Raw genomic sequence first — 123928 nt, 5'->3', positions numbered from 1 at the left:
AATCGTTTGAACTTTTTACTAGACAATTTCAAACCGTTCAGAAAAAACCGTCTGGACTTTTTTCCAGATGGTTTTTTGCAATTTCTGGACAGTTTGAATTCCAAATTTTTCTGTAGTCACTACAAAAAATGGGACATTTAATGGCGTGTCTGCAGTAAATTATTTTTTGACACCTCACTAATTAGTGGCGTGTTGAATTAAAACACCTCACTAAAATTATTAGTGGCGTGTTTGATTTAGCACGCCAGTAAAATTGTGGCGTGTCTGTGAGACACGCCACACCATTTCCTAGAACCGCGCGGCACTGCGCGGTTCTTCCCCCTCTCCTTTTGTTTCTTCCCTCTCTCACTGTACTCTCTCTCTCCTGTGTCCCTCTCTCACTCTACTCTCTCTCTCTCTCTGTGTCTCCGTCTCTCTATCGCCGGACGCCGGCCACTTCAGCTCCGACCGGTATGTATCTCCTTCTCTCTCTCTATAGCTCTCTCTTTTGCTCTCTCTCTCTTTAGCTCTCTCTCTCTCTAGCTCTCTCTCAAGCTCTCTCTCTCATCTGTAGCTCTCCGGCCACCAGCAGTCCCTGCCGCCCCCGACCTCCGACGCCGGCCACCAGCAACGACCCAGCCGCCCCCGACCTCCGAAGCCGTGTAAGGTAAATATGATTTTCCTTTTTTTTTTTTTTTTTTTTTTTTTTTTTTTTTTATTTTTATTTTTCTTTTTGTCAAAATTTGTTATAGACCCTAGGATTAGATACGTAACAAACTGAATTAGATATTTTGTTTGGACTGTAGTTGTATAATTTCAGTGATATATAGGTATATATATGTGTGTGTTTATGTTATTTTTTCTTATGCAGCTTGTTTATGGGTTTAAACAAATTTTGTTGTGGTTGATGCTATGCTTGTTCTTAGTTGTTGGGTAACTGGGTTTTGCTATTTGTTTGGTTGCCGGGAAAATGAGAAAAGAGAACGAAAGAAATTTTGTTGAATTTTTGTGGTGTGTTAGTTTTTTGTTTTTTTTAAAAAAAGAAAAGTTTAGTGTTGAAAGAAATTAACACTAGCTTTCTATGAAAGTATTGAAGTAAATACCAAATTATTACACAACACTGATCTTTGTGAATTTGAAAGAAATTGAACATGTGGAGGAAATAGTTATTTTATCAGGTTTTATGGATGATTTTTTAAATACACTTATGCTTATCTATTAGAAAATAAAAATAAAAAAGTGGTGCTTTTGAAATTTTTTTGAAATAGAATAATTAAAAGAATTAGAAGTGATAAAGATCAAGAATATATAAACATATTGGATGTAAACTAATATTTAGGAATAGTTAGGACCGTTAATTTTTTATACGATCTGTGAATTCAACACTAAATTAGAAAGCTAGTGTTAATTTTTTATACGATCTGTGAATTTTTGTGGTGTGTTAGTTTATGATCTAAGATTGTAAAGCCGCATGCATATGCCTATTGCCTACCAACTCAATAAAGAATCAAACCTTTAGAATAACACCCATGCGCATGGTGTCCATACAACTTATTTTTATTTTATTAAATATTTTAATAACTTCTATAAATATTTTAAAATATTAAATAGCTTTTTTGTTGAAATTTTTATTTTTATCAAAATTTATATGTAAAATTTTAGAAAAGTTAATTATAATCTTCAAAATTACCATTTGAAAATTTATATGTTGTTTACTTTATTTTGTTACTATTTTGTATTGTACGTAGAGAAGAAGATGGACAAGACTTGGATGACAAAGTATAGGGGTACGAGGGAATATAGAGATGGGTGTAGATTGTTTGTTAACTTCGCAGTTAGTAACTGTAGAATCCCCAGTGGAAATATACACTGCCCTTGTAAGTCGTGTCGAAATAACCAGTGTCACCAGCCCGATGTCGTACTTGCCCACTTGACAGGGGGTAAGGGAATAATGACTACATACACTACATGGTTTTGGCACGGTGAGAAGCATGTTCGGGGTCCTGTTGCAGGTTCTTACTTGAATCGCCCAGTCGCAGATGTGGCTAGTGGAAGCACAGAACAAGGTGGCGACATGCACTCAATGTTGCGTGATGCATTCGGCATGCACGAAGTTAGAGAAGAAAATTGTGAGCCTGAGGTCGTGGCTCAGGGAGGTGAAGAAATTAGGTGGAATGGAGAATCAGCTGAAGGAAACGCTCAGAAGTACTACGACATGCTCAAAAAGTCAGAGAAACCACTTCATGGGGGTACTAAACATAGCAAGCTGAGTGCTACTGTACATTTGTACAACTTGAAATGCGTTGGTGGACTTAGCAACAAGATTTTCTCAGATTTCCTTGAGTTCATCATCCAGTTGCTGTCTGCATGTGATGACACTTTGCCAGCTAATACATATGAGGCGAAAAAATTTCTTAGTGACATAGGGCTTGGTTATGAGAAGATTCCTGCATGTCGTAATGATTGTATGTTATTCTGGAAGAACAATCAAGAATTAGAATCATGCATCGTTTGTGGAGAATCTAAGTGGAAGGATGAAATTCATTTGGACGAGGATGGTCAACCCATATCGTCGAGAAAGAAACGTTCGGTGAAAGTATTGCGGTGGTTTCCACTCATCCCCCGGCTACAACGGCTTTTTATGTCGGAACATACAGCGCCCCACATGAGATGGCATGTAGAAGGCCGCACTAAAGATGGCGTGCTGAGGCATCCGGCTGACGGTGAAGCATGGAAATCATTCGATCTCTTACATCCAGAATTTTCGGCCGATAGCAGGAACATCAGACTTGGTCTAACCTCAGATGGATTTAATCCATTTGGGAACATGAGCACTTCCCATAGCACTTGGCCAGTACTGCTTGTTCCATACAACTTGCCTCCTTGGATGTGCATGAAACAAACATCATTCATATTATCTCTGATTATCCCGGGCCCAAGTTCACCTGGAATGGATATAGATGTTTACCTTCAGCCATTGATTGAGGAGTTACAAGAACTCTGGAATGTAGGGGTACGCACATTTGATGTCTCGAAGAAAAATAATTTTGTGATGCGAGCGCAGTTGATGTGGACAATAAATGACTTCCCGGCGTACGCAGATTTGTCCGGATGGCCTAACAAGGGTGAGTTTGCATGTCCTTGCTGTATGCATTCAATACGGTCTAAACGGTTAAAACACGGTAAAAAACATTGTTATTTGGGACATAGACGATACTTGCCCATGGATCATCCGTGGAGGCGAAACAAAAAAACATTTGATGGAACCCAAGAATTAGAATGTGCCCCCCATGTGCAAAGTGGAGAAGAAATTCTGGGACAATTAGAGGGTATGGTATTTGGGGATGAGAGCGCGGGCATGGCAAACAAGGATAAAAAGAAAAAAAGGAATAAGCGGAAGAAGGGAGAAACATCGACTGAAAATGTAATTTGGAAGAAGAAAAGTTTTTTTTTTAGGTTGCCGTACTGGAAAGATAATTTATTGCGGCACAACCTTGATGTTATGCACATAGAGAAAAATGTGATGGACAATATACTTGGCACAATTCTTGACATCCCAGGTAAGACAAAGGATGACCTCGCAGCCCGCACAGACTTGATGGAAATGGGTTTGAGACATAAACTTCATCCGTTCACGGCCGATAATGGTAGAACCTATATGCCCGCAGCATGCCACACGATGTCCAGAGATGATAAAACTCATTTTTTGAAAGTGATTCGAAATGTGAGGGTGCCCGACGGATATGCTTCTAACGTTTCTCGTTGTGTAAAACTTAAAGAATGTACAATATCGGGCTTAAAGAGTCATGACAGCCATATATTGATGCAACAACTTCTCCCTATTGCATTACGCGGATCACTGCCAAATAACGTAGTTAGACCTCTTGTTGAGATGTCTGCATTCTTCAGGGGGATATGCTCTACAAACTTAACACAAGAGGATATGGACCGACTAAAGGGTGACGTCTGTGTCACTTTGTGCAAGCTGGAACAGATATTCCCCCCCGGTTTTTTTACTAGCATGGTTCATGTGGTCGTGCATCTTGTCCGTGAATGTCGACTTGGGGGGCCTGTACAGTATAGGTGGATGTATCCAGCAGAGAGGTAATATTTGTGCATGCTTAATAATTATTTTAATTTTTACGATATTAGAATACAATTGCTAACTAGCACTACTTGAATGGTGTTCCTATGTAGGAGCCTTGGGGGGTTTAAATCTAGTGTACGCAATAAAGCAGCTCCTGAGGGCTGCATTGCGGAAGGCTATATAGCGACCGAGTTGATGACGTTTTGCTCGAGGTATCTAGATAACGTACCAACATTTCACAACAAAATCCAAAGAAATCCTGATGGTTCAAAGGGGGCGGGAACACGAGTCATACTCGACCGTATCACATTGACACAGATTCATCGATATATTACGAAGAACTCTGACGAGTTCCTTCAGCTTCGAGCGTAAGTTGTGTTACATCAATATGTATGTTTAATCATGTTATAGCCTTGGGATGAATAATAATGCGACTAATTTCCAATTGTAGGATGCACATGGATACGCTTAGGCGATTACATAATAGGGGGCGAACTACGGATGATCAATTAGAAGCTCAACATCATGAACAGTTCTGCGATTGGTACCGTGAATATGTACGAATTATCATCATGTTTAATTATTAAATGTTGAACTTATACATCATATAAACTAACCAAACTAACTTTGTGCGTCTTACATTGTACGTAATATACTCGTAGGTCGATCGATTGGACGATCGAGGTAGGAAGGAAATAGGTGACAAATTGGTGATGCATTGTAGAGGGCCGAAAGAGACAGCTATAAGATATAATAGATATGTTGTAAATGGCAAACTGTTTCGCACTCGAGCACATGATGCGGGAAAGAGGACTCAGAATAGCGGTGTGTGTGTGTGCCGACCGTTGATGGCGAAATGTACTACGGGAAGTTAACAGAAATAATTGAGGTCGAGTACTACGATAGGACCAAGTACGTTTTGTTCAAATGTGATTGGGCGGACACCATGAGGGACATAGGGTACAAGGTGAATGAGTATGGGCTAGTGCTTGTCAATTTCAAAAAACTTGTACACACGGGAAAGTTGATCACCGATGAGCCGTACGTGCTAACCACACAAGTTGACCAAGTTTTTTACGTTGAAGATGAACGGGACCCAGGTTGGGCTTGCGCTGTAAGAACTAAACCTAGGAACGTATACGATGTTGGTGATGAAGGGCATGATGATGCATGTGCTAACTACCACGAGTGCGAGCCGCTCCTATTGACCAGTAATAATGATCATGATCTACGAGATGACTTCGATCACATCCGACCTGACTTAGATCCGGTCCTAGTGTATGTGTAAAAAAAAAAAAATCTATTTGATATTTTAAAATATTTATTTCTACATTGATTGATTGTTAAATATGTGACTCATTTAAATACTGTGGTGCATATAGTTGATATATATTTGTATAAATACGTGATTTATTTTGCAGAGTACAATGAGTTATAGAATCCCAAATGTTATGAAGCGGAATAAGGGCCAAGGATCGAGATCTAGCGAGCCTACGCACACAGAGAGCGACCCTACGCATACAGAGGCAGGGTATAGACCAGTATTCGCAGATGATCACTCAGGATACCAATACAACATCGAAGATAATACATTTGGTCATCTACCTCAAATGCAGCAGACAGTGAGCCAATTAGAGGCGTGTTCCCCTGGTCACGTGGCGCGGCTGTTCGACTACAGCATGTCGGGTTCTCATGATACTGAGACACATCTTTCAGACTATAATGAGACACAAGCTCCGGAGGGCCTACATGATGCACAGTCCGCGGAGGGCCTACATGATGCACAGCCTGAGGATGAGCTTGCTACACAAGTGCTGAACGTGAATCAGGTCCGGACGATAAGTAAGTACATATTTTTATAAATTTAAAGGATATATACGTATTTATTGTTTTGCATTTTATATTCGTTTCGAAATAATTAACATCAATATCTATTAATGTTATAGGTACTAATCCGGATGGCAGCACTTGTTTTGAAGTTATGACCATTATGGACCCGCACAAGGCATGGGAGATCCCCGCGGGAAAGAGGGTCGTGATGGATTATAATCCAGGCTGGCAACCCGTAGGATTTAGCGCCAATAAATTTAGACGGCAAACCGGGAAGCTAATAAGGAGCGGAAACTATGTACATTTATCTGACGATTGGGCGCATGTACCGGCTCGTACAAAGGAGGATATATGGGAAGCCCTGATGGTAAGTAGACTTTTACGTACCGTCAAACTTTTTTTTAAAAATTTTTTTATTTAACATCTTCCAACTTGTGTAGGTGGACTTTTACATCCCACCAAATTATGATTTACAAAAAGTAAAACGAGATGCGTTTCGGGATATGGGTGTAAAGCTCAAGAATTGGAGACACAGCACAAAAGTTAATTTAGGCATTCAACGGGGAGATACTCCTGAGACGGTACGAGCAAGAGTAGGGGCAAGAAGACTCTCCAACTACCGCCCTGAGGACGTGGATGCGTTGTTGAATAAATGGTGTGACGAAGAGTATCAGGTTAGTCATGAATTATATTACTATTTGGTGTAGTTTCATTAATTTCATTTAGTTGTGTTAGTGTTTACATAATAAGAATGTTAATTGTGTAGGAGTATGCTGACCATATAAAGCAATTACGAGCATTGCAAAATACTCCTCATTGCACGGGGACCAAAAGCTATGCGAGGTTGTCACACGAAGAAGTATGTGCACCAATTTATTCCATACATATAAATGTAAACATTTTATATATGTAAACATGTGTTATAATGATTTATTCTTTTGGCAGACTGTCAAGGATGGCACTCCTCCTACGCGAGCACAAGCGTACATAAAAACTCACAAGAAGAAGGATGGAAGCTATCCAAATGATATAGTAAAAGAGAGATGTGTATGTTATTCATCTTTCATATATTGTTTTACTTATATGTGTAATTATTTATTTACGATGCACATTAGTTTGACGAACCAACATTTAATACTACATGCAGGAAAGGATGGCGATGCTAATGCCAACCGACTCTGCCGCATCGTCAAGCGTAACACAAGGAACGGTACGTTGGAGACATGACGATGCGTATGCCCAGACGCTTGGCAACAAGCCGGAGTACGCCGGCAGAGTTAGGCAGGTTGGACCAAATATTTGGCCTATGCGAGGGTCCATACGCTCTTACCATACACCATCACAGCCGCATTCTCAAAATCAAGGGCACGCCGTCTTTTCGCAAGAAATGTTTGTTTCTGAGATGGAGAGAGCACTCGAGGTTGAGAGGGCACGACACAGTTCTGAGATGGAGAGAGCACTCGAGGCTGAGCGGGCAAGACAAGCTTCTGAGATCGAGAGAGTACTTGAGGGTGAGCGGGCACGACACAAGTTACAAATGGATGAGGTGTTGACAGCACAATCTCAGATTATGTCCCGTTTTAGCCAAATGGAGTCATTGTGGCGCCAATCAGTATCCGTGCCTGGAGTCTCTCATGATAATATAGTGCCAGACAAGAATTCTGCACATCATATGAATGTGTCATCAGTTGATAGCAGATCAGGTAATAATTAATGAGTTTTTTTTTCCTTGGTATGATTACTTCTGTTTAAATTCACACTTTGTTAACTGCTTAGGACTTTATATAATTTGATCATATTGTTTGCTAACATACTATATTTGTTTTATCATTCACAGATCCTACGGAAAATGCTATGCAGTTACCCGATCATGAAAATCTTACTGACGATTGATATTGGGTAACATTTAGGTTTATTTTGGTTGGCAAATATGTACTTGCCTTTTTTTGCTCCAGTTTTGTTATCAATCTATGACAAAGATTGATTATATATTTTGTTTATTGAAACCTTTGGAATGACTCTTTGGGATTAATTTAGGACAAAGATTGATAATATTGTATATTTTGTTTGTTGTAAGTTTTAGTTTGAGTATTATGAATCTATGTTATGTATATATGTTTAGTGAAATTTTTGGAATAATTTTTTTTTTAGTTGTGATTGTTGATATGAGTTCAAATTGTTGCAATTGTGTTGATTATGGATTGATGGAATTGTTGTAAGCCAATACCAAATTTCGGATTACAGGATTACAGGATTTTTTTTTTTATATAGGTGGGATTGCAGGATTTTAGGTTTTTTTTTAAAAAAAATACCACAATTAGTGGCGTGTCAGGTGGACACGCCACTAATTTGTGGCGTGTCAGGTGGACACGCCACTAATTTGTGGCGTGTCATTGGCTAACACGCCACAAAGTCAAAAATACTGACTGACTCATTTGTGGCCTTCTAAAAACGCCACTAACCCTATGTCACTAATGTTTAGTGGCCTTTCAGGGTGCCTGAAAGGCCACTAAACATTAGTCACTATTCACTTAAATTTTTGTAGTGAGTGATCAACTTAGTAAAATGAGAGTCGAATACATAATGTTACAACTAATGAATTAGTCCATATATCTCCCTTATACATCTCCCTTTATTGGATTCCGGTCTAAAAGAGAGCAAGTAAAGATAGAGACAGTAAAAAATAAAAAATAAAAAATAAATACATTTGTGACATTCTTGCTATATGAAGCCACTCCACTAGTAAGTCCATTGTAATTAAGTTGATTTAGTTACCCTTATAATCCGTTTATTTCGACGTAAAATGATTTTTGTAGTAAAATATTTTCAAGGAAATCATTTTTTCAGGAAAAATGATTTTCTTGAAAATATTTTTCTGCGTTTGACGCGAACGGAAAAATCCCAACGGCGAAAAAAGAATTCAACGACAGTAGCCGGAATCCGGCAACGTCCGGTCGCCGTCATCAGATTTCGGCAAGCCATATTCCAACTGTACTAGCCGAACTTGGGCTTTAATGTAGGAATCCGAGCCAGTTTGGCTACATTCCGGCCAGATCCAAACGGAATCCAATTTGTTTGGCCAGATCCGGCTGCAATCCGATTAGATTCGGCCGGAATGTAGCCAGAGCCCACCGGACATCGGCCAGTTTGGCCAGATTTTGGCCTGCCGGAATTCGATGACGACCTCCGGACGTTGCCGAATTCTGATGGCCGACCATTGCCAGAATCCGGTGAGTACTGTCGGATCCAGCTATCAAATACCAAAATTCGGGACCTTCGGCTGTAGATATGAGCTACCAACAAATTCGAATGCTCGACGGCGGCAGATTCCCACAAACGTGTGTGCAATAATGAAGATTTTAAATCCGGAAAACGATTTAAGGTTTTCAAAATTGTAAATCGTTTTCCAAAAATTAAAGAAGCTTTTATGGTTAAATTGAAAATGATTTCCGTTGACTATTATTTTTGCCCCCACCAAACATTAGAAAATGTCAAAATCATTTTCTAGAAAATATTTTACATCAAAACAAACGGAGCATTAAAAACAGAAAGAGAGAGACTTGAGGCCTTGTGAGCACACGATCCAAAAACTTCCCCTTTATTAGTGGCCAAGTCAATGATTAAGTGAAGATAAATAAGGTTGCTTAAACTACTGCTCAGTTTGTTTTCTTGTTAAACTAATACTTCGTTTGTTTCAGTGTTAAATTTCTTTTGAAAAATATTTTTTAGTGTTTAGTTCGACCAAAATCATTTTTCGAGTTTAAGTTTCTCATTTTCAAACCGTTGGATAATCATTAGATGACCACCAAGCCAGAACAAGGCCAACGCCGAGTCACCACCAAACCACCCTGGTCCATCACTGAGCTACCCCCAAACACCACCAAGCCACCCTGAACCGCCCTTGGACTTCCACCAAGCCACCCCAAACCACCAAAAAAAAAATCTTTTGTTTCGAAAAATGATTTACATTTTTAAATTCCGTAAATTATCTTTTGAGTTTAAGTTTCTAATTTTCAAATTGCTGAACCATCGTTGGACCACCACCAAGCCAAAATAGGGCCACCGCCAGGTCACCACCAAACCACCCTAGACCATTACTAAGCCACCCCCGAACACCATTGAGCCACCCTGAACCACCACCGAGCCACCCCCGAGTATCCTCCGAGCCACCCTAGACCATCACCGAGCCACCTCCGAACCACCATCGAGCCACCCTCGGAGCACCTCGAGCCACCCTTGGACCACCACCGAGTAACCTTGGCCCATCACCGAGCCACCCCTAGACCACCACTGAGTCACTTTAAACCATCATCGAGCTACCCCCGTACCACTACTGAGCCACCCCTAAACCACCATTGAGCCCCCCAAACTACTACCGGACCTCCACTGAGCTACCCCGAACCACCACCTCACTATCGGACCACTCCGAACCACCACTGAGACACCTTTGGACTATCCTAGGGCCACCACAAGCAATTATTTTATATTAATATTTTATGTTTTGAAAAAAAATTGATTTTTATAGGTTAAAATTATTGAATGAAAATATAAAAAATATTTTGTGATTTTCTGTATGTGCCAAACGTCAGAAAATGTTTTCTGCAGAAAATATTTTATGCTTAACCAATTGGAGAGAGAGAGAGAGAGAGACCTAAGCCCTAATTAAACTTGGGTTGCTTTCATAATTATCTTTATTTTCGTATGCTATTGGCTATAAGTGCATGCATTTCTTTGAACAACACATACAAGTAAGTTTACCTATGTCTATCCATAAGTAGTGAGAGCGAGCTTGGCTCTCCGGCGCCTGGCTATTTCCCCCTTCCAGTCCCCCCGGTTGGGCCAAGCTAATGAGATCCGGGCTCAGCCCATTTGTAGTAAACGCAGCTTAAACACTATCACTATTCCAAAACATTTATTTTTCAATGAAAGAAAATCCATACTACTTATTCCCACCATCCCAAGGAGGGGCACTTGATTGATTAGAAGAAACGTCATTGGAGTGCTTCATCTAACTAACTGACCAACAACAATTGAAATACTATTACTACTCTGCATGCAATGCCCTTCCAAGTGATCTTATAACATCCCACCCCTCTTGGATTGGCCTTGTCTTCAAGGGCAAATAAGGAAAGCTGAACTTCATATCATTCGCACCTTCCCACGTGCTCATTTGGATCGGAGTCTCTTAGTGGAGAAGAGACAGTTTTCAAACATTAGAAAATTACAAGAACATCGTCACTTGGGTCATCTTCCTTCGGATAGATCCCTTCAAGAAGGAATAGCTTCTTGCAATGGTGTCCAAGCATGAAACATTCATCGCAATAAAACATAGGCCGCAGTCATATCTTGCTTGCAACTCCGTAGGACTGAGGCACTTCACCACTGGTTCTTGTGCACGGGTCAGTGAAGAATACGATAGAGGTGGTGGTTCAGGTTCTTTGGTATTCATGCCAAAAATATTTTGAGTCCCTTGATGGCAAGCTTCATACAACCGTGCTAGCCCAATTACTTCCATTGCAGGTCTCGCCTCTTGTACCTCATTTCTCAGGTTCACCTTTAGCCCACTCATAAAACACCACAGTTGATGTGGGACTAATAACTTCCCAACGTAATTGAGAAGTTGCTCAAATTGGAGTTGGTACTCCTTAACTAATTTGGTTTGTTGCAGCTTCGTAAGAACTCCGAAATGATCTTCAAACATTGTTGGACAATAACAGATGTGGAAGACGGTTTTCAAGGAGTCCCAAGTTAGGAATTTCTCACTTTCTTTAAATAATTGATACCATATTTCTGTCTCTCCTTCGAGGTGATAGGCAGCAATGAGTTATTTTTCCTCTTCCTCCGTTTGTTGAAATTCAAAGAATTATTCCACCCTGCAAATCTAGCTTGTGGGATAGTCTACTCCGTTGTACATTCGAAAATCCAGTTTGGCTAATTTTGGAATTGCCAAGTTGAAGGACCCGTGAGACTGCTTTTTGTGAGTTTTGGATGTCGAGTTTTCCTCTCAAATTCTTTGCACCTTTGGATAATTCGGCCAAGGCTTTGCTATTTTCTGCCATTTGTTTTATCAGCCCTTCAAACATTGTTTTGATGCTTGCAATTTCTTGTTCTAGTAGATCCACACGTGGATCAGGCATGGATCAAGAACTTGGCTCTGTTACCAAATTGTTATGTGAATACGTAACAGATCTTATAACGCGCCTTTCAACCAAAAAAGAAGCTGGATCGAAATTCTCCTTTCTACCTATTTTAATAGATAGTTATTTTCTTAGAGAATCTAGACATTAGATTCTAAGGAAACTTAGACCTTCTAGATTCTGAGGGAACCTAAACCTTTTTAAACACAAGGTTTGGAGATTAAATTAATTTGCATGCCTTTTGTTATCACATTGAACTCTTTACATAAAGAGTACTACATGACTTGGAGAAGATAACTAACAGATTCGATGATAACCTCTCCTACAAGAACTACAAAACTTTGGAGATAAGTCCTATACATACTTGGCTAGATATTGATCCATGAAACCCTTCTCCTACTCAATTATTTAAATGACACCATCAACTGAATGAGTACCACTATGCACATTTATCCTTAATCAAATGAAATGACAAACATTAAATGAAATACTGCAACTAATCATCGTAGTGCTTCATCTAACTAATTAACCAACAACAATTGAAATACTATTACTACTTTACATGTAATGCCCTTCCACATGATGTCATAACAGCATTCCACTCATTTCATTTTAGGTGCATTAATCATTCCATATTTTTGCATTTTTGCATTTTGCATCTTGCACTTTGGCATCATGTTTCTTGTGTCTTGAGTCATTGATCCCTTTGTCCCTTGTGACAAAGAGAGGGAGAAATTTTATGCAATTGATTTCACTTTGAGTTGGGTTCAATGTTGTTTTAATATTTCCAAAATCACAATGCGCATAGTCAGCTTCAATGTGGTCTCAAAAGATAGGCACAAGAAAAAATTCAATTTAATCCAATTTTAGTCTTCTTAGTGGTTTGATAGGCTTAGGTAGGGTTTGTAAAAAATTCATTACTTGTAATTTTTGTTGTTGGTTTATGGTTTTTGTTACTGAAGGGCAAAAGGAGAAGTTTGTTAGGTTTTTAGTATTGTCTTATTTCAGTGATCAAAACATGGAACACTTAGTTGTTTTGGTGCTTGAGTTTCAAAGTTAAAATTGTAAAATTAACACCACATCAACAACAACATCAACAAGCCATCTTGACGTGGTTGATCTCTAGCGAAGCCATTGAGAGCCTCGTCAACTAGGGCGTCAGCAAGGCATCATGACACAATGCATTCCATAAACCTACTTGAGAGCCTCGTCAGTTAGGTTGTCAGCTAAGTGTCCCAACACCTTTATATTTTGGTTGAAGATACTGATAGGGATTAGGAAGAGAGATATGTTTCTCAGAGTATAGAACGAAAGAGAGAGGAGATGAGAATAGGAAAGAGATAATGCAATAAAAAATTAAGAGAGAGAATTGATAGAATAAACAAATTAATGAGTTGTTCAGCATTGTTGAGTACTACAGTGGTCAACAACTTGGGGGGTGATTCTTGCACTCCCTATTCACAACATGGACACTCTCACAAGATACATTGAGGTGGAGTCCACACACTAGGTCCCACCCCAATATGTTTTGTGAGAGTGCACATGTTGTGCACTGAGAGTGTTTTTTTTTTTTTTTTTTAATCATTTCCCTAACAAATTTATTGAGCACAATGACAATTAGCCCATTTTGTTGTTGTTATTGTTGCTGTTACTGCTGCTAAAATGGCTATAGCCGGATGCAAGTGATTTTTTACCAAATTTTGCCCATTTGCCACTTTTTTGTATTAATTAATTAATTTTTAATATTAATACTCTGTGGGTCGAAACCTGAAGGACTATTTCTCTTTTTTCAACCTATACTGGCGGGAGAGATGAGTGGGGTTAAGGATTTTTCTGTCACTTAGCAAAAAAAAAAAAAAAAAAAAAAAAAAATACATACCTTTAAATGACATTTGAAAAAAAAAAAAAATTGTACTTTTGGACAATTGTGCTTGTATTTCTTATCATTTTAGTGCAATGCAAGTGGAGTTTAAGAGTTTCTATTACTCTTTTTCCTTGGAAAAAATTGACTGCTCTATATATGGTTAAGACTTTGGTATTGGGTATGGCTTTGTTAATTATCAATGAACCTTTGTTAATTATGAATGTTAACATATGTGATGTAGCTGAAGCTAAACAACATTCATCTATGTTTTTTAGCTTCAGCTACATCACATATGTTAACAGAAAAGAATTGAAGGATGATGCATGGTGGAAAGTAACCATGATGGAGAGAAATGAGGGCCAGGGGGTGATGTTGATCATGGCAATAATGAGTATGTTGATGTGTGTTATTGTATGTCCTAAGATGAAGGTGATGTTGATCAGTATGATATTGCCGAGGTGAATGGGAATGGAGGAGATGAAGTTGGCTATAATGATGATGGTGATGCGTGCATGGGAATAGATAGATAGATGAGGAGGAAAAAGATCATGGCGGTGGTGATAAGGATGAGGACGAGCTTCATGGCCGGCTTTTCTATTAGGTCGCATAAGGCCCTAGTGGGAGAAGGCCTCCAAACAATAGCTTTACAATTAAAACTTGTTTCAAAAAGAAGAAGAAAAAAAAAAAAAGAAAAAAAAAAAGAAGAAGCCAATATTCTCTAATTAAGGTCTCAATTATGATAAAAAAAAAAAAAAATTAGGTAAAAATATAAAAAAGCCTCCTGAACTAACGGTTGATTTTAAAATAGCTCCATAAATTTTCAAGTGTACTAAAGTGATCTATCAAATTGCCTGTAAATAATGGCCACTTTTTTAGTATATTCCTATAATATCATTGCTACGTGTCAAATATTTCATTAAAAAAATAATAAAAATAAAAAATTTAAAAATCAAAGAAAAAAAAAATCTGAAGAGGTGACTCCAACAACCTTTTTGGGCTAATGGGGGTGGCCGAACCACCCCTAAGGGCCTTGGGGGTGGTTCGGCCACCCCGATCGGTTCTAGAGTGGTTTAGCCGCTCCCATTGACCAAAATAGGGGTGGTTGGCCACCCGCATTGGCCAAAATTGGGGTGGCCAGCCACCCATTCAAATTTTGTATTTTGTATTTTTTTAGTATCTTTTCCTTGATATATATATATATATTTCCAAAAAATTGCTAATTGAAATATAGAAAGAATTTAATGTGCAAAATATTGAGAGTTTAGAGGGAGGAAGAGAGAAAGATCGAAAGTCACATAGAGAAAAAGCCCTTACTTATGCTGAAAATGTTAGTCAACGATTTCTAATTAAGGCCCTAATTATGATAAAAAAAGAAGAAGTAATGGTTATAATTTCAAATGACAGAAAAAATATAATGCACAATATATTAAAACTTTAAAGACAGAAAGATAGAGAAAAATGAAATATCACAAAAAAAGAGTAGGGCGCAAACTATAGAAAGTTTTTGGGTTAATTCTAAAAAACCTTCCCAAAATACTAACCATTTTTAAAGTAGCACCATAAACTATCAAGTGTACTAATATGACTTCCAAACTACCAATGAGTGCCAAAAAGGCAAATTTTGTCAAAAAATTAATATAATACCATTTGCATCCCTATTTTGCCATTTGAGGGTGGCCGACAACCCTTATTAGCAAAAATGGGGGTGGCTGGCCACTCCCATTAGCCAAATTTTGGTCCAAAGGGATGGCTCGAGCAATCCCTCCATTTGTTTTTTTATTATCTATTTTTAATTTTTCTTTGACTTTTAAATTTAATTTTTAAATTGTTTTTTTTTTTTAGTTGAATATATGATACGTAACAAGAGTATTATATGCATATTTCGATAAAACGGGTCTTTTTTTGGCACTTTTTATAGTTTGGGGATATTAGTATCATTGATAGTTCATGGAGCTACTTTAAAAACGGCTAGTATTTTCAAAGAATTTTTTATAATTAACCCAAAATTTTTTGTCATTGATATCTAATTAAGGACCCAATTATGCTAAAATTATTTAATTTCAAGAATTAAAATCATTAGATGATGATAGCTTGAAAAAAAAAATTCATAATCTTGAAAGTTTTCTCAAATATGATATCTATTTGATTGTTTGGATTTATTTTAAGAAACAAATATTTAAAAGAAGTTTTATAAATAGAAGAATAGAAGAAAGTACTTTAATTGACATACTAGATTATATAAATAACTCTAAATTCTTTTTCAAATGCATGTATCATTTACAAAATTTTATTAACAATATTTGTTACAATTGTTTCTGCATAAAGAAGTTTTTCAAATTTAAAATTGATAAAATTCTACTTAAAATTGACAATGTCACAGCAAAAAAAAAGAATAAAGTTAACTAGCTGTATTACCGATTAAAAATAATATATTAGAAAAAGTTGAACATATAAGTGAAGCTAAAATAAAAATTATTAAATAAATATCTAAATATAATAAAAATGTCTCACTTTTATATTTACATTGGTTGAGAGACGGATGGCCTTTTGAGTACGACATTCAAAAGCCAAGTCAAGGCGACCAAGTCTCGTCTTTATTTACATTTTAATTATTTTAAACATATTTCCATTTCTACAAAAGGCAATATAATAATATCAAAAGAAAAGAAAAGTACCAATTGCTCCTTCCGCAGGGCAGTCTCCCCCCCCCCCCCCCAACGCTTTTTCGTTTCCTACACGGCAAAACGAGTTTCGAACCTTCCATTTCCGTATTCAAACCTGACCCGGCCGGCCCAGACCCTTTCCCTCCCTCCCTCTCTTTCTCTGATGTTTCCTCTTCTCCAAGAAGAAACTGAAACATTCAAAAAACCCTATTTCTCTCTCTCTCTCTCTCTCCCTCTCAAAACTCCTTCAAGGCTTCTAGCAGAGTAGTCGTAGTTGACCCAGACTCCCTCCACTCCCCACCTCTTAAATATATACTCTCTTTTTCTCTAATTTCGCTTATATTCCCAGTCTTATTTTCTGTGTGTATGTACCAGCGAAGAAGAAGAAGCAATTAAGATGAACGACCTCTTCTCTTCCGGCTCCTTCTCTGGGTTCCGAGGCCAGCAGGTCTCCTCCGACCATCACGTCATCGAGATGTCCTCCACGGTCGTCCACCTCGACAAGTTCTTCGAGGACGCCGATTCCGTGAAGGACGAGCTCAAGGAGCTGGACCGCCTCAACCACGCTCTCCGTAGCGCGCACGAGCAGAGCCAGACCCTCCACAACGCCAGGGCCGTCAAGGACCTCCGCTCCCGCATGGACGCCGACGTGGCGCTCGCTCTCTTGAAGGCGAAGCTCGTCAAGGCCAAGCTCGAGGCCCTTGACCGCTCCAACGCCGACCACTGCAGCCTCCCTGGCTGCGGACCGGGTTCTTCGTCGGACCGGACCCGGACCTCCGTCGTGAACGGGCTCCGGAAGAAGCTCAAGGACTCCATGGACAGCTTCAATGGCCTGAGGCAGCAGATTTCCTCAGAGTACCGGGAGACTGTACAACGGAGGTACTTCACAGTCACCGGTGAAAATCCTGATGACAAGACCGTTGACCTTCTCATCTCCACAGGTGAGAGATTGAGCTTAATTCATTTTTTATCATGATCGAGCTTCAGCTTAATGATCGATCTTTTCGATTTCTCGCTTCTATTTTTATTTTTATACATGAAAAATGTGACAAATTAATTAATATATATATATACATATACAGGTGAGAGTGAGACATTCTTGCAAAGAGCGATTCAAGAGCAAGGCAGGGGCAGAGTTTTGGACACCATACAAGAGATTCAAGAGAGGCACGATGCGGTGAAGGAGATGGAGAAGAATCTGAAAGAGCTACACCAGGTGTTCCTTGACATGGCCGTCCTGGTCCAGGCCCAAGGCGAGCAATTAGACGACATCGCCCTCCACGTGGAGAGGGCTCATTCGTACGTTAAAGATGCGGCCCGTGAGTTGCAGGGTGCCAGGGCGTACCAGAAAAACACCCGGAAATGGAGCTGTTGTGGCATTTTACTTTTGTTGGTCATCATCGTGTTTCTGTTGGTGCTCCTTAAGATCTTTAATGTCATATAATAGAGCCATTGATATTCAGCTACCTACGAGAGTATTGTACTTAAATTATCGTGTTTTTTTTTTTTTTATGAAAAAAAAAAAAAAAATAGTTTATTTCATTCATTCCAGCAGATGAAAGTAGTACAACGTACCGAACTCAAATGAGCTCAATGCTTTCCTTTCCCTGTTCTTCTTTGCTTTATGTTTTCTTGTGGCCCGATCTAATTGTGGGAGAAGTTGCATTCTATAATAGATTGAGGTAGTCTATCAACACGTACGTACTTTCTAGTAACAAATCACTCGGAAATGAACAAAACAATTTGACAAAGCTTTTTTTTTTTTCATTCCAATATATTAAACTAACTTGTATTTAGAGTATGTGAGCTCGGCTCATTTAACTCTTCGCCCACACTAGCCACATGCCCTTTCTCCATCATCTCTGACTACCTCACCTTCCACCGATGTTCTTTTTTTACAACGCGTGTATGCCACGCGCCACCACCCTCCTTTTGTTTCTCCGAGTACGTCTCGCAAAGCAAAAAGCCGCCGAAATCGGAGGTAGAAAGGCAAAAAGCCAAGGGAAAACAACTAAGGGCAGGAGCTGTCCAAGGATAGGCCAACCCCGAGCCTAATTGAAATATAGCATATACATGCAGTCCTGCATTTAAGCCTTCAACGAACTGCATGTTGAGCTTTCGACCCATAAATTCTGGTTAAGAAAAGGCTAAACTACATTTTTATTCTCAAACTATCATCCTATATATTCTTAGATCCTGTTTGAATTATGGTAGGAAATAAAGCCTTTAAAATAAAATAAAAAATTTTGGAAAAAGCTTAATTTTTAAGTTTTTTCAAAAGTGTGTATTGGCCATATTTAGAGTAAAAAAAAAAAACTTTTACAATTTTTTACCAAACATACCAACTTTTTAGGTACTAAACATACATTTTAAGTTTGCTAACACAAGCTCAATCGTGATCTAAAATTGATCACGACACTTTAATGTTGCAAATCATTCCTTAATTCAAAGTTTTGGCTTCTGTTTATCTCTTTTTAGGAAATTTATTGTTGAGTTGAATGAAAGAGTTGGGAAAATAAATTATCTCTCATGTTAAGTAAGTGTATCTATAACCCTGTTAGGACATGGGCCTGGCAGACCGATCCATATCCTGAAGCCCATCACTAGATAAGTGGGCCCCCACATACTAGCAGGTGGTGGACTAATTTCGGGCCAGATCCAGGGATCGCTGACTCTACGAGGAAGACGATTGCCGGACACCTTGGACAAAGCTAACCAACCATTACTCCTCTGTCCCTCTCTCACGTACGTTGCGAGCTCACAATGGCGACAGTGCGCATGATAGGCAAGCAACTCTTCAACAACAATCCCCCACAACCCTTTTGTTTTTGTTTGTAGTACGATAAATCATTATATGATTTAGCCCCAACTAACCATTACTCTTTTTATCTCTGATTGTGCTTTTATTTTCCGTCTCGCTCCTCTCAAAAACAGATATAGCCGTCAACTTCACAGGTCAGTCAAGCATTTCATCAAACATATCTCGTCCACATTTTTCAAACTTCCTCTTTCTTTAGCACTCAAATTTTGAATGCCACATTTCGCAAAACAGATGGCATGTTCAAAGGGATCTACAATGGCAAGCAATGCCACGTTTCGGATATAGCCGCGGTTTTGAGTAGGGCTTGGACTGCCGGCGTGGACCGAATCATTGTAAGTCTTATGCGACACGGTTTCAGATTGTTTAACGTATGGTTTTGCTTCAATTTTGTCAATAATTTGGTTCCTAAGAATCAAAAAGATTGAATTTTGACTTGTTAGATTACTCTAGTACTATTCATGGGCTTAGTGAAGTTGAGGAAACCATTGGAACATAGACACGGAGTTATAATTTTTTTTTTTTTTCTCGTTCAAGATTTTTTTTTTCCTCAGTTAGTGAACGAGGAAAATTATACAGAGAAGTAGCAAATTCAGAAAGATTAGTTGAGTTTCAGTAGATTATAGAACCATTACATTCATTATAGTGTTCAATTTGGTTGTGCTGTAGCTCCGTGGTTCTTCTCATTTGGTTTGTGGTGCAGGTGACTGGTGGGTCACTTGAAGAGTCAAAAGATGCTCTTGCAATTGCAGAAACGGATGGTTTGTTAACCAATACATGCCTCACATTCTCGTGTTCTTCGTCATGAACATTCTGTATATGTTTCTACATAAGGGTTTTCACCAATTTGATGATTCATCGTTTGTTACAGGAAGGCTTTTCTGTACAGTTGGTGTGCACCCAACACGATGCAAGGTTGCTTATTGTTCCTTAGATTTATGCTTCATTATTTTTTCGTATACATGTTATTTGTGAGTTTAATGGTGTAATTTTGTTGTAAATGTTTGTGATTGTGGGATCTTGTGTTTTGTTTAGGAGTTTGAAGAGAGTGGGGATCCAGAAAATCATTTTCAGGCTCTTTTGTCGTTGGCCAGAGAGGGAATTGAGAAGGGAAAGGTATGTCGTATTGTCTGGATCAGGCATTTCAAGTATAGACCATCTGCAAAAGATGTTTGTTTAAATGGGTCTTATTTACTGGTTGTATCTTCTTTATGAAGCACTTCGATGAACATGTTTTAATGAGAGATGGATATAATAGTGCAAATTGTACTTTAGTTGCAGCTAATGTAGATGCAAACAGTTGCAAATCGGATATGCAGAGGAGTTCAAAGTTTAGGTGTTAGTTGTACAGGGGGCATGGCTCTTTGGGCAGCTAATGGAATCTTAAAAAAATGACCTTTTTCTGTCTTACATTGGATTGGTATTTGCATGCAGCTTATATAGATGCAGAATTTTGCAATATGAAGTGTGGAGAATATTGATGATAGTTGTTTGAGAAATGCTAAATACTACACCCTCATCTCACTCTCATCCCACTAGGCTGATGTGGTAGTGCCCATCAGCTAACAATGGCTGATGGGCACTATCATATTAACCCAGTGGGATATAGGCGTACGTAGCATATAGCATTACTCTAGTTGTTATGTTGTTTTTGTAATTTATATATTTTTCTTAACAATGCCAACATGCTATAGCAAAATTCTTCTTATCCTGATACTGTTAGGTAGATGAACAATCTGGTCACATCTCTTAGTTTCAAAAAATTATTCTTTATATGGTACTCTAATGTTTTACATCAGGTAGTCGCAATTGGTGAATGTGGTTTGGACTATGACAGGCTTCACTTTTGCCCGGCAGAGATTCAAAAGAAGTAAGTGGTTTCTCAGTAAAATAGTTTTTTGCTGCACATCCATTGTATTCTGTGCTTATTTTTTTACCGCTCCTCTCTTTATTTCAATCGAATGTTTTTGTATGTTATGTCATTTGTCTGCGTTATGAAAGCTAGGTATTTTGAGAAGCAGTTCGAGTTGGCATATGCAACAAAGCTGCCCATGTTTCTTCATATGCGTGCAGCTACTGAAGATTTCTGTGAAATTGTAGAGAGAAATAAGGACAGGTACAATTTCTGAACCCCATAATTTGCAGAATCAAAATGTACTGGTTTAAGGTTGTTACTAGTTTAAGCTTGTTATACAATCCGTTTTTCACATTATAAGTACATAAACGTTCAAGTTTTTTAGTTGCATTTTTCTGACGTCATTTTGCCATGCCGGTGTGCATAGCTTTGATTGCATTCTTTTTTTTCTGCTTGTTTCACAGGTTCAGTGCTGGAGTCGCCCATTCATTTACTGGTTGTGCAGAAGATTGTGATAAGCTTCTTTCATTCAGTAATATGTATATAGGTGAAAGTTTATCTGTTTGCTGGCTTTATGATATCTGTTTCCTTTTTATGCTGTTTATTGAACACAATTACATGATACATAATATAATAATTTGAGGTTAAATATGGTACTGGATAGATCTCATCTAAAGGCTTTGTCTTCTCTGAAAACCACGGTAAGGGCACGTTTCATAAGCGTTTGGGGAAGGGGTTGGCATCTGAATTTCTGGGCAGGCCTGACCCATCAAAATCCATCTACTCGATATGATAACTTGAGATGTCTTGAAGGGGTGACAATAATTGCAAAATTTAGAAGTTGTTTGGTAACCAAGCCTAAAATTTTCAATTCCCATTTCACTTCTCCCAAAAAAATCAAATAAAAAACATTCTAACTTTTTTACACTTTTTACATCACATAAATAATACTATTCAAATAAAAAAACCCACTACAAAACAAAACTTTTTCACTTTTCTATAGAACATTCTCAAATTTTATATCACATCAATCATTCCTTACTACTATTCAAATAAATATACCAATTCACAATTACTTACCAAACAGCTTTTTAGTCTAACCAAAGTGCATCATGCTATTATCAAGGAATCTACTTGTGACAATAATGACTTTTAAGACCAAAAATTGATAATGTTTAGGGGATTTTGATTTTGAATCAACTTTAGTGTTTTGCTGATTTAGAGAGGGGTTATCAGTTTTCTAACACTTACACAATAGTCGATGGAGCTAAAATCTGCTTGTTGTGCCTTATGTCTGAAAACCAACCTCTAAACCTCAAATTTATTCTCATGCTTTCGGAAACTTTTGAATATTTTTCCCCTCTAGTTTCACATCCTGGATTTGGTTTTGAAGATATCACTAGTTACATATCCTGGTCAATTTCATGACTATTACACACTTTTTGGTACTAAACAGGAGTAAATGGATGCTCTCTGAAGACAACTGATAATCTTGATGTCGTGAGGGCCATTCCTGTGGAGAGAATGATGATCGAGACAGATTCTCCATATTGTGAAATAAAGAACACTCATGCTGGGATTAATTTTGTGAAATCCGTCTGGCCCTCTAAGAAAAAAGAGAAGTACGATCAGGACTGCATTGTTAAAGGCCGCAATGAACCATGTTTAGTTCGGTCAGTATTTTTTTTGTTGAAGTACTGTGTTTCTAATCTTTTTAATGTCATTCCTTTTTAGATGAAATTTTATATTAGTGGTTGAAAATTTTTAATGGATAGATGTCATATAGTGTTACTAAATGACATTTGTTTGAAGAAAAAATAATAATAAATGACCATTAATGCTTTGTTCCTATAGAGAAAGAGAAGTGATGATAGTAACTTCAACTAATGCAAACTCGTCCAAGTGTTTCTGAGGGTAGTCACCTCAGTAACTGCAATAAGTGACTACCCTCTACAAGGGAGAATGGAACAAGGTTAGGTATGCATGCCATGCATTTTGTTTTAGGGGAAATAAAAAACTAGTCCTTGGGTTTTAATGCATTTAAAATTACTTAAAAAAATCATTACGTAGGTTTTAATTACTTTAAAAATCATTCCTTTTGTCAGTTTTTCCATCCAAACTGTTGAAAGAATTTTTGCCACATCAGCCAATCACCCATAACTATGTATTTGGAAGGACACGTTATACCCACAACCTGTGTTAAATTTCAATTGTATCAAGCAAAAAACCAAAAAAGAAGAAGAAGAAAGGTAGAGGGGTTTGACCGCCTCCACCCACCTCCTTTGTGGGGGGCGTGCAGGTTGCTCTTTTTTGTTTTGTTTTGTTTCATTGTTTTTTGCTGGATACAATTGGAATTTCACACAGCTTGTGTGTATAACATGTTCTTTTAAATAAGATGTTCTTGGCGACTAGTTGACGTGGCAGAAATTCTGTCAGTAATTTGAACAAAAAGCTGGTGGAGGGAGTGATTTTTAAAGTGATTAAAACCTAGGTAGTAATTTTTTAGCATTAAAAGTCAGGGATAAATTTTTTATTTTTCCTTAGTTTTAATAAAGACAATTATATATGTGGGAGAGCGTTTTCAGGATGGAATGTTTGTTTGGGATTTAGTATTGGAAGCTACTAACGATGTCAAATGAATTACATCTGGGTATACATCTCCTTTTATTGCAATATAAAGATTGTCATTCAGAGATGACCATCCTTGAGATAAAACATGATGAGTATGTTGTTCTATGGTGCATATGTGAATGTCCTCGTTGAGACAACCTTCTTCTTGGCACTTGGGAAACTCTCGTGATCCTCTACTGTTTTACTTGTTTAATCTGCTAAAACTTGAAACTTAGACAAGTGGTTTCAATTTGTCGACCATTAATTATGACAATTTTTAAACTGTCAATAAGTGCACATTTTTACATCTCCAACTGGTTTCAAATCAGCTCTTAACTTTTTACTTTTTTCTTGTGACAATATGGTCATGTTTTGTAGGCAAGTTCTGGAGGTGGTGGCTGGTTGTAAATGCATTAATGATCTAGATCAGCTGAGCAGGACCTTGTACCACAACACATGCAGGTAATTTTGTCGATATAGATCTACTCTTATAGAGTGATGGACTGCTTACTGCTTACAAGTGAATGTTCTGCCAATTTTAGTGTTATAGCCGATTTATGATTCCCTTTTCTAGGAATATCAGATTGTAACGTTGATCATTAATTCTCTGTACTCAAATTTTTTTTTCATCCCAATTGTAGAGCAACTCATGTCAGAGTAACCTGAGCATGATATTTTCTGTTTGCCACCAGAATTGCTTTATCAGTATGGTGGTTTATTTCATTCACCATCACAGACGTGCATTGTTTTGCTCTATAAGACTATCTTGTTGTGCAGGGTTTTCTTTCCTCATGACTTGGATTCTGCGGCAGATGCTCTCCTTGCTGATGGTCACGACTCTTAAGCGAGCCAACTAAAATCATATTCGTTCATTACAAAGACTTTTCAGGTCCTCTATTCCTCCACTCTATTGAGAAAGCGACGAGTCTCGGTTACTCTTCTGTGAGTGACATTCGGCATAAAAAAGGAATTTATTGGACTGGGAGCCCTCTACATTTGTATTTTATTTGCCAGGTACATCCAGTTTTGGAAATGGAAATTGCAAAGCTTTCAATCTATTATATATATATAGTCACATCACGAAACCGTATTCCAGATTCCAGAATCACGAGAGATTAGTTGTTTTACAAGCTTTTTCACAATCATATTCATCAATGGATTATTCGACAATTTCCCTTTTAACATAAGGTGCAGTTAAGGCAATTCCGCTATAAGTACATTGTGTATAACTCAGCGACAGGAACAATATGGAGCCTGTACACGGTTGTAGACTAGGAGAAAAATAAAAGGACTACAAGGAGTAAACAGAAACATATTTCCATCAGATGCTGATGCTAGAAAGTAATTCACTGCTGTCAAGGATGTTATCTGCATTTATTTTCTCTGCTGGAGGAGAAGTGGAAGAAGCCCTTTCAGCGGCCAAATTTAGTCGTAAAGGCCGCCCTTCAACCTCCTAATAGCATATTAACACAAAGAAAGGTTATTATGTATCAGGATATCATATGAAAGATTCATGTTGGTGTAAAAATTCAATCACCAAGTAGTTATTACCACTCCATTCATGGCACTCAAAGCAGATTCTGCATACTCGGCGGTCTCAAAAGAGACGAATCCAAAACCACGAGATCTCCCTGAGTCTCTCTCATAGATGACTTTGGCACTCAATAGCCCTTGCTGATCTGCAAAGGCATCTCTAAGGCCCTCGGAAGTGAGGCCCCAACCAAGGTTTCCAGCATAGAGCTTGTGAGGGCTGTCTATATAGCCCCTGTTGCTGCTCCTTACCTTTGGGCCCATAACTTCCCTTTCACCTCCTCTTGGCACTTCTGGGAAGTTCACCTTAACAGTTCGGCCTCCTACTTGCTGTAAAAGCATCGTAACCATTTTTTTAGTGCCAGTAAAACCCAAAAGTTAACCACATAAAGAACTTAAAGCTACAGTTTACATCAAATCTCTGTTTATGTAATATGGTTGCAATCTTAAGATAAGACTTCCATAAAGTACTTTGAAGTAAAGAAAGTTGTTTTTTCAAACAGAACCATCCAATTCGGGTTTCTTTAAGTGATAACTTATTCTAAGCTGTAGTCCATCACAAGCATGGTTGTAATAAGGTTGCCATCTTAAGATAAGACTTCCATAAAGTACTTTGAAGTAAAGAAAATTGTTTTTTCAAACAGAACCATCCAATTCGGGTTTCATTAAGTGATAACTGTCAGAACTAATAATAATTTAAAGGGAGATAAAGGAAATAGAGAAAACACAGATTTTAGGTGGTTCGGCCTATAGCCTACATCCACACGACAAAGCCTTTTGTTGGCTACATCTTTCCTTTATTTATTTGATTGTAGACAAGACTCTCTTTATAGATAAATAGTTTAAACATTACAAGTCTTTTCTAATTTTAAATTAACAACAATAAATCTAATTTATCAATTTGTAACTCTTGTCTCTTGAATACTTGTAACTTGTCTCTTGTAACTCTTGTAACCTTGTTTCTTGAGTTATTGTAACTCTTGTCTCAAAACGCCCCCACAAACCTAACGGTAGATCACAGACGTTGAGGTTTGATCTTGAACATTAAAAGGTTAGAAAAAAAAAAAAGAAAAAAAAAGGCTACTATTGCCTGAATTGGAACATTAGTTTCTATAACCGAAACTTGGACTTGGCGACTCTGGCCAATATCAGCGACTATGGCCAGGACTTGGACATCTGTGACTTTGGCCGGCATCGGTTACTATAGCCGGAATTTGGACATGCATCGGCAACTTTGGTCGGAAGCGCCTATACTATGGCCAAAATTGGGTCACCTATAAGCACAAAACCTCTTTAGGCTTTTTTTTTTTTTTTTTTTTTTCAACAATAGAGAATTGGGTGGGTGGTATTTGCTGGTAGAGGAAACCATGGTAGTGTGGCATGTCATCTTGACGAAGAGAGAGACTCGCGTGGGTGTGGGAAGAGAAATAACTCGAACACAATATGAGAAAATGTGGAAGGATGAGAAAACCCAAGAAAAAAAAAATGCACACGATGAATATTTGTGGGCTTTTGATTTTGGTTATGATTGAAGATGCAAGAGTGAACAAAAAAAAAATTGGCACAGGATCATATATTGGCGTTAGCCTATAACTCTGATACCATGATAGAACTAATAATAATTTAAAGAGAGATAAAGGAAATAGAGGAAACACAAATTTTAGGTGGTTCGGCCTATAGCCTACATCCAGACGTCAAAGCCTTTTGTTGGCTACATCTTTCCTTTATTCATTTGATTATAGAAAAAACTCACTTTATAGAGAACTAGTCTAAACGTTACAAGTCTTTTCTAGTTCTATTAACAACAATAAATTTAATTTATTAATTTGTAACTCTTGTCTCTTGAGTGTTTGTAACTCATGTCTCTTGAGTTTTTGTAAGTCTTGTGACATTGTTTCTTGAGTTCTTGTAACTCTTGTCTCAATACGCCCCCATAAACCCAACGGTAGATCACAGACGTTGATGTTTGATCTTGAACATCAAAGGGTTAGAAAAAAAAAATGGCTACTAAGGCCTGAATTGGAACATTGGTTTCTATAACCGAAACTTGGACTTGGCGACTTTGGCCGGTATCAGCGACTATGACCAGGACTTGGACATCGGTGGCTTTGGCCGTCATCGGTTACTATAGTCGGAATTTGGACATACATTGGCAACTTTGGTTGGAAGCGCCTACTATGGCCGAAATTGGGTCACCTATAAGCACAAAACCTCTTTGGGCTTTTTTTTTTTTCAACAATAGAGAATTGGGTGGGTGGTATTTGGTGGTAGAGGAAACCATGGTAGTGTGGCATGTCATCTTGACAAAGAGAGAGACTCACGTGGGTATTTCTCGAACACAATATAAGAAAATGTGGAAGGATGAGAAAAACCAAGAAAAAAAATGCACACGATGAAAATTCGTGGGCTTTTGATTTTGGTTATGATTGAAGATGCAAGAGTGAACAAATTTTTTTTTGGCACATGATCATATATTGGCATTAGCCTATAACTCTGATACCATGTCAGAACTAATAATAATTTAAAGAGAGATAAAGGAAATAAAAGAAACACAGTTTTTAGGTAGTTCGGCCTATAGCCTACATCTACACGTCAAAGTCTTTTGTTGGCTACATCTTTCCTTTATTCATTTGATTGTAGACAAGACTCTCTTTATAGAGAAATAGTCTAAACGTTACAAGTCTTTTCTAGTTCTACATTAACAACAATAAATCTAATTTATCAATTTGTAACTCATGTCTCTTGAGTGCTTGTAATTCATGTCTCTTGAGTGTTTGTAACTCTTGTGACCTTATCTCTTGAGTTCTTATAACTCTTATCTCAATAATAACTTATTCTAAGCTGTAATCCATCACAAGCATGGTTGGATTTTTATTTTTTTTGGATGAATGAGAAATTTTTACTAAAGAGAAAACACAGTACAAACACTCCAGCTTATCCGCTGGTACACATGCTACTCAACATCATCTTACAGAACACACCACACCTACCTATACATTAGACAAAACACAATTCCAGCAAACAAACCAACTCTAATTCTCCTATTTTGAGAGTATTTTATCTGGTAATCCCCAGCTGCAGCACATCTCTAAGTTCTCACTTGTCTTTTTGAAGTTGGATTGGGAAATTTTTTGAGAAAAAGCACCAAATCCTATCTTGAACCAATAATTTTACGACTAAGGTAGAACTCTATCCAACCCTGCATGCCTCTATGAGCAATGCAGAGGAATGAGCATGTAGTAGCTAATTTTCCATAACTTCAATAAAACAGCTAATGGAAACACATAAAACCCCTATAACGGAACATAATTATAACCCAACTTCATGGGAAAATCATATTACATTCAGAAACTTAACAGCATGACTATAAAGCAAGCAATTAACAAGAATCGAGCATTCAAGGCTTCAACATAAAGCCATCAATTTGATAGTTAAATTGCAAACAACCGCACAAAAAAAAATGCAATATTAACTTAGCAACTTTATGAATGGTGTCAAAGAAATTTTACTTACAGAGCCATTAAACATCCGAATTGCTTCTTTAGCTTCCTCAACACTCCCCATGGAAACAAACGCAAACCCTCTGCTCCTATCCGTAAGTCTATCATAAACAACCTAAAGGAAACCCAACAGAGCCACCAAACATTAGACAATCACACGGAAGAGAACAACAGTAATACCCGAATATATACTCAAAAGTGGAACAAGAATTAAGGAAAGCCACAGATGACAGACCTCCACAGAAAGCACACGGCCAGCCTCCTCAAACACTTCAACCAACTGGGCAGAAGTCATGGAATATGGCAAATTACCAATATAGAGCCTCCCTTCTTGACTAGGCCTCAATGCCTTTGGCTCATCCTCTTCCTCTTCCTCTTCCTCTTCTTCTGCTTGATTTTCACTCGATTCTGTTTCTGGGTCTTCTTGTTCTGTGCTTTGGCTATCTTTCTCGGTCTCCAAGCCGTCGAATGCGGCCGAAGCGCGGGGGAAGGGTGGGAGAGAGATGAGAGGGAAAGGAGAGAAGTTGTGGAGGTGGGCTTTGAGTTTGAGGGGTTTTGGGGGTTTGGGCTTCGATGGGAAGTGGGTAGGTATGGGGACGGCAGAGTTGGTGAATGAGAGATTGGAGAGCTTGTTGCAGCAGAGTGAGGAGGAAGCTGTGGCTGTGGCAGCCATGGAGAGCGATGAGGCTGACATTGTCAAAGGAAAAATGGTGAAATAATATGTCAAGTCTGAAGGAGAAGAAATTATGGTTGCACCATATGGATAAGATTTGTTTGCTTTTACATTTACTTTAAAACGAAAGAGAGAGAACAAATCTTTTACTACTTTTCCTTTTGGCTAGGAATAGGATTTATGTCCGGTTTGAAAGTACTTTCTAAAAATTTTGCTGTCGTAAAATGTGAAAAAAATTCAAATTTTGAGATTGAAAGTAAGAAAACATTTTAAATGACCACGACTTTAAAGGTTAAATTATAATTTTATTAAATATTTAATTGTATTTAATTACATTTTAATTGATTTTTCAAATTATATATACATACGAAACATTCACTTTTATCATTATTATTGGAGTTGTGAGAATTTAACGACTTCTAATTATAATTTAGACACTTCCGGCAAAACCCTATGCTACACAACATTAAAATTCATGTCTGATTTTCAATTTCCTCCCTTCAAATTTACTATCAGTCATGTTTCAAACTAAGTGAGGATATTTATCAACTTGCATCTCATTTCACTTCTGTTTTTCTATCTTAAATCAAGAGAGAAGCTCTGTCTCTCTTTGAGACACCCCCCGCGCCCCGCGGCTCCTTGTGAGTATTTCCAGAGGAGGAGGTATGGCCTCCATCCTTCTTCCTTTTCCTCCTTCCTCCTCAATTTTTTCTCCTTTTTTTTTTTTTTTTTTTTTTTTTTTTTTTTTTTTTTTTTTTTTTTTGTTCTCTTTAACCTCAAAAACACTGCATCAACCCCACCGCCTACGTAAACCCGCCGCTTATCTTCCTCCGGCTTCCTACACAACCTCGCCAAATCTGTCATCTTTCGTCACTCTCTTCCCCCCCCCCACCCTCACCCTCGGCCACGACTTGCCACACCTTCGTCATATTGGCCTCTCCTCTTCTCAACGCCCCCTGTGACAACCTTCTTTTTTTTTTTTATACAAAACGTTTCATAAACACTAACCTCTTAAAATACAAATGGATCGTTACAGTGGCAAGACGATATGTCACAAAGCCAACATATGGTACATACCCTATAATATGTACCTAGTAAATCAGTGTATAACATCTATCTACTATTCAGCGGAAAACATAAACCTAATAGCGAAAATCACATCCTAATCATCTATCATAAATTAATTACAACAAGAGCCATTTAACATCTATTTGTTTAAGTCTTTCCTCAATATAATAATTACATAACAGAAATGGCTTGACAAAGATTAGGTGACACAAGCGTCACAAGCCATAAACAAATTACCTAAAAGAATGGACATCCCGCGGTCTATCACACCACAACCGTCGCGTCGAGCTTCGGTCATAATATCTCAAAACACATCTTATGAGACCATCAACTACGACTGGAGTACCTGCAGCCAACATCAGAATCTGCACGGTTGCGGGGGTTGCCGCATCCGCACATGTGGAATTATGAGCCCACCGTCTCCGTACAAAACATACCGAGACCTCAGTGATATTAAACTAAATGAGTTTTCGCAATGAACCAACTTTTTCCTTTTTAGTCTCGTGCACACTATAACAGCTATCAATTTATAAAATTTTGTTTAAAAACCCCCATAATTGATATAGCGAACACCGACTATCAGAAAACATTTAAAACATACTATGTAGTTGGACCCATACGTAGAAGTTCCATTGGCTTGGAAACAATTACGTACACACCCATCTACAATAATACTTTTATGTTGGTAGCTCAATTGCACAGAGATCTAACGTTATTAACTATGATATCACCATGCCTTAAGGCATTACAACTTCATGTCTATGGCACATAGTTGTCCATGTGGTTACTAGAGTAAAACTCTGATATCCAAGCACTTCTTATTGATGTACCACGATAATCCATCTACCTACTCCCAAATCACAGTGATATCCCAGCCAATAGCGTCACATCCAAGTACACCAAGCTTAAAACATGTCATCTCGCTCTTTAGTACGAGCTTACTATCATTTTCCGAATATGGTTAACACCAAATCCTAGGGCATTACAACTTCATGTTTATGACACATAGTTGTCTATACGGTTACAAGAGTAAAACTATGATATCCAGGCACTTCTTACTGATGTACCATGACAATCCATCTACCTACTCCTAGGACACTGTATTACTCATACCGAACAATGACAATACCCTTGCACCTCCAAGCTCAATGCTCTTAAATCATGCAACTAGACGATAGAAGTATACATAAGTTCTTTGCCAGTAAAACTCTTAGGCATACAAATACGTCTAGCATAAAGATCACAATATTCTATATCATGCAAACATTACATAATTTAAACAATGATATGCATGCTCATGATTGTCTTTTCATTCTTTGTGAAGCTTACCCTCCCTTTCATTTTTATGTTCATGCTTTATGCTTTACAATTCAAACTCTATACTCCTATTCTTTGCAAGTCATGCTTTTTTCAAATACGATAAACATACCCTCAAGTACGTTTGTGCTTCGGTAACGATAAGCAGGTGTTTGATGGGTTACAGATGCAAATATGGCCGGTGATATTGATTCTAGAAACTCTACTTCAGGATATCTGATTACTTATTCAGGGGCAGCAGTGTCATGGCAATCCAGATTGCAGAAATGTGTTGCTTTGTCTACTACAGAGGCTGAGTACATTGCTATCACAGAAGCTACCAGAGAATTATTATGGATGAAAAAGTTCTTACAATAACTGGGTCTACAGCAAGAGAGGTATTTGCTTTACCATGATAGTTAGAGTGACATCCATCTCAGTAAGAACTCAACTTTTCACTCAAGATCCAAACATATTGATGTCAGGTATCATTGGATTCATGATGCATTCGATGATAAATTGTTGCAAATTGAGAAAATCCATACTGATGATAATGGTTCAGATATGATGACAAAAACGTTACCTGTGCAAAAGCTTGAAACTTGCAAAAGGAAAGCGGGCTTAGTGGAACCCCCCACCTAGTCGAGAGGGAGAGATTTGTTGGGTGGTCCCTCCTATGTGGGGACCAACCCATGTGCTGATAAATAGAGGGCAACTGCCCTCTATTTTGCAGCAAAGAGAAGTCATGCATAGTGTGTGACTCTCTTGCCTTGCGACCAAGAAAAATAAAAGAAGGGCTTGCAGATTTTCAAGCCAGAGACATAGAGGAAAAAAAAAAAATTAGTTTGAGAGAAGGAGGAGAAAAATAGAGTTTTCTACCTAGCCATTTCCGTCAAAGATTGGAGGGTCATTTATGGTCCGATCTTGATGAAATTTCAGCATGTTGTTCCTGACGACGAAACCTATGTATTGACTAGTGTCGATCGTTGGACTTCCTCTTCAGTTGCTTGGTTGTTCATCCCACTTGGCAAGACTTTTCTTTGTTCTTGTTGGAATCTACTATTGAAGTGATGAATTTATGTTTTAATCAAAGAATGTATGTGATGAGTGCCAAATATTGTATATTTGGACTCCTTAATTTGCATTAGTTAGACCTTTAGCTTTGTTATTTTTTGATGTTTTTGGTTAGTTTTTGCATTTTGGTATTTTGCAAATCATGGAGAGAAAACGGTAGTTTTGAAGTGAAAAAATGCAAATTTTGGAAGTCAAAATCGAATTGGATTAAATTTCAAGCTTTGCACAAGTCATAGTATTTTGACCATAACTTTCAGTTAAAGTATCGGATTAAAGTGAAATCAGCGGCGTTGGAAAGCTAATTCAAAATTTTATAAATCATTTTGAAATAGAATTTTCCTAATTTGAATGTCTGCTACGTCATAAGTGCCCCGCAATATAAGTGTGCGAATTCCAATGCTCTGATGACTGCTGACAAGCCTATTAAGGTTTTCTAGGGATAAATGCGTTATTTTGTAAAAGTTTGCCTAAACCCTAGCATTCTTTTCTCCTATTAGGGTTTAGAAGGGTAGAGATGCCATTTTGTAAAAGTTAGGTTTGACATAATCTTCTGCTATAAATACTCCCTGCTAGGCATCACTTAAAAGATATCACAACATTGTACATAGTAGCAGCTGGTTTCTTTGGCTTCTATTCTTTGTAAGTTTTTATTTTTATGTTCTTAATAAAATTTAGTATTTTCTTCTTAGTGATGAGTAGCTAATTTTTTTCAACTAAGGTTGATGATGAAATCTCACCTTTGAAGAGCAACAATATTTTCATGAAAGTTTATATTATCCGATTTTATTTGGTTTAATATTTTCAATGTTTTACTACTTTTCAATTATTGAGATGATTTCTTGGATATCTATTATGATTTCCGGATACATGTGATGATTTGAGATAGTCTTATTTAATTGATTGCTTGGATTTTTCATTTATCAAAACATTGGATATTCATTGCGTTTCGTTCTACGGATACATTTGATGATTTGGTTTAAACCGGATATCTTTTGTGATTTGTGCAAAGAACGGATTCATTGAATGATTTAATTAATTTTTGAAGCATAATAGAACATACATAGGATTTGTACGGTGAGAACTTCGGATATGTATTAACAAACATGGGAATATGTTGCTGTGATTTGATGGGTGTGGATTCTAAAACCTTAGTACATTTTCTTTTGTTTTCTTTTATTTTATTTTTCTTTTATTCACAAAACCCCAAAATTCGGAACTAGGTTAAAATAGAATTAGTTTAAATAGAAATTAATTCTTGCAACACAATTCCCTGTGGATACGATCTCGCACTTGCACATACACTATATTGCAAACGATTCGTGCGCTTGCGAGTATTAAAATTTGCACATCAGTATGTATTCTTGATGTGGTGATAACCTCTAGATATTGTTCTAGAGAAGACATTTATAAACCCATTATTGTTGATAGTGAAAGTTTTAACTAGACTAGGTCCCGTGATTTTTCCCTTCACACCGGAGGGTTTTTCATGTATAAATCTTGGTGTCTTGCTTGTGAGTTGTTTGATTTATTTTTCTGCATTGTTTTTTAGTGAGTTGATATTTTGGTGCTAAATTGACTATTTAATTTGCATAAAGAATGGTAAATAATTTTCGCTGTGTTTTTGTTATTGACATTTACCCCCAATAGAGGAAGACGAAAAATTGCTAGTTTCGTGCTTCCCACCAATTATAAGGAAAATATTTTACCAAATGTTCAAAGAAAATAATGAGGGCATCTCGTACGAGGCATTGAAGGCAGCTTACATTGTGGATATGGTCCAACTTAGTTTGAGGACCATTTTGGAGATTTAATTGACTAATGCTCCGTTTGTTTCGACGTAAAATATTTTTAACAAAATTATTTTTCAGAAAAAATGATTTCATGTAAATATTTTTCGGCATTTGGTTCGTACGAAAAAATCATCAATGGCGTAAATTGAAATCCGACAGCCGTCGCTGGATTTCGGCGGACTCGATTTTGGCCAATCTGGCCGGAATCCGGCCGTAATTGTCAGATTCCGGTCAATTTGGCTGGAATCTTGTCTACCAGATTCCTGTAGAAATTTCCTGATTCTGGTGGTGATTACTAGATCAACTATCTTTGGAATCCGGCCAGATTCCGGCAATTGGATACTAAAATTAAGGATTTTCGGCAGTAGAGTCGGGTTATCAACAAACTCCAGTGCCCGGTGGTAGTGGATTCTCACAAACGTGCGTGCTAGAATGAAGAGTTTAAATCCAGAAAACGATTTACGGTTTTCAATCCTAAATCGTTTTCTAAAAATTAAAGAGCCTTTTACGGTCAAACTGAAAATAATTTTTGTTAACCATTATTTTTTCTCCACCAAACACCGAAAAATGCCAAAAACATTTTTTTAAAAAACATTGTACTCCAAAACAAACGGAATATAAATCGGAGTACTTTGGAACGGTCTGCGACCATCAAAGCCAAAAATTGAGCGCCAACTTAGTCGAACGAGGTGCTCTCACCAGCTTACCAAATTGGTTGATTTGTTAGCGACCTCATTGACCACATACACATTGATGTGCAGCCGACACGGCCAACAATTTGGTCTTGCTCGTCTACATGACTCACGAGATTTGGCTTTCCCAATGAACCGTGGCTCCTAACATAGAGCGCAAACCTCCTCTATCCCAACTTCTGCCTCTACCTTCACGGCGTCACCCACATTGTGTGGGGCCAATATACCAATTGTTCACCATGTTAGTCTAGCGGAGTTGCAAGATTGGCAAGAAGGAGGCATCTGTTTTAATTGTGATGAGTGCTAGCTTCATACTCGGCCCTCGATATAAGAAACTATTTCTCATGGAAGGCTTATACCCCAAAGAAGAAGTAGAAGATGACAGGGATGGTGAAAATATGGATTTTACTTTTACTTTTTTTCTCTTGAGGGCAAGGGCACACCAGACAGGGGAGGAGTATTATAGGGATTGCATGCATGCATGGCTAAAGGAAGAATAGACGTACTAGTTAGAATTCTTCATTCTTTTATGGCAAGTCGAATACGAGTGGGAAGATTAGTTAATTGGACTTATCTTAATTGTCATTAAATTTAAGATAAGCTTGGTTATCAAAGTTATCTTAGGATTAGTATTTTATTGTAATTGTTATCTCATTATCACCATGCAAGTTTATTTCAACCCTAGCTTGTGCGCTCACAGTCACAAGCTTGTAACATAGATGATAATCAAAAGGCCCAGTTAATGCCTCTTGAAGCACCTTGGTAAAAGCCATCTGGCCGGGCTTTTGGCACCAAGGTTTCAGTCCAAAAGTCCAAATGTTACACAACTTTAGGGAAGCTCTAAAATGAATCGAAGCTTTGATATGCTGTTGAGACATCACTAGAATCTAAAAATTTAAGCACATATATATAGATTTTGAATAGTCAGCACTATACACCACAATTTAGAGCACTCACATTGAGCTAAACAAAATACCCTATAACCTGTAACAAAAAAATAAAAAAAACTTACATTCTGCTAACCATTTTGACTAGTTGTGGCCAATGCAAAGCTTGAGTTGGGAGTCTTTTCAAGCGTTAAGCGGGTATTACTAAGTATTTTAGTACTTACTGAGCTAAAAAAATTAACTGATTTGCTGGACACTATAGCTCAACAATGATTAGTTAAATTAATGAAGAAAAAAAAATGGTTCTCTCTATTCCTTCGAAGTAGTAAAAGTGTATAGCTAAAACACTGAGCTGAATGTAATAGTATTTTGTAAATGCTTTTATTTACAAGTTACAAGGTGTTACTTATTAGGGCTAGTAAGTTGGGCGGGCTTGGCATGTAAATGGACGAAAGCCCGTGCTTAGCTAAATGAGCTGCTACCCATCTTATGTTGGATAACATTTTCATTGAATCTCCTATTTTTTCTTCCTTACGGATCAGGAATGGGAATGATCCACCCTTGTAACATTTTTCTTATTCAATTAAAAAAAAAAAAAAACTCCTACTTAGAATAAGCAAAAGTAGACACATATTGTAAGTTCTAATGATCTTCTTGCTTGTTTATGCCTGAGATTCAAGATTAATTAATCCTCTCAATCACCAAAAAAGAGAAGGTGGGGGAAAGAAAAACGCCAAGCATTCTCCCTTCACATCAAGCATCCTTTGATCATCACTCGGAAAGAAAACAAAGAACAAAAGCCAACGGGTAAAAGTTTTGTGATGGAATAAATTTATAACAAGGATATATATGCCCCTCCAAATGAATTAAGTAGCTCAAGTATATATGTAGCCATGTGTATAGGTTGATTCCAGCCAAAAAAGAAAAAGAGAAAGAAAAAGAAAAAAAGGTTTTGTTACGTACAGTCAGTGTACTTAACAAATAAACAAAGAAGATATATATATATATATATATATATATAGATGAAGCAAGCATGTAGGCATGCTGAATCCTAAGTTCATCATGTCAAAAAGAAAAGAAAAAAAAGAACCCTAAGTTCATGCTATCTCCATCACTAGCTAAAGCCAGTCTTAACTTTAACCTTTATCTTCCCCATTTTCATTTGGTTGCTGGATGGGCACTAACACACAAGATTATCATATTGTTAGTCGCTGATGAAAATGTTATCCACCAATGAGAGACATAAGAGAGCTAGTTGTCTAACCTAGCTTAATGATTTGCATTAAAATTCTATCAATAATTAATGTAGTTTAATTAATAAAACAATTAGAAGCCAAGCTAAACTCACCCACGTACTGGCTTTGTTGGTCCCCTCCCTCCATCACAGGAAAGAATCTCCAACTGTTGGCCGGGGAAGAATTCAAGACAGATTTTTTTTACCATATTTTAAAATTTGAAGAAGAATCTAATGGACCTATTTTATAATTTAAATCAAGCTAATGGTGTACGAGATCTAATCCCACTTTGGAAAAGACAAAAATATAGTAGGAAACATATATTTATTTACTGGCTTAGTGGCAATTCCATTTCATCCACGCGTATTTTACTTTCTGAGAAATCGTTTCTTTTAAGTGACGACAACACATTGTTTTTTTATGTCTAAAGATCTAGGGCTAGCTCTATAAAAAATAATCAAAAACAAAGGAACAAAGCTATATATATAATTTCACAAAAGAGTATTAAATTATACGCTGTTCTGAGATACGGGTATTGAACTAACAAACATCTAAAACTGAGGTATATATCCACGTTTCTAAACGTCTCACTTAAGGGTAATCCGTTATGATTTACAGTTAAATCTTAACGGAGTACCCAAAATACTCATATTTTTTTTAGGAAGAAAGATATTAGGATTTAAGCGTTAGTCAGAATTTAACAGAATTTACAAAAATATTCATACTTGAATCTTTAAAAATTTTTATATATATATATATTTAAAAAAAAAAAAAAAACAAGGGTATTTTAAAAATTTTGGCAGGATTTAACAGCAAATCCTAACGGGGTACCTTTAAGTGAGACGTTTAAAAAAACGTGGATACCCTAATTTGAGACGTTTGATAATTCAATACCCTTATCTCAAAACAGTGTATAATTCGATACCCTTTTTGTAGAGTCATATATATATATATATACATGTTTCATCTTAATTTTACTTTGCTTGCGTATACAATAAAAAAAGAAGAAGAAGAAGTATTTGTAGTATATATATATATATATTTCTGAATTATAACTCCAAATTAATTTGAAAACAAAATCCATTAATTTGTATCCAGGTTGTTTGATAAAATAATCAAAATAATGCATAACCAAGTATTTGATGGAGTACTACCCAAGTGATGTAATAAATATTCTCGAAGTTTCCAACTTTTGACCTCTACTTCAGTAAAAAAAAAAAAATTATGTATATATTAATTTAATCTATATTATTAGGTCAAGGTCCATTACTAAACCCGTTTTCTTGGGGCAGGAAATTTTCGTTTTTTAAAACTTTTTTCTGTTTTTTTTTTTAATTATTATTTTTTTCTCAAAATAAAAATATTAATAAACAACTCAAACACAAAAATCTTAAAAATACAAAAATAATTTTCACATTTATATTATATTAACAATTTTCTAAACGAAACACAAAAAGCACTTTCTAAAATGCATTAACAAGCATAGCCAAATTAATGGCTAAAATACTAGTGATAAAATAATGAAAACCACACATACGATAGTGCTGCAATGAATATTCACAAAGATTCAAACTTTTGACCTTCACTAATTTTTAACTATTTAATCCGTATAATTTGGTTAATCTAGTGAATTTTTAATTATGTAATCTATATAATGTGGTTAAGGTTCCACCACTTAATGATGTGTCTTTTAATTTTATAATGTGGGAGATTGATCTTCTCTTCAAGCCGCCCACTGACCACTGTTGAGATACTTTTTGTTTTTAAAAAATAAACTTTCAAATAATTAAAGATATAAATTAATTAATTGAGTGAATGTTGCTCAATTAGAGCAAAGTAAAAAAAACTCTCTATCGTTAGTGAGTCATTACCCGTAACTATTATTAATAAGATAAAATTAATAAATACTAATATTTTGAAGAAATAATTACTAGCAACATCTATTTTTCCTCTTACAAGAGAACAAACTTTTAAATTCATTGTTCGTCATCTTATCTGCACTCATCCATCTCAACTTTTTCATCAATTTTCTGTTTTCATTAAAGGAAAAGGTCAAGAAACTGGTTATCCACATATTCTTCATGTATAATCTAATTTTCAATCCTTTGGAGTTTGGACACCCATAGGCACAATCACTAGCTTGTGTCGTCACCACCACCTTTACGAAAGTTGGCAATTTGTGTTGGCGTGTGAGGTTCGTGTCGAGTCGACTCAGAGGTCAATCCGGACCCAATACATTTAGTTAAACAAATCAAATTTCTCAACTCTGATACGACCATGCTAACATATTTAATAAACAGGCCGTGTTGGGTTGATTCGATTCGACTCGTATAATCTATTTAATAAACAGGTCAGGTTTGACTGAATTGAATGCTAAATAGAATTATAACACCTAGCATTACTCATAAATTATAGCTGGACTTCTTTTTTTTACCAAGTTGGTTACTTTCATAATAATTACTTCTACTTATAGAACCAACAACATCGAATTCCGAATTGACTCCTCTCTCCCCTTACCTTATTCCGCCACTTGGTAACTCTATAAGAAACCTTAACAAAAAAAAAAACAAAATTTGGAATTTGATTGAAGTCTCCAATTATGACGACGTTGTTAACATCAAAGGGGCAATTTAATAATTAATTTGGATTTTCTCAACATTTTACTTATTAATATAGTAAGGCAGACTTACAAAATGTTACGATATATATATATATATATCGAGTGGACCGTCCATTGTTTTCTTTCCCTCTTGAAGAAGTTCATAGGGCAGCTTTAAAAATCCTGCAATATTTGAGCAAACTATTCCATTTCTAATATTCTATTTTTCTTCTAAAGGTCAGATTTGACCTTAATTTAATCGAAATTAGAGCCTAATACAAAAACAGTAAAATCTATGCTTCAAGATGGAGTTTTTTTTTTTCTTTTAAATAAAATTGTTAAATGTAATATATTTAATTCACGCATGTACGAACACTCCAGCCCATATAAAAAGTAGCAACTTGTCCACTTAATCCACTAAAAGGAACCTTTAGAAGGCCACGTTTCACTCTCGTACAAAAAATATATATATATATATATAAAAGAAAAAAAAAGAAAAGAAAAAAAAGTTGGGCAGTGGGCAGTGGTGGTGTCTGCTAGCATTAAAGAAGTGCAAAAGTTGGAACATCCGACGTGGATTGCAAATGTAAGAGGAAAGATGGGAGCAGATGTGCTCTTAAGAGAGACTTCCACTTGTATGCCGCTGGTGCGTGCCAACAGGAACCACTCTTCGCTATCCGCAACCGACACGTGGCACATGAGTGTGGTGGAAACTTTTCACTTTTTTTAAAAAAAAAATATATATATATATATATATATATATATATTATTGGTGGAAACTGTTCACTATTTCAATACACTAGTTTAGTTACGTAACAAAAGAGAGAGCACAAAGAGGAGAAAAATAATTTAATTTTTTTCTTTTAAAAAAAAAAAAGTTTTCATTCAAACTATGTCTTATCTAATTTAATTTATTAAATTGATATGTATTCATAATATTGAATGTTAATTAGTTTAATAAACTATCAATTTAGAGCGAAAATTTGTATTAAAAAAAAAAATATAAGCCTCAAGAGTCACTAGCTTTAGGACCACTCGAGTCTTCAACCTTATGCTTTTCATACGGGAAGCAATGTTAAAATATTAATTAAATGATTAAATTCATCATTTTTTTATCAGTTTAAGCTTTTGGAATAAATGACGATTTAAAATGTTGTCAGAGCAAAAGTTTCCTAGTTCGAACCTTGTTTCTACCATAATTTATCTCTAATTTTAATTAAATATTCTCCATACATTGTTTATGTAATTTACTTCTAATTTTAATTAAAGAAAAAAAATTGAAGTCACACACTTTTAGAGTTAAGTGTAGATATAAGAGGCAAAGTAAAGGCCCCCACTAAATCTCGGCTACCATCCAAAAAAGGTGCTCAAAAGTTTTGATTACCAAGGAGAGAAGAGACCTTTATAGCCTCTTTTGGGAAAATTATGAACGCATGGACATAAGAGGACTTGAATAGTGTGTTTGGCCAAAAGTTAGAATGAATTTAGTCATTTTCTCTCAAGCTCAAGGGTTTCCTAGAATGCCATGCATGCTCATGTGTTTATTTTTGGGCATGCTTTCCTCTCTTCTTTATATGTTACCCTTTTTTTTTTAAGAGAAATTCTCATATATTGCTCTAAAGAGAAGTCAGAATCAGCCGTTACAACATGTTGGATATAAGAGGGAGTTTCCCCCATCCAAACAGTATTAAGATTGAGCTGAATTGAAGACTTAGCAAGCACATGAGCAGCTTGGTTTGCATTCCTATTCGTATAACACACCTCTGCATAATGGAAAGACTGCAATTGATCCCTTATAAAATCAATAATTTGGACAGGTAATGTAATGCCTCAGATTTTAATTGTTATTGACACAATATTAATAATAATAAAAAAAAAAAGGAATTTAAATTCTATATGTTTTAAATGTACGCTTCCATTTAAATGTTTTTAGCACTCAAGTTCGCGTTTCTCATTATATCCCAAAATGGGGACGTGACAGGTAATATGATAAATTCATATAAAATAAGTTGTTAGGCAGTTTAAAATTTATTTAGATATGTAAATTTTATGAGAAACTTTACTTAACCCTCATGGATTTTCATTATTTTTGCAATCTCTTTCCTTTCAAAAAAAGTTTAAAAATTTTCAATTTAGTGTATCAAACTTTCAATATTTTGCAATCTTATCCTTTATGTTGGGGTTTGGGGTTAAATTAGATCGTCAAATGGTGAAATGACCCTTATGCCTCAGTAAATTTTATGAAATTGCAAAATTATCCTCAAATTACATTTTAATTTTTAAAAAAAGAAAGAAAAAAAAATGAGAGTACTTTTGATAATTTTTACTTCCTCAGTTAAGAATTAAAAGATTAATACACTAAAAAGTCAAATCAGGTCAACATGCAACTTTTTTTTTTTTTTTTTTTTTTTTTGGTTCATCAACATGCAACTTTTGAAGCAGTATACATTTATACATATATACTAATGGCAGCAGGCATGACACTAAAAGACTAGTAATGATAGATATGCCACTATATACATAGACTCAGGTCTGACTTGATACATTTTGATGTTTAAGGTGACAAGTTTAAGTGAATCATCTTATTTATTTTTAAATAATATTTATTTTAATATTAATATTATATTTTTATTTAAAAATTATTTTTCTCACATTTTGGGATGCAAAATTACGGATTAAATTTTTCTAACACTTCATTTCGGTAACTAATGTAAATGATTGATTGAGTTTTTGGTAACTAACCTTCTTTTTTTTTTTTTTGGTCACTAATTAGCTATGGAATGATTTTAATGCCTTGAATAGTGAGTTGTTAGAAAATAATAAAAGTGTAGAAGAAGATAATAATTCAAATTTGAATAAGACTTGAATAGGGAAATAAAGAGAAAACAATGAAAACTTATAAAGATAGAAGTTTAAAATTGAATTGAATAAAATATTTTGAAAACTTTCTATCTTCTTAACATTTTTTTTCCTCCTTTTATTTTGAATGTTGGAGTACTTGTGTAGTATAATCTCTATCTTTTTAACGTTTGGAATGAATTATATATTATTAGCATTGAATGTTAAAGCAATCCATGTCTTTTACAAATGATCTAATTGGCAGTTGAGATTAGAATTTATATTGTCCTTTAAATTCTTATTGAAATTTTAGTTGTTCAATACTTATCAGAAGGCTCAAAAAACTCTACTCACAACATATTAAATATTATTACTATTTTCATTATCTCCGCTATTTCCAATAATAGAACGTTTAAAGTTAGAAAATGTGTTTTATTTAAGAATGTCTTTAATATTATTTGATTCTCTTATTTAATACTATCAATTTTTTTTAAGACTTATTTCAATAATGGAATGTTGAAGAATTAAATGTTATTAATGCCTTTTTAATTGCTTCTTACTATATATATATTTTCATAAAAACAAATCCTTCCTAATATTCATTAATTGGGAGCTTTAGGCAATTGCTGAATTTTCTTGAAAAATGCTATATGTACTTAAACTTTTACAAATAAAGCCTTACTAAGATAATGTGAAGCTTAAAGATGATGTGAAGCTTATTCATTGATATCCGTAGCATTTTTTTTTTTATTAATTGTTTTGATCATCTCCAATGAATAAACTCCAATTCAGTTAGTAAGGCTCCCTTTATAAAAGTTTAAGTATACGTAGCATTTCTCAATTTTTTATGGACAAAAATTTCTTACAAACCGGTTTGTAGGAAATTTCATACAACTCACATATGAAAGTGACATATGTCCTTTAAGCATGTGAAAAATACATTTTTTTTTTTTTTTTATATAATGCTATTAAAAAAGCATTTGAGAAGCACATGCTATTAAAATAACATGTTCTTCTCACTTGCTAAGAAACACATGTCAATCTTATATATAGTTTGCATGAAATTTTCTACAAACTAGTTTATAAGAAATTTCTGTCCATTTTTATAAGGTAGAGCCGCCCAGTGTAGACTATAGCAACCTAGTAAAAGATATTCTCAAAGTAAGTTTTGACGTTGCCACGTGAACAAAGGTGATCAAGAAGTATATCTTAAAGTGACAATGTATCGTATCTCTTTTCTTTTTGGTACAGAGATTCGATTTCGCCGTTAATGCTTGAATGACAGCTAGCTATAAACCATAATGAGGCAGGCATATGCATATACTGCTATTATCTAGAACAAAACAATTAATAAGAAAAGCTTTATATATATTTATTTATTTATTTAGAGATTTTTCCCTTGTTACCATCTTTCCAAAGGAGGTCCCTTTAAAAAAAAATGGAAAAAAAAAAAAGAAAAAAAAAAGAGACAAATTTCTTATCCATTGTCTCGTACGTACGTGGACCTGAAATATATACTTATGTACGATGTACACCACAAGTAGACAAAACAATTTTAATTTGTAGGAGACAAATGTTAAAGGTTTTTCAAATCTTGGTTTCCCAGAAGGGATACTGGGATAGGACAATGATCCTTGTTTCATCCTTCATGCCCTGGGGTTTAATCCAAAGCGTTGCAGCTACCTACCCAAATAGGACAAGAGTAAAAAATTATAAGGGCCGGGCAAGGGTTTTAGATTATAATATTTCTATTCTTTTCTTTTTCTTTTTCTTTTTGCAAGTAATTCTATTATATTCATGTCAAAAAAAAGAAAAGTAATTCTATTATATTCTTTAATCTCTACACTATTGCCTAGGGTTGTTGCTTTTCACAAAGTATTAGGGACAATTCGGCCAAACGAATACATATATTATTCATACGGTTCTTTGTTTAATGCTTTTTTTTTTTTTTTTTAAGAACAAAAAACTAAAGAAGGAATAAAAAAGCGTTTACAAACAAAAAATTTGGCTTTTAACGAGATTTAGGGTTTTATAATTTTGAATATGCTTAGTTTGAACGAGAATCATTATGCTCTACTCATTTGAATAAGGTACTGAACGAAACTCTCTTGAACTCATTTTGATTCTCCGTTTGGCTGAGATGCGATCGAGACAGAAACCGAAAGATATTCGACTTCTTGATTTTTCGTTCTTTCATCTCGAAAAATGTATTGACTCAATCCTAAACCTAAAACTTAGTTCCAAAGATATTTAATTTATCACCGAAATTAATTATCAACTAAAAACCTAACATCTTTGGAATGCAAAATCACCTATATATTTGAAAGTTCAATCATGAAAAATAACGGAAAATAGAATATTCCTAGCCATTTATACGCGTCTGATAATTAAACTGGTCATAAAATTATTTATATTTTTTTTCTTTTTGCAGAAGGAATAAGAATAAGACTGTCGGGCAGACGAAGGAGGTGCAACTTTTATTAGAATTATTTATTAATTATATATCCGTGTGTGGAAAGTAGGAGACGGATAAGCACTATAAATAGCATTAGTAGTACTGGCCGGCATAAATAATATTTGTTCTTGGCTAGATCTCATCCTGCAAGTTGATTAGCTCTATTAATCTCACATTAATATGTGATTAAATGACAATGATTCCAAACTTGACTGATGAGTTGTATACAATTAATTAGCATCATAAAGATCTGTTCAGCCAGGACCAACCAATTAAGGTACACAAAACCGTGTAGCACTGCAGATTAGAGAATTAAAGATTAGTGGTGACTACTAATCAAGCCTAAAAGAAAACCTTAATTTGTGTTCCTCTTGTTATATATGCCCATATTATATAACTATATACAGTACATTATGGAGATGCTAATTAAATAAATAAACTCTCAAGATAGATGAGATCATGCATGGGTCATTAATTTGGTATGATTTTGTACAAGATTTGGCTTAGCTTATAAGGTTTGGGGAAAAACATGAGAATGGAAATGACCTTGTATAAAGTGTGAACTCATGGGTTCTAAAGGTAGTAATGAGACATAGTCAAGGACCGCTGCCTAAGGCCCCTAAAATATAAGGCCTCCTTAATTAGAAAATAAAGCTCTTAAAAAATACTATTGAAAAACCCCTTAAAAATAACATTTGTTTTAATTAATGATAAAAAACAACATTAATTACTTCATAAAGCCATACTTTAATATAACTTTATGTACTATTTGGTTTGGGAAATGAGTTTTCTATTTGAAAATAGAATAATTATTATCGAGAATAAAATAAAGAAGAATGAAATGGTTACTCTTTAATTTGGTAACAACTCATATACTTTTATTGGAATCTAATCAAAATTACTAAAAAACCCTACATTATTTTTTATTTTTTGTAAAAAAAAGAGTATAAAAAAAAACTCAAATTATAAAATAAAAATAAAAAATTGAAAAACTAATTGAGATGGTCGACCACCCACTTGGGGGTGGCCTGTGCCACCCCAAATGCTCTGAGGGTGGTGCGACCACCCCCGGCTCCAAATGTGGTTGGCCAACCACCCCATTGGGTGGTCGACCAGTCACTGTAAATGAATGTTTTATTTTAAAAAAAAAAATGAAAGAAAATAGAAAATAATGAGTGTTTTTTTTTTCCTACAAAATATAGTCTATTCCTCTCATTTTTTAAAGGAATATATATTCTTCTTTGTAAGGGAATAGTTATTATAATGAGAATAACCGAATAACTATTCCAAGAAATAGACTCCTACCAAATAAAGTAATGATATTTCGGGAACCAAACAAGGCCTTTAATGTTTATTTAGCTATTTTGCTTTCCAAGACATACAAAATATATATATATATGAACAACAAATCATAATGTAATTTAAATAAATAAAAAATATCACAAAATCAAAACAGATATTACTTAAATAATATTTAGATATATATTTGAAAAATTACTTATTATTACCGTAGGCTTTAAAATTTATCGAGTCCACCTCATAAGTAGCACGGTTTATTTTTTTATTTTGGGTTAAATAGAAACTTGCCCCTTGTAGTTTGCAAACTTTATTTTTTGCCCATTGAGTTTTACTTTTTATCATAGGTGGTACCTGTGGTATGTGAAAAGACGGAAATGGTACCTCCGTCTAATTTTTCATCTAAAACTAACGTCCAGCCATGTCATCCTACAGGTGTCGGCGTGCATGCGTGACACCTGTCCCCGTGATACACTTCAGCGCTAATGTGGCTATCATTTTTCTTTATTATTATTTCAATGATTTCTTTTATATATATATATAAATTATGGGCCACATGGGGTGGCCGAACCGGCCGAAACCACCCCCATTTGGCGAGCCACCCAAAAAAAATCTTGAAAATAATATATATATATAAAAGAAATTATTTAAATAATAATAAAGAAAAATGATAGTCACGTCAGCGCTGAAGTCTATAACGGTGATAAGTGTCGTGCATGCACGTCGATACCTATAGGATGACGTGGCTGATCGTTAGTTTTGGATGAAAAATTAGACGGAGGTACCATTTCCATCTTTTCACATACCACAGGTATCACCTATGGTAAAAAGTAAAACTCGAAGACAAAAAGTAAAGTTTACAAATCACATGTGATAAGTTTCTATTTTTATTTCTTAAGCGGGTATCTCTTACTATTTTTTATAATTGGGAATCACAATTCCTATATTTATTTTTTATCCTTTTGGAAATGATCAATAAATGTAAATTAAAAAAAAAATAAAAATTGGTCATATCAAAAAAGTATTCCAGCTAATAAAGTCAAAAAAATGTCACCTCGTAACCAATTGATTCTAACATTCACGGCAAACGGCCAGCTTCCGTGGAAGCTGTAAAAGCACAAAGTTGGAATAACAAAATTCCAAAGGCTAAGAACGCCACGTACCTTTATATTCTCGATCCACAGTATCAAACGGCCGCCTTTCAACGGGGCTCAAGCTTATCGCGGGGAGGCATGCACTGTAATTAATTTCTAAATTCCTAAGGGGTAATCGTTGACTTTCCTACGTACGTACTATTATTGCCAATTTTATAAAGTACCTCTTTTTAAGGTCAACTGTTCATTTGGCCTGCTTGGGTTAGTACCAAATAATCATTAGGTTAACCCATCAAAGCATGCAATCAGTTAGTACCAAATTTGATTATTAATTTCAAAGCTATGGCTGGTCAAGTAAAACTAACATTTCTTTAATTCCTGCCGAATTGTTCTTCCTCCACCCTCTTCTCGGTACGGTAATTTTTTTTAATGGTTAAGATTTAATCATGTGCAATTCATATCCAATTTGTAATCTCCCTATCAAACTTTAAAAAAAGAAAGTAAAAAACGGCTTTTTAAACTACAATATACTTCTAGTATGTTCTCTCGTCACATGACCTACACGTGACTGAATCTATCAATTATGTGTACCCCTATCAAATGTGTAAAAAATACAACAATGCTTTTTAAATAAAAGTTCCCCCCCCCCCCCATGGAGACTTGGGCATGGGTTTGGCCATGGCGTTTTTATTAATATCTAAAGCAATGGCATAATTTGATAATTTCAATTAAGTATGGGTCATGTGACACATTTTTCATCCAAATTTACATTTTAGCGGGCAAATTAGAAGTGTTGGGTATTTGAAAGGGTTGATTATTGCTTTTTAGAGTTTGATGAAGTGATTGTAAATAGGATATAGTTTCCGAAGAATAAGTATAATTCTCCCAAATTAATAAATTTTCCTTGGGCTTACGCAGGGGTGGAGCTACCCTAGGCCAAGGCATGAGGTTTTCCCAAAATATAAAAATAAATAAATAAATAAATTTTCCTTAATTTTTTTTTTTCCAGTTTTGGCTCCCTCAATATTTTTTTTTTCAATTTGACCCCCTCAAATCTTAAATCCTAGCTCCACCCCTGGGCTTAAGTCAAGGACTTGAATTAAGTGCCGTAAAAAAATTATAGTATATGTGATATAGTTTTTTGTTATGATTTAGATTTAACTTCACTCTTTCTCTTTTTTTTTTTTTTTTTCTCATATAAAGAATTTGAATTAAATTTAAACGGTTTAAAAAACTAGAGCAATTAATTCGGGCATCTAATCCAAATGGGGGATATAGATATACTACCATTTTGAGTTATCAATCCTCAGTTGAAGTCAACTTTAGAACATTCAATATTAAGGTTTAAGCATCCATCAAGAGTTGTAATGTATTAAAAATGTTGTGCAGAAGCGGAGCACCGAAAAAATGATTTGAAAGGGAAGTAATAAAGAAGGTGAAAATAACCTCATCACCACCCATTCAACGAGTTAAGGGCCAAACTCGAGAAACGATGAACAATGGTGTAGGACTCGGAAGGACCACTGAACATCATCAAAAGGTTCCGGTCATTATTTCTGAATTCGTGACCCACTTGATGTAAAAAAACAAAAAGAAGTCTTAAACGGTTCTTACCAGATATAGACGGCAGGCGGTTAAAGAATCCGCGCTGTTGAGTGTTGAGCCACTATTCCCAGATGAATATAATATAATATGGGAAAAATTGAGCCCCGAAAAGGGACCACCGGAGAGAGAGAGAGAGAAGTAAATGATTAAGAAAACCCAGGTGTGAGGTGTGCCTGTGCGTGTGCCTGTGTGACGGAGGGGGGGAGAGAGAGAGTTGTGGGTATTTTATATATATGGAACAAGATACAAAGGACATTGCATGAAAGCCGAAGCTAATTGGCTGAGGGCGTGTTGTTCCATTACACTTGTACGCATATATCGTCCCTCTCTGTCTCTCTCTCTCTCCGTCTCTTTTAGCTTCGCTTGAAATTGTACAGACATGGCTCCTAGCGAATGGGGTTTCCTTGCTTGAGCGGGCAATTCAAAGCTGCTGCTTTCTACTGGGAGAGGTGAGTGAGAGTGAGCACTCCCTTCCTTCTCTTCTTCTTTTTCCATCAGTTTTCTTTCCTTTCCAGAGTTTCTCGGTCTTTTACAGAATATCCGCTTTCTCTATCACTTCTGTGTTTCACTGACGTTTGGTTTGTGCTGACATAATCCTTGTGTGCTTAATCTGGTTTTCGCTCTGTATTAACTGGGTTCTTTTTCTTTCTTTTTTTCGTTTTTTTTCCTTATTTTTCGCTGAAATTTGATTGGTGTTTTTGGAAAGTTTGTTCCTTTTTTTTTTTTTTCCCGGTTTTGAATAGGGATCATCTTCATGCTCTTTTAAGTTTGAATTGATATATGAATACTACTAAAAAAATGTTTTTTTTTTTTTTTTTTCAGTTTTTCTTCTGTTGTTTTAATTCCCCCTTTACTTGGTGTTCCTGTAGTTGTGTACGAGATTAATGGAATTCGTTAGACTGCATTATGCTGTAGTTTATTTCTTGAAAATCTTTGGTGTGCACATTGGATAAGTTTTCTGTTCATAGTTTTCATATGATGTTGAATTTGTATTTCACAAAGCTAGCTCAGAATTTTGGTTACAATTTTGAATTGCAGGAACTATAGTGACCTTTCTGAGTCCAGTTAATCTCAGACACCTTGTTCGGACCATTTGGGAATAGATGGCTACTCAAACAGTGTACTTCAAAGAACAAGAAGGGATTGGCCACAATCCTATGGGGCAGTTGTCAGCTTCTTGGTGGACTACTCCCATCACTTCTCAATCGGTTTATGGCGAATCCTGTGTCCAATTGAAGTCATTTACCATGGAACATCCCAGTGGTGGAGACCAACTAATTTCCAACAAACAAGCAGGGAGGGGTACGGAACATGGAGCTGATAGAGGGAATACAACTCAGTTCAATATCTTTCCGGGTAATCTCTTGCTTTTGGTTCTGCCATGTTGGTGGTATCAGGTTTCTTGGACTTTTCGAGTTCATTTATTCATATCAATGATATCATAATACAAGTTAACAACTATACAATTTTGTTCTATGATCATCTTCTGCATCACTGTTATCGCCAAGATGCCTCGACATGATTCAAACCCGACACGCAAATACAAATTACCACCCCTAGTGCTTTGGTAGCTACCAGCCTTAAAGAGCATTACTAGCAACTTCCCTACAAGGGATCTGTTCCCTAAATTTTAGGGAAAATTTTAAGAAAGTAAAAAAAACCATCCCACAGCAGCTTCCCTACAATTATCTGTTCCCTAGGAAGTGAACAGTACTTCCCAATGCATTGGAAAGCACTGTTCACCTCCCATTCAATTGTTTATTCTAAAAACATAATCTCTCTCTTACTTTATCTATTTCTTTTTTTACTTTTAATTAAAATAAAAGTAACAAAATAATATTTTAATGATATAGGGAAAAATGAAGGGAAGCTGCTGTGGGGTGTATTTTATAAGGAAACAAAAAGTAGTTTTATTTCTTACATTTAAGGAAAATGAAGGGGAAGGAAAGGGAAGCTGCTAGGAATGCTCTAAGGGAGTAGTGAGAATATCAGCACAGCATATTTTAGGCTGCTCATGGAACTGGTTCTCCATAGGACGGTTTCTGTTTTTGTAAATTCTAATTGAAGAATTTAGACACTTTACAATACGATCGCTGCGCAATTGTAAGCTAAGCTATTGAACCTTATGGTGAAGAGAATCTGTGGCCCAATTGAAACGTTGCTCCTTCATGATTATATAGTAATAGAAAAAGAAAGATACAAAAGGATTGAATTGAGGTTTTTGCTGGCCTAAATCGAACTACCCTTATCTAATTTTACTATACTATAGTGCAAAAACTTTTAAAAATAGCTGTTACATTGGAAACAAAAAAGTATTTGTGAAATAATCATTACTTTTATTAGCATAAATGGATCATAACTCTCATAAATCCTAATCTCTAACAATATTACTTGGGTGTAAAGTATATGTTGGATGTGGGTATGGATTGCCAAACCTTATTATTGGTCTGCTACCGAATTTTTTCTGAACTTAGCTGAGATGTAATTATGTCAATTTAAAAAATCTACTTGGGCATGATTTGGTCTCATAAATTGCTATTTGCCATAGCATATTGTTCATGTGGGAACTCTTTGAAGTGAATTTCAATGATGCCAACAATTATTGGAGGGAAGTTTTGGGGTTGCAGTGTCCTTCCACCTTTGATTATTGATCATTAACGGAAAAGCACATCAAACAATTTTTCATATCCAGTTTATAGAAACAGAAGTTTGACTTCGTATGCAATTCTTTTGTATATGAGGTACTGCAATTTTAGTATTGTTAACCAGCCAAGTATTTCTCATACAGATAATTGCAGAAGTTCAGGGGATGGGCAGAAGCCTCAGGCAGCCATTTCTCTCCAATCATCTCTAACAGAATATCGAGGTCGCTTTGAGCTAGGATTTGGTCAGCCCATGGTAAAATTTTCTTATTGTCTACACTTGGTTATCATAAATATTCTAATTCAATTATTTCCTATTGAGTGGCAACGTTTTGCTAATTTGTATGCGCTGAAACTGTAGATCTATGCGAAGTATCCTTATGCGGACCAATGTTATGGAGTCTTCCCAACTTGTGGACCTCCAATTTCGGTTTGTCTCTCTTCATTTCTTCTAGTAACCAATTGTTTAGATTTACAATTCTTGGACTTCAATTGTTCTTGTGAACCAAAATTCTCTTGCTTTTAAGCCTGATTATTTGAGGAATTCTAGTTCTTGCTCTTCCTATAAATAGTGGCATGGTGAGCTCTATCTCTCTGGTTTGGTTATGAACTAGTCTCTGTGTGTGTGTCACCACACACTCGGGTTGGGGCACAGGAGCATGGGCCTATATTTTTGAATGTCAGATCCAATGGCAACTGAATCCCATGCAAGGAATATGTCTGAGAAAAAAAGAATGAAAGCTTTACCTAACCAACCAGACGATTGCATTAAGGGTTTGGTTCATGACTCAGTTGAAAACTGCAGGAGAGAAAAGTGATAAGAAATAAGGAAAGAAGCAGCTTATTGCCTTATTATTAGATTTTTGTATTTTAATTCAAGTACGTTTGGTAGTGTGTTGTGTACCAGCGCCCACTTTACCCGGACACTTTTTGCAAAAGAGTCATGTATTAGTCTCCAACATTATTTTGGAAATTATCTTGCTTGTGCTATTAATTTATATTTCGTGATAAGTAAAAAATCAATAAAAATGTGCCAAAATTATGATATTTATTATTGATGCTTTGGTACAACTGCAATTGTAGCAGATTTACTGATTCACATTCCTATTCATTCACATTTATTAGGGCCGTGTTATGCTGCCGTTGAGCACCACAACCGATGATGGACCTATATATGTTAATGCTAAGCAGTACCATGGGATTATCAGGCGTCGGCAGTCCCGTGCGAAGGCAGTACTGGAGAATAAAGTGGCAAGAGTTCGTAAAGTATGATACCTTGATTTCCTATCATGATCTTTTACTTTTATTTGTAGGAACTATTCATATGATGTGATTTTTGTGAAGGTTAAAAGTTGTGGTAGGTTTGAATTATTTTTCTAGCTCTTGCTTCATGCCCACTGTGCATGTCTATTGGTGTTTGTAGCCTTAAAAGTAACAACTTGGCCATCTAGGCTATCAAGTTGTCTATGGACAGAAAATCGGAGTTATTATGACCATCTATAAGAAAATCTATATTTGTTGGCAATTCAATTAATTGGCCCATAGAATATCTTAAATGGAATATATTAAGTGTTAAAATCTAAGCTGTTCTGCTTTCAAGAAAGTTCAACTGTAGTATGTTTATAGTTTTTCCAGAGTTTCGGGATTTAGTACTAATTGAGACCAATATGCTCATCCTTCCCTGATGAAAATGAATCTTCCTTTACATAAAAATGCAGATACGCCTTGAATAGTCAAGTTGTAATACTTAGATTTTGTGTTTATTTTACAGCCATATATGCATGAATCACGCCATCTCCATGCTATGCGAAGACCACGAGGATGTGGTGGTCGTTTCTTGAACACAAAGACTGTGAACAAAGGAAAAAGCGGAACTGAAGTGAATAAGGCTGGCAATGCACAACTCTCTCCTGGCACTGGTTCGCAGAGTTCTGAAGTCCTGCAGTCTGATAGCGGTGGTACTTTAAACTCATCAAAGGATGCAAATGGCAATTGTTCAAATTTTTCTGGGTCAGAGGTGACTAGTATGTACTGTAGGGGAGATCTCGATCTCTTTCCAATTAATCATCTCATGCCACGTGGCCACTCTCTATCAGACATGATAGACGGTGGGCGTGGCTTTGTTATGCCCAGTAAGTGGGTTGCAGCAGCAGGAGATAACTGCTGCAACCTCAAAGTCTGATAGCAGGGGATCAAATGGGATTGGACTATTTGTGCTACTTGTACAGTTGTACCAATCCCTACCCTTGCGGCAACCATTGCGGTTGCTAGGCAAATCATTCTTGGCTCATCGATTCGCTCATATATAGACTCTAAGTAAGCAAGTTATTCTTGGCTCATCTGCATTAAGTTTGTCTTCTGCCATTCCTTGCAGCCCTTCGGCTTAAGGTTGTTAGAGATGCTGAAGCCTTAATGTAGCTAGTTTAGTGTAAATTAATGGAGTAGGCGAGAAACAAGCCTATTTCACTAATTAAATAAGAGCGTCAAATCTGGTTATGAGTTTTTGACATAGGAATATTGAAGTGTGATGTGGTTGAAGTTTAATATCTAATATGCCTATCCCTGACTCTCGGAGTGATGTACTGTACAACTTTTATGTTTGTGTTGCTACCTTAAAACTTTATGCTATGAATTATCCAAAAACTTAGTGTTTGTATTATCATTTGTATTTGAAGCACGATGCATTATCCTATTATTCATCTCAATTTTGAGGAATACTTTCTAAAGATGGAAAGAATTCATACTTGTGATGTTTTTTTCCCCCTATTAATTAGAAAACAAACCCAAGTTATAGGGAGAGCTGAGAGCTCTTTGAATCACCATGTCTCTGATTATGATATGCCACAGCAGTACAGCACACAACAGAAGGTTGCCTCCTTCATTTCAGTAGGAAAAGATAGTTTTTAAAATTTTCCCTCTTTTTTTTTTTCCACAACGTCAATAGTGATGCTATTATTTAGACTCATTTCATACCGGCTGAAGTGACGTGTTTTAAGTAGCTTTCCTTTTAGTCTGTTAGATAACCCTTTTCTTCTTGGACTAACTGACTATTGGATCAACCCATGCACCAGATATCAAAGATTGAATATTCTATCCGAAAACCTCATCAAGGCACAAAGTTAAACCATTCTTCTTCCTATGGTGGAAAGAAATTTGTTTTAGCCTAGCTTTCATTTACCCTCACAGAAAAGTAATATTGTTAGCCTCATAATCTTTCTTTTTCCATAACCAAAGGTAAGCAACAACAATAGATTCATCTCCACACAAACAAATATGAAAAGAAGGGTAGCTAGCCATGGTGCTTTGCTTGGGTGATCATAGAGTGTATCTATAAAGAAGCAGCTAATACATAATCGTCTCAGAACAATGACAGTGGCAAAAAGTAAAGAAGAAACAAAAGGCAAAGGAACATGCAGAATATCCAAAACAAAAGCTTCGTCATCCTCCTCTTGCTGCTCTTTGGCCTGTCCAGATCTGCTGTCTTTGAGAGAAAGTTCTAGTTAGGGTCATCAACAAGCTGCCCAATTATTCGTTTTTAACCAGGAGTTCAAAAACTGGGATTTGATTCCATTTCAAGATTTGCCATTAATGGTATAGCTTGAAATATATTTGGCCACTAAATGGAAATTCTTTAAAGAACTTCCCAACAGTAAAATCACTTCGGATCAATTAAACCAAAAATTTCATCTACTCTACAAGATAAAGTTCACATTTTCTAAAACCTCTGGAACCTCTAGAACTGCGAGTGCATTTGGGATTACGATTTCGTAGCTAAAAAATGCGATTTTAAACCAGATCACAGAAAATAAATAATTTGGGAATTGTAATTTTAAAAAATTGCGATTTGAAAGCTCAAAAAATTTACCTTTTCGAATCGCAGGTAATGAGGTGATTTTCTAAAAACGTAAAATTTTAAAGTCTGACCGGTGATTTAAAAGGCTAAACTACGATTTTGCTAAACGCTTAACTAGATTTTTAAAAAAAATCACTTTTTCAAATTACACACTTTAAAATCGTTATTTTTAAATTGCACTTTTTGAAATCTTAAACTCAAACAGACCCCAATCCTCAAACAATCCCTCAACTCTGGTGTATTAGGCAAATGCGATTGCTAGAATGTTTTTTTTTGTTTTTTGTTTTTTGTTCTGATAGGGACTAACTACAATATATAATTAAAACTAAAAGGTCAAACTTGATATAAAACTAGAAAGTACGAGAAGGCACATTAATCAATATGCAGTTGAAAACCAACAAGTTGTTGTTAGAGCTAGCTAGGGTCAAAAGGGCTAAATTAAATCATTCTTGAATTGATTTTGTATAAGAAAATATATTTATCCCTGTCCTGTTTCTGCGAATCTATGCAATGTTGAAGCGTGAAACCTTCAGAAAACGCTTAAATATATATGTTTGGTCGTGACCCACTCGTTGCACCAGCATGCTTAAGGCTTGACCCATGACTCTTCTGATAACTACTGTCTTTTTTTTTTTTTCTTTTTTCTTTTTTTAGCTTTTGATAACTACTGTTTACCTGTAAATGATTGATATTCTAGTGTCACTTTCAACATACTAGAGTATTTGTTTTATTGAGATAATTAATCAAAACTTTATTCCTTAACCCTAATGACACTTAACGTTAACCTTAGACTAACTACAAAGAAAGAAAAAAGGACTTGAGCTTCTAAATCAGGGCTAGGGATTTTCTTCATTTCTCTTACTAGAACCCCCTCTCTCACTCTAGGACTTCTCTTCTCTTAAGAGTACTCAAAGTCATAACTCTCCCTCTCTCTTGTCTCTCAAAAACGAATTTTTTTTGACAATGTGCATCCGCATTCGAACGAGATATGCCTCCACACAAAATTTGACACATGGAAGATACCATTCCATTCGAACGACACGTTATCCCGTTCGAGTGTGACCTGACGATCAACATTAAAATGTGCTTCCGATCAATCTCTTTTACATATGACAAAAATCTTGGTCGTCCATCTCATTTGAAGATTCGATCGACGCTTTCCTCTCCCATTCGAGATTTAAATCTCAGCCTTCCATTTTGCCATGCTTGCCACTGAGAAACATGTGGCACCGATCGAAAGGGACATTCTTGTTTTCCAAAATTTGCCTTTAAGTCTAGATTTCATCCTTAGTCACTCCAATGCTCGCAAGCCTATTCATGCTTAATCTTTCTAGTAAGGGGCAATAGCCAACCACTTCTAATTGTCTGACCGAATCCAACCTCGGGTGATCCACACAACTAGCTATGTCATATGCCGTATGCCGTATGCCGTGACCATTATCCATACATGGTTGTGCTAGTCACTTCCAACTATTGGATACAAGGCAATTAACATTAATGGTAAACATAGGCTATATGATCAAGTCTATATTGTAACATCCCCAGCCCGTAAAGGAATAGGATTGTCAATTTACTCTCTAAGAGGCACAAAGATTTCTAAGGTTTACCAGAGAAACTTTTACATGTGATACTAAATGCATGATAGAATAAAAACATCAAATTTAAAACTTCATAAAATGAGGAAAAGTTAGTTTTTTTTTAAAAAAAATATAATTATCATTCTTTATTAAATAAGTCAAAATCCTGAAATCGTGCCAATGCACTTATTAAAAAAAATAATATGCAGCCCTGATGGACTCAATAATTAATCCTGCCCCCATTCCGATCTCCTAAATCCAACTGTCAATCACCTGAAAACAAAAAGTAACTGCATAAGCTGAAAGGTTTGGTAAGTAAATCTCCAACCAGAAAACAATTGGGCTAAATTCATTTTCTTTAAAACCCTTTACTTAAAAGGATTTATTTCCTATAACACTTCAAAGCATATTTAACACATCACTTTTTAAACAAAGACACAAATTATTTCGAAATGAAAAGATTTCCAATAAAGCTACGATAAAACTATTATTCTTCTTATGAACACATAAATATATTTATTTATAACTAACATTTTCATAATAGGGCTCGTATATATTATTACGTCCAGTGTACTAGGGTTGCGTGATCCATTTGACCATGGCAGCGACGTGGCCACATACCTGCCCGTTAGCTAATCAATCAAATTACACTTAGTGTGACTATTGATGGATAACACCTTCTCGCAGAGCCTCCTTTAGTGATTGTGCTTCCATCCCATCGTCGATACTGAGCCGTGTTTTTATTTAATCCTCTTGGGAAAAAAAAAATATCTTCTCCATACGTGCCCTCATCTTATAAACCTTTTCATTTCTTTTATTTCTCTAGATATCCTTAGGGCGACGTGTAGGAGGGTTTTTCCATCTCCATAATTCTCATAATTATTACTTTCTAAAAACAACACTTTCCCAATTTGGGAACTTTCCAAAAATAAAAAAAGTCGAGTATATCTAGAAGTTATTTCATGATAAAAACTTTCAAGAAAATAACTATTCTCAATGAAAAAAATTTCCACAAGCAACTTTCTTTTTCAAAAGTACTTTAGAAATCCCTTAAACAAATTATTACTCTCACTCCCACAATTAGGAAAGCATACTAATACAACTACAGGTTAGGCATGCTAGTCAATTGAGAATGGACCCATGAGATATTGAAATTAGTCTATCATGCTATTAACTTATAAAATTTCGGTCCTTTAAAAATTCTTTCCAGATAGCCAAATTATTTTGTATGGAATTGTGAAATCTTATACTACAAAACGTTTGGAACTTAATGCAGAATTGTACTACGGTATATATATATACCTATAGTTTATGACCACTTATTTTTCTTACAAAACCATATAATCATTTAAATCTCTTTATGAACAATAACTCCTTGAAAAAGAAGCAAACCATGGGGTGTAAAGACCTATTGGCTGCTATGGTTAAAATCAGAGAACCGAAAATAAATAAATAAATAAAATAAAAAAAGGCAAACGTGAAGACTGCTACAGTTAGAAAAAGAAAAAGAAAACAAAAACAACTACTACACAGTATGACTAACTTCTATTACATACACGGAAAGAGAGGCAGTTGGAAGTGAAAGAAAAAAAAAATTGTGCATACCTTGCACATGCACACAGAGAGAGAGAGAGAGAGAGAGAGAGAGAGAGAGAGAGAGAGAGAGAGAGAGAGAGAGAGAGAGAGAGAGAGAGAGAGAGAGAGAGAGAGAGCAATTAGAATCTGCAAGAGGGGGACGAACGGCAGAGGGAAAAACGGTTGTTTGACGGCTTTAGGTTTTCTCTAACATCCAATAAATAGGGTAGAGGAGAGAAGAAAATGAGAAGAAAATATAGGGCAGCAAACGAGCTTAGGTTATATATATATATATATATATATATATATATATATAATTACATACTTGTAACCACCGGTTTAAAATTTGGTATGTAAAATGTAAATTATTATCATTTATATATTTATGTTCAGTGATCCATTCTCAATCGCTAAATCAAACCTACTATTATCTAGGGTCTTAATTAATAGTAAATTACCATTCCATTCTCAAAAGAGAATCGGGGTTATTACATATATACTAGTGTGTACGCATCCCAAATTCTTTACCCATTTTTTCCAATGGTGAGAAATCACACAACAACAAATTTTCAATTTAGAACATAATTTATTCATGTGTATCAATGCATTTGTAAATCAACATTTGGCAAATACTAGGGCTAACTACATATTTTCAAGAGAAACATGGATATTAAGAATGCACAGTTATAGATAAAATATTCATCTTTGATGATAGAGTATTTTGGTATTTTCATGGGTGATTACTTACGTCGAGCGCTATAGCTTCACACACGAGCTTCTTGCAAATCTATTAGCTCCTTACTCTGTATTACATGTAATATTAGCTAAGGTCCTACACAAAACCCTCATCTACACTTAAAAACCCTAATCTACGCATTCTGCCCTAAGAACATTCGATCATTACTCGGGGATCGTTGGAATGGTCTTCGAAACTATACGAACATTTTTGTGCTAAAATGTGTTTTTCCTAAATTCGCCCAACGAGGACTTGATCTACCACTTTTTCTTGATCTCAAGAGGTTACAACACTTCTAAGGAGACCATATTGTTGGGGTGCAACAGTGTTGCTCTGCTCATGTGGATGGCTCTTAAAACACGCATTGCGGGTTGCGATTTCGAATACCATAAAAGACTTTGGCTTCCCTCATTGGACACCAATTGTTTTTCAGATGAGATGATCAAAGGCCTGATCCAACAAATAGTATCAGAGCCAGGGTCATGGATTTGAGTCTCAAGAACGTCACGTTGAGGAAGGAATTATTAAAGTGCAACAGTGCCGCTCTACTCACATGTACAGCTCTTAGAATATACATTGTGGGGTGCGATTTCGAATATGATAAAAAGTGTTGGCTTCCCTTACTAAACACCAATTAGTTTTCAGATGAGATGGTCAAAGGTCCAATCCAACAAAGATCAAAACACAAAGACACCAGGAGACTAAATCTCTCAAAAACCCATAAGAAAACAAAATATAACAGTAGAATACATAAAACCAAAAAAAAAAACCACATCGACGGAGGAGGGCGGCAGTGTGGAAGAGCTAGAGAGCTGCGCATGGGGACCACACGCTAGCATGTGAAAGTCACAAGGAGGCACGGAGGGGGCGTTGAGAAGCGGAGAGGCCAAATATGACGAAGATGTGGCATGTCGTGGGCGGGGGAGGGGGGCGGGGGGTGTCTCAATGGGAGACAAAGCTTCTCTTTAAGATAGAGAAGCAGAAGTGATATGAGATGCAAGTTGATAATGATCCTTGTACCTACCGAAGTATGAACCAATGACTCCATTGGAACAATAAATGCATAATATATCCTCGTTTAGTTTGAAACATGACAGATGGTAAATTTGAAGGGAGGAAATTGAAAATCAAACATGAATTTTGATGTTGTTTAGTAGAGGGTTGTGCCGGAGTGTCTAAATTATAATTATAAGTCATTAAATTCTCACAACTCCCGTAATGATGATAAAAGTGAATGTTCCATTTATATATACTAGCGACCCGGGTGAGCGATTCAGTCGAGTTTTAAACAAGTTGAACTCGCGAGCCTCAATCGAGCTTTTTCGAGCGGGTCAGGTATGTATTGCTTACTAATCGAGCAGGATTTCTACAGTAACGAGCAAGTTTCTACAGTATTGAGCTCGAGTTTGAATCACGCTAAATTGAGCATGTATCGAGCGGGTTGTCGAACGGACTAGTTTATTTACATCCCTAATCATGTGTCTATCCCTAGAAATATAGATAAGAAACTTATGGTGTGTTTGAGTATTGAATTTTTAGAATCAGAATTGAATTCTTATTCTCTTTACAAATTTCTAGGCAAATAGAGTTTAGAGTTTTTTTTGAAATTGTGTTTGGGTATTGAATTTTTGAGATTGAAAAGTATTGTTTTTTAATGGTAGGAAATGATTAGAAATGATTGGAGGTATGAAAAGTTGTGTATAATGATTGGTGTTATGAGAAGTAGTGTAGAATTATGATTGAAATAAATATAATAATTAAAAAATGACTTTTAAAAGGAAAATTTCATACTTAATTTAAATTAATTATAAAATTTAAACAAAAAGTGGCAACAATGATGTCTGACGCAGTAGGTGGAAAAAGGAGAGCATTTGATGTAAAGGCCGTTTGAAAAGTAAATTCTAATAAAAAATAAATTTATTCAAAAATAAATAAATATACATATTTTTTTTAAAAAAATTAAAATTAAACAAAAAAACAAAACAAAACAAAAAAGAAAAGGAAAGAAGCAAGGGGTGGCGGCCACCCCTGGACCAATCGGCCACTGGGGGTGGCCGCGCGCCACCCCCGGCCTCCTCTGGGGGGCCACGACCTCCCCAGAGGCTGGGGGGGCCGCGACCTCCCCAGAGGCTGGGAGTGGCCATCGGGCCACCCCTAGAAGGTCCAGGGGTGGCCGCGCGCCACCCCCATAGGCTGGGAGTGGCTGGGCCACCCCTTGCTTTGTTCTTCCTTTTTTTTTAAAATTTAAATTTAAATTTTTTTTAAAAAAATAAGTATATTTATTTAATTTTTAATAATTTTGAAATGGAGAGTTATAGGGTGTGGGCACATGGACGATGTTTGAATTCATTGGACGGATCAGATGAAAAATAGTATACAGTTTACGCATCCAAAGGCTCAAATTAAGTGAAACTAGAATATGGTGTACAAGTTTTACACCGTGTATATCCATGTGGCATCTTTACCTCTGATGCAGCAGGTGGGAAAAGGTGAAAACTTGACGTAAATGATGTTTGATTTTCGTAGCATTTATGGCGTGGGAAGTCGAGAACTGAACATTGGTTTTCCAATCGTACTGCGGCATGGGCGAGATTTCTGACTCTCTTAATTAATGAAAATCGGGTTAAAATTCGGGTTTTGGGCCGGTTGAATGCGGGTTTTCGGGTTTTGAAAAAAAAAAAAAAAAAAAAAAAAAAAAAAAAAAAAAAAAAACCCCGAAAAGAATAAGATTTCTTCTCTCTATCCAAACAGACCATTAGTGATCCAAAGTGGAGGACAACAATGTAAGAAGAGATGAAAGCTCTTCACAAAAACAAGATTAAGAATCTTGTTACATTACCTAACTAGAAGAAGTTGTTGGATGCAAGTAGGTGTTCACTGATGAGTGCCAAATATTATATATTTAGACCCCTTAATTCACATTTGTTAAACCTTTAGCTTCGTTATTTTTTAACATTTTTGGTTAGTTTTTGTATTTTGGTATTCTGCAGATCATGGAGAGAAAACGGTATTTTTAAAGTGAAAAATGCAAATTTTGGAAGTCAAAATCGGATTGGATTAAATTTCAGGTTCTGCACAAGTCATAATATTTTGACCATAACTTTCGGCTCAAGTATTGAATTAAAGTGAAATCAGTGTCGGTGGAAAGATAATTCAAAATTATACAAATCATTGTGAAATAGAATTTCCCTAATTCGAATGTCTGCCACGTCATAAGTGCCCCGCAATATAAGAACGCGAATTTCCTTGCTCTTGGTAACTACAGACACTCCAAACTCTAGCATTCTTTTCTATTATTAGGGTTTTTGAGGGGTAGAGGTGCCATTTTGAAAATATGGCCCTAAACCATAGCGTTCTTTTCTCCTATTATGGTTTAGAGGGGTAGAGGTACCATTTTGTAAAAATTAGGTTTAACCTAATTTTCTGTTATAAATACCACATGCTAGGCATCACTTAGAGCATCAATTTTTCTCTTCAGAGCACTTGTCTTAGCTCTTTTCTTTTGTAAGTTGTTACTTTGTTCTTATTTCTTTTAATTTAAAGTTATTCGGTTTTCAATCCTTCTTTTTAGATTCATCGCTTTATTTTTATGTTATTTAATTTTTAGTTCTTCTTTCTTTTCCTTGTCATTTTAATTCATTGCTTTCTTTTTATGTTCATCTTTTTTTCTTTTTCTTTTTTCTTGTCATATTAATTTATCGCTTTAAATTTATTTAAAGTTATGTTGTTTCTTCTTTTCTTTTTCTCATCGTTCTATTCCCTTTTTTTTTTTTTTTTTTATTATTATTATTATTATTATTATTATTATTATTATTATTATGTTTTCTATTCTTGTTATTCTTTTGTCTTTAGCCATGAGATAGTAAATCTTCAACTAAGGTTGAAGATGAAACCTCGTCATTGATAAATACACGTTTTTGTTGTTTTATTTATACGATCCTAAATTCTTTTTCGACTATATTGTTCAAAGTCCAAATTCAATTATTTGATTTATGTCTTTTGATTGAATGTTAATTTATTAAAAGTTGGGGGTAATTACCTTTTTCCCCCATTTACTACCAGACATTGTCAACATGCCACATGAACTAACACCTCGACCAAAAGAGAGCATCAAACTACCAACTTCACACACTTTGCCCCCTTCTGTCAGTTTAATTCGTAAAAAGACTTAAATGCCCTCAACTTTTTTAAACATTAATTTTAATATTTTTTTTATTAATTATTGTTGGAGGGCATTTTGGTCTTTAAACCAAAATTAACGCCCAAAAATGGAATATTCCGTCCAAGTTAATGAAATTCCTTGACGGAAGGGGGTAAAGTGTGTAAAGTTGGTAGTTGGATGTTCTCTTTTGGTCGAGGTGTCAGTTCATGGGGGCATGTTGACAATGGCTGGTAGTTGATGGGGGAAAAATGTAATTACCCCTAAAAGTTGAATATTTGATGTGTTTCAACCAAACGGATACATCGAATGATTCGATTAAAAAATGATATCCATTGTGATTTGTTCATTGAACGGATACATTGGATGATTTAATTTTAATTGAATATTCGTTGTGATTTATTATTGTGTTAGATTCATTGAATGATTTAACATAATTTTTATGGAACTTTGAACAGAGAATAAAACTTACTTGTTTATCGGGTGTATGAGTAAAATACAAGAATGTGTTTTTGATTTGGCGAGGTGGATTCTGAAACCTTAGTACTTTCATAAATTGTTCTTATTCAGTGTCATTTGAGTTTATTATTTTATTTGACAAAAATTCCAAATCTTTGGCTCTAGGTTAAAACAAAATTTATTTAAATAGAAATTGATTTTTCTTTTCTTACACACACTTTCCTGCAGATTTGACCTCGCACTTGCATACACTATGCCACATATGATTCGTGCGCTTGCGAGTAAATGAATTTGCACACCAAGTTTTTGGCGCCGTTAACTCGCAAGCGAATCGTATGTAGCATAGTACATACATGTGCGAGGTCACATCAGCAGGGAGGTGTATGTAAAGAAGAAAAATTAATTTTTATTTAAATTAACTTTGTTTTAACCTAGAGCCAAAGATTTGGAATTTTTGTCAAAAAAAATAATAAACTCAAATGACACTGAATAAGAACAATTTATGAAAGTACTAAGGTTTCAGAATCCACCTCGCCAAATCAAAAACACATTCTTGTATTTTACTCATACACCCGATAAACAAGTAAGTTTTATTCTCTGTTCAAAGTTCCATAAAAATTATGTTCAATCATTCAATGAATCCAACACAATAAAAAATCACAACGAATATCCAATTAAAATTAAATCACCCAATGTATCCGTTCAATGAACAAATCATAATGGATATCCTTTTTTAATCGAATCATTCGATGTATCCGTTTGGTTGAAACACATAAAATATCCAACTTTTAATAAATTAACTTCAATCAAAAGACATAAAATCAAATAATTGAATTTGGACTTTGAACAATATAGTCGAAAAAGAATTTGGGATCGTATAAATAAAACAACAAGAATGCGTCTTTATCAAGGACGAGGTTTCATCTTCAACCTTAGTTGAAGATGAAACCATCTCATGGTTAAAGACAAAAGAATAACAAGAATAGAAAACATAATAATAATAATAATAATAATAATAATAATAATAATAATAATAATAATAATAATAATAAAAGGGAATATAACGATGAGAAAAATAAAAGAAGAAACAAAATAACTTTAAATAAATTTAAAGTGATAAATTAATATGACAAGAAAAAAAGAAGAAGATGAACATAAAAAGAAAGCAATGAATTAAAATGACAAGGAAAAGAACTAAAAATTAAATAACATAAAAATAAAGCGATGAATCTAAAAAGAAGGATTGAAAACCGAATAACTTTAAATTAAAAAAAATAAGAACGAAGTAACAACTTACAAAAGAAAAGAGCTAAGACAAGTTCTCTGAAGAGAAAAATCGATGCTCTAAGTGGTGCCTAGCATGGGGTATTTATAACAGAAAATTAGGTTAAACCTAATTTTTATAAAATGACACATCTACCCCTCTAAACCCTAATAGGAGAAAAGAACGCTAGGGTTTAGGGCCATATTCTCAAAATGACACCTCTACCCCTCAAAAACCCTAATAAGAGAAAAGAATGCTAGGGTTTGGAGTGTCTGCAGCTGCCAGGAGTAAGGAAATTCGCTTTCTTATATTGCGGGGAACTTATGACGTGGCAGACATTCGAATTAGGAAAATTCTAATTCACAATGATTTGTATAATTTTGAATTGGAAAATGTTACTTGCACTACAAGCCCACAACATGGGCACAACAAACCCTCACGTGAGGGTGGTGTAGTGCAACAATCAAATCTCTTTTGAATTAGCTTTCCAACGCTACTGATTTCAGTTTAATCCGATACTTGAGTTGAAAGTTATGATTAAAATACAATGACTTGTGCATAACCTGAAATTTAATCCAATCCAGTTTTGACTTCCAAAATTTGCATTTTTCACTTTAAAAATACCGTTTTCTCTCCATTATCTGCAAAATACGAAAAACATTAAAAAATAACAAAGCTAAAGGTTTAACAAATGTGAATTAAGGAATCTAAATATACAATATTTGGCACTCATCAAATACCTTCAAACTTATATTTTGCTAGTCCCTTAGCAAAACAAAATGAAAAATAAGATCAAAGCAAGAAACATAAATCCGCTTTCGTGGGAGAGACGATTGCATTTAGTGTATGCAACAAGCCTTTTAAACCCCTAGGACTCCCTAGAGGACGAGTGAAGTCTCATGAGGGTTTGCCAGAAAAAATACCCACAAACATTTTAAAGCACTATGTTGTTGTTAAAACAAAAACTTCCATACAAACATATGGTTCTTATATCATGAGTAGGCTTAACAAGGCGAACATTACAATCACATCAAACATCACAAATCAATTAACTCATAGCTGGAAAATCAAGAAAACACATGTTCCAATAAGTGCAAAGTGTGATTTAACATAGACTCATGAGGTTTCAATTTTTCTTAAAGTTTATGTACCCAAAATTCATAGGAATTTTATTAGATGAAAACAACCAAGGCTGATTTTTTTTTTTTTTTTTTGTAGGTTGTGCAATGCTTGACTCTCGTAAGCTTTCTAATTGACCTATGTAGCGAGTGTTGGGCTAATGACTCCCAAACCAGATGGTTTTAAGGCACTAGATGTAGAAACATCCCTAAGGACTTAATTACTCAAGTCAAAAAGGCTACAAAGCCAAACTAGTCATACAATCAATCAAATTTAAATTCCTCATCTTTTTACGCGAACACTCAATGCTAATGAAGCAAGAGGCCTGGTTACTCAACTACAACTCAAACTGATGATTTTTTTTGTGTTTTTTTTTTTTCTTAACAGCCGAGGTTTTATCAACCAATCATCCTACAATTCTTATGATACACATTCCCCAATTCAAATTTTATACCCCACAGAACCAATGCAAATGTGCTTGTGAATTTTAATTAAAACAAGTGAGGTCTCTCAAATCCAGCAGATGAGTCAACAGATTCAAATTTCTAATGATATGCAACGTTCAAAATGTTAAGCAAACCAATGATGTGCAAACCATAGTAAGATGTAATCACACTCAATCAACAACATAGCAAATTTTTATTTTTTATTTTTCCAATAAGAACAAATAAGAACAAAATAACAGAAAGAGACAGAAATGTCTACCTCACCCCCAAACTAAGATGACACATTGTCCCCAATGTGGCCAAAAATATAATACCAATGTGGGTGACGCAAGTAGAGTGTAACAATGCTCCCCCAAACTTGAATGGCAGACACTTATCCTGAAAAACATAATAAAAAAAAAACAAACAAACAATCAAGTGATAAGGAAAATAATGAGGGTTGCCTCCCACAAGCACTAAGTTTTAAGTCTTCAGCCAGACTTTCCTCTAGAGACAACAATTACTCGGAATAGCTCGGGTCCTCCAAAAGAGTCGTCTCAATCTCCGGACTCTTAACTCCAGGAATGGTTTCAGCCTTTGCCCATTGACCTTGAAAGTCATACCATTCGTAGGATCCTCGATCTCAATGGCCCCATAAGAAGAAACAGAGCGAACAATAAATGGGCCCGTCCATCGAGATCAGAGTTTACCTGGGAAGAGATGCAATCGTGAATTGTAGAGAAGGACTTTCTGAGCGGGCTCAAAAGATCGTCTCAGAATATTTTGGTCGTGGGCCCTCTTCGTTCGTTCCTTGTAAGACCTCGCACATTCCTCAGTTCCTCCAATTCATTGATTTGGAGCTTCCTCTGTGAGCTAGCCTTTGTGAGATCGAAGTTCAATTGCTTGATGGCCCAATAAGCCCGATGCTCCAGCTCCACCAGAAGATGACAAGCCTTGCCATAGATAAGCCGATATGGGGACATGCCAATCGGGGTCTTGAAGGCTGTGGGGTATGCCCATAGTGCATCATTCAAACGCAAAGACCAATCTTTTCGTGAAGGATTTACCGTTTTCTCCAAAATTCTTTTGATCTCCCTATTAGATACCTCCACTTGTCCACTGGACTGAGGGTTATATGGGGTTGCAACCTTGTGTGTGATGAAATATTTCTTCATCAACTACTCAAAGATCCTGTTGCAGATATACTTACCACCATCATTTATGATTGCTCAGGGAGTACCAAAACGAGCAAAAATATTATACTTCAAAAACTGAACCACTACTCTGTGGTCGTTGTTCTTGCAAGTAATAGCCTCCACCCATTTGGACACATAATCCACAGCAACAAGGATATAAAGATGGCCAAAGGAGTTTGAGAACAGTCCCAAAAAATCGATGCCCCACATAAAAAATCTCAACAATCAGAATGGGGTTGAGAGGCATCATATTCCTTCTAGAAATAGTCCCTAGTTTCTGGCAACGCTCACAAGAGGCACAATAGGTATAAGAGTCACGGAACAAGGTAGGCCAATAAAATCCACATTGCAAAATCTTTGCAGCGGTCTTCTTTGCACTAAAGTGGCCTCCACAAGCATGATCATGGCAAAAGGAGATGACATTAGCTTGGTCATGGTCAGGGATACATCTCCTAATGATCTGATCAGGACAATACTTAAAAAGGTAAGGATCATCCCAGAAAAAATATTTCACTATGGCCATAAACTTGGACTTATCTTGTCGTCCCCAATGTAAAGGCATATGGCCCGTGACAAGATAGTTGACTATATCGGCAAACCATGATAAAGGAGTATGAGCAATGTGCATCAATTGCTCATTAGGGAAGGTCTCAGAGATGGGGGTGGCCTCCTTAGTAAAATCAACAGTCAATCTGGAGAGATGGTCGGCTACCACATTTTCAGAACCTTTCTTATCCCGAATTTCAATGTCGAACTCTTGCAATAGTAGAATCCACCGGATGAGACGAGATTTGGCATCATTTTTGGAGAAAAGATACTTCAAGGTTGCATGATCCGAGTAGGCAATGACTTTCGAACCCAGCAGGTATGATCGAAACTTATCCAAAGCAAACACAACTGCCAACAACTCCTTCTCCTTGGTCGAATAGTTGAGTTGAGCGTCATTAAGAGTCCGACTCGCATAATAGATTACATGGGGGAGTTTGTCTATACGTTGCCCCAAAACAGCTCACACGGCATAGTCTGAAGCGTCGCACATGATCTTAAATGGAGCACCCCAAATGGGTGGCTTGATGATAGGTGTGGACGTCAGAATCTTCTTTAGAGCCTCAAATGCCTTCTTGCAGTCTTCATCAAATATAAACGGGGTCTCCTTTACCAACAATTTGCATAAGGGCCGGGCGATTTTGTTGAAATCCTTGATGAATCGCCGATAGAATCCTGCATGGCCCAGGAAATAACGAACCTCTTTGACCGTTCGTGGAGGTGGAAGGTTGGAGATCAGATCTATCTTTTCTTTGTCCACCTCATCCCACGATGAGAAATGACATGTCCAAGCACAATCCCTTGCTTTACCATAAAATGACATTTCTCCCAATTTAGCACTAGGTTCTTTTCTTTGCACTGTACTAAGACCAACGTGAGGCGATGCAAACATTCCTCAAAAGATGAACTGTGGACAGAGAAGTCATCCATGAAGATTTCTAGAAATTGTTCTACCATATCGGAAAAGATGCTGACCATGCACCGCTGAAAAGTAGTGGGTGCATTGCATAACCCAAAGGGCATGCGACGATAGGCGAACGTGCCAAAAAGGCAAGTGAAAGTCGTCTTCTCCTGATCTTCGGGGTCCACAGGTACCTGGTTGTATCCAGAATATCCATCCAAGAAACAGTAATAGGCATGCCCCGTCAAGCGTTCCACCATTTGATCGATGAAAGGAAGGGGAAAACGATCCTTCCTGGTGGTGCCATTCAATTTGCGGTAGTCAATACACACTCTCCATCCTGATTGAACACAAGTTGGTACTAACTTGCCATCTTGGTTCTCCACTACCGTCAATCCAGTCCGCTTCGGCACAACATGAATTGGGCTCACCCACTTAATATCTGAGATTGGATGTATGATACAAGCATCCAATAACTTGATCACTTCAGCCCTTACTACTTCTTGCATAGCTGGGTTGAGCCTTCTTTGTGGCTCCCTCGATGGTTTGGCATCCTCCTCCAAGTGTATCTTGTGCATAACTACCGAAGGGCCAATTCCTTGGATATCTTCTATGGTCCAACCAATAGCCTCCTGGTGCTCTCTTACAACATCCAACAATTTCTTCTCTTGCGTATCGACTAAGTCTGAGGCTATAATCACTGACAAAGATTCGGCTGGACTTAGGAACTTATACTTAAGACTGTCAGGTAATGGCTTAAGTTCCTTCTTAGGAGGCTCGAGAACTGCTATCTCCTCTTCCTTGCAGTTCTCCAGAGGAGCAAACTCTAACATTGCATTTGCTTGCTCAAGTAGCTTATCTAAATCCAAATCTTCTCCGAATTGAGCAAAGCATGCCTCCAAGGGGTCCTCAATGCTTGTTTCATCAATAGTATCTTCGATGATCTCCTCAATCAAGCATGCACTTCCAATCTCAGTAGTCTCTAATGGCTGTTTGCTGATGTTGAAGATGTTCAGCTCCACTGTCATGTTGCCAAAAGAGATCTTCATGACCCCTGTCCTACAATTGATGAGAGCGTTAGCCGTGGATAAGAAAGGACGCCCTAGAATCACCGGTATTTGAATCCCCACATTCTGGACTGGCTCTGTATCTAGCACTATGAAATCCACGGGGAAGTAATCTATTCACCATAATCAAAACATCCTCGATGATTCCCCGTGGTACCTTCACTGACCAATCAGCCAATTGGAGCGTCATAGAGGTAGGCTTCAATTCTCCCAACCCCAATTGCAGGTAAACCGAATAAGGCAGGAGGTTGATACTTGCTCCAAGATCTAGCAGAGCCTTCTCTATGCGGCTAACTCTTATCATGCAAGAGATGGTCGGACATCCAAGGTCCCTGTGCTTGATGGGCAGCTTGCATTGCAGGATTGAACTGACATGCTCGGTCAAACATACCTTCTTCGGGACATTAGTCTTCCTCTTAATAGTAATCAAGTCCTTCAAGAACTTGGCATAAGATGGCACCTGCTGGATGGCATCCAAAAATGGGATGTTGATCTGCACCTGCTTGAATACCTCCAGAATGTCCTCGAACTTCCCTCCTTTATTGGGCGCAAGTAATCTGTCAGGGTAGAGCGCCTTAGGTATAAACGACCTAAGAGGGGTCTCAACAATGGCTGTAGATGGCTCCGCATCTTTTTCCTTAGTGCTGCCACTTCCTTGCTCTTACTGTGCAACAGGGTTCTCTTCAAGAAGAACCACTTGGTTGTCCACTTGTCTTCCTGGCCTAAGTGAGACAATGGCTTGAACATGTTCTTGCCCCTGCACAGCATTGGATGAACTTCCCCTTGAAATTGTAACCTTGGATTTGGCAAAGGCTGGCTAGGAAGCTTTCCTTTTTCTCTCTCACCCAGGTGATTAGCAATCTGCCCAATCTGAGTCTCCATCTTGGCAATAGCCTGGGTGTTCACCATGGTAGCATTCTTCACTTCATTGATAGATTGGCCTGTAAGCTGCATGAAGGCCTTGAGAGCATCCTCTAACGTGGATTGTGAAGAAGAGGCTTGGGCTTGAGTGGGGGGTTGGTATGCTAGTGCTGGCGGTGCTTGGCGACTATGATGATGAACAGGTTGATGAAATCCGCGGGGGGGGGGGGGGGGGGGGGTATTGATTATGGGCTTGATGAGAGGCTCCCCTTTGACTCATTGGTTGGTTTTGCTTCACCGAAAAATTATGATGGTTTCGCCACCCTGGATTGTAAGTATCAGAGAAGGGTCCATTGGATTGCTTTCGAAAGTCATTGAAAGCATTAACATGTTCCATTGATGACTCGACAAAGGTTGGCAAAGAAGGGCAAGTCTGTGCTGAGTGAATAGGGCTAGCACAGATGGAACAGCAATCCACGTGGAATGAGTTCACAGTGTTGATGGATTTCCCAATGACGAGAGCATCGACCTTCTTAGTGAGGGCATCTAACTTCATCTTTAGCTCCATATCTTCCTTCACCTCGTAGATGCCTCTCTTCTTTTGGATGCGAGCAGATTTGTCCCGACAACTCGAGAAATCCTACTACTGGGAATTGTCGAACAATTGATCTAACGTCCGATAGGCTTCTTCTCCAGTCAAATTCAGAAATGCACCTCCATTCATTGACTCAATCATGCTGCGGCTGGATTAAGTCAATCCTTGGTAAAAGAACTGCACGAGTCTCCATTTCTCATATCCATGTGGAGGGCATTTGATCAACATTTCTTTAAATCTTTCCCAACTTTCAAAAAATTTCTCATCCTCCTCCTGCGAAAAAGAGCTTATTTCCTTTCTACATTCTTTCACCTTGGACATTGGGCAAAATTTGTTGTAAAACTTGGTGAGCAAGTTATCCCAAGATGTGATAGACCCAGGCATGTTTGAATCCAGCCATGCCTTGGCTCTATCGTGAAGTGAGAATGGAAAAAGTATAAGATGCACAGACTCCTCAGAAAAGTTTTGAAATTTGAAAGTAGCACAGATATCTTTGAACTTTTTCACATGGTTGTAAGGATTTTCGAGGTCCAAGCCATGGAATGAGGGCAAGAGTTGGATGACATGTGGTTCAGATCGAAGTGGGTGGCAAAACTATACATGATGCAGAGTTTGTCGCAATGGGTGCGAATAAATCCTTGAGTGATCTAGTGTAGTCCACATTTTCTGCTCTGGGCTGCTCAGGCTGCTCCACATTTACATTGGGATTTCCTACCATGTTGTCTCCCATCTCAGAAGTTGTTCTCTGCTCAACTTTTGCTCGGACAGGTGTTTTGCGCTTTTTCCTAAACACCCTATCTATATTGGGATCTAAAGGTAACAATTATAAGTTCAAGGATCTCCGACCAAGCATACACAAAATTCCAAACAAAATTTAACCACAAAACAAACAAGATAGAAAAAAAAAAAAAAAAAAAAAAAAAAAAAAAAAAAAAAAAAAAAAAAAAAAAAAAAAAGAAGGAAAAAAATAACAATAAAAAATAAACAAGATAGAGAAAAGAAATTGCAAGTAGGGTGAACAAAATTCTCCAAGGTGCAATCTAGGTTAGTTCCCAGGAAGGTGAGGGGGGTCACACCGGACACACTTAAATCCCAAGACCTTCCTTGCCAGATTTTGCTTTGATTTTGCCCCTTAGATAGTTCCGTAGACCCACACTTACAAAGTCTTCTCTTTTCTCTTATTCTTTTTTATTCTTTTTTTGAAGATTAAAGAAAAATAGCACAAATAAAATAAATAAGAAAAAAAATCAAGACTAACACAAATGCATACAACCAAACAAACACACTGAAAAGGCAAGAATTGAAACTTACAGGTTTGGACCAAAAATATTTTTTTTTTGGCAAAAATTTTCTGCTATTGTACTTCTCCAGGTAACGCCTCCTGTGTTGGTTCGATCGATCGACTTTGATGGTCTCTCGATCGACTTCGCAAAATTCCGCACAACCTGAAACAACCACAGAATAGAAACCCTTGCTATTTTCTTTTGTGTTTTTTTTATTCCTAAAAAAAAATCTAGTAGAAAAACAAAATTAAAATAAACAAAACTTGATTTCTTTCTTACAAATCAGCACCTCCCCGGCAACGGCGCCAAAAACTTGATGTGCAAATTTTAATACTCGCAAGCGCACGAATCGTTTGCAATATAATGTATGTGCAAGTGCGAGGTCGAATCCACAAGGAATTGCGTTACAAAAATTAATTTTTATATAAACTAATTTTATCTTAACCTAGTTCCAAATTTTGGGATTTTATAATGTAAAATAATAAACTAAATAAAACTGAATTAAAAACAATCAATAAAAAAAACACTAAGGTTTTAGAATCTACATCACCATATCAAATAACACATTCTTGTATTTTATTCATACACCCGATAAACAATTAAGACATATTCATTGTTCAAGGTTCCGTAAGAATTATATTAAATCATTCAATGAATCCAACTTTATAACAAATCACAATGAATACCCAATTGAAATCAAATCATCTAATGTATTTGTTTTGACAAACAAATCACAATGGATATCTTCTTTCAACCAAATCATTCGATGTATCCATCGGTTGAAACACATTGAATATCCAACTTTTTCATAAATAATCATTCAATCAAAAGACATAAATCAATTAATTGAATATTGGACTTGAACAATAATTTGATAAATATCGGAGTTGCATAAGATAAAATAACAAGAATGAAAGTATTATCAAATGTGAGGTTTCATCCTCAACCTTAGTTGAAAAATTAGCTACTCATCACTAAAAAGAAAATACTAAATTTTATTAAGAACATAAAAATAAAAACTTACAAAGAATAGAAGCCAAAGAACCCAGCTGCTGTTATGAACAATGTTGGGATATGTTTCTAAGTGGTGTCTCTCAGGGGTATTTATAGCAGAAGATTAGGTTAAACCTAACTTTTACAAAATGACACCTCTACCCCTCTAAAACCTAATAGGAGAAAAAAAAAACTCTAGGGTTTAGGACCATATTTTCAAAATGGCACATCTACCCCTAAAAAACCCTAATAAGATAAAAGAATGATAGGGTTTGAAGTGTCTGCAGCAGCAAGGAACAAGAAAATTCGCGTTCTTATATTGCGAGGCACTTATGACATAGCAGAAATTCGAATTAGGAAAATTCTATTTCACAATGATTTGTATCATTTTGAATTAGCCTTCCAACGCCGCTTATTTCACTTTAATCCGATACTTGAGCTGAAAGTTATGGTCAAAATACTATGACTTCTGCAGAACTTGAAATTTAATCCAATCTGATTTTGGCTTCCAAAATTTACATTTTTTCACTTTAAAACTACCGTTTTCTCTCTATGATCTGCAAAATACCAAAATACAAAAACTAACCAAAAACATTAAAAAATAACAAACCCAAAAGCTGAAATAGCCAATAGTAGAGGAAGAACTATCAGCGTGGATGAAACTACGTTACTAATTGAAGAGATGAGAAAAAAGGAAGTAGGCACTATTAAATCATAGATGATTTGACAACCACTTAGTTATTAAAAGTTTAAACAACCAAATAGAGAATTTGACATATTCAATCATAGATGATTTTTGAGATCTAAAAAAACGCTGGGTTTCATTTTAATAGATGTTTGAGTTGAAAATAAAAATATATTAAGAACGATTATTTTATGCCTTTTCTTTTGTTTATTTTCTTGTTAACACTAAATGCATTATTTTTTATATATCAATTTAATCTTCAAACATAATTTTTTTTATTCATACTTTGACAACCCCCCACCCCCCCTTATTTTAATATATTTTTTATTTGGCCGCTTCCCATAAAAATGTCTGACTCTGTCCCTATGTGAGATTGTATTGTGACAACAAAACAACAATTAGTATTGCTCACAATCTAGACAAACATGATCGATCCAAACATGTTGAAATTGATTGACACTTTATTAAAGAAACATTCCAAGAATGTATTATCTCCGCATCATATGTGAAGATGATAGGAGAACAACTTACGTATATCTTGGCAAATGGAGTGTCTAGTAGTGTCTTTCATTCAGCCTTATGTAAGATGGGCATGCGAGACATCTATGCCTCAGCTTGAGGGGGAGTGCTGAAGATAAAAATTATTCTCTCATGATATCTCTCCCTGTTTTGATTATAGTTTTATTCCGAGTGTAATTGCTTTCCATATTAAGCTCTGTATGCTCGCCTATTTAAATCCATGTAAATCGTATGGAAATAATCAAGGGAATAAGAATATCATTCTCTGATTCTCTCTTCGTCTCCTTCTTTGTTCTTATTCTTTATTTTTCTACTTATTAATCCACCTATATGTATGTTTTGTACATGATTTTTGCATTACTAATGTTACGTACTTTCGCTTAATTTAGTTGTAGTAGTTGCGATCACTATTGATGCTTATTATACATAGTAATGCTGTATACTATATTTTTATCCTTCTAAAATTGACGTAGCTTTTAAAATCACCGTTGGAACAAAATTCAATAAAAATATGGTATATAGCATTACTCTATTATACATGACTTCTTGTTTCTTCAATGTTCTTGATGGTGAATTTATAGCTAATTGACCTTAAATTCAAATGAGATGCACTTTTCAAGAAGAGAAAAATAAATGTAAGAAAATTTTTTTCTTTGACTGAGATTTTTTAATCAATGGCTGAAAAATTAAAGCTATTACAGAACTCCCTCATAATCATCATATACATTAAGGTATATTATATGCGTACTATTGCTGAGTTACTGAGTATATACAGATATGTTTGATCACTTCAGCTCACAATAAATGGAAAATATGGCATATGAATAAAAACTAGAAAAGAAGATGGTATCTAAATTCATGAAAGGATGATTCATTCGAATTGACATAAGAGTTTTTCAATTATATTGCACTGTATTTCCATTCTTGATTTCAAAGCTTTGTGAAGCTCTTAAACAACAGAAAACCTTCCAAGCCCAACTTTATTTCCAAGTTTTTATGCTGAATTTGTCACTGTTATGAAGAATAACAGAGGTTTGCAAATCAGTTGATTCAGGTGTTTCACAGTTATAAACACCATTTATATTTATAAGAATGTAATAGAAATGCAATTATACTATCATATTACACTCTTGATGTTCATGCCCTCCAAAAATTATACACCATTAATGCGAAAGCAACCTTAAGATACACAAGCGTCTAAATAAACTTGCTATTGTACATATATAGATAATAGACAGATTTCAAATTTCAAATGCATGAGTTAATTAATGTGCATTAACCAATGGTAACACATTAGATTACCTTTGATATTTTGTGTTGAAAACAGTCAAAGCTCTTATTAGAAAAATCCAAGTGAATTTATTTACATTTAAGAAACAACAAATTCAGTTGAGCATTTATAATGGTATTGGATTTAGATTATAAATATGGTCTTATCTCGCAAGAAAACATGGAGCAAGGCTGCAACGTGACCGAAAGCCACGCTCTAATTTCATGAAACCGACCGATCGATTGATCGATATACTTTTCTATAATAACCCATAAATAGAAATGGACAGTAAAGATTATTTTTCAAATTTGATCTTGAAACATTTCAGCCCATCAGGTGCTCTTTCTTTTGTTGGAAGTGATGATGATCACTAAATTAGTTTTCTGTCCCTTTCACTTACTGATATAGATATATCTTACCTCTGTCAATGAAGCTTATGTATGACTTCATACCAATTCAAACCATTAAAAAAACCAAATGCCTGGAAAGGGTCCAGATCTACTTTCAACACCTAGCATTAAATTATAATGAATTTTTCTCTCTCAGCCAGCAATAAAACTAAATTCTCCTACTCATACACCATAATCTCATAATCTTCAGTGGGAGATTTTTTAACCAATACAAATGACAAGTTTTAATGTTCAAAACGTCCTTGAACTCTCCCCATTTTCTTATTTTCCAATTCTGACCCTAAAATATTAAGGGTTCACTCTTGTCCATGATCCCTATATATACTATACTTGGTTGGTGGAGTAAGTAGAATCAAAGAGCAGGGAGTTGGGGCCACCAAACACTAACCATGACAAGGAAGAAGGTTAAACTTGCGTGGATTGTGAATGACAGTGCAAGGAAAGCTAGTCTCAAAAAGAGGAGGGTAGGATTGTTAAAAAAAGTCAGTGAGCTGACCACCTTATGCGGTGTAAGCGCTTTTGCCATCATCTATGGTCCGGACGAGGAGGAGGCAGCTGTGTGGCCGTCCCGCCAGGTGGTACAGCAACTGCTGGCGAGGTTCCAGAGCGTGCCAGAAATGGAGCGGTGCAGGAAAATGATGAACCAAGAGAGTTATCTCCGGGAGAGGGCAGCGAAATTGGTAGACCAGCTAAGGAAGCAGCAGAGGAAGAACAAAGAGATGGAAATGGGGCATCTCATGCAACAAATCCAACAGGGTAGGAAATTGGATGAACTTGAAATGAGTGAAATGAATGGTTTGGCTTGGTTTTTGGAGCAGAGGATGAAGGAGAGTGGGAAAAGGATGGAATACTTTCCGGAAAATCCTCTTGCCCTGGGTTCTTTTCCTACCCTCGAGAGTGCAGTGCCCGCCACAGAGGGAAAGACTCCCACAGAGTCTTTCACGTGGGATCAGTGGTTCATAGACATGGTGAGCCAAAATGAAAACGCTGCTGGTAGCAGCAGCAGCAGCAGCATCAGGAGTTACATGGGGCTACCACCACATACATATGTTGGCGATCCATATGGGAACCTTGGAGGCGGCAGAGGCGGGATTGAGATGGGGCTGCCTCATGGGAATTATAAAGGAAGTGAGATGGGAGGCCTGCCCTATGGGAGTTCTGAGTTTAACAACATTGGTGTGACTGACATAGGGCTGCTGCCTCATGGGAGTTTTGGAGGAGATGTGGAGCTGGGGCTGCCTCATCATGGGAATATGAATGTCAGTCCTGGTGGAAGTGATATGGGGATCGGCATGCCTCGCGGTAACATTGGCGGCGGCAGCAGTGCTACTGGAAGTGACATGGGGCTGCCTCAAGGGTTTTTTGGAGGTAGCAGTGCTGGAAGTGATGCCGGCGGCAGGCTGCCTTATGATGCCACCAAACCATGGCCTTAAAACTTTTTCTCTCCTTTGATTGCAATATTGTATCTTCTCTAGTGTTGTTGTTTTCCTTTTATGGAATCATGCATGTCTCATCCATGTCTGTATTCAGTGATGCTATGTTTTTCTCCGTCTCTTTTTAAGTAACAATGATGTCTCCTTTTGGTTTATATCCTACAGGTGTAGTTATATAGACAACTAAGAAATGAAGCATCCTAATGCATGGGAACAAAATCAGAACAAGAGTTATAATTCCGTCTATTATTCTATACCAAAAATGAGTTTAACAACGCTAAGTAATCTTGCCTCACCCTTTACAACACCGGAATAAAATAAAATTCTCTCTATTTCATGAAATAAATATAGATAATATCTTGCTAACGAATTTCTGGCCAAACAACTATCTCAACTTGAATGGTTGCCACGTGTCCAGTTCACTTGAAATCAAAGAGGAAAAACGTACGAATTAGAATCTAATCATTTTATTATTGTTTTTTCTGCCATATAATAAAGGCTACCAAACCATCCTTAACTACAATAGACGGGTGAATTTTGATCGGCGGGTTCAGAAAATCAAGACCGTCGGTTCAGGATTCCATAGTGGATATTGAGATCCAACCAAATCCGACCCGATCGACAACCATCATTCTCACTATGCTAGGGTTTCGAGCTCTTTTTGGAGACCATAATATTCCTCAAAGAATGAGTCGTTGGTGTCAACTATGACTGAAAGTCTCCAATCAAACAAGATGATCATGGAGACCTAGTACTTCTTGAAGATGTGAGTTTGCTGAGCTTGATGACAATGTCCATTCTTGGTTAAGGGGCTTGCCGGAATTTGCAACGATAGCTGTTGACTCAATTGAACTGGGTTTTTGGGTATTGAGATTGATTCGGTTCTATGTCTGAGTTTTTCTTACCAACACTGAACTTTTCATAAATCTTATTATCCTTATTGTTGATGTTGTTATTGGAGTTTTTATTGTTACATACTCAACCCGCGTTGGAGTTCGTAGAAAGTGTCTTTAAGTGCATTTAAAAAATGAATAAAAAAAAATGACGATTTAAGGGAGTATTTATTTGAAAACATACGAATTTAAAGGTCAAAGCAATATTTTACAAAACGCTTGACAGTATTTTTAAAAATCGTTTTTTATTAATTGTAAAAAAATTTGCAATATTAGTCCCTGTGATTGGCCTAAATTATAAATCATTTAATGTCATATTAAAATTAATTTAGATATCCATGTGATTGACCTAATTTACAAATCGCTCCCTAAAATTAAATTCCATTAAAAATTATGACAAATTCCGTCATGTGCCATGTCAGCACCACTAAGATGGCGACACGCTCCTCATCCTCCTCAAAAGATGAAGAGGGAGGGAGGAGGAGCTTATCTAAAGTGTATTGCACAAGCTTAGCAAAAGGTCTATTTCAGACTCCGACGGAGCCGAAGCCAAGTCCTAGAAGAGGGAGGGGAGAGATTCGCCTCATCCCTACTTCCCAACCCGCCTTTCTCGCATCTTCCTCAATTATCATTTTCCTTTTACCTTTTCCTTTTCTTCTCTTTGTTTTGAAAGCTAGATGCACTACCCTCCTCCCATCGCTTTCAAGTTTCACCCATGCATCCCTCCTCTGCCCTCCCCAAACGAGGGAATATGGAAAGGGCTTCATCGGAGGACCATTCACAGAGTTGTTTTTGAAAGCTGTAAGAAATGCTGGATGTTAACGGTTTCAAGATTTATCTGCTCTTTCTCAGACAAGAGTTGCCGCATTGTTGTGAAGATCATAGGTGATACAGGGTTCAAATTTTTAGCAACTAACAACCAGCAGAATTATCTTATGTATAACACTTAATTTCTGTCCAGAAAGGAAGCAAGTTTTCTCGTGCAAATGAGTGAAAGGTGCGTGATTTATCAGAAAGTAGGTGCTAACGAGCCTGAGACATGAAAGCCCCTAAATTACTGTATGGGAGATGCAATCATACATAGTGTTGAAATAACTGGACTCTTATTACAAATTTATTTGTCATGTCTTTCGTGCCATTGTATTAAGAGTAGCAATTGTACATCATAACGCTTCTCATTTTCACATTTAGAATGTAATGAAATTTTATTAGTTCTAGATTCTATTCGAATGCAGCAATCAAGCAAATGACAATTTTATCACAAAAAAAAAATACTAATTACTTTTTGAGTGGTAACAACTCATTCCTTTTGTATTTTAATCCAGCATACCAAAAGAACCTGAGCATTTTAGGTTAATGTTTATTAGAATGCTTTCTGTTTGTTTGAAAAAGTGTTCTTATGTGACATAAAAATAAAAATAGTTTCGAGTGTTTTGTGTTTTAAGTTGTTTGTTAATGTTTTTGTTTTGAAAAGGGAAAACAAAAGGGAGAAGGAAAAAGTGTTAATCAAACAAACTTTTCTTAAATAAAATTTGAGATCACAATGTGAAACTGGAAATGTATTTGCAACTAGATGATCACCAGTTCATCACCAGTTCACCAAATTAACTTTGAAAGGTGGGGATAGAATTTCAGAAATGAAGTGTGTTCAGGCTGCCAAGTCTGTCAAATCCTAGACAAGCAGAAAACAAGTCATCTAGCAAATATTCAGACTAAACTTCAGCACCCTGAACAAGGAAGGTTTTATATGTAATTACCTCTCTTTTTACAATCAAACAATGTTTAAGTATTATAACTTTACACACAATAATTCTGAAGATCTTTATCGGGGGAGGGGACAAATCCACACTGTAAAAGAAGGGTCAACATTGATCTATAAATCAAACAGCAAAATGAATTACAACTTACTGGCAGGGAAAATCTAACTACCAGCTAAATTGCAGTTAGAAGAAGTTGTTATACTGGGTAGTGAGAGAATCCTTGAGATTTGAATAAAGGCCATAAAGCGAGTACTGACGAAGTTTTGACACTTCATACCATGAGTTGAGAGCTGAAAGGTGCTTATCTGTACCAGAGAATGCCAATTGTATCCCAAGACTGCAATCTACCTTGCCTCCTTTGGTCTTGCAGTTGGAAGTTTTGATTGCACAATCCTGACCGTTGAGGCAGACAAAGCCAGAGTTACCAGAACATTTAGCACAACCACCCCTTTTCCAATACGAGTTTTGCAGCCTGCCCTTCTTAAACTCAAGCACCTGCATCACAAAATTTTATTGGTATTTGTATTTCAGAGATGATTATGAACGAAAAAATGATTTCACAAATGATGAATGAAAAAAGGATCTTACAAGAGTAAAGCTGGTTACAGTGTATGAACTATTTGCAACAAAAGCAGGAGCGGACCTCGAAGCATATTTCCGACCGGAAAATGCAACCATATACCCATAATTGTCCTGGTAATGGCAGAAGAAAAATATAGAACATTATGAGTCACATAAAGACATTACATTTATACAGGTGAACTCGGCCACAACAAAGGACAAGATTTTATTAACTAAATTGTAGTAAAATACTCAAATTAGTCAATCAAGAGGAAGAGTGAAAAAATCATATGTCCCCCATTTGAGCACTTGAGCTCGAGAGAACGCAAAACTTTTGTTCAGTCAATGCAATAGAGAGACAGATTTAGGAGGGAAGCAACACAAGAAGAATGAAGAAACTAATGGCAGATAAGCCGAATTCAAGCGATAGAATTACTGTCCATCAGTCCATCACAACTCAAAAATACTTCCAATAATAGCATAAATTTGGGAGTCACTCTTAGAACCAGTAACGTAATATCTCAAACACAACCAGAGATGCAAATCAGTCCGATCCAAAGTAGTAACAAAAATATTTAACGCTTATCAAGAAAATCAAATTAAATAGAAATTATAAAGCGCGCAAGCTGAGTAGCTGCACAAGTGACTACGGCTAAGGAAACGACCGAATACTAAATAGACAAGAAATGTACTCACTATAACAGCACGGTTGCCGGCCGGTACCAAAGTTGCTAGAAAAGACAAAGAACAGCGAAAACCATATACCATTTTCCTCATAAAGAGAGAAGAGGTTGAGATATGAATATCATAACCAAATATAACACTAAACTAATCTCAGATTTCAAATGAGCAAAGAACTTCTCTTGCATATGCAGATAACTAAGAAAATAGTAGAATCAATAAAAATTACAGCTGTAAGAGAGAACATAACAAAACCCTCATATGACTTGCATACTGCATATCAAAACCCTAAGAATTACCAAATCAGTTCGAAATTGAATGTCCAATTGTAAACAACACAAGCGATTTCAAGTCCTAAAGAATCGGAGTCGGAAACCGAAAATCCTAACCGGACGGAAACCCTAGAGAGAGATAGAGAGCTGACCGGAAAGAAGGAGGAGGAGTTGACGGTGAGCAGGGAGATCTCGTCGACCTTGGGCCGGAAGACCGCGATCTGAGAGTTGGCGTTGGAGAGGTGGAGCCTGGTATCGCAGGGGGACAGCTGGAGCGTGTTGTTGGAGAAGAACGAGTTCTGCGCAGCGAACGCGATCGCGAAGGTAAACCCGTCCGACCGCGCCACGGTCGTATCCAAGCACGGCGAGTACACCCCGTTGTTGTCGCCCGCGCTCACGGAGAGCACCGCAATCGCCGCCGCCAGGATCGTAGTTATGGTCGTCAACGACGTCATTGGCGTTCTACGAAGAACCGCCATGGCCAATTTCTTTCCAAGTCTGAAAAGAGAGTACACGTTGGTAATTGATATTGGAAATCTGGAGAGTTCTGATTCCACTTTTGTCACGTCACTTAAAATTCGACGTAACATATATATTTATTTATATGTATATAAGAAATGATATTTTACACCCAAAAAGACATAAACCATTGATATAATTATTAACTTTTTTATTTTTATTTTTTATAAGAAAAAACACATACACAAAATCATATCCTAACTCATTTACATGATCTTACGATTTTTTATTGAATAAAAAAAATTAATAATTGTGTAATAGGGTGGCAATATATATATATATTAAATGATAACAAATTAAAGGTCGTTTGATTTTGTGATTTAAAAAAAAAAAATACGATTTAAAAATAATGATTAAAATGTGCGATCTGAAAAAGTAATTTTTAAAAACACAGTTAAGCATTTGGCAAAACTGCAGTTTTATCTTTAAACTAGCAAGTTATCATTTAAAATTTTGAATTTTAAAAAATAGATAATTGCACCATTGGTCCTTGGGGTTAACCTAAACTATAAATCATTCCTTATGGTACAAAAAGTACATGGAGGATCTCTGTGGTAAGTTAACAGATTCCGCAGTTAACAGATTCCGCTAATTTCTCACGTCATACTTAATAGGAAATCGACATGTGGCCAGCCCAAGCCTAGGGGAGGCCGTGCGTCACCCCCCAGACGTGGCCAGGCCACCCCCGGCAACTACTTCTTTGCTATTTTCTATTTTTTTAAAAAAATAATAATAATAATTTTTAAGTTTTAATTATTTATAATTTTTTTATTATAATGGACACATGTCGATTTTTTATTGGGTATGACATGGCAAACTAACGGAATCTGTTAACTTGGTGGACGAAAACAGATTCAGGGAGTGATTCATAATTATAGTTTATCATAGGAACTCTCCATGAACTTTTTGCACTACAGGAAATAATTTGTAATTTAAGTCAACTCCAAAGATCAGTAACGCAATTATTCATTCCAAAAAAATATTCATTGTCTGTGATTGAAAAAATCAACATCTTCAAAATCATAATTTTTAAAAAATACAATTCCATCGCTTATAAGTACTCGGTGTTATTTTCAAACCGGATGATACTCAATACTCATACATTTCCCTTATAAAATTATTAACAGGAGAAAAAAAATTCCAAAATTTTCCAAAATTATGTGATTCATTTTCTTTTTGGGCATCTCTCGAGAAGGGCAAGTCATTCTACATCGATTGACATCTTAAGGGGGTGTTCTTCTTTCTTAACCCTAAAAATGATTTACATTGATAAAGCATTTTTCATCCCCACCAAATACGAAAAACGTATTTTAGAAGACATTTTACATCGACGCAAACACAACCTAAAGACTTTCATCAGCCAGCACACTATATAATCATCTGACAGATGATCATTTTGGCAGTCCAAACTTAAAATGATATTTATTTACGAATACTCCCTTCTTAGCTCTTGCTTATACATGCAATAAATGAATATTAACAAAAATGTAACACCGTATCAACCAAAGATGTGACCAATTAATAGATAATAATGACCCCAACCTTGCTTTCTTTTTAAACTTATTTGGGCCTGACCCATCCATTATTGTAAAGGGATTTGATTCTTATACAATACCAATACAACAATTGTACAACAACCCTTCACATGAGGGTGGGCTCCAGTATGTAGGACCCACCCTCATGTGAGGAATTGTTGTACAGTTGTTGTATTACTGTTGTAAATCTAACATTTTCCTATTGTAAATGAGTGTAGCATAGATTTCAAAAGTCAAAATTAAAGAAATTTCACTTAATTTTTTTTTTTTACTTTATATTATGTTTATAATTATTCTCCTAAATTTTAATTTTTTTTTTAATTTAACGTATTCATTTTTCAATTATTTTTAACTTTATCTTTCCGAACGAAGCGATGTCAAAATTCTTAAAATATTCCTTTTTTTTAAAAAAAAAAAAAAAAAAAAAGTTGCAAGAATTTAAGCGTCGGTCAGAATTTAACGAAATTTATAAAATTACTCACTCCTGAATCTTTAAAAAAAAAATTATATTTTTTTTTTTATAAAGAAACCATTATTTTAAGAAATTTTGATAGGATTTAACAGAAAATGCTAACAGATTGGTGAAATTGAAAAGAATTAAAATATAGATACACTAAATTAAGAGTTCTTTAAGTTTATCGGGGCAAATGCAAAAGTAGCGACAATTCAATGGAGTTAAACTGAAATTTCTACTAAAATTAATGACCCAAGAGGAAAACATTAGAAAAGAAAATATAGGTATATAGTCTCTCAGCCTTAGACTTTTGCCAGCATATATGTATGAAAAAAAAATAAAAAATTCTAAAAAATGATCCACCACCTTTGAGCATGCGAGAATTAGCTGGATCATTGACATCAAACAACAGCAAATTCCAACTCAAGCAAAAAAAAAAAAAAAAAAAAAAAAAGGTGGGGGAATAAATGCCTAGTTTTCTTTAGAAAGAGTATTTTGTGTGGGTAGCAAATTAACCAAAGCTTGAGGAATGCAATCTCTTTGGATGTAGCTGTACAAAGTTATTGTGGGAACACAATACAGGCTTGCTTCATTCTAAGTGCCTGTTTGGGGTTGCTTATTTGTCAAAATAATCTGCGATTTTAAATCGTTGGACGTTTGGAGATTGCGATTTAAAATCGCATTTTCTAAAATCGCGGAAAAAACCACGATTTCTGGCAGCAGCTAAGGAGGTGCTTAATTGAAAAAATGCGAATTTAAACCAAAATTGCGATTTCACATAGCAAATATTTGGCGGAAATTTTCGAGCGGGAAGAAAAAAAATTCCAAAAATATCCACCTAAAATATGTTAAAACCCTTGTTTTTTCTTCTCTTTCTCGTTCTTCTCTGGCTCTCTTCTCTTCCTCACAGGCGGTGGCCGGCTCCAGACTGTCGTTCTCCGCTGCATCTTGTCTCCAAATCTCAGGTAAGCATTTTACAATCTTGCGTGTTTGTGTGGTTTTGTTTAAATAAATGAAAGGACTTTGATAAACTTTGAGAGATTTCTGTTGAGAAATAAGGTTAGAAGGGTAGTCTATGCTTTGATATGCCGCATCTGCATATATGTTAAGAAGAAAAATGAAAGGCCTGAATACATGTTTTGTTAAATATGCCGGAAAAGTCTAGACTTGAAGAGAGGGGTTTCTGAACGTTTGATTTTTTTTTTTTTTCCTTTGTTTAATCGAGCGCTGCAGAAAGGTTACTATTCAATGAACAGTGATTGATAAGTACTTTTCCCGACTAATGGCCTCCTGCGTTCACTCTGCGCAGGACAGTGAATGATCACTTTTATTTTTTCTTTTTTTTAATATATATATATATATATATATATAAACATAAATTTTATAATAACCTTTTTAAAATACTGTACATTGAACAATAAGTGGCGCAGATTTTTTTTAATGATTCCGGTTAATTTTTTTATTAAATCACCGTTCAGCGAACAATTTACACGGTTACTGTTCACAGAACAGTAATTGATACAGTACTCTTTCCAACTGATGGCTTCATGCGCAGAGTGAACAGTGATAAATCACTGTTCACTCTGCGCAGGACAGTGAATGATCACTGTTTTTTTTTTTAATATATATATATATTCGAAACATAAATTTTATAATAACATTTTAAATTACTGTTCAGTGAACAATGACATGTTACTGTTCAGTAAACAGTAGTGACGCAGATTTTTTTTATTACGAGTCTGATTAATTTTTTGGGTTAAATACATATTTGCCCAATGTGCTTTACGACCTTTATTTTTTGCCCTCTTAGTTCCACTTTTTATCAAATTTGGTACCTGTAGTATATGAAAAGATGGAAATGGTACCTCTGTCTGATTTTCCGTCCAAAATTAGCGTCTACCCACGTCATTGGGTACCTAAAAATTTGAAGCCTAGAACCCAATTCTTTACACATCCAACAACATCATGACAGCAAATGCCGTGGGTGGACGTTAGTTTTGGACGGAAAATCAGACGAAGGTACCATTTCTGTCTTTTCATATACCACAGTTACCAAAATTGATAAAAAGTGAAACTGAGGAGGCAAAAAATAAAGGTCGTAAAGCATAGGGGCAAATATGTATTTAACCCTAATTTTTTTTTTATTAAATTACTATTCAGTGAACAGTTCACATGGTTACTGTTCATTTGACAATGATTGATACAGTGCTTTTTCTAACTGATGGCTTTCTGTGCAATCACTGTTCATTCTGCGCAGGACAATGAATGACCACTTCTTCTTTTTTTTAATATAAATATTCGAAACATAAATTTTATAATAACATTTTTAAAAATACTGTTATCACTGTACATGTTTTAATTTTTTATGGATTACTGTTCACTAAACAGTAATAGGCACAATTATTTATTTTATTTATTTTTTTTTTTTATTGATAGCTTTCTGGACAGATCACCAATTACTGTTTACTCTGCGCAGTTGTTCAACATTCCAATTACGTTTATATTTTTTTATTTAATATTAGTTTGATTTTTTTGAACAGTGATTAATCACTTGTTTAATTTTTTTTAATGGATTACTGATTGTTGTTTTATAGATAGAATACTATTCGATGTTGATTTTGATTTTGATTGCGTGAACTGTTCGATGAACATGAATTATTGTTGATTAAATTGTCTGATGTTGACAGATTACAATGATTAGTCAATGTGGATTTTTTAATGGTTACTTGTTGATTTTATTAAGATAGAATACTGTTCGGTGAACACAGTTTAAATTTTGATTTAATCCATCATGTATTATTTTTTTTTTCTAAACAGTAAACACGGATTAAATTTTGTTTTCATCGATCAAGATTCTGATTTTTTAGTAGATTAGTGTTCCAATCTAACATTAAAATTATAATTTTGTAGATGGATAATAAAAATATGAATTCCAATTCCAACTCTGAATCAAAACGAAGTAATTCAGATGGTAGAGCTCTTTGGACAGTCCAATTTACTACAATCTTTTATGAAGTCTGTGTGGATGAGGTGTTTAAGGGTAATCGACCAAATACCCACTTTACAAAAATAGGGGGGAAGAACATTGAAGCGGCATTTAAAAATAAGACCGGTAAGTCATGGGAATATCGTAAGTTCAAGAATAAGTGGGATACATTGAAGAAAGATTGGATTCTTTGGAACAAATTGAATGGAAGTGAAACTAGATTGGGATGGGACGTAGCCAAAGGAACAATAGCTGCAACAAATGAGTGGTGGGATAGGAAGTTAAAGGTGTGTTTTTCATAACCAATTTATATATTTTTTTTAAAGGGAATATATCATATTTTTAGCTATTAATATAGCCATTTTAATTATGTAGGAGGTTTCCGATGCTTCAAAATTTCGGAAAAAAGGTTTAGAGAATTTTCATTTATTAGACATTATGTTCAAAGATACTGCGGCTACCGGAGAAAATTCATGGACCCCTTCTTCGGGTGTTTTTCCTCCTAATTTTGAGACTCTCGTAGATGTGTCATGTGACTCATCTGGTGAGCCGAATCCTCAAAATGGTCATGATGATATTAAGATACTTAGTCCTACACAACCACCTAATTCTATATATATAAATTAGGGAAAACTACAATTTACCCCCCCGATGTTTACACGAATTTTCAATTTTGGAACCAATGTTTAGATTGCTTCAATTGCACCCAAGAAAGTTGAAAAAATTTTCAATCCACCCCCTTCCGTCCAATTGCTCCGTCTGATGAGACGGAAATGGACCCACGTGCGCGGCATGTGACTTATATGCTCTTAACCGGACGAAAATACCCTCAAAAAATTGAGCCGTTGTTTTCTAAGTCACCCGTTTTGTTTCATGTATATTTGGTTCAAATATTGTTTAAGGAAAAACAAGGGTTTCGAATTTGAAGGCTGACGGAGACGATGGACGCCTCGACACAGGACTCGACCCCTGGCCAGATACCCGTCTGTTCTGGGCAATCGATTGGGCACTCGAAGGAGAGGATGGAAGCAAGGTCGGAGTCCCCACAGAGTGTTGCCACTTTTTCACGGCAACGAGTATGCTACTGCGAGCGGCCGATGAATGTGAAAACGGCGCACACGAGCAAAAATTTCGGAAGAAGGTTTATGGGGTGTGAAAATTGGAAGGCAAGTAGTACTTATTCTGATCGATTTTAGGGTTTCATTTTGTATTTGGGAGTTCAAATTTGCAATTTTATAGTCGGCTTTTGAAATCTGGCTTTTTTGCATATATACCATTCGATGTTGGATTGTTGGTGCTAAAAAGTGGCAAAATCTGGAATGCATTCCAGACAAGTTGGACAAGTTGCAATTTTTTCATTATTTGTTGTGTTTTGCAGATCCACAGAGATTGTGGTTTCTTTGAGTGGGTTGATCCCAAAATGTGTGCACATGGTCAGAGGGTTGTTGGTCGATTGGTTGAGTGGCACGAAAGTTTGGTGGCAGAAACTAAACGATGTGAAACCATGGTTGAAGTAGAAGTTGGGAAAGTGAAGGCCGAAATGGAGAAAGAGATTGAGAAGGTGAAGGCCGAAGTTGACAATGAGAGGAACGCAGAAATTGCACAATACCGTAAAGAAATTGAGATTTGGGGGATCAAATTTGAAGCAGTGAAGAAGAATTACCACACAATGCTTGTGTGTTCGTGGATTTTATTTGCATTGTGTTTCTTCTTCGGACATGCAGCCAAAAACCAGGAGGACAATAGGGTTGGTTATTTGAGGTTGCCTTGAGTTGTATTGTTAGACATTTTTTGTGCACTTCTATGGGGCCATAGAAGCTAGAAGTGAACCATTTTTTGTGCACTAAGTTGTGTTGTGGTATTTTGGTTGCCTTATTGCATGTATTTAAGTGGGATTGTTTGTAGTTGGAGCTGCTTGTATTTATAAAGTAACAGAATTTTATCCCATTATATTTTTCACACTATCATTGATGGAGTTCATGTGCTTGAGCATCTTAAAATACGGGGTCGATTTGTTTGGGCCGATGAACCCCGAGTCCCTTTCTTGTTAGTTGCCTAAACTGTCTTCAATTTTTAACTAATTGTAATCAATCCGGATACGTATAATTCAGATTAGATATAACAATACAAGTATATAAGCACACAATTTGGACCCAAAAGGTAAAATTATATTCAATGCTAATGATTGCAATTTAGCTAACCGAATTGCAATCGATTTGGGCAGCTAATGAAGAAGGATTAATTTCAATGGAGTCTCATTGTCCAAACAGCCCATTCGAAACCCTTTCTCATTAGTTTCATAAATTGGCTACAATTTGGTCAGCAAATTAAGCCGATCCCAATACACATAATTAACATTAGATATAATAATCAGAAGTATATAAGCACACAATTGTCAATTGGGTCCAAAAGATAAATTTAAAGCATTCTCTTCAAAGTAGCGTAATTACATAATTCTCCCTGTCCCATATCAACCGCATGACACACCCAAAATTTATTTCTCCAAAATCAGTGTTGACCTGTTCATATTGTTAATGCATTCCAAAACCACACAAATATCAAAACCTGCAATGCATTCCAAAACTACACAAATGTCAAAACCTGCAATGCATTCCAACATCATAAAACACATTGTAATCATTACACAAAAATAAGCAATTCTGCATTGCTAGTACTGTCTATCAAACACAACCACCAATCCTGCATTTTATGTACTGTATCAAACACACAACCACCAACTGTCAAACACACAACTACCAACTGTCAAACGCACAACTACCAATTGTCAAACACAGATTATGCACATGTGCATTAAATACAAGCACATATTTAATTAACGCTTCCATTCTGGCCTCATTCTCTTCCTCTTCGCTTCAGCAATCTCAATTGCCTTTTCAACAGTGGCCACCACACGTTTGCCCTTGCTTTTGGATGCCGGATTAGTTGCTGTCCCACTGGTTCCCGCACTGCCACCTCGAATTGCATGGCCCCCTCGGATTGCAGGGCCACCTCGAATTGCATGGCCCCCTCGGATTGCAGGGCCACCTCGGATTGCAGGGCCACCTCGTTCATCACTATCACCCTCAGTTAGATCAATAGGTGTGGTGGGACCCGGTTTGGACTTCCCAAAAATAGCCGCGACCCTTTGTGTCTTCCGTCTCCTTGGAGGAGGTGGGACAGGATTTGTTGTTGCTAGTGGAGGTGGTGGGACTGGATTTGTTCTTGCTAGTGGAGGTGGTGGGACTGGATTTGTTCTTGTAGCCTGTGTAGGAGTTCTTGAGGTGGTACTTTGTGTTTGTTCCAAATGAGTCAAATAAGGTGTGGGACTATCAGTATGCATATAGTACATAATAAAAAATAAAGGATAATAAAGATTAATAAACGCACACTGTCTGGAGGTGGGGTAGGCAGCACAACACTTGCTTGGGTACTTCTCATTGGACATGCCCTTTTATTGTGCCCTCTACCCTTACACATGGAGCATTTCATCCTAGCACCAAATTTTCTCATTCTGTTTGAATTTTTCGGATCTCTACGTTCATCAACTTGCCTTTTTCTTACCTTCTTTGGTCTACCCGGGGCCACTCTTGATACTGGGGGTTCCAACTTGTCATGCTGGGTTGGTATCCACTGCTCTTGACTAGGCATTGGGTATATAACTGGCGCATATGCTTTCTTGTACATCTCCACAGTGAAGTACTCATCAACATAATCCTCTGCATTCTTACAACTATGTCGAATAGCAGCACATGCATGCACACAGGGGATTCCAGACATTTCCCACACTCTACAACCACAACTTTTTCTCCTCATGTTGACTACAAATTGTCTACCATCTGGACCAGTCACTTCAAACATGTCATCACCAGCATATAGGGCAATACAGTCCATTGATTCATTCCGGATTGCATCCAACTTATTTTGGATTTTAGGAGTTAACTTCCCTGTCAAAGTTTGAATGCCATCCCTCTTAGCCTGGTATCTCCTCATCAACTTTTTTCGTATCTGCTCCAGCATGGTCAAGATAGGCTTATTGCGAGCCTTTAGAATGTATGAGTTAAAACACTCACATATATTATTCTGCAGAAGGTCACACTTTGAATCCGTAGCAAACCATGCTCTTGACCATGTACTAGGATCAATTTTGGCCAAGTACTCATGGGCATCACTCTTCATTCTCTTCAGCTCACCCATTACCCTTAGAAAATCCCCTTCAGTGTATGCAGAAGCTGCAGCCCATAACTTCTCCTTTAGGGCAATTCCTCTATGCCCCCCAATGTCCCTATAGTTCGCATAAAGATGCCTTACACAAATCCTGTGATCGACGGTTGGCATGACATAATCAAAGGCTGGCATTAGACCCTACGATCAAAAAACCACAACATTAGATTAAGAATGTTAGACATTTGAAAATAAAATGAGATCACACGGGGCACTAACCATGACTTACCTTCTGTCGATCCGAAATAAATGTTGGCCTGCCATGCCGCTCATGGTTCCCAAGATCAGACACTAGGGTTTCCAAAAACCAGATCCAGCTGTCCTTAGTCTCAGCTTCAACTACGGCATATGCAATCGGATACATGTTATCATTGCCATCGCGTCCAACTGCAGCTAGAAGTTGCCCCTTAAATGGCCCTTTAAGGAAACACCCATCCACCCCTATCACAGGCCTGCAACCTTCCAAAAAGCCCTTCTTCATGGCTGCCAAAGAACAATACAGTCTTTGAAACCTTGGATTCGCCTCGGGTACTGTCCTATCCACTTTCATCACAACACAACTTCCTGGGTTGGTTGCTCTCAAGGTCTCACAATAGTCCCACAAGGCCGCATACTGACCCCCATGGTTGCCATATATTTTTTTATTAGCCTTGATTCTTGCCCTATACATCATGCTCGGATTCACATCTATCCTCCATCTTTCTTTCACTTCATTCTGTATCACATGTAATGGCATGTCGGGCTGAACTCTAAACTTATCAATCAGTTTATCGGCTATCCATGTAGAGTTTACAATTGAGTTCCTAAATTGCCTGCCACACACATGTCTACCTTGAAGGCTGATTATCTGGAATGTAGCTTCATCATCCACCTGTCTAGCATACACTCTATAATTACACTTTGGTTCTTTACATACAACAATACACTTTTTTCTCTCATTTTTTTTAAAGGTAATGTCCTTGCCCCTCTTAAGATTGAACACCCTAACAGCCTCCCTAAATGTCTGTATATCTGGGAATCTCATCTTAACTTCCAAACGTGGATCCTCTCGGTCAACTGCATGGAACTCAGACCCTCTTGACTCAGAATTTTCAACTTCTTCATCACTAGCTACTGGTGAGACAAGTATGTCACTTCTAGCCATATCAGAGTTATTGTCATCGTCATCATGACCAACTTCATCTTCATTATCACCATTACCACCCTCTTCACTATTCTCATCATCACCCTCTTCACCCTCATCACTATTCTCATCATTACCACCCTCTTCACTATTCTCATCATTACCCCCTTCATTATCATCTACATTACCTTGTTCAACCCTAGGATTATCATGTTGTACATTAGAGGGTCCAGAACTATCAACATCAACACCAACATCAAATACGTCTTCAGTATCACTAAGCTTATCATCCCACCAAGGATCATCCAAATCAGCCCTACCTCCATATTCATTATCATCTTGACTATCCTCTTCATCACCTCCTCCTTCCCCAAAAGACACAATATATAATTGCAAAATGGCATGCCCATCATGGCAAGCAGACAGGTTCAGCACATCATGGTCTGAAGTAATTAAATGCAACCCATCAGCAAGACTCTTCACGGGGTCTTTAAAATACATTAAATCCCCTAACTTATATCCATATTCCTTACATATATCTTCAATTTCAAAGAAAGATAGTTCATCAAGGTCAACACTATCTTTGTGCAGTTCAACTTCACCACCCGTATACTCACACCCAGAACTCCGGTCAAACCTACCCCCAAAATGGACCTCAACCACTAGTTTATTGTGTGCCATCCTACGAGGTAAATTTAATAAAACATAGTAAGTGACATGTTGTAAAATTAAATAAAGGCCAACAACACATTAAGTGACATATGGGGACCACAACACAGCAACCAATATACACAACCACAACTTCTCATCTGGGGACCACTACTCTTTTTTGAACACACAATACAGCAACTAACTTCACACACTGGCACCATTTTTCTCATCTGACCACTGTTGTTTTTTAAACAGACAATACACCAACTAGCTACACACACAGACATAATCATGTACCATTTTCTCCTCATGGGGTAAATTGCAGTTTTTTAAACACCAAATCAACACAAAGCAGCACATCATGCACATGTAAAAGCAAAGCACATGGTCCCATCATCATACAAAGCCACAAAGGTAATTGAAATTCAACAAAACACACGGACCCAGTAAGAAAGCAACTTCTCAATAAAAAATATACAAAGCCAATCATTGAAAGCATCTTCCGAATAAAACAAAGATTTCATAACCCAAAAACGACGGAACCCTAAGCACATTTTAGTTCGGTTCTTTCGCTTCATTCAAGACAAAATAAAGGAATTATCGAATGAATTTAAAAGATATCATAACACAAAACCCTAAATTTAAAAGAGGGGTCTTTTTATTTGAACATACCTTGATCGAACACCCACTTCGGTCGGTTTAATCACGACAACCCTTAGCCCAAAGTCGATTTCGGCTGAAATTCGTTGGTGATGATAATCCGCAAAGGAATACTGTCTTCAAAAATTTGTTGTTGATTCCGGAGATGTTTTTCGGGTTTTTACTTTGCACTTGAAAGTGGTTTCTGAATTTTTAAATGCATAAGCGGACACAGGACCGGTCTTTTTTAATTTAGAAAACAACGGCTCAATTTTTTGAGGGTATTTTCGTCCGGTTAAGAGCATATAAGTCACATGCCGCGCACGTGGGTCCATTTCCGTCTCATCAGACGAAGCAATTGGACGGAAGGGGGTGGATTGAAAATTTTTTCAACTTTCTTGGGTGCAATTGAAGCAATCTAAACATTGGTTCCAAAATTGAAAATTCGTGTAAACATCAGGGGGTAAATTGCAGTTTTCCCTATAAATTATTAATTTGAAATAAAGACGTTATTCGTATCGAACAAGAAGCATAATCCAAAAGGATATGAGAACCGTTGACCTCCGAGAACTTGCCAAAAAAACAAAAACAAAAACCTTATACTACCCTAGAGAAAAGAAGAATGAAGTCACATGTCGAGAATTATTGGCCTCTCTTTACTTGTAACAAAAATAAACCTTAGATTACAGCTCAACCAATAATCTCTCTCTGTCTCTCTCTCTCTCACATGAATCCGTTGACTTTTTAGACAACCCAAATAACCAATCTTCTGGCCATTGCCATGGCTCAGGCTCACAAAATCTTCTATCATCTCCTATCCCAATCCTCAAGGAGATGAACAGCACAACAGACTCTGGCGGCGGACATTTTGGAAGCATGGGAAGCTTTAGCTATGGAATCGGAGTTTCAATTGGAATGCTCCTGCTCATCACAATCATCACCTTGGCTTCCTATTGTTGCACCCGGATAGAGCAACCAAGAGCCCCAACAAGGCAAAGGACTGTTCCTCAGGCATCTGATCAACCACAAAACTTTGTCATCGATGTGGGACTCGATGAGGCAACTATCATGGCCTATCCAAAGCTGCTTTACTCCGAGGCCAAGACCAATAAGACAGACTCCACAACCACATGCTGCTCCATATGTTTAGCAGATTACAAGAGTAATGATATGCTCCGGCTGCTGCCGGATTGCAGCCACCTCTTCCACCTCAAGTGTATCGACCCGTGGTTGCGGCTGCACCCCACCTGTCCTGTCTGTAGAACATCTCCACTGCCGACACCCCTGTCAACGCCTCTGGCAGAGGTGGTTCCATTGGCAAGCAGGAGGGATTGATGACTGGGCTGGAAGAGGAACATTGGCTTGAAATATGGGTCTTTTTGCGAAAACTTGTACATTGTAAAAGTCCCACTAGTTATTGGAGCTCACACACATGAAAACTCTTTTGCTATAATCTTTTCTTTTTCTCTTTTCTGTAGCCTGAGATCTAATTCTGTATCATACGGCGATTGAAATGTTTGCAAAATAGTCCAGGAATTTATGTATGCAGTCTGAAGAACAGGAATGACAGTAGTATAAAGTGCCAAAAACTCAAGGGGAAATTGCATTCAGGTGCATGCTCTAATTGTCATTACTATGTAATCACATTCTCACACCATACAACAGATAAAGAAGGTTGACAAAACCGTAGAAACTCAATAGGCCATAAACCAACCAAAGAGGAATATAAAACGCATTTATAACCCCAAATTTTCTAACTACATGGTTTTTCTTTCATCGTCATCAAATATAATTCAGACAGAAAGCACAAATCTACAATCATTTAAGGCTCATTGAACCCTGAATGGCAATGAATATATAGCAGCCATATAACATGTTTGGGATAATCTTGTATGGTCTATTACATTTGTTAGAGCTTACAACATAGATTTTGAACAATTGATAATCCATATTTTCTTCCAAGTGAGTGATTGTTGAGATGCAGGATCAAACCCAAATGTGTCAAGTTTGATCCCTCTAGATTGTCAATGCTTGTTGTCGGTAGGTGATCTTGGGCATAACATTATCCCAAAAGAATTAGTACTAGTTTCAGCCAAAGAAATGACATAGCAGCGCATTACATGAGATCTTTAGTTCCCAAAAAAGAGGTAGGATGAATTCAAGCTGGCAATTGAAGCTTTTTGTTTTCCTCTAGCTGCAATCCAAATGTCATATTACACCAAAGATTAGCTGACTCAAGATGAAATATGAATCATTAACATCAATAAAATAAAAAATAAAAAAAATAATAATAATTATCTTTGAAAAGACATAACCATTTACCTATGGAAATAATAATAAAATAAATCAGCATAGAGCAATGTTTGAACAAGCCCATAAATCCAAGCTGCAGTAGCCAAACAATAGAAACAAGAATAATCAACACCAAAATTAAGCAAAAAGGCAAGAGGTCAAAAACACAAGCAAACCCGCAATAAGAGACAGAGCACCACAAAGAGAGAGAGAGGGAGAATCATACTTAAGTGAGCATAGTGTGGCTCAGTAAAGTAGCAATAATCCAGTTGAGAGAATGTATAATGCTCGATAAGCACTGCATTAAGACAGGCAGCAATTGAATAAGGTAAAAGTAGATTCTCTACTGTAAGCACAACCTAGTCAAATTAGCACATAAAATCAAGGATACAACTACTTAGTCAAATTAGCACATAAACCCGAGCATCAATAACCGAAACAATTTTAAGACGATCGTACGAGGGTTAAAAATTTTTAGTTTTGGAATTCAAGCATTACATATGACTAAGAAGAGAGGAGGATGAGGAGGAAGGAAATAACATTAAATGACATTGCTACAGAAAATGTTTGTGAAGCCAATTATTGATTCCCTTCTTAAATATAACATCTCTTATGGATGCTAAGGAAAATCATTTTACACAATGAAAATTAAGCCCAAAGAAATTACAGATATTGTATCATCTGATGGAAAATTAGAAAGATCACAACTCTGAATCTTCACTGGAATTAAAACTAGAATATGGTCGATAATTGTATTGTACGCAGAGTTTTCTTTTGGTGTTCCAGTATCTATTGGCAACCCAATCTCATGTTATCATAAAGCTTGAGATGCTACCCATTTATAATAAAGTTGCATCGTTACAGATTTCTTTTGTACACAGCACATGCACTTCTCCTCTTGCTATTAATATGATTCTATGAATGAATATATATATATATATATATATAAGAGAAATATACATAATATTCCAAAGTAAGCTCAAGAGCTCATCATAACATGAGATCCGAAATACCGTTGATCATCCCACCGACTGTTTGAAGATTGGCCCGACCCATATTTCTCGTTCTGCCTATCCAGTCATCGCCTTTCCCAAAGTATCAAAGCTTCATCGAAAAACTTCCCCTACTTCGACCGCTACAATGCTCGCGGCGAGAACGTCATGCTTCCAGAAGTCTCCTTTGAGTGATTCAGGTTACCAACATTAGGCGATTTTATCTGTTACCAACAATTATGCGAGCACAACGGTTTACTACCATTGTACATATACAGTTTTCCCGCTCAAACTCTCCATATTTTTAGTTTCATTACTCATGCGTCTCCACCGTGATTCTATCAAACCCCAATCTCCGCTCCGCTGCAAGCCGCAAAGCCAGCAAATTTCTCGTTTACTGCAACACCCAGATCACGAAACACGGAAAAAACCGTGATATCAAAGAGGCTGAGTCCATATTCGATCGCATGCCCCACAAGAATACCATCTCTTGGACTGCCATACTCACAGCATATGCAGAAAATGGCAAAACCGTCAAAGCACGGAATATGTTCGACGAAATGCCCGAACGAAACGCCGCTTCATATAATGCCATGATCACGGCGTATATTCGGAACAATTGTACGGTAGAAGAAGCTTTTGAGATGCCCAATCGTAATGCTATCTCTTAGGCTGCCATGATCACCGGTTTTGCACGGGGATGTGTCATTCCTTCGTCATATTATTGTTTCGACGTAAAATGATTTCCGTCGTAAAATATTTTTGACGAAATCATTTTAAAAAAAATAATTTTTTCGTAAATAATTTTCAGCGTTTGATTCGCACGAAAAAAATTACAAAATAAGAAAATACAACTGTCGCTGGAATCCGGCAACGTCCGGTCGCTGTTGCCGGATTCCGGCGTGCACGTTTGGCCGGATCTGGCCAAAATTGCAGGATTCTGGCCGGACTCCTCCGGATCCGGTCAGATCCAGCTGAATTCCGGTCATTTTGGCCAAATCTGGCCGGATTCCGGCCAAATTCAGCAGGAATCTGGTCCGCCGGCATTCGGCGACGATGGTCATATGTCGCCGGATTCCAGCGCCGGCAGTATTTTGGTGGCCGGATGTTGCCGAATTTCGGTGCCGCCTAGATTCCGACGACCGACCATTGTCGGATTCCGACAATCGGATATCAAACATGCGTGCAAGGACGAAAGGTTTAATTTCGAAAAACGATTTACGGTTTTTAAAACCGTAAATCATTTTCCAAAAATTAAAGAAGATTTTACGGTCAAATCGAAAATGATTTTCGTTGACCGTTATTTTCACCCCTATCAAACAACGTAAGATGCCAAAATCATTTTTCAAAAATTATTTTACGCCGAAACAAACGGAGCATAAATCAATTCTACACCAAGACACATTGGGTGTAGACCTATATATATATATGGTACTTACATGTACGAAATGAGAAATGATTCCTGCACTCTTTGTTTACAACAACGGCACAACAAGCTGACGTGGAAGGCTGTTTTTATTTTATTTTTTCTTTTTCTTTTTTTGTTTTGCTTCAAAACCGGTTTTCATTTCCCCCTCCAACGCAGCCCCCCCCCCCCCCTCTCTCTCTCTCTGAAATCTCCTCCGTACAGTCGGTCTTGGGTAGTCTCCTTGCCGGCGCTGCTTCACCAGAGTTCTCCTCCTTCGTCAAAACCGCCGCCCGCAGCCCTTCTCTCTCTCTCTCTCTGTGTGGCCGGATCTGCCTCCTCCGTTTGTTGTCCCGATCATCCCTTTCCGGCGCCGCTTCACCGGAGTTCTGCCTCCTCCGTAAAAAACCGCTGCCCCCTCTCTCTCTCTCTCCTGCTCGCTCTAGTGCCGATCGTCCCCATCCCTCTCAGTGGCTTCTCCCTCGACGGTCGGCCACCCTCCACCGTCCTTCACCGGCGTTCTGTCTCCAGCGAATTTGGCGGCCAACTCTGTCTCCAGCAACGCTAAAAACAAAGGTACTTCGACTCTCTCTCTCTCTCTCTCTCTCTCTCTCTCTCCCTGTTGAGCTAACATTTTTATGGGTATAATGTTTCTCCATGTTTACAGATCTCACTGCCGTTCTCTGTCTCTCTCCGCCGTTGTTCTTCTCTACCGGTGCCGTCTCCACCTCCAGTGACTCTCTTTCTCTCTCTGAAATTATTGTTTGAAAATACTGATTCGATTTGAGGGGGAAAAAAATTCGGTCTTTTGTTTGTTGTTGGATGCTGTAACTGGTGTTAGTGATTTTGCTGGTTCTGATTGTTGGATGGTGTTGGTATTTTGCTTGGTTCTGATTTGGTTTTAGGGGGAAAAACAAAAAACAAAAACAAAACTAAGATTTGTTTTGGTACAGTAGGTCTTTTGCTACATGTTGCAAGGGAGGGGGTTTTACTTTGTGGGTCGTTGAAAATCTAGGTATTTCAGGTGAATTTTGAGTGGTTTTGTTTCGCTCCTCGTGGTTTTCTTGTTGGGTTACTTCTTCTTCGTTAGTTATTTTTGGGTCTCTCTGTCTTTATATGTGAATGATTTTTTTTGGGTCTCTCTATCTCTTGGATCTTATGGCTTGTTCTTGGAGGCAACCAACCCATAATGGGACACCATGCATTATTGGTAGGATAATCCTTTGATAAATTTATCATGTCAAAAATCCGAAAGAAACAGACCCCATTTCATGCCTATTTTTGAACTAAAAATCAATTCTATGTAACTTCTTGAACTTTGAAAAATCAATTCCAGACCCCATTTGTTGGATGAATACGGCCCTCACATGGGACTAAAAGCCTAAAAGACATTTTGGACATGCTCCCTGTTTGGACATTTTGAAAAATCAATTCCAGACCCCATTTGTTGGATGACAGTGATGTTTAATTACAGTGGGAGAACCTGGCGAGATGAAAGACTAGGCACCAGAAGACGTCTTTCTTATTGCATATCATTCTCATAAAATACTTGATATATTTGAATTTCAGCTAATGTATACAGCTTGTTTTATTACTAATATTCTCTGGTGAATACGTGGTGCTATTGATCATTTGGCACATAGTAAAAATCAATGAATCATTTGCCACACTGCCCAATCCATTATGCACTTATATTCTCTCCATGTTGAGGGATATACGTGATGCTATTGGTTATTTGACGCTTTTTTTTTCCCTAAGCAAACATAAGGGAAAAAGGGAGAGGAGATCATTTTGCATATTGTAACATGAACGACAATAGCTTGAAGTAGAGTTTACTACCTTAAGGTTTTGCTAAACGTTAAACCATTCCATTTGGAGTTAGTGCAGTCATGTAAAATAGGACAAAGTGTAATCTCCTACCTCTTAAGCAATAAAATATAGTATAAGATAGTATTACACTAGATATAACTGAAAAACATTTGACAATAATATTGATATCAACAAAGTTTTGGTATCCTATTAGTTTTGACATGTACCCAATAAAGAATTGCTTTCAAATGTTAATGAAACTCCAAATCATGGAGGAGAATTTAACATTACAACATGTACCCCAATAGCAACATTATGCTCTTAGCATAATCATAAGTGATGTGAAGATAAAAATAACTGAAAAACAGCAAAGCCTTCCAACCAACTTGGGAAAAAATTATGCCTTCAATTCATACACCAGAGCTCAAAAAATGTATATATCAAAATGCCCATCAAATTGTATATCAAAATACTGATATCAAAATGCCCGTCAAAATGTACATCAAATATATATTCTGCACCTTAACTGTACAAATATATATATATATATATATATATATATATATATATATAGCATCAAATATACATTCACATCAAATATATATCAAAATGCCCATCAAAATGTACGTCAAATATACATCAATATACACCCATCTTTAATGACAACAAAAATGTACGTCAAATACTATTAATTATTACATTGGTCTCAACGTGGAAGTAATGACTTCATCGGAAGATGGATAATTGACAACATTGTATCGGTAATTGGTTTCTTTGTTCTCGGGGTCAGGTTTTTTCACTGCGTGCAACTCAGAGACTGGAAACCTGAAAAATGAAATTGGTTTAGTACTACCTCTTTCAAAGCTAATTTGAGCAGGAATTAAAACAGGGCGGTAGAAATAAAGACACTAACCCTCCAAATGTATCGAGCTCTTTGGGGAAGACGTCAATTCTATTTGGCCAAATGCCCATCTGAAAACAAATTCAAACTCATATTAAATAATATTACACTTAATTCACGTAAAAGAAAGATTCATTTGTGTTCCTAAAAAGTGTACACATTTTGGAAGGGAAGTAAGAAAGGTGGAGCCCAAAGATCAATAAGGTGGCACAACAGGTCATAGACACCCTTTCTAGAGATTAATGCTTATACCAAAATTACTTACAATCCCTTGAAAATGGCATTTTTCAGATTGTACATAATTTCTCTTTTACTACATCACACAATTCAATCTGAGGTTTAAATTATATCTACAATAAATAGAGTGAACTGTGAACAACCATGTCCTTACTTTAAAGCTAACATTTTGTACCTTTAAAGATAACGGAAAATGTTGACATAAATGCACACATAAAATGATAATGCATGCACATCACTTTGGCTGCTAACAAGTTCCAAAAACCGACCATTTACTTTGCGGAAACACTTAGTACAATAACATGTATGTCTCTTCCCTCAATAAAACCCTATTCAATTTGACAGTCATTTCCATACATATTCACAACGGATATGCTGGCTGGTTTAAGGAAAAAAAAAAAAGGTAACAAGTAGCAAATCCTCTCTACTAGTCTATACTCCTCACGTGATGAGGATGGTTAACCTAATAAATGCAGCTAGATCATAAATATGTATGGTAAGAGAATGTTGTTAGACAACACTAAGAATGAGGATTATTAGCTTTGTACATGTACACAAGAATCATTCTTTCACACATATGACATTCCCCTGCAAGGAGAATATGATGGAATAGAACACATCACAGTGTGAAAAAGGAGGAGCAGTCACAAAACTGAGCCTGAGAAATTGGAAATCAATCATGAATTAAACAAGGATTTTTTGCCTAACCTATGCTGAGGCTGGAACTAAGTTACTCATTGTGTTCCACTTAGAGCTAAAAACCAAGTTATCAAACCACATATATGAAAAATAAATACAGCAGCATAAGATCACCTATCAAGAGGTAAACCAAATGGGTGTAAACACCTATGCCGGCCAATTATAATATTTAAACATTAAATTAAATCATACATATGTTTAAGGTTTGAAATTAATTGACAACGTTAAGGCCAATGCTTGGACCACAGCTACAAAACTGGAGTTGATTTACTCATATCAGTTCTCATCTGAACCAATGAGACCAAAAAAAAAAAATATATTGAGATTCAAGGACCAATCTTTTCTTATTCTCCAAGTCCCACTAAAAGTCTCATACAATAATTCTTAAGAAACTTGCATGCAACAATTTTAACACAACGTTCAAATACAAAAGGCTAGTTTCCTATGATACAAACACTCCCTGTACTGAAAAAAAAAAAAAAAAAAAAAAAAAAAAAAAATGCAACATGACCAATCTCTTAGCTTTGGATAACAATTAATATGTATAATTCACAATAAAAATCCCATCTTTCTCACAATCAAATAATTACAGCGAGAGAAAGAGAGTCACCGACGGTGGAGATGGCACCGGTAGAGAAGAACGACAACGGAGAGAGACAGAGAACGGCAGTGAGATCTATAAACATGGAGAAACGTTATACCCATAAAAATGTTAGCTCAACGGGGAGAGAGAGAGAGAGAGAGAGTCGGAGTACCTTTGTTTTTAGCATTGCTGGAGACAGATCTGGCCGCCAAATCAGCCGGAGACACAACGCCGGTGAAGGACGGTGGAGGGTGGCCGACTGCTGAGAGAAAAGCCATCGAGAGGGACGGGGACGACCGGCATCGGAGCGAGCGGGAGAGAGGGAGAGAGAGAGAGAGAGAGAGGGGCGCTGGTTTCTGACGGAGGAGGCAGAACTCCGGTGAAGCGGCATTGGGAAGGGGATGACCTGGACGACGGACAAAGGAGGCAGATCCGGCCACACACAGAGAGAGAGAGAGAGAGAGAGAGGGGGGGGGGCTGCGGTCGGCGGTTTCGACGAAGGAGGATAACTTCGGTGAAGCAGAGCCGGCAAGGAGACTACCCACGACCAACTTTACGGAGGAGATTTCAGAGAGAGAGAGAGAGAGAGGGGGAGGGGGCTGCGTTGCAACTAGTTTTGAAGCAAAACAAAATAAAAACAGCTTTCCACGCCAGGTTGTTGTTTCGTTGTTGTAAACAAAGAGTGCAGGAATCATTTCTCATACGAAATTCACATGTATGGTTCTATACCCTATGTGTCTTGGTATAGAATTAATGTAAAGTAATCTGATGTGAAAAAATAATTTCCTACACTCGAATGCCATGATAAATGGGTTTTTGAAGGTGGGAAGGTTGGAAGAGGTGGGTTGGGTTTTTGAGGGTACGGTGGAAAGAGAAGTGGTTTCTTAGAGCTCTATGGTTGTTCTGATCGTCAGACAATTTTACAAACTAAAAAATGCATGCTATATTCTTTGCTCATGACTCCAATCTCGAAGGAGCACCTCGACTTCCCATCGTCCTTGCTACTTTTGTCAAGAGTGTTGGCCTCAGTAAACTCATCAAAACAGCGGTTATTTAATTTATTAAAATAATTAAAATAAATTTTTAGCAGTCTTATTAATTTGGTGAAAAAAAAAATTATTAAGTAAAACAGTACTTACTAATTAATAATCGTAGACACTATATACAACCTTCATTTGGAAAAGATTTTTTAAATAGAATAGTGATAATAAATTGCTAAAAAAGTGAGATTGTTAGAATGTTTTAAAAAAATAAATAATTAAAATAGAAAAAATAAAATAAAATTAAGTTAAAATAGAGAGTGTGATAAAAAGTTTGTGGTAAATAAAAAAAAGTGAAAAAAAATTTGTTGAACCACACGTGAATGAATGTTGTAGGTGTGCTACTGCTTACTACACCAACTTAAAAAAAAAAAAAAAAAAAAAAAAAAAAAAAAAGAAGAAGAAGAAGAAGAAGAAGAAGAAGAAGAAAAAAGTGAGATATGGCAACAAAATACTAATAAAGCGAGAAGCGCTGTGACAAAAGAAATGCTTCGAGAAGGAATGGGACAGCAGGGAAGACAAATATATTTTTTCTTTTTCTTTTTATTTTTCTAAGGGAATAGGTAAGACAGACAAATATATATATATATATATACATATAAACATCTGAGACATCTAAACCCACCTAACGTTCCAAAAGCCAACCACCAATCGTAGGTCTTCTTCTTCTTATTCTTCTTCTTCTTCTTCTTCTATCCCTCTCATATCCCCCAAATCCTCAGGACCCAGAATTCCTTACGCACTGTTATTTGTATAAACAGCATTTGTTTTGACAAGTTGCAGAATATAAACGATGGAGGCCGTTCAGTTCAAGTTCCTCGTGCCCCTCCTCCTTGTGCTCTGTCTGGTTGTGCCTTTGACCCTCGCAACCGACGTCAAGTACTGCGGTCAGTCTCTCTCTCTCTCTCTCTCTAAACTTTTTGAATTCTCTGAATCAATTAATGATTTTTTGCTGGACAATCTGTATCATTTTGATCACTTTATTATCAGAAACTCGGGCTCTTTTCTGTTTATTGTGACTGATATGTCGGAGTGATAAATTGGGTTTCAATTTGTTTCGATGATTAAGAAATTTAGTGTTGGTAATTATGTGTTGTCATTCATGGGATTCGTTTATTTTGACGCAAAAATTTAATATTGGTAGATTCTTCAATTCAATTTTCTCTTATTTTGAAAAAAATAAAAAAACTTTGGTACTTGTAAGATGTAAAGCTGAGAAGCTAAAGGGAATTGATCATAAGATGGGGTATTTTTATCTTGTCCCATAAATGTTTATATGGGTTTCTTGTTGCAAGGTGAATCTTGTAGCTGATATATGTCACATTTTATAACTTTTTTGTAGATAAGAATGCGGACTATGATGTCAAGGTCAAAGGGGTTGAGATAATCCCGAATCCTGTAGCGAGAGGCCAGCCGGCTACCTTCAGCATCTCTGCCTATTCAGGTACTGCTCTGCTAGATGTTGGTCATTGATCTTTTACATGCCTTCTTGTCTTTTGGGTTGTGCGTGTGTTGCTTATTTAATACTTATGCATTAGTTGCTATCAAATACTTGATGTAAATGTTTATTTAACTGAGATTGGGAATTATTGCTTTTGGTAAACCAGAGATTATATATATGCACGATAGCCAATGGCCTTCGGTGGGTGAAACGGCACTTCCACTCCCATAAGTATGGGTTGGGTGAGGTCTTGGTTTCAAGCCCTGTGGAGTGTATGAGTTACATAAAATAAAATAAAAACGAACGTTTGCATGATACCAAAATGGCTATAGCCTTAGAATCAGGTCAAGCCAGCTTCCCACCATTTTCTTTCTTTTCTTTTGTGGGCGGTGGGGATGTTTGTCAGGCCCATTTCTCAACCTTTTGGATCATGGAACTTTCTGTTAATGACTAAGAACAATTCTATAAAAAGATTTACGGAGAACCAATCTTATGCATAACATTCATATTTGAAGGTGGCATGCGGTTGTGGGACATTGCATCTAGTAAGTGTATAGTAGCTGCTGTGGCTGTGTGGTCAATACCATGGTTGCATGATAACTGTAAATCTGTACCACTTTCTAAATTGCCATTAAGTAGACAGCCATGTGACAGAAGAAAACAAGGGAGAGAAATTATAAACAAACCTTTAACATACATTTCATTGCTTGGGTTTTAACATCAATTACCTGTTGATGGATATGCAAATGGAAATCACGGGAGCTTCTTGGGTGAGACCCACCTCCAGCCCCCCTTTCATGATTGTGTGTTGTGCTTACATGTGTCTGTTTTCTTAAATTATCTGTTTATGAGAGAAAGCTAGGATCTTTTCCTTGTCTTCCACCCGTCTTAATCCATGACATTCAATTTTTATTGAACAACTCAATCCACAGGGCTGGTGACATTATGATAAAATGCAACCCGACTTGGACAAACCCATGTCCCTTGAAATAGTTATTTGGATTTTAGTTGACTTGTGAACTTGTATGTGCGATGTAGGGAAAGCTATCTCCGGAGGAAAAATGGTGATCGACGTTTCATATTTTGGATGGCACATCCACAGTGAGACTCATGACCTTTGCGGAGAGACATCTTGCCCTATTTCTACTGGAGATTTTGTGGTTTCTCACTCACAAGATTTACCTGGATTCACTCCACCGGTAAGTCATTATTCTATTTAGATATTGAACATTTATATTTTCTTTCGTTTTTACTATTGCTGACTTGCAAGCTAGAACATGTCCTTTCAAGTCCAATTGTTGGTTTCCATCAGGAGCAACCCAAAGACATAGGTCTCAGTCTCATTTGGTGTATTCATTTGAGTCATTTTCTGATAGCTGCTTAAAGTATTACCTCAGAAGGGATTCACCCTTGTGAATTCATCTAATAAAATTTGATGGTAGGTTTACTTGATAATTTATTATCTCAAACTGCACATGGTATCCGAAAACTACTTGTGATTACTTAGTTGTAACCCTACTTCACTTCTGGCGATAGAATGCTGAGTTGGGATAGAGTAGGCTCGGTTTGATGCAATATTAGTGATGTTGAATCTGAAGTCATTTGTGATGCTTCATGTCTCTGACAATGTTTGACGTATGCAGGGCTCATATTCCCTTAAAATGAAGATGTATGATGCAGCCAAAAAGGAGTTGACATGCATTAATTTCGATTTTGACATCGGCTTTGCATCGTCTTTGGCTGATAGCTAAGTGCTTCCAAGAATGATTCTCCAAGTCTCCATAATCGCCATATGAGTAGCATGTAAAAACTTAAAAAGAAATTATACTTTCAAACTTCACTTTCCTATTGCTATCTGATGTATAATTATATGACTGTCTCTTCTACTTGGCAGACTATTGGGAAGTTAATCCCATGGTATGTATGATAAACTGTTCTTGCATGCAGATAGACACTGTTTGGTAATTACTATTTTGGGTATGAGAGAGAGAGAGAGAGAGAGTAGCAGTCATTGAATTATCAAGACCCATCTGGCGACCTTGATGCAACAAAATCTAACTCTATTTTCAAATGAATCTAATTTCTCTGGGTCCCATGTGAAACAGAGACCTTGTGCTCGGATTGAACACATTTAACGTATAGGATAATTCTTGACACACTATATGATAGGGTTGATTGAACATTGCGTACCTAGCCCTTCTTCTAAAATTTGGGTTTGACCCAGCAAGAACGAGTGTAGCCATGTAGGCGTTGAGGGTAGGAGTTTGTTTGGGATTGTGTTGGAAAATAGAGCTTTTGAGAAAAAATACTTGATCTAGCTTTTTTCAATAGTGTTTTTTGGCATTTTTACGAGCAAAAATATCAATATAATTTTTGAGTTTTTTACCAAGCTGGCCGATTTTTGCTTTGTATAACTTTTTATATACTAAAAGTATTTTTTAAGCTCCTTAACACAATTCTAAACAAACTCTTAGACGATATTTGATCATCTTCCAGCCCTTAGCTTTTGTTTTTTTATTAATAAAAACATCTTTTTGCAAATGCTTTCGAAGTTCTTCCTTTTTTTAATAAATCCAAGAATATCACGTCTAACTATGAAATGTGAATGTCTCGGACTGATTCAGTTGATCATTACTCCGATCCTAGAAGGCCAACACGCTTAGGAATAATTGTTCTTGGCCTTTGTTTAGAAATGTATGCCTGCAAACTTGAGTGCTGATGCAATCAACTGCTCCAGACATTATATTAGCAGTAAATTAACCATCCTCCTCCCAGGCAAATTCATGAGAACGTTAAAGAGCTTTGAGCCAAATGCCAGGTTTCTTTGGCGTGATGATTGGATGTAATCAATTGGGAAGGTTCGGTCACTAACCCTACTATGGTTAATGTTTAATGTTTAATTGAAAAAAGGATGAAATTGAAAGATGCTGTCGCACTCTTGCTATTGAATCATGTTCATCGGCACATCCTGTCTCCCGGGGATTGGCGCTGGTCCTGTGGCACCTTCTGTACAAGTGTTTATGAGGCCAATCAAACCGTGCCATGTCAAGGCATGATCAACATTGTGGCCAATCAAGCATATGCTGCGTGTTTCAGCTTCATGGTGGAATTGACAAACATGCCCTTTCAAACCCACCAAATGGTTGGTGATGGGTCAGTGGATGGTAATGGAGATTGGAGAGGAGTAGAGCCCCATGCAGTGATCATTCAAAACTTTAAAAAGCAGCCCCAACACAGCTTTTCAGCTTCCACTTTCCAGAAATTGGAACCAAAACAGAAATGTCATCCTCCTACTGTCCTCTATTCTCCTCACTAGTCCTTCTCGCCCAAAACTCACCCTTCCCTTTCTTCAAACTCTGTACCATCACATCACCTGCATTGTAATCCGAGAACTGTAGATTACTAGATTAGAATATTGGATATGAAAGGAATGAGGGGAAAACTCTTCAGGAAATTGAAATTCATCCCATCATTCAGCACCTTCAAGCAAGGTCTAGTCCTTCAGCCAGACCCTTCTGAAAAGCTTTCCAATCAAAACTGTCAAACTCCACCAGTTTACAAAGAACAGGATCAGAAGAGCAACAGCCTCTCAGAGCTGGTATTTGGCAGCTCTGGCTCATCTGAACACGATAAACATCCTAAAGATGAAGAACTGGAATTGGATAACTTTACATCCTCCATGAAGTACCCCAAAGACAAGGTGGCTGCCAAGGAAAGTCCAGAGGTCATCATCATGGAACATTGCAGTACACATGATGAGGCAAAGGACAGTGAAGAACGCCCTTCTCTGTCAGATTTTGAACACGATAAACATCCTAAAGATGAAGAACTGGAATTGGATAACTTTACATCCTCCATGAAGTACCCCAAAGACAAGGTGGCTGCCAAGGAAAGTCCAGAGGTCATCATCATGGAACATTGCAGTACACATGAGGCAAAGGACAGTGAAGAACAGCCATCTCTGTCAGATTTTGAAGAGAATTGTCCACCAGGAGGAAGTGAGTCGATCATTTTCTACACAACAAGCTTGAGGGGTATTAGGAAAACATTTGAAGACTGCAACACAATCCGGTTCTTGTTGGAAAGCTTTAAAGTGTTGTTCTACGAGAGGGATGTTTCAATGCATTTGGAATACAGGGAAGAGCTGTGGAGAATCTTGGGTGATAGAGTGATCCCTCCAAGGCTTTTCATAAAGGGGAGATACATTGGAGGAGCCAATGAAGTGGCTGGATTGCATGAACAAGGCAAGCTTAGGAAGCTTCTGGAAGGCATACCACTTGACCTGTCCAGTTCATGCAGTGGCTGTGCCAATGCCAGGTTTGTAGTGTGCCTTAATTGCAGTGGCAGCCGGAAGATTGTTGCTGATGGGGAGAACAGTGAATTGTACATCAGATGCCCTGAATGTAATGAAAATGGGTTGGTCCAATGCCCAATTTGCTACTGAGAATCTAACTGATATTGCCTTGTTCTACCTCTTCCTGATCTGGTAATTACGAGTGTTATTTCCTTCTCTTAGTTCTCCTGATTCTTCAAACTTGTATAATGATTAAAACTGATTGCTGTTGCAGTAGCTTGTCTTGGTGGAGAAAGTATACCATAATGGTGTAGAGTTTTCAATGGGGAACCTTTCATCCTGGGATTAAATTTCAAAGAGAATGATGCTGCTAGCTGAGAGTAGGAATCTTAATGATAACATGTTATTGACTGCTATGGCATCTTAACCTATTGTATATTAATGAATGAATATTTACAGAGATTTAGAACCTTTAGGGAAGCCACGCAATTAATGTATGATCATTCTATCAATCGGTATTGTCAAATATTAGATGCAGACCCTGAGGAGAATTTAGTAATGCGATATGTGCCTTGCCTCAGGAAGCAGGAACAATGATAGTGGTGGAAATAGAAGAGGCCGTTTGTTTTGGAGGAAAAAATTTTCTGTAAAAGATTTTATTTTTTTTTAAATGTTTGGGGTGACAAAAATATTGGTGAATCTGAAAATATTTTCAGTTGACCAAGAAAAAATCATCTTCATGATGCGTAAAATAGTTTAGGCTTCTAATTTGCATAAACCATTTTTCGTTGTTCTCCTATACCTATAGACAGACTATTGTGAGAGAGCCTCTTATAGGGCCTAGCTACCTACCTGAGCAAGTCTCACACTGCCCAAACACCAGCTCGAGTAGATAGGCCCCACAATGACTCTTTCACAATTGTCTGCCTAAATTGTAAGTAATATTAGCAGAAAATTGCACAGGATTTCAATCTCACCCTCAAAGACCTTCTATTCTCACACGCACTCTTTCTCTGCAGCTCATTTTCGTCGCCTCTCTCTTCCTCACAGCTCTTAAGATTATATGAAAATATAAAAAATATTTACTAATTTTTCGTACAAGCCAAACATCAAAAAATATTTTCACCTAAATCAAACGGGGGATTTATTTGTATTTTGTTCTGAGCTTTGATAAATTTGAATTTTAATTCTAGTAGGAATTCCGAATGAGGAGTGGGGAACCATATCAAATTGGAATGATGAGTAGGGAAGAGGACGCACATGGGTGTTGATAAGATTTAGAAAAAGGCACCAAGTATCAAAAGGTTATGACCAAGGAGGAGTTTGAGCTTATTATGATGAAGCATTCACGCCAACAACTTTTATGCCAAAGTGTGGACATTGCTTTTCCTTAATTTATTTCCATTATTTTCTTTGATGGTCAAGAAGACAGGAATCTATTCAATCCGATCCGGGAGAAATCTAATCAATTAGGGCAACAAATTTACTATGTGTATGACAATGGAAAAAACATATGGGACCAGGTTAAACAAGAAGACTAGGTTTTGTTCCAAAATTGATGGTGCCATGGTGGGTTTAGACCCTGATTGACAGCCTTAGCCCTGGGACCAGAAAATGGTGCAAGAAAGTCAGCAAAGGCGAAAGTAGTTTGCATTTAAAGTCTAGATGATATGCTGCATCTTGTTGGTGTTTTACCATACTAAGGGAGATACGATACATTGCAATTTTAAGACATAATTTTTGACCACTTTTGTCAACGTGGTAATTTTTACTTTTACTTTTTCATTTTTTTTTATGAGAAAAACCTTAAAGCTAGCTAAGGGACCACTTTACTACATGGGCAAGGTGGTCAAGAGTTGTGTCTTGAGGTAGCAAAAGATCATATCTCTACTAGATAACTCAAAACCAGCCTTGAAGGATGTTATGATAATAAATTAGAGATATGATCTTTTGCCACTCGAAAACACAATTTTTGACCACGTTGCCTATGTGGTAATGTGGTCCCCAAGCTAGCTTTAGGACTTTTTTAAAAAAAAAAAGTTGTCATGTAGGCAAAGCTGGTCAAAAATTGTGTCTTGGGTGGCAATGTATCACATTTCAATAAATTATGAGGGATATAACATGCAATAGTTATCTATTTTAGAGTCAGTATTGTAATAGTTATCTTTGTTTTATCTCTAAGTTTGTAGAGTTAGTATTATTTTAGTATGAGTTATCTATGAGTAGTTTATTTGTATCATGGGTTTATCTTCGGGTAAAGGTAGAGGTTCATCTTCTATTCTATATCTTTGTAATTCTCTTATTTACAGGCATGAGTGACTAATAAAAAGGGAACATAGTTTTTATAATCTCATACATTGTATTTGAAAAGGTTTTAGGTTCTCTTAAAATCTAAAAAGTTTAAATTCCCTCAAAATTTAACAAATTATCCTATTACGTATTTGTAAAATCATTCATGTAACATATGTTGCTCACAACGCTATTAGGGCTCGAGTAATGGTTGATCCATTCATTTAAGCTGCCAAATGGTGACCAAGCTTTGCTTATTTTAGTACCTGGGATGAGTAGAGAGTTAAAGAAAGATAATAATGAATCAAGATTCTCTACAATTGACCATTCAAATTGTATCTATCCTGGGCAAGTAAGCCATGCACCCTGAATTCTCCGAGACAAGTGTGTTCCGCAACCCCATCTTTGTGAGTTGCAATTTGGACAACCAAATTGCATGATTTCTTATCCGATAATAAGAATCGAGCTATGTTCTTAGACTCGGGATCTTCTTGACTTTATAAACCTGCAATTAGATATGGCAATTCGTGTTTATGTGTCAGGGTCGGATCGTGACAAGACATGAGTAAACTATATAAGTCAACACTAACCCGAACCATTTAATTAAACGAGTCAAACTCAACCCTAGCCCGCTAATTTCATGTCGGGTTTCACATGTCGTGTTAAAAATTGTCAGCCCTAATATCATACGTTAGCTTTGGATCATGTCGATACATAGGTATAAGACTATATAAGTTAATCCTAATCCGACCCATTAAATTAAACGGGTCAAACCCATCAACCATAACCCACTAATTTCGTGTTGGATTCATATCGAATTCTCGTATCGTGTTAAAAATTGTCAATTATATTTGCAATCTTGTATTTTAGGCTGGAGCCAGCCCAGTACTAAACCCAGGCTGAGCCGAGCATGAAACGGCCCTTTCGAAGACCAAGAAACCTGTAACAGGCTGAACCAAATCCTAGCCGAATGCTATTTTCCAGACGTGAGGCGTGAGCCCATCCCAAAATTAAAAGCTGGGGGTGCAAAGCTTCAATTGCAGTTGCAAAATGGGTATGACCAACTTGTCCTTGTGCAAACTTAACTAACCTTAACTAACCTCTAATTTCAATTAAATTAAGGTCAAATCTGACCTTTACCAACCAATCAAAGTCAATTACATGTATTCTTTTTCACCGTCTATCTATCTAAAATCATATTTATTGTTGTCTCCATATTTAATATATCTTTCTTTACTATCTCTGCTATGTCATATTAAGCCTCCAATTTATTTTCATTTCAAACTAAATTACTCTTTCCCATCAATATCTACTAGGGGTGGACGGCTATTAAACGCTTAATAACTGCTAATCACATAACTATTTAGGGGTAAGTGAATGTGGTTAATAACCGTTAACTACCCACTCTTATATATAGTAAAATATATATATATATATAAATAATAATAATCATATACCTCATTTTGGTGTTTAATACCATTTAAAATATGCCCTAAATAGTCCAAAAACCATTTAAAATTGGCTTTAAAATTATGCTCAAGGTAGGCCAAAAATATCAAAATAGGTTCAAACCTAAAAAGTAGTTATGCGGTACTGTTTTGGGTTTCAATAACAGCTAACCGGCTATTATTTTAAAATTGCTAATCATTTAAGGCGGTGCGGTTACGGTTACGGTTACTAAAATTTAATAACCATCTAAAGAAGTTGTGGTTACAGTTAGAGACAATAACCACTAACCATAACCGCTTATTTGATACCTTTTTCTTTTTTTCTTTTTTTCATATACATGAAAAGGAACTACAGACAACAGGAAAGAAAATTATAGCTGGGCAACCCAACAAGAAATACATAAGAAAGTAAGTACGCAAACCTATTGATTCATGGTACGGATGCCAAAAACCTGGGCCACCTGTAAAGGTTGTTAAAAGTGTGTAAAGAGTCCAAAGAACCCAAACACTTTGGTAACAGAGACAGGGAGCACAAAGAAAAGACAGAAAATACAAAGCCCAAAAATACAAAAGAGAAAAAACTATCACAACATAGCATCGGTCAGTTGGGAGTCGTCAGTACCAGCGCGTGTAGGCCACCCGCCAGCACTGGACGACCTCTCTCCGGTTGAGGACACCGCGAACAACCGCGGTTCGCCAACAATAGCGACGGGGTGAGGCTAGGGGGAGAGACGTGGACATCACGCGCTGGCATGTGCAAACCATGCTCCATTGCAGGGAGGTTCGGAGGATGTCCGATTTGTGTCGATAGAGGCGGAAGACGACGAGGAGCATAGTAGAGAGGTGCATGCCGTGCTAGATCTAGGTTGAAAACTTTGACCCAAAATCCAAACCAAAACCGACAAATGACCCATGGGAGGTGCGTTGTGGAGACGAGAAGCATGAAAAGTAAACAAACTGCCTCCAAAGAGGCGGATAAGGCTAGAGGGATCTCTAGCTGGATAGGGGCCTCATCGGAGGCAATAGCAGAGGGGAAAGGGAGGGAGAGAGGAGGTAAACAGAAGAAAAAGGAGGAGAGAGAAGCTTTGAGCTTCCTTCCCATGGCGTTTTGCTTAGAAGGGGTATCAGGGATTTTGGAGAGAGGACTATTAACAAATTTGACCAAAAATCAAAGCCTTTAATAAAAGGGATAGCATATGCCGGAAAAGGATTAGGATCCTCTCAAATTATTTGTCCGGATTTGAGAAAATTTGGGTAGGTAATTGTAAAAGATTACTTATAGGACCCACCTAACCAGATAAAAATTAGGCTACCAAATCACTTATCCTGTTAAGTGAGTCCCATAAGTAGTGTCTCACAATCACCTGCCCGAATTCTCTCAAATTCAGACACATAATTTGAAAGGGTCATAATCTACCAAAAAGGGACTTCCATGGCATTTTTTTTTTTGCTTAACCCTTTGGATGCAGATATTTTTCGGCCTGTCATTTTCATAGATTAGGCCCAAAAGGGACTTCGGTGGCATTTTTTTGTCTTAGCCCTTTTAGTTTTAGCTAATGTATTGATTCGGTTAAGATTTCGGCCAAACTTTGGGTAGTCTTGTGTTTCATTCATAATGAACCAAGAAAATTGTGTATTTTGGCCAAATACGAAGCGAGTAATGCTATAGACCACATTTTTATATTATAAATATTTCATAATGTTAACATGTCAGTTCCAACCAACCTTTAGATTAATTTTCATTGAAAAAACAAAGTTCGTTAAGATTGTCATATCAACACTATAGAATAAAAATGTGATATATAGCATTTCTTTGTACGTAAGTATAAGATAACTTGTACCTACGGCCTGCTAAGGGAAATAATGCACAAAGACAGTCTAGTTATAATGAATATAGAGGGGATGGAATATTCTAACCGTGCACTGCTGCGGCCAGAGTCTCTGTAGGAAATCCTTCACTCAATCCATGGCATAACATTTGAAGTTGGCCACCGAGTAGCTGTACAATAGAGAAATTGTCTTGAGGGAATCGAATATGAACGTTATAATTAAAATTTATCACGAAAAGAACATGCAAATTACATAAAACTTCTCATGTCCTTCCACGCACCAACCTTGAAAAGTTCATCTTTACGTAGTAGAGAATGCAGCAAAATTGGAATGGAATATTTGGTCCAAATATAAATGATTGTTGGAAATGCAGAATCCTGAATGTAAGCCATTTAAGATTCTCAACGTCAAATCCAAGGGGCAGACAGTAGCCAGCGGAATATTATATGTCGGAATTGGAATGAGAAAGCAGCTGCAACAACAGTTGGATTATGCCCACGACAAGTCTGCAAAAGTTAAAAATCTTCCAAAAGGAGAATTTTTCGATATTTGCAAGAAAAGTTGGAATCGTGTGGGAAAGTTAGGGCTGAATCAGTTGAAAAAGAAGTTACAGTAGTGTACAGAATACCCTTTCCAAGAAAGATAGAGCATAACAAGGGAAATGCCATGACAAAGAGGCAGACACAACACAAGCTCCATACATTAAGAAAAAAATACAGACTGCTCCGTTTCCAGTCCCATCTCTCATATACCACTCAAAAAGATGACATGGGCTCCTATTTGTTAAAACAATGCACATCAAAAGACACCCCATAATCGAAAAAGAAAATCAAGTTAGAGTAATCACACTTCCTATAATTTTACACTAAGTCATCTAAGCAGGCAACCTCCTCTGGGAATGCAACGTCCACATTTTGTGTTCCAGCTGCAGTCATTTCCGATGATGGAATTTCACATAGTGGTTGTAAGAATTGGGTGTAGTGGAATTCAATCTGTAACCGGTGATGAAGAGGTGTTGATGCCATTAGACCTTTCTTTATATCAACCTGCAATTCCCTTATTGGAATTGCAGCCAAGAAGCTCTTTATGTACTCTTTGCATGACTCCTTCCCTCTGCATACAAACTCTTCCTCGTCACTCTTTATGGGTTCCTCAGGCTTGGTTACTACTGCCCCTGATGCCACATAACCCTCTTCCTTCGTGTTGGCAGGCTGGCCCTGCCGGTTCTTGTGTTCTGATGCTGTTACAATCTGCTGGTCACCGGCTGTTTTTTCTTCCGATGATTCTGCAACATCTGGCATTTTGGAAATTACCGTACTGCTGTCAAATTTCAAGATATAGGCCTGATTGCATCCTTCATATAGCCTCTCCCCCAACGTGTCAATGATGTAATAAGCTTCCGGCTCAACCTTGAGGATGAAAAAATGGTCATTCCAACTGACAATATAAACCTGAGGTTCACGGCTGCTTTGACATTCGGAACCAGCACGGCTTATCTCATCCCAAATGTTGTCAAAGGACATTGCACCATGCAGAAAGTCAAATCTCCCTTCGTCCATCCCCTCTGGATGGAAAAACCCAATGAAGGACTTCCCAGGAACTACAGAAAGAGGGCGTATCTTGGCTTGAAGGACTGTTTCAAGATCAAAGTGCTTGTCGGGGAATCGCTCCTTATAGGTTTCGTTCTCACAAAGGCTCCTCCACTCTGATGAGCCTTCTCTGATAAGGCTATCAAATTGGGACTTTATGGGCATGAGATCATGGTTGTTTTGAAACCAATCGGCAATGACAGCAACAAGGGCTGTACATGCACTCTCGCCTGCTGCCCGCTCGCTCCGCTGATCAATGGAAGCAAAGAAAACCTGGGCCTCAAGCTTCATGTGTCCATCACGACTTGTTACCTCTTTCTGCTCCCAACTGCCTACGGCAAAGTTGTCATCCCCAAACTCTGAAACTGACGATCGATTTGCAGATGAATCCTCCTCTGTCTTGTGCCACTGCCAAGATGGTTGCAATAATTTGCATTTAGAATTTCATCAACTATTATTCAGAACTAGTTGTCAAAGACAACAAACTAGCAAAAGATTAAATATCATTTTTACAGGATGTATTTCATAATTTAGCAGTGTATACACTTCTAATTTGAGATCATTGAGATAATGAAACAATTTTCTGATAAAGTTTCAGCTTGCTTCTACGTTCAAAAATTTTAGAATATGGGCTTGGCATAATAATTTTCGTAAGCAAAACGTTTAGGTAATGTTAATCACAAAACAAATCGAATCATGAGCTTCTTTTCCAAAACCATGAAAAATATGCAATTAGGAGCAAACTCTTACCCCAAGAGAAATAGATTCATCAGAGCTAAGCTGTCTACGATCAAAATCAATGTCATCTCCACCTTCTTCTCCATAGGCCTTCTTCAACAATGGCTCCCCTTTGGCTTTAGGAGACCTAAAGCTGAGCTTCCTCTTCCTCCAAGGTAGTATGCTGCGCTTTGAACTTTGCAATTGAGGTGGCTCAGCCACTGATGCAGTTGAATCCTCAATTTTTGAGCACCCAACATCAGATTTGCGATTGCTAAAGTAAACCCAATCTTCATCTTCACTGTTGATCCTCATACTTGAATAAAATGATCCTCCAGCACAATTAGCAGATGCCAGTGAGCCATAACTGAAAGACTTCCTGACAATGGAATCCTCCTTGCCCTCATCTACTTCTCCATCCTCAAAATCATCAAGTGAGTCTGAGTCAAAGGTATAATTATACTCACCATCCTCACTCCTGGCAGAGCACCTGCCCTCACTGCTATCTTCCTCACGGCAGGCCTTTTTTGCTCTCCTGGAAGACACATACTCTGTAAATATTTTTACTTTTCTGAGACCAGCTTTAATTGCAGAAAGCTCATCCTTTTCTGTTGGGACAATTTCTCCCGATCGTGGTGGCGATGGAACAGGAACTGCTGATCTCTGCACTGGTTCCATGGTTTCTTGAGTCGTTCTCAGTTCCAATAAGCTCAGTGATATCTATATGAACAATAAAGGGTCGAGATCAAAAGATTTAAAAATATATATATATAATAGATAAATAAATAAAAAAATTGACAGTGAAATGAAAAGAAGGAACTGTAAAGTGTGTTCCCAAACAAGCGCAGGAGAGTGATGATTCAGAGGCACATACACAGAGTGAAGGAGAAGGCTCTGTAGCACTGCCAGAGAGTGTGAGAGGGATGTTTAATTCAAACTCTTTTTGATCAGCTGCAGAAGCATATTCAGCAAGGTTCAATGAAGCTGTTCCAACAACAGGAACCTTGTTCTTTGGCCCTTGACCTCGATTCAATCCCTGAATTGGAAAAATGTATCCAAATTCTCATGAAAAGTCCATCGACAATTCTCCAAAACAAAAGAATAAAGGATAGTAAAAATCAGAATAAATTATAAGAAACCCACTGCATGTTCCGACCAGAACTTTATACCACTCTACCAAGAAATGAATTCCAGGAATGTAATAATAACATCTCCACTGTCAACAAGCAAACGCATAAAATTATATGGCTTCTCTCTTAATATGTGACAACTACAATTCTAAGAAAAAATACTAATTATTCCAGGTCTTACAAGGCAAAAATACTAACAAGAAAAATACGCAAAACAATCTACTCCAAAACCATGAACGGGCAATAGAACCAAAAAAATTCCGAAAGTTAAATATTTTCTGATACCTCAAAACGTCAAGATTGAAACAGATAGTCCGGATCACAACCACCGGTCAAGTACCCTTCAAAATAAATGTAATTCCACAAACCTTTACCACGTCAATTGCAGAATCAAAGATTTGATATCACGCCAATTCAACATTGATTCCACGGAGAGGAAGTGAGGAACCAAGAAACCTTCGTTCTTATAAGTCAACAACCGAAAGTAATTTGACAGAAAAAGTAAATAATAGCAGAAACACACAATACTTCGCAAGTGCCACTATTCAGCAATCAAAATCATATATCAGGCTTCCTTTCATTTGCAAGTGGTAAAATTCCAACTACCAATAAATCCAATGCAAATTAATCTTCCAAACGCCACAAGATTTTCAAGATTCACGCCCTGAGATCGAACACAGTCAAACCAAACAAAAAACCCACAAGATTACTCACAAAAAAAAAAAAAAAAAAAAAAAAAAAAAAAAAACCCATCCAAACCCATGAAATTCCTATAATCTTTGAAAACGTAAAAACCCACGAATTTATGTTTATAGTAATCAAAATCACAAAGACCCACAAAAGAAACCCAATAAAAAGAAGAGCTTAACACACACACACACAGAGACTCACATTGAAGACAGTGAAAGCGACCTCCCAGGGGTGAAACACATTGTCCTTGTAGGCGGAGAGAGTACAGAGGGTCTGAAACTCCTCGGCCCACTCCACGGCGACGCCGTCTTGGTGGGCCTCGACCCCCACCTCCACCTCCCTTGTGAAGTTTCTTTTCACAGCCGTCCTCCTCAGCGAGCTCAGCGCCAGCTTCGGGCCCTTCCACTTGATCTCCACCGTCAACACCGCCTTTTCTACGCCCTCCCGCACCAGATCGCCCCCCTCCAGCCTCCTGACGACCAGCCTCACCTCGTACTTCTTCGACACCAGAGGCGGCCACGGCCGCCACTTCATCATCTTCACCACCATTTCTCAACCAACCAAACAAACAACAACCTTAATATCAACGAAACCCAATTGTCTCGAAAATCCCCGAACACAGCCCCAAGAAATCCGTAGAGAAATTCAAGAAAGAGAAAAAAAAAAAAAATGAAATACACAAAACTCCAAACGGTTAAATGTTTCCCTTTTTAGCTCCGAGAAAAACTCCGGGGAGAGAAAGTGAGAGAAGGATTTGGGAGAATATGCCGTTATATAGTGGCGATGAGAGAAACAGAGAGAGATATACTGTGGAAACGTTGATGGGTTTGGGAAATGGGGAACTCGGGGAGGGTTAAACTTTAAAGTCGCTCTTAACCAGGGTTGGGTTAAAAATGAGGGACCAGCTGGGGTGAGGTTAAGCGTTAGGGGTTGAAAAAGACGGGATTGTTATTGTGGGAATCACCGGGAGTAACGGCGTATTAACGAGGTAGTTGACTTCCGTCTTTCTTTCTGTTTTGGTCTCCTCTTTCGGGTTTGTTAATTGTTATTTTATCCGATTGCTTTTAAAGTTTTATCCAGTTAGAGATTTCGTTGGATAATCTGCTACCCGAGGAGCTGTTTTTTATTTTATTTTTTTAATAAAACAAATATTCACTTAACCCTCGTAATTCATGGGCCTTTTGCAATGTTCCTCCAAAATTTAAAATTAAAAGAAAAATGTACATTGCAAATAAAATAATTTTAGAAGTTACTTTTTTGTCATTCTCTTATCGTTTTCAATTGCATCCTAACGAAAGAAGCAAAAATATAAAAATAACTTAGTTTTAAATTTTTTTTAAAAAAAATGCCATGGGTCACGGTATTTTTTTTTTGGGATTTTTTTAATTAAATGTATATTTATATTTTTATAAATTTTACAAGAGTATAAGAAACATTTTACTTGTTAACAATTTGAGTTAACGGTAAGACGTGATTGAAAGGGCTGACATCCACGTTACAAAATTTTTAACTTTGGGAAATATTGCAAAAAGTATGGTAGTTTAAGGGTAAAAGAAGTTTTTTCTTTATTTCAGTATTATATTTTAGAGCTTTTAAAAGTAACGTATGCTTTTTAAACTATTAAAAAAATGTGAGAATCATATATTATTAAAAAAAAATGTGATTCTCACATGCTAAGGACGCATGTCAGTTTTAATGGTTGGTTTGTAGAAAAATTTTATTCTTTAAAAATTTTAAATTTAAATTATTATTTTTTAAAAGAATAATTTAAATTTTATCAGATTAAAAAAAAATGATAAATGTAAAGAAAGATAATTAATATGGAGCAGAATCCTATTCCAAGGTAAGTATTACACTTTAATTGTTGCCTATTCATGGTCAATTTATTTTAAACACGTTCGGTATACTGGAATAATGATTATCTACGAGGAATTTGTTATAGCTATCGGTGTTGTATTGATGCAGATTTTTGCATGGTCCGACAAATTAGTTAGATTGGTAGATTTCTAGTGACTAAAAACAATCATATGAATTGAAAGGTTGGGTGGCCTCTTTTTACAATAGTGAGTAGATGTATAGGCTTATTATCTTCATTCTTTTCTTTAAAGTTATAGGGAATTGAATACAATGTGCTCAAAGTGGTACAAGTTCTCATCATTCTAAATTTTTACTTCTAAGTAATCTTACCACCAACCTAATAAGTAATGGACAGTATATGTATCTTTACAAAAATAGTAGCTTCTTTCTGATTTAGTCTAACTTTTTTATTTTTTTATGAATAATAATTTATTGAGACAAATTCAAAAAATACAAAGGGACAAAGAAGACACAATTCAAGACAAACAAGAAGGAGCTTATATACTACAAAGAATATTTTCAGAAGAAGAAAAAATTTTAATAGGATATTTTGAAAATTTTAATAGGATTTAACAGCGAATTCTAACGGATTACCCTTTATTGAAACGTTTGGAAACTTGAATATCTTAATTTGAGATATTTGGAAATTTAGTACCCATAAATCAAAACGGCTGGTACTTCAATACCCTTATGTGAAGTTATTAAAAAAAATAAAAAAATTAATCCTAGAAGCAGCATTATGTATTACAAAGTCTAACTTCTTTTTTTATAATTTTTTTTAAGGAGAAAAAAAAAAAAAAAAAGAAAGAAAGAGAAGAAGAAAAAGAAGGTGATCTAACTTCTATTTGAGTCTCCACTTTTCACGCCAAATTGAGACGTAAAAGAATAGAGGGTGTTTAAAAAAAGGCCTTGATGGAGACATGGAGTTTGCTTTCACAAGGATTGAACCCCATGGTGGGCTAACTCTTGAATCATATACAATTATTAATATTCCAAATACCCATTATTGCAATTTAAATAAGAATCCTCACTATCAATATGGTAATTTTTTTGCTGATTGCAAAACTTTGTTTTCATTCCACGTTAAATAAAGCCCGAAATCTAAAGTCCGTCGTGTAAAAAAGAAAAAAACTAGTTTCTATAAGAAATTTGGAAAATGAACAATATATGCTCAAAAATGTGTTTGGATGTGCAATTTTATAAAATGTGCCACCTTTGATAATGTGTTTTGAAAAAAAGAAACGAAAAATTCACATTTTCATGCATCAAATAAGAATGTGCGGTTTAAAAACGTTAAAAAAAATTCACATTTTAAAAACGCAAATCAAACGGCACATTTAAGGAGAA

The 123928-nt window shown here is 36.6% G+C and overlaps 15 protein-coding genes and 1 long non-coding RNA gene across 18 annotated transcripts; 9 read left to right on the top strand and 7 right to left on the bottom strand.

Annotated features, from left to right (window-relative positions):
- Nucleotides 1-16703: 16703 nt before the first annotated feature.
- Nucleotides 16704-18066, top strand: LOC133873082 (syntaxin-121-like). The gene is made up of 2 exons (XM_062310801.1): nucleotides 16704-17501; nucleotides 17643-18066. Exons 1-2 carry the CDS (start codon nucleotides 16958-16960, stop codon nucleotides 18002-18004), a joined length of 906 nt encoding a protein of 301 aa, XP_062166785.1. The 5' UTR covers nucleotides 16704-16957; the 3' UTR covers nucleotides 18005-18066.
- Nucleotides 18067-19207: 1141 nt separating this feature from the next.
- LOC133873512 (uncharacterized) lies at nucleotides 19208-24904 on the top strand. Its single transcript, XM_062311221.1, has 12 exons — nucleotides 19208-19345; nucleotides 19495-19515; nucleotides 19613-19713; nucleotides 20082-20139; nucleotides 20250-20293; nucleotides 20414-20494; nucleotides 21178-21248; nucleotides 21384-21494; nucleotides 21698-21780; nucleotides 22690-22906; nucleotides 24222-24305; nucleotides 24621-24904. Exons 1-12 carry the CDS (start codon nucleotides 19324-19326, stop codon nucleotides 24685-24687), a joined length of 960 nt encoding a protein of 319 aa, XP_062167205.1. The 5' UTR covers nucleotides 19208-19323; the 3' UTR covers nucleotides 24688-24904.
- Nucleotides 24905-24962: 58 nt separating this feature from the next.
- LOC133873511 (33 kDa ribonucleoprotein, chloroplastic) lies at nucleotides 24963-29636 on the bottom strand. The gene is made up of 4 exons (XM_062311220.1): nucleotides 29109-29636; nucleotides 28887-28988; nucleotides 25395-25703; nucleotides 24963-25296 (listed from the first exon to the last, which is right to left on the bottom strand). The coding sequence occupies exons 1-4, from the start codon at nucleotides 29565-29567 to the stop codon at nucleotides 25165-25167; spliced, it is 1002 nt and encodes a 333-aa protein (XP_062167204.1). The 5' UTR covers nucleotides 29568-29636; the 3' UTR covers nucleotides 24963-25164.
- Nucleotides 29637-49718: 20082 nt separating this feature from the next.
- On the top strand, nucleotides 49719-54776 carry LOC133873040 (nuclear transcription factor Y subunit A-10-like). 2 transcript variants are annotated; one of them, XM_062310752.1, is made up of 6 exons: nucleotides 49719-49924; nucleotides 50514-50831; nucleotides 52264-52373; nucleotides 52479-52547; nucleotides 53243-53383; nucleotides 53889-54776. In XM_062310752.1, exons 2-6 carry the CDS (start codon nucleotides 50579-50581, stop codon nucleotides 54297-54299), a joined length of 984 nt encoding a protein of 327 aa, XP_062166736.1. In that variant the 5' UTR covers nucleotides 49719-49924; nucleotides 50514-50578; the 3' UTR covers nucleotides 54300-54776. The 2 variants fall into 2 exon arrangements, with proteins under 2 accessions (XP_062166736.1, XP_062166737.1); XM_062310753.1 differs by having other exon boundaries at nucleotides 49719-49934.
- Nucleotides 54777-68057: 13281 nt separating this feature from the next.
- Nucleotides 68058-70955, bottom strand: LOC133873228 (uncharacterized). The gene is made up of 6 exons (XM_062310961.1): nucleotides 70550-70955; nucleotides 70122-70369; nucleotides 69917-70010; nucleotides 68902-69467; nucleotides 68548-68757; nucleotides 68058-68432 (listed from the first exon to the last, which is right to left on the bottom strand). Exons 1-6 carry the CDS (start codon nucleotides 70953-70955, stop codon nucleotides 68058-68060), a joined length of 1899 nt encoding a protein of 632 aa, XP_062166945.1.
- Nucleotides 70956-71004: 49 nt separating this feature from the next.
- LOC133873227 (uncharacterized) lies at nucleotides 71005-72423 on the bottom strand. Its single transcript, XM_062310959.1, has 3 exons — nucleotides 72154-72423; nucleotides 71506-71888; nucleotides 71005-71407 (listed from the first exon to the last, which is right to left on the bottom strand). The coding sequence occupies exons 1-3, from the start codon at nucleotides 72421-72423 to the stop codon at nucleotides 71005-71007; spliced, it is 1056 nt and encodes a 351-aa protein (XP_062166943.1).
- Nucleotides 72424-77999: 5576 nt separating this feature from the next.
- Nucleotides 78000-79043, top strand: LOC133873226 (agamous-like MADS-box protein AGL80). The gene has a single exon (XM_062310958.1). The coding sequence runs from the start codon at nucleotides 78000-78002 to the stop codon at nucleotides 79041-79043; it is 1044 nt and encodes a 347-aa protein (XP_062166942.1).
- Nucleotides 79044-81654: 2611 nt separating this feature from the next.
- LOC133874251 (uncharacterized) lies at nucleotides 81655-83771 on the bottom strand. The gene is made up of 3 exons (XM_062312127.1): nucleotides 83363-83771; nucleotides 82285-82389; nucleotides 81655-82191 (listed from the first exon to the last, which is right to left on the bottom strand). Exons 1-3 carry the CDS (start codon nucleotides 83687-83689, stop codon nucleotides 81880-81882), a joined length of 744 nt encoding a protein of 247 aa, XP_062168111.1. The 5' UTR covers nucleotides 83690-83771; the 3' UTR covers nucleotides 81655-81879.
- Nucleotides 83772-88643: 4872 nt separating this feature from the next.
- LOC133873225 (L10-interacting MYB domain-containing protein-like) lies at nucleotides 88644-89331 on the top strand. The gene is made up of 2 exons (XM_062310957.1): nucleotides 88644-88991; nucleotides 89080-89331. Exons 1-2 carry the CDS (start codon nucleotides 88644-88646, stop codon nucleotides 89329-89331), a joined length of 600 nt encoding a protein of 199 aa, XP_062166941.1.
- Nucleotides 89332-89379: 48 nt separating this feature from the next.
- Nucleotides 89380-90652, top strand: LOC133872219 (uncharacterized). Its single transcript, XM_062309667.1, has 2 exons — nucleotides 89380-89870; nucleotides 90083-90652. The coding sequence occupies exons 1-2, from the start codon at nucleotides 89646-89648 to the stop codon at nucleotides 90473-90475; spliced, it is 618 nt and encodes a 205-aa protein (XP_062165651.1). The 5' UTR covers nucleotides 89380-89645; the 3' UTR covers nucleotides 90476-90652.
- A 1503-nt stretch (nucleotides 90653-92155) lies between these two features.
- LOC133873224 (uncharacterized) lies at nucleotides 92156-94729 on the bottom strand. The gene is made up of 3 exons (XM_062310956.1): nucleotides 93155-94729; nucleotides 92266-93066; nucleotides 92156-92167 (listed from the first exon to the last, which is right to left on the bottom strand). Exons 1-3 carry the CDS (start codon nucleotides 94727-94729, stop codon nucleotides 92156-92158), a joined length of 2388 nt encoding a protein of 795 aa, XP_062166940.1.
- Nucleotides 94730-95997: 1268 nt separating this feature from the next.
- LOC133873625 (RING-H2 finger protein ATL70) lies at nucleotides 95998-96808 on the top strand. Its single transcript, XM_062311354.1, has one exon. The coding sequence runs from the start codon at nucleotides 96173-96175 to the stop codon at nucleotides 96671-96673; it is 501 nt and encodes a 166-aa protein (XP_062167338.1). The 5' UTR covers nucleotides 95998-96172; the 3' UTR covers nucleotides 96674-96808.
- Nucleotides 96809-97108: 300 nt separating this feature from the next.
- LOC133872176 (uncharacterized) lies at nucleotides 97109-99210 on the bottom strand. The gene is made up of 4 exons (XR_009900989.1): nucleotides 98644-99210; nucleotides 97857-97928; nucleotides 97661-97724; nucleotides 97109-97532 (listed from the first exon to the last, which is right to left on the bottom strand). It is a non-coding gene; the product is annotated as an uncharacterized LOC133872176 (long non-coding RNA).
- A 6700-nt stretch (nucleotides 99211-105910) lies between these two features.
- LOC133874171 (uncharacterized) lies at nucleotides 105911-108683 on the top strand. The gene is made up of 4 exons (XM_062312019.1): nucleotides 105911-106183; nucleotides 106639-106740; nucleotides 107776-107936; nucleotides 108381-108683. Exons 1-4 carry the CDS (start codon nucleotides 106090-106092, stop codon nucleotides 108486-108488), a joined length of 465 nt encoding a protein of 154 aa, XP_062168003.1. The 5' UTR covers nucleotides 105911-106089; the 3' UTR covers nucleotides 108489-108683.
- Nucleotides 108684-109402: 719 nt separating this feature from the next.
- On the top strand, nucleotides 109403-111740 carry LOC133873806 (uncharacterized protein At3g28850). 2 transcript variants are annotated; one of them, XM_062311576.1, is made up of 2 exons: nucleotides 109403-111223; nucleotides 111309-111740. In XM_062311576.1, exon 1 carries the CDS (start codon nucleotides 110159-110161, stop codon nucleotides 111179-111181), a length of 1023 nt encoding a protein of 340 aa, XP_062167560.1. In that variant the 5' UTR covers nucleotides 109403-110158; the 3' UTR covers nucleotides 111182-111223; nucleotides 111309-111740. The 2 variants fall into 2 exon arrangements, with proteins under 2 accessions (XP_062167560.1, XP_062167559.1); XM_062311575.1 differs by having other exon boundaries at nucleotides 109404-111223; nucleotides 111306-111737.
- A 5428-nt stretch (nucleotides 111741-117168) lies between these two features.
- LOC133872668 (uncharacterized) lies at nucleotides 117169-121566 on the bottom strand. The gene is made up of 4 exons (XM_062310247.1): nucleotides 120926-121566; nucleotides 119779-119940; nucleotides 118938-119624; nucleotides 117169-118595 (listed from the first exon to the last, which is right to left on the bottom strand). The coding sequence occupies exons 1-4, from the start codon at nucleotides 121271-121273 to the stop codon at nucleotides 117459-117461; spliced, it is 2334 nt and encodes a 777-aa protein (XP_062166231.1). The 5' UTR covers nucleotides 121274-121566; the 3' UTR covers nucleotides 117169-117458.
- Between the last annotated feature and the right edge of the window lie 2362 nt (nucleotides 121567-123928).

This window comes from Alnus glutinosa, chromosome 7 (genome assembly GCF_958979055.1).
Source record: "Alnus glutinosa chromosome 7, dhAlnGlut1.1, whole genome shotgun sequence".
Taxonomy (NCBI): Eukaryota; Viridiplantae; Streptophyta; class Magnoliopsida; order Fagales; family Betulaceae; genus Alnus; species Alnus glutinosa.
This window is presented reverse-complemented; position numbering and strand designations above follow the sequence as displayed.

Bases quoted from the DNA above. Each gene is read 5' to 3' on its own strand.
- LOC133873228 (XM_062310961.1), bottom strand. From the start codon at position 70,955: ATGACAGTGGAGCTGAACATCTTCAACATCAGCAAACAGCCATTAGAG. The intron at 69,468-69,916 runs GTTTGCATCGCC...GGCAACGTATAG, and splicing joins CAGTTCATCTTTTGAGGAAT to ACAAACTCCCCCATGTAATC. The intron at 68,758-68,901 runs GTCATCTCCTTT...GAGCGTTGCCAG, and splicing joins CTGACCATGACCAAGCTAAT to AAACTAGGGACTATTTCTAG.
- LOC133874251 (XM_062312127.1), bottom strand. From the start codon at position 83,689: ATGGCGGTTCTTCGTAGAACGCCAATGACGTCGTTGACGACCATAACT. The intron at 82,390-83,362 runs GTCAGCTCTCTA...TGCCATTACCAG, and splicing joins ACTCCTCCTCCTTCTTTCCG to GACAATTATGGGTATATGGT. The intron at 82,192-82,284 runs GTAAGATCCTTT...TTTGTGATGCAG, and splicing joins CTGTAACCAGCTTTACTCTT to GTGCTTGAGTTTAAGAAGGG.
- LOC133873511 (XM_062311220.1), bottom strand. From the start codon at position 29,567: ATGTCAGCCTCATCGCTCTCCATGGCTGCCACAGCCACAGCTTCCTCC. The intron at 28,989-29,108 runs GTCTGTCATCTG...GGTTTCCTTTAG, and splicing joins GCCGTGTGCTTTCTGTGGAG to GTTGTTTATGATAGACTTAC. The intron at 25,297-25,394 runs GTAATAACTACT...ATATGCTATTAG, and splicing joins TGAGTGCCATGAATGGAGTG to GAGGTTGAAGGGCGGCCTTT.
- LOC133873225 (XM_062310957.1), top strand. From the start codon at position 88,644: ATGAATTCCAATTCCAACTCTGAATCAAAACGAAGTAATTCAGATGGT. The intron at 88,992-89,079 runs GTGTGTTTTTCA...TTAATTATGTAG, and splicing joins GGTGGGATAGGAAGTTAAAG to GAGGTTTCCGATGCTTCAAA.
- LOC133873224 (XM_062310956.1), bottom strand. From the start codon at position 94,729: ATGGCACACAATAAACTAGTGGTTGAGGTCCATTTTGGGGGTAGGTTT. The intron at 93,067-93,154 runs GTAAGTCATGGT...TTTTGATCGTAG, and splicing joins TTATTTCGGATCGACAGAAG to GGTCTAATGCCAGCCTTTGA.
- LOC133873512 (XM_062311221.1), top strand. From the start codon at position 19,324: ATGGCGACAGTGCGCATGATAG. The intron at 20,294-20,413 runs GTTGCTTATTGT...TGTTTTGTTTAG, and splicing joins TGCACCCAACACGATGCAAG to GAGTTTGAAGAGAGTGGGGA. The intron at 22,907-24,221 runs GTCAGTATTTTT...CATGTTTTGTAG, and splicing joins AATGAACCATGTTTAGTTCG to GCAAGTTCTGGAGGTGGTGG.
- LOC133873040 (XM_062310752.1), top strand. From the start codon at position 50,579: ATGGCTACTCAAACAGTGTACTTCAAAGAACAAGAAGGGATTGGCCAC. The intron at 52,548-53,242 runs GTTTGTCTCTCT...CACATTTATTAG, and splicing joins CTTGTGGACCTCCAATTTCG to GGCCGTGTTATGCTGCCGTT. The intron at 53,384-53,888 runs GTATGATACCTT...TTTATTTTACAG, and splicing joins AAGTGGCAAGAGTTCGTAAA to CCATATATGCATGAATCACG.
- LOC133872219 (XM_062309667.1), top strand. From the start codon at position 89,646: ATGGACGCCTCGACACAGGACTCGACCCCTGGCCAGATACCCGTCTGT. The intron at 89,871-90,082 runs GCAAGTAGTACT...TGTGTTTTGCAG, and splicing joins TGGGGTGTGAAAATTGGAAG to ATCCACAGAGATTGTGGTTT.
- LOC133873227 (XM_062310959.1), bottom strand. From the start codon at position 72,423: ATGGAGCTAAAGATGAAGTTAGATGCCCTCACTAAGAAGGTCGATGCT. The intron at 71,889-72,153 runs GTGAAGCAAAAC...GTGAACACCCAG, and splicing joins GAAACCATCATAATTTTTCG to GCTATTGCCAAGATGGAGAC. The intron at 71,408-71,505 runs GTATTCAAGCAG...TACTATTAAGAG, and splicing joins AGTTCGAGGACATTCTGGAG to GAAGACTAATGTCCCGAAGA.
- LOC133873082 (XM_062310801.1), top strand. From the start codon at position 16,958: ATGAACGACCTCTTCTCTTCCGGCTCCTTCTCTGGGTTCCGAGGCCAG. The intron at 17,502-17,642 runs GTGAGAGATTGA...ATACATATACAG, and splicing joins TGACCTTCTCATCTCCACAG to GTGAGAGTGAGACATTCTTG.
- LOC133873625 (XM_062311354.1), top strand. From the start codon at position 96,173: ATGAACAGCACAACAGACTCTGGCGGCGGACATTTTGGAAGCATGGGA.
- LOC133872668 (XM_062310247.1), bottom strand. From the start codon at position 121,273: ATGGTGGTGAAGATGATGAAGTGGCGGCCGTGGCCGCCTCTGGTGTCG. The intron at 119,625-119,778 runs GTATGTGCCTCT...TTGTTCATATAG, and splicing joins AGCCTTCTCCTTCACTCTGT to ATATCACTGAGCTTATTGGA. The intron at 118,596-118,937 runs GTAAGAGTTTGC...CCATCTTGGCAG, and splicing joins ATGAATCTATTTCTCTTGGG to TGGCACAAGACAGAGGAGGA.
- LOC133873806 (XM_062311576.1), top strand. From the start codon at position 110,159: ATGAAAGGAATGAGGGGAAAACTCTTCAGGAAATTGAAATTCATCCCA.
- LOC133874171 (XM_062312019.1), top strand. From the start codon at position 106,090: ATGGAGGCCGTTCAGTTCAAGTTCCTCGTGCCCCTCCTCCTTGTGCTC. The intron at 106,741-107,775 runs GTACTGCTCTGC...TGTGCGATGTAG, and splicing joins CAGCATCTCTGCCTATTCAG to GGAAAGCTATCTCCGGAGGA. The intron at 107,937-108,380 runs GTAAGTCATTAT...TGACGTATGCAG, and splicing joins TACCTGGATTCACTCCACCG to GGCTCATATTCCCTTAAAAT.
- LOC133873226 (XM_062310958.1), top strand. From the start codon at position 78,000: ATGACAAGGAAGAAGGTTAAACTTGCGTGGATTGTGAATGACAGTGCA.